This window comes from Melitaea cinxia, chromosome 2 (genome assembly GCF_905220565.1).
Source record: "Melitaea cinxia chromosome 2, ilMelCinx1.1, whole genome shotgun sequence".
Classification (NCBI taxonomy): Eukaryota; Metazoa; Arthropoda; class Insecta; order Lepidoptera; family Nymphalidae; genus Melitaea; species Melitaea cinxia.
Window position 1 is genome coordinate 12,532,184 of NC_059395.1, and position 144,179 is coordinate 12,676,362.

The following is a 144,179-nucleotide window of genomic DNA, read 5'->3' on the forward strand; positions in this document are numbered from 1 at the left end:
GTTAGCTATTAATTGTCAACAAACTAGCTATTTGGTCTGACCAAATATATTTTCAGTTCACAAAATACAAATAATTCGTAACTCGAATCTTACCGTACTCAAAAAAAAAAAAAAAACTAACCCGTCTCATTGAATAGAACATTTCAGCAGAAATTTGGAAAACTATATTTATTTACATATCAACTCTTGTATGCTATTTTATCTTTTAAAACAAAAAGGAAACCTGTGTTATTTCCGACACGCGACAGGAGTTTACTTTTTATGAATGGTTACCGTGATATTTAAAAATAGTTATACAGTAACTGCTTATAAAACAAATATTATTATTATTTTTTGACGAAAATTAAAACTAGACTTCATATAAATAGCGCTTTAAATAGAATAAATGACCTTCTAGTTCGATATCGCTTACAACTTACACGTAATAGCTACATAAAGAATTCACGCTTTTCTTCAACGCTGTTTACTTCCACAAATACTTACTCAACTATGTAAACGCTGTGGCAACTTGTGCTCGCAGCCGAGATAAAAAGATTTCACACAGGATTCTTACAGGATTGCTGTTTAAAATAGCTATGACAAAGTTGTTAGTAATTTTTTTTATTAATTGTAATAAAATTCTTGTATTATCCTGGTACTATAAGACATATAAATAACAATTACTTATATTTGTATTTTAACTGTCTACTAAAATATGTTTCAGAATTTTGTTTTCGTTAAATCTATACTAATACTATCTGACTCGGCAAACGTTGTCTTGCTGCTAAACACTATTTCAAAATAGGGGTTGGTGGTAGAAGGGTGAAAATTTAAGGTTGTTTGTATTTTTCAACGCCAAATCATAATAAAATAAAAAATAAATGATTTATCTAAAAATTAAAAAAAAATTAGGCGTGGACTACCCTTAACATTTAGTGAGATGAAAAATAGTTGTTGTTCGATTCTCAGACCTACCCACCAATATCCACACAAAATTTCATGAGAATCGGTCAAGCCGTTTCGGAGGAGTTTAACTACAATCACCGCGACACGAGAATTTTATATATTAGATTATAAATCTGAAGAGTTTGTTTGTTTGTTTGAACGTGCTAATCTCATCAACTACTGGTCCGATTTGAAAAAATCTTTCAGTGTTACATAGCCCATTTATCGAGGCAGGCTATAGGCTGTATATCATAACGCTAAGACCAAAAGGAGCGGAGCACCAATGAAGAATGTTTCAAAATCGGGTTTTTTTTTTCTTTTGAGAGCTTGCACTGCGTGGCGTTAACATTAAAAATTGTACAAAAATCATTTATAACAGAATTGTTTCTATTCCACGCGGACGAAATCCAGCCAGGTCAGGCAGAAACTAGTGTATTACATTAATGTTGTTCCTTCATAACGAGTACATTACTACTTCTTGTTTACTCTTGTGTGAACTCTTACGAAGGAAGAATGAATGAATATGAAGGAAGAATACGGAAACAATGGAATCATAGACAAATCAATTTGATTGTTTTTCAATTAAATTAATATTATAATATATATTTTATTTAGTGTTATATCAACCATCTCGTAGAATAGTTTAATTGTTTAAATATTGTAATTTCATTTTATATTTTAAATAAATAGCTATTGTAAATTTAAATAAAATTGTTTTTTAAAAAGACTTACATCAGTCGCCATATATCATAACTCATGTCAAAATAATATTTTTGAGTTACGTTGAACAATGGTATCAGGTATATTGAAGTAAAACACATTATTTAATTATATATTATATACTATATTCAGGATCTTACAGGTTTAATTTGTAACTAACTAAAACTATGATAATTAAATTAAAGATCTAAATGTACAAAAATGTTTATATACAATTACTTTCATGCATATATTTCAATAATTCTAATTAACTAGTTGGTAAATGTTCGACACACCAGGAATAACGATAAACATCAATGTCTGTGAAAAATATTATAAGACAAACTTGAAAAGTTTACGTTCACTTAACATTTAAAATAATAAAACATACATTGAATATATTATCATATTTACAGTAAATTGACAAATATTAATTTTTCAATGAGACATAATTCGTTTTTAATGGAGTATTAAATTCATTTGTAATAGAAATTCAAAATTTACAAACATTCAAAAATTTTATCGACTGCAGTAAATTAGTAAAAGTTAGAATGTAAAACTATTGTAATTTTATAGGTATGTATTATTTTACGATCGAGATATTATTGATTGAAGAAAAAAATTAACATTAAAATTTTTCTTAGATATTTCTACATCTTGAGTCACTTCGATGCAGTCGAAATGTCGTCATCAAAATTAAAGCTTGGAAAAATAAAAAATAAAATAACTGTTGAGGTGGCGCAATAATGGCAGTAAGCCACCTTCTAACAACGAAATAATGAACCAGTTAGTTTTGACTTAATTCTAAAGAACACTCGACAAAGTACATTGATACTGGGTCGACCTTTTCTACTTCCTTTGGCCTTTATTTTATCTCAAGCGTTACACATGAAACTATAAATCTTAATAACAATAAAATACTTACATTTTTTTACGTTTCAAAATCACGTTCTCTATCTACGTTCTCCTTTCGCATTACTCGTATTGTTTGACTGATAGTTACTTTCTGACATCTACTTTACACGCAATCTAACTCACTTATAAAAAGAATAACGCGTTTTTTCATATATTTACATAAACTCCAATCGGACATTTGGCACGCTAATACACTCTGTCACATCGCCAATGAAACTACGGATTCTGAGCAAATATAGGTATGCAAACATATCTACAGGGTTCTGTGTAGACTCACCTTATTCCAACTTACAATATTGGTGAGTTCTTATTCTATCTATTTACATCTCACAATCAGTCAATGTTACTATTTTGGCAGATTCTCTTAAATTTTTAGGATTATCCTTTAAACGTTTTGTTTTAAAAATCTTTAAATAATTTCTAACTCTCAAATAGCCAATAAAACGTATAGGCCATTCAGACTATGTTTGTTACCTCTATTATAATACGTTAACTATAATATCGAAAGTTAAATTCCCGTTTGGCACAAAATGTACGTTACGTTGTAGGCCGGACTATAAGCGGCTTAAAATTTATCTAGAAAAACTGTTACGAAATTTTATTTCATGATTTATCAAATAATAAGAGCATATATATTTCACAACCTGATAACGATGTAAGCTGGGCGTTAGTAAACTATTTAAGTTGATTTCAGCGCCCAACTGTAGTAGGTAGTTATGCATTCCTAAATTATTACTTTATAACTAATTTATATTTCTATACCCGAGGTTTAAGGATGATATTGTCAAGGGATTAAGTTTAATTTGTAGTTTTATCGTTAGGAAAGTTCTAAAAGTTGCTATCGTAGTCGGAGCGGCGTCGTGAATAGTGCGAACGAGGGAACTCTCCTGTGTAACCATATACTTGTGATCCGGCGCCCGTTTGCCCGTAAAGCTGCGATCCTCCATAACTAATGAAAGAAAAATTGTATACATAATTTTAGAGTTAAAAAAATCAATACATATTGAACACTAAGTTATGCTTCACATAGCCTTATTCAATTTTGATTATTTTTTTAAAATTCATATAATGTACTATGACATAAAAATAAATGGCCATACCCATTGCCGGTGGTGCCATAAAGCTGCGATCCACGACCAGAATCTGGTGTATAATGTTGCATATGTTTTTGTAACTGTGGAGTCCATTCTGAACGCCAAGAATCGCCAGGATTGGGATAAGCAAGTTGTTCTATGAAAGCTGTTGACATTCGCTGAATAGGAAAAAAATATTAAGCAATTACATAAAACATGGATATTTTGTTTTAGTTAACATTTACCTTATAATAAATACAATTGGCTAACAGTTGTAACATGTATGTAATATAATTAAATCTATATAGATAACAATGAATGTTGCTAAGCGCATAATTTGAGAATGACTCGACCAATTCGACTAATTTTTTTTGTATGTTCCTTAAGAGCCATTTCACAATTTTACGCTCTGCAAGTTTAGGTAAATTTGGTCGCATCGCGCGAGTCGTACGAGCCGCGCGATCTTTGTGCTAGTACGTATAGTGTGACAACCAAAAGACCATCGTGATCATTTTCTGATGTATAATAAAAATTATAACTATGGTATAAAATGTTTTTTATATAATTAATTTGTTAAAAAATTCAAGTATGTTATATAACAACAGTCAATAAATTTAAAATAAAATTAAAAAAATCAATTTTATGAAACAAATTTTTTAAATTGATTTAGTTTTTTCAGTTTACGAATGAATCTAATATTTACGATATGAATAGAAAAGCATTTAATGACATCGACACCGACAAACATATTAATTAACAAATAACAAGACAAACAGATTGAAATGCCTATTTGTATTGATAGTGTGAGAAAAGAAAATTAAATTATACATTTGTTTACAGAAATTATCATTATATTATTTTACAGTCATTTTCGTAATATGTTTATTTTATTTATATTTTATTATGAAAGTATCAAATGCGTTTTATCCGCTATAACAACAGGCGCTTGGCGCGTGTGAGCGAAAGAGACGGCTGCGCAGAATTTGGCGTGGACCTTACCTCTAAGAGCGCTAGCGCTCGACTGATTTACCGGGCTTGATGCGTGGCAATATATACTATCTTTTTATTATTTAATATAAAATGTATTAAAAATAATTACATCTTTTAATTATTTTTTTTTGTATTCCTTAATGATGTAAGTTTACTTTGATGAAGATAGTTCGTTAAAATTTCTTAGTTTTCTAAGAGAAATATCGCATTTAAAATTGTACTTATTTGGAAAATATTCGTAACTTTAAATTTTTTTTATCGTTTAATAGAGATACAAATGGAATAAAAATCTATGATAGTGGACAACAAAATTATATTCCACATATTATGATATTTTTTTTAAAATGGTTTCAACGTAGAGGTTATTGAAAAGTAGGACTTCAAAGTATACATTGCGACCGTTTACCCAGGGAGGAGGCTGATGAAAAGGTTAATAATTTTATACACATAATATAAATCAAAATTCTGATCGGACTATGGACTACAACAAAGGTTGCTCTATTATATTTCAAGAATATAAATTACATTATTGCATCCAACACTGAGATTAACGACGTCAAAATATTACAATTTCGCGGATTGTTACCGATTTTTGTGAAATGGCTCTTAAGGCCCATGGACGGTGTTAACAAAAAAAAATACATATTAATAATAATAATTTTTTTTTATATTAACTTTTGGCAGAGCGAAGTCTGGCCGGGCAGCTAGTAATAAATAAAATATTACCTTTCCAGAAGGTATATATGGTAAATCTCGCTCTTTTAATTGATGCATGTCATCAAATCCACCCATATGGCTCTTATCAAGTTCTCGTAACATGTCTTCACTAAGAGGAATAGGTTGCTTCGTTTTGGTACTTTTTTGACGATTGACAAGCTGTAAAATAGATATTGTTTGATTGTCACAAATTTTAAACAAACAAGTACTGTCATTGTGAATACTTTTTAAAAATAAAATATTAATACACACTTACCACAGTAACACCAAATATAACGACGAAAAGAAGTGATGCCAGAGCTATAACAATTACAGCTATACCCCATTGCGGCAGAAGACTCTCCTCATCAGGAATGACAATTGTAGGCTCTCCGCGTTTTGGCAAAACTGAAATTATAAATAATGATGTGTGTGCCATGTATGCCGCCTATCAACCATCAGTTTGCGGATTTGAATCCCGCTCCACATGGATAAATAAATTATTCCTTTCCGGTTTAGATGTCTGTCCTTGTGGGTCACCCCACCGTGTCTCGGAGAGCCCGTTAAGCCATCGGTCCCGGTTGTTATCATAAATACGTGATAACGATCGTCAATAATAGTAGGGAACATAACCGCCAACGCGCAGTGAAGCAGAGTGGTGGATTAAGTACCAATCTTTCTCCTCCGTGGATAAAGAGGATTATGCCCAGCAGTGTGATTATACAAACTGAATGCATGAATGCATAACTATTTAAAATATTGTAAATATAAATTTATCGTAAAGAGAATTATGAATAAAAAATTTTTTGTACCAATAAATTCTGTGTATGCCGGATCCATTACAAATTTTCCCATTTCTAATTTTCCAGCCGATTTGTCAATTGTTTTGGTCATCTGTTCGTTGCTCTTTTTCATTCTGTCCTCAACAGGTTGGTCTCCCAGCATAATATCAGGATCGAAAGTATCGTCCTGCTCCTCTTCAATCACAGAACCAGCTTTAGCTTCTTGAAGGGATTTGTGAAAGAATTTCTTCAGCTGTACTGTATCAATTCTTTCCACATTATTTAGTTCGATAAAGTAGTCGACGAGAACTGAACCTTGACTGAATCCATCTATGCGAATGCCTTTGTACCATTTGCTTAGCAGATCAGATTTTGAGTAAACGGAATTGAGCTGTGTACAAAAAACAAGAAATTGTTATACACGCTATATTTATTTGATGAGTCGGATTAATAAAATTTATATTTATTACCTCCTCTTTCACCTCTTTGGCTAATTTCTGCCATTCTTTTGTATGTTGATCCAAAAATTCAGGCACCCATTTTACTCCTGAAATGACAATTCATCAAATATATCTTTTAAGTAAAAACAACGCATGTCTTACAATGTAGAACTCGATCTCCTCAAAGATATTTATTACATTTTTTTATTTAATTTTACCTGACACAATTTTAATAGTTGCTGCTATGTCGCATTCGTGTCGACATATTCCAGGAGTAGTTGGTTGCGGAGGTGCCGGGGTCGTTGTAGTCGTGGTTATCAGTCGTCTTGTCGTTGATTCGGTGCTTATTTCTATTTGTGGTGTCGTAGAAGCATTTCTTTGCATTTCGAGTAATCGTTCAATTGAGAAAGGTGTTGTTGATGGTGATGGCCAACCGGTGAATTCAGTCGAAGCTCTGATATAAAAAAAAAGTAATGGGTGAAAAATTATTTTATTATAATCTACCTGTTCCCGGAGTATGAATTCATATTATGACGGATTTCATTTATATTATTCAATAGCTTGATATACATGTCTGTATGATTGTCTGATGTAGAAAATAAAAAACTCAATTAGGCTTTAGTGTCGGTTAAAGATAACCTTAAAAAAATTAAAATACAACTCCAGCCTACAGACTAAATAAAATTAATACAACTTTTAGAAATTTAACATTTTATAGTTTTATTATTAGTATAAAAAACGAGTAACATACAGATTTGTTTTTTTTTTTAATGTAACTAGATCGGAAACAAGCGTACGGCTCACCTGATGGTAAGCGATTATCGTAGCTTATAGACGTCTGCAACACCAGACGCATCGTAAGCGCGTTGCCGACCCCATCCCTAGTTCCCCTCAGGAGCTCTGGTCACCTTACTTACCAACAGGAACACACCACTGCTTGAAAACAGTGTTATTTAGGTGTGATCTTCTGTAAGGTCAAGATACCACCCCAGTCGGGCTGTTCTATATTTTGAGCAGGAAATTTTCTGCTGTGCCTTACCTCAGTTATAAAACAAAAGTACATAATATCGAAATTTTATTAAAATTTATAGATTGTGATGTGCGTTATAATTCAATAGTATTAACCAATTAAGATTAGTAATATATATAAACGTTCTAAAGTTCATAGATATTTGTATATAAGGTACTTACCGAGTGGGCCAGCCCTTTTGAATTTTTGGAGTAACCGGTTCTGGACCTACGCTGAATTTTTGAGTTGTAGTTTTTCGGTTTGTTTTTCCTGGTCTTGATGGGAAGACTAATTTAATACTGCCAGGAGATGTAGGAGACGTAGTTGTTGTAGTAGAAGGTGTAGAATCTTCTGAATTATTCAAATTAAACCCAGGAGGTAGTAGATTTGTGACATCTGCGAATATTATCTTAGGTAACGTAGATTCATTTGCAACTGTTTCACTACTGTTGAGATTATATCCGGGTGGTAACAAGGCTGAAATATCAACTGGTACTGCTTTCACTGGTATATTTGTTATAGTATTAGCTTTTTCTGTTGTTGTTGTAGTAGTCGTAGTCGAGGTATCAAGTTTAAAACCTTTTGGTAAGAACGCTGATACATCGACTTTTTCAGCGTTTATCGAAATGTCTTCCTTTTCCTTATCTTCAGTATTATCAGTTTCTATTCCTTCAGGCTTAAATCCTGGTGGTAAAAATTTACTAATGTCATCTTTTTGAATTTTTTTAAATAGATCCTCTTGTGTTCTTTCTTTAGGTTTATATTCTTTGGGAAGTAAGGATTTCCCATCTAATATTATGACTTTGTTTTTAGAACTTATCCCAGAAGAACGGCCTTGCGTGCCATTAATTATTTTAGGTACAGAAGTTATTACTGGAACAGTGATGGTACTACTAATTAAAGGTTTCGTTGTTGTGGTGGATGTAGTTGTGGTACTGGTACGTTTATCTTTGAAAGATTGTCTTGGTTTGTATCCCGCTGGAAGTAAACCTGAGAGATCATCCATTACTGTAACTAACTTTTTCTTGGGTTTTTGTGTAGTTGAACTAGTCATACGTGGAGCAAACTTTTTAATTTGCACTGGTAATGGATCTGGAGAAGATTTTTCTGTACCCACGGTAAATTGTGTACTCTTTAAAGTAAATACATTTAGCGATGCAGGAGTTGTGGTCGTAGTAGTAGTAGTAGTACTAGTCGTAGTAGAAGTAGAAGCTTTAACTAGCTTTGCCGTTGGTTCCGTTGTTGTTTCTGTTATCAACTCTATATTTTTATCTTCATTATTCAAGTTTCCAGATAATACTGCACTAGATAACTCTGATTGTATGCTATCTAATTTATCGTTAATATTTTCAGTTGATGACGAGCTATTTATCATACTATTTGACAGATACTTTGGATTTTCAGTAATATAATCATCTTCATCCTCCGTTAATACTTGTTTCTTTTCATCTTGTTCTACTGTCGGAAAAGGTAAGAAGCGAGCTCCCGAAACACTTCTACTCGTTTGGACAGAAGCAACAACAATCCAATTTTCTGTTGTTACTGGAAATGAGTCACCAGTCTCATTATTTGTTGCAACAGTTATTGGTGATTTTTGTGTAGGTGGATAAGTAAAATCAGGTACTGATATGGTACCATTTACAACACTTTTAGTAGTTACAACAGAGACAACTTCTTGACCTAAAATCGATGGTGTTTCAATTGATGAAACATCTTCTTTGGAAAATGTGAATTTCAAACTAGGCGCCGTAGTGTCATTATCGTTCCCATTGTCTGGTTGATCTATTACAGTTGTATCAGTAAATTGTTTGAAGTTATCGTCTTTTACCATTGTTTTATTAGGTTTCATAACTAAAACATCAAAAGTTTTCGTAGCATTTATTTTCATAACTGCCTCAGATTCTTTCTCTGACTCTTCAGTTGCATCATAATCGTCATAAATATCAGTAACTGGTTCTTCACTTGTTTTTACAGGTTTTGAGGTCGTGGTATGTTTTACCTCAGTTTCATCATCATCATAGTATTCAACATATTCCTCCTCTTCTTCTTCTCCTCCGCCATCACTAAGATCTTCTTCTTGAGTATTATCTTCTTCACTGTCTCTTGACATTGTAGTCGTCGGAGTGGTTGTAGTAGATGTTGATTTTGTTGAAGATTCTAATGACATTAACATGTGAGAGTCATTTGGTATATTATCTGTATTCATTGAACTTGCATCTGGTTTGTTATCGTCATTTTCTGAAGTGTTGTTTGATTTAATTACTTCTACATCATAAGACGCTTGATTATTTTTCATCAACTCTCTAAAAGAACTTATGTCGCTGATATCATCTTCAAGAAGAGGTTCTAAATCCAGAAGTGTTTTGTATTCCGTTGAAGCAATTTGATAGACATTTGGATTATTTTTTATTGGTTTAAAGTCATTATTAATACTGTATTTATGTATGGGTACGTTCGAAGACACTTTTTTCACATCTGTAGAAGGAGGTTCGAAGTGGGAAAACCTAGAATTACTTGGTTTAATGTTAATTTTTTGCCTGCCTGCCAGCTTGGTAGGGTTGTATGTTGTAACTTTATGGTGATCAAATAAGTCTTGATCCTCATTATCAATTTCGTCATCATGTGCAATATGTCCGCTTTGTCCGTTGCTCTTAAGGCTGTTACCATCGAATGGTATATTTTTATATCTGTTATTTTGAAGGTAATCTATATCAGGATTATTTATTGTTATTTGTCCTAAAAATGTCTCTGGTTTTGATGGATCATTTTGGTAAGCAACAGAATGAATTTGCGAAACATCTGGTCGTTTGGTAGAAGCAGGATGAACAAGTTGAAAGTTATAAGGCAAAGCGGGTCTAAACCTTTGCCGCTGAGGTGTCGTAAATTCTGGTTGATTAATGTAATATTGTGAACCAGACTGGCTTCTGCCTGTCGGTAATTGAAAAGGTGATGGATTTTGATCATAGTTTGGGATCGGAAATCTAACACGTCCATCATTGAACAGTGGCTGTGGTGCTGTAGGTGCTACTCTGTAACTATCGCCATTCTCAAAGAATGAAGTTGCTGGTCGATTGTTCGGATATATAGGCGGTTGAACTTGAGCAAAACTTCTTTCTGGTGTGTAATAAAAGTCGTTTTCATCTGAAACAGCAGAAGAAATAATAATTAGAATTTTTTCTGTTAAATTATATTTTAATTATTGTTTTTTATTTAAATAAAAGCGTCGATATATTTTATTATTTATCATATCTTTCTAAGATGTTTTCTGAGGATATTGATTTTTTGCAAAAACTAATATGTTTATTGAGTAAGCCTTTCAGACAATTTTGTAAGTAAAATTTCATTTACAGTATGCACAAATGTAAGCTTATCTAACCGGTATTTATCCCGAAAAACAATGCAAATTAGTATTAGGCCTATAAACTCACTTAGGATTAAGAAGCCATGACAAATTACCGAGAAAAGAGAACAATAACATTATGGATTTCACGAATTTGTCCGTACGAATTTTCTTTTGTTAACAATGGTAATCCATCCTTAACGAATTGGTGCTATATTTAATAATTGTGTTTGTTAGCAAACGAAAAAAAAAACAACTTCAATTACATCGATTAGTAAATACAACGTAGGTAGATGAAAAAATTGTCAAGAAAATACGCATTATTTGATATAGCTCAAAAAGTACTTATTAGATCTCAATTAAATTTAAATGTAACCACATGGATATGTAATGTATATAATGGTAATATAACATGTTAAAAGTAATGAAATGAATGATGATGAAATGAATCATACAGTTGTAAGAGCTGAAACGCATAATGTCACATTTAAATACTTTATATAAAAAACTCAATAAAATATATAGTTGTATCAATTCTATTTATTGGATCCCTTTACTTTTACGTATTTTAGTAATCTCGATATCTATAATATAAAAATGAGTCGCTGAATGTGTTGCTAAGCGCAAAACTCGAGAACGGTTGGACCGATTTCGCTAATTCTTTTTTTAAAATGTTCCTTGAAGTACGAGGATGGTTCTTACGGAGAGAAAAATTCTAAAAAAAAAAAAAATTAAAATTTCCTGAAAAAGTCTAAAAACAACACTTTTCTATACTCCCATACAAAAGATTTGTGATAATACTTAAAAGTCAATTTGAACTAAATATATAATAACTATATATATCTCTTATATATAAAAATGAATCGCAAAATGTGTTGGTAAGCGCATAACTCAACAACGCCTAGACTAATTTTACCAATTCTTTCTTTTAAATGTTCATTGAAGTCCAAGAATGGTTTTTACGGCGAGAAAAATTCGAATAATTTCCAGGAAAACCCTAAAAACATGCCTTTTCTTTTCCCACAAAAACGTTTTCTAACTAAAATATAGAGTCAATTTGAACTTTATTGCTATTCAATAAAGTTCATGTTAAGTAATATATTAGGGCGCATTTTACGTAAGTTATTAATGATTAAATTGATCTTAATTGTAGACCGCATTTTAATTTCATTTTACATACAGTAAAAATGATATTAACTAGCTATTTCACATTACTTATAATGCTCTTGCGGGGGCGTTAACAATGGAAAATTCCCGTTTATAAACTATCGACTCCAAATTTGGTACTAATTTCCTTTATGTGATGTAGAAATGATCAATGAGCGAATTTTAGGATAACTCATCCCCAATAAGGATTGCGCGGGTGAGCGTTAACAATAAAATTTTTAAATGTATGTAACTCCGAAACAACTGAACCAATTTTTATCAAATTATTTAAGCATCTGTAATTTGGTCCAACTTGGGAGATAGGGTAGTTTTTATCTCAATTGGACCCGATAGGTGGCGCTGCTATCTGTATGTAGCTCCGAAACAACTGAACCAATTTTTATCAAATTTTTTAAGCATCTGTAATTTGGTCCAGCTTGGGAGATAAGGTAGTTTTTATCTCAATCGGACCCGGTAGGTGGCGCTGCTATCGGTCTGTAACTCCGAAACTACAAAACCAATTTTTATCAAGTTTTGTAAGCATCTGTAATTTTGTCTAACTTGGAAGATATGGTAGTTTTTATCTCAATAGGACCCGGTAGGTGGCGCTGCTATCTGTATGTAGCTCCGAAACTACTGAATCAATTTTTATCAAATTTTATAAGCATCTGTAATTTGGTCTAACTTGGGAGATAGGGTAGTTATCTCAAATGGACCCGGTAGGTGGCGCTGCTATCGGTATATAAGCTATCAAATTTGGTAGCTGTTTTCCGGGCAGGACAACGTCTGCCGGGTCCGCTAGTTCGAAATAAAATTAGTTTTCCGGTTTAGCAACAACCACAAAAGAAAAAGTAAACTTGAAGGAAACTTGACAACTGCCTGTGGTCTGGGTGTTTGTGCAGTTCTTGTGGGTCTCCCCACCGTGCCTCGGAGAGCACTTAAATATCTAAACAGCCTAAGTAAAGTTACTGGTTTTTGCAAGGGATGTTCTTGTTTTTTTCTAATTTACATATATTTTCGACTGTGATTCTTCTATATGTCACAAAAATAATCTTTAATCTATTGCAAAACAAAAGACTTGTTTGTGCAATACAATAATTAACTTATTGCGGTACTGGGACAAGTTTAAAACTGTACATTTGTTATGTTTATATTGTATATAAAATAGGTGCATATGGATGGATATTAAAATAGTAAAAATCTAACATATTTGTAATATATACTATTTTTTTTGTAAGTTAAAATATTTCTGCAAACATGAAACATAAAATTTATAATGTCAATAAAAATGTGTTAGAGTAGGCTTTTCTTTTTTTTTTTAAATATGTATATCTTCATCCTTGATTGATGTCTTTCGCAGGGATAATCTCAAGAAAACAAAGAATATACTTTCTGCGTATCATATCCCTAATTAAAAGCGACAGTAAGGGCTCACAAGCATCGCTAGGCTTAACAGAAAATCGATTAATCGGCTCGAATAAACGTAGCTTTAGGCAACACGAAGCGATGTAATAAAAAAATATAACTCTTGGAAGAGATCGAGAGGGATTCGAATCGTTTGTAATATAATAGTGATTTCTAACATTTTCATATAAATTTATTTGGTTCTGTGAAATATATTTGTGGTAACAAAAAAAAATTGTAATAGTGGAACAGTTTTATAAATTTGCCGTGCGTAAAAGTTTGTAGAAAAAGCTATATTCATAAAATTTTCATTTTATTTAGTTTAGTTTAGTTAATTTATAGAACTTGAACTTTGACGATACTCGAAAAGCTTACGAAGATGGAAATATTATAGAGTATTCAAAACCTATATTCCTGAAATAAAATACGAGTACTTTTATACTTACGTACGTACTTATACTTGATATAAAACACCGTACCTTATCTTGAATAGATACGGAAATAATGTAATACGTGTTGGCTTTATTTCCTGAGGGTGATACACAAACAGACGTGATAAAATTGCGAGCAAGTTTTTACCAAATTGTTGTCGATCTTTGAATTTTTTATTGTAAGATTTTGGATCTTATCTGTAAAACAATAAAAGTCAAAGGTAGTTACCGTAACCGTAATAAAAGGACGGTCCCCTTTAGCCTGCTGTGTGAGTGTGGAAATAATAAAGCGATTTATTTGTATTTTTATGCATACTATAAGCATATTTTAGTCACATTGTTTTTGGAATGTATGGTAATTAAAAAACAATTTTGGTTAAAGTTTAGTTGACCAGCGGAAGAAATATACACGAAATGTTGATTGTAGAAAAAGTTTTTAGATTTATTTTGATTTTTGTAAGTAATCACGAACATGTTTATTTAAATTCTCTGTTGTATAAAATATGTTCTTGAAAACAAAATATTCGTTTGTATTAGATTGATAGCTGGTTAGATTTAAACCGGACCAAAAGTTGTAAATACTGCAGTCATTTTAAATTTTTTTCGATTCCAATAAAATTCAGATGAAGGAAATTAAAAACCTAAAAATCTCACATTGAAATACAAATTAAAACTAATTACACATTTTGACTTTCATTCCCTCTCCCAAAGGGCTCGTACTACCTTTCAATACACAGAATATTCAGTGTCCTAGCTCGTAGTGCGAACTAAAATCGTGCCAAGTTTCAATTAAATTAATTTAGTAGTTTCAGCGTAATGCACACTGATGGATAGAAAAAAAAAATTACAGGAAGTTCCTAGATAAGATCCTCAATATTATTAATGCATAGAATGAGATCTGATGAAATAATTTTATTTTGAGTTCTATATAATATATGGATAACAGTATAAAACGCTCCAAAAAGTGAATGAAATATCAGTACGCGTGTAAAATATAACTGCTCTTTCGAGACCAATTATTTTACTGGATAAAATACGCGAGTTCATTACGAAAAAGGTTTTATATGATAGAGATCGTATTGCCTTTTCAGATTTAAAGCTAGATTTATATATACACATAATTTTTAAACTTACTCATTATAGATGTGGTTATATTTTTAAATATAAAATTTTAATAAATAAAAATATTTAAGAAGTATGTATGTGACGAGCAAGCGGTTGTCAGAGGATGATTAATTTCGTTTGAAACTGTAATGACAACTTTTATGAATATTTCTACAATATTCAAGTCTTTATTTTGAATTTTTACTTCGTGTACAGTCAATAATTTATTAGTTGAAGCACATAATAATATCGCTTGTTTTATAAGAAGAGAAAATTGCGTAACTTATCTCAATCAAATCTGACAGCTCTTATGTTCCTTCCGTTGTTTCCGTCCATTTTTCTTGATAACTTGGTGAATATTTTTAAACGTCAACAAAATTTTCCTTACTTTTTTTTCAGATGTAAGGCATTTTACCTAGTTTTATGAGTTACACAACGTGTTTTTTAAATTTATTATGACTAATTTCAATTTATATATTATGTAAATCCTTTAGGATTAGACAAAAAACAAGCATGCAGAGGTTTATTAAACAATTACATGCACATTATACTTACACACTATCAAAACGTAGTCTTGATCAATGTTTATGATTCTATCAGGTTAGGTTGAGTCTGTTCTATTGAAAAGCACTTTGCTACTATTACACCAGCTTCGTTTTTTTAAGGAATATTAAGTAAAAACAACTAGACAACTGTCATGGGTTATTTTGAAAGGATATGATTACATATTTAAAAAAAAAGCATTACTATCACGATGAAGAATTGATCAATAAAATCGTTTTGATTATTATTTTTCTATATAATTGTTAATATACAATTATATTGAAACTGGGTCGGTAGTTTGTATCAATTTTGAAATAACTTGCAAAATTGATACATATTATTATAACTTAAAATATTAAATTAAAAATATTGATAAAAATCATTACTAAGGTCAGAATATTTATTTGTTAATGTTTTATTTCTTTAAGCTCCTTGAAAGTATTTTCTTTGACAGTCTTTATTTTTATCGAAGATAAATAAATTGTGAACCCCGTTTTAATTACAATAACATTATTTTTAAATTTATTTAATATACAACGCAATTAAATACTTTAGACAGGTCGCACAATATGCAAATAGTAGGTGCTCGAAAAAGGTTAAGCGACCTTTTTCTAGCACAAATATTTTAAATAAAACCGTAATAATGTCCACTAAGAAAAAAAGTAATTTGTATTTAAGTGAAAAAATTGTTTAACGTATTAGTTATAATTTTTTTTTTCATAGATGTTTGTCACTTCGACTACTCACTACTTCTTCAATCGTCAAACTTGACATACAACCTTTACAACCGAAGATTACTTTAATCAATGATTTATTATTCTTCATACATTACTAAGCTATAAACGTACACGAAACTTATTTTATAGTGACCGCATTTTACTATTGGTATTTATTATTGCTTTGGTTTGGAATTTTTATTACTTTCGTGTATGTATAATATATATATATATATATATATATATATATATATATATATATATATTATTCTACCGGAACAACTCCCTCTACTTGCAACAAAGATAGGATTAGAAATAAGACTATCCGCGAGAGAATAAAAGTAACCAACACAGCCCACAGAATTAGCAAGTTGAAATGGCAGGGGGCTGGTCACCTGTGTCGCAGGAGAGACCGCGTCTTATCAAACGCAGCGAGGATGTGATTGATTGCCGGTGTAGGTTAGATGAGGATTGCGGAAAACCGGGATGTCTGGCGCGAACTTGGGGAGGCCTATGTCTTGCAGTGGACTGCGATAAGCTGAAGAGAGTGAGTGAGTGAACATTTAGTCAATATGATGAACTCCAATGATAAATTTTGTCTAAGTCATGGTTTATATTATTATAGATGTCGGCAAATCGTTCTATTTAGAATGGCAGTAAAGTTGAAGATCATCTACATACAACCGTAGAGTGAAATATTTGGAGGCATAGTAAGTTAGCGTACAGTGACTGACCTTGCAGTTTGTTTTATGCTGTGCCGATATAAGACTTGAAAGGATCAAACTCAGCAGAAAACGATGTTGTGGATGCACTTGGAGTGATGTTTGCAAGTGCCTCTAAAACTCAGTCATTTCAGATTTGAAGAGATCGGAGGGTGCAGTAACTGACCTTCTCATAGAATTTCGGTTTGCGGGGGTAATTTTAATTTTAAAATAGTAGGTGCCAAGCAGAGAAAATCATCAGGATAACAGTTGCTGGTGTGTAGTAGTACTTCGTGGAATTATATTATATAATTCATGAAAATAGTGGTTTAAAGTAGTTTTAACAATTTTATTTATTATAAAGTTAAGCACAGTTTAAAAGCACGTCTAGTCACTTTTACGCTCCTACCGCCAAAAGAAAAACCTTAAACCTTAACTTTGCAACCGATGTGTCAGTATAAAATTAATGAAGGTTGGCAATGAGACTTCTAACTTTCAACGATCACAACGAAGTTTTGAGAAGTTAAACACAATATAAGAAAGTTTGATTTATAATTTTGTCAAGAAGAATTACTAGTAGAGATCTATGAATGGTAATTGTCGTATAATTTTGTATTGAAAACTTTAATTACTTTTAAATTTTATGACTTGTATGTTCCTATTTAATTTATTAACTTCATTATAATGTTCTATAGCTATAATCTCCTTCAACAAACAGACTAATTTAAAACTTTAAAGAAATGAAGTTTTCAGTTAGATTGGTTCACCTTTGAACCGGTGTGACTAGTCTTTAGTTTTACGACATTAGTATATATTACATTTAAATACATTTAATCACTTAATTATTTAAATCGTGACCTATATACATACTGATTTAAAATTTTGTTTGGAAAAAATCAAAAATCATTAATATCCGGGTGTGGTGGTCGTAAATCGTAGGTAATTAGGCGCACGTGTAGAGTAGCCTGCGCGTGACGTGTAGAAAAGGCTTAAAAGCTCTTTATGGCGTAATCGGGCATTTTGAAAACCATTTAGGGGTGATGAAAATTGTTTATCAGCAGTTGAATGATTAATGTATTTTAAGTTGTAAAGCTTCTTTTCTGCAATTAATAATATTCATTGCAAAAAATTATTATGTATTGATAATATTTATTAATGATTTATATTTATTTATACCTATTTTTTTTTATTCCAGGACACCTATTAAATTATTATTTTTCAGTGTATACCTAAAGATTACTTGGAAGAAATTCAACTTCAAGTTCGATAGAGACCTTTACGTGAAAATGCCGCCTTTTGCTATTCTTTTACTAAACTTTTTTTTTAATTTTTGTTCTGGTGTACAGCATATAACATATAATTATTATTTAAAAAAGTGTAATAGATAGGCTTTCTAGATGATGTAGTTGGTAAGGTGTTCATGAATTTTTAACTGATTTATGACTCTTTATTTTTTTAAACGTATATTTTTTGACGTTTGTTAAGTGTGTTTTATCACCTTGTGGCTTTAAGTTGTACATGGTTAAAATAGATTACATGATTTAAATATATTAAAATACTAATTTTAATATATTTAAAATGGATTAATATAAAAATTGAGTGGCGTTAACTACCACTCGGAAGTATAAACACAAATATCCGCTCCGAGCGGGGATCGAACCTGCGCCCGTCGGTGTTTAGACGCCGTCGACACGGTACACGCACCATTACATTAGTGCACTCGTCCATTATTTAAGTTTAATAATATAAAATCAATTGAATTTAAATGTGTTTAATTTTTATTTATTCAGGAATACACACATTGAGGGTCATAATATTACAATTTTTTTTTTAGATTTACCGAAAATAATTTAAAAAAAAATATTAAATTTCTATCCAATAAAAATCGCAAGCAAAGTTTAATATGAATTTGTAAGTAAATCAATAGAATTTAGTTTTGGGGTCATCAGCAGATTGTTCTCAAACTTTTAATACCTGCAGGACAGAACAATTGCGATTAGTACTAAGATTAGTTAGTTAGTTAGCGAGATAATTAGTTAGTTAATCGCTTTGTGGAAGTGTAACAAGCATTTTTATAACTCTTACTACATCTCTCGTAAATTTTATGAAATTTTTACGACGGAACTCCATTTTTTTTTTCGTGCACATCAAAAGAACGTTTTAAATTCTTACTGACACGTATTCAAGTGCTTTTCGAATGCTTTTATGTTTAAAATTCAACTTGTGTGGATGGAAAAATCGCAAAGAAATCTACATATGTTGTAAAAAAATCTCAGAAATTTTTATCTGCCAAGTCGTAGTGGAGCGGCTTTGAGCTGCGTTCCTTTCCCGAGACTATTCTCGCCTATGCCTTTGCTTTAAATTTAATCTTGGTAAACGGATTGTCTATTAATTCAGTGTTACTGTTACATATAAAAAAATACTAAAATACAATCAAGTTTAAAATGAACTCACGTGTAGTTTATCAATTTCAAAAGAGCTGAGCCAATTCACATCGTAAACTCTATGGTACCATCGAACTACTTTGATAATGACGACACGTTTACTGAACATTTTTCATGAGTCCGTTTTTACTTATATTTTTAACCGACTTCCAAAAAAGGAGGAGGTTCTCAATTCGACTGTTTTTTTTTTTTTTTTTTTTTTTTTTTTTATGTATGTTACATCAGAACTTTTGACCAGGTAGACCGATTTCGACAAATTTTATTTTAATCGAAAGGTGGTGTGTGCCGATTGGTCCCATTTAAATTTATTTGAGATCTAACAACTACTTTTCGAATTATATCTAATAATGCGTTTTTACTTGACGCTTTTTTCGTCGACCTACGCTGTATTATACCACATAACTTTCTACTGGGTGTACCGATTTTGATAATTCTTTTTTTGTTGGAAAGGGGATATCCCTAGTTTGGTACCATGATAAGGAAACCAGGATCTGATGATGGGATCCCAGAGAAATCGAGGGAAACTCTTGAAAATCCGCAATAACTTTTTACTGGGTGTATCGATTTTGATAATTTTTACTTTAATCGAAAGCTGATGTTTATCATGTGGTCACATATAAATTTTATCGAGATCTGATAACTTCTTTTTGATTAATCTTTGATAACGCGTATTTACTTGACATTATTTTCGTCACCTTACGTTGTATTATACCTCATAACTTTTTAATGGGTGCACCGATTTTGACGTTTCTTATATAAATTAAAAGCTACTATTCGTCACGTGGTCCCATTCAAATTTAATTGAGATTTGATTAGTAATTTGTGAGTTATATCTAATATTGCGTATTTACTTGACGGTTTTTTCGTCACCCTACATTGTATTATACGTTATATCTTTTTACTGGGTGCACTGATTTTGATCTTTTTTGTATAAATCAAAAGCTAATACTTGTCATGTCGTCCGTTTTAAATATGATTGAGATATAATGAGCAATTTTTGAGTAATCTTTGATGACACGTATTTACATGACGATGTTAAGACGACTGTGGTCATGTTCAATACTTTGCCACAACGCCATCTATCAAAATTTAATGAAATTACTTCGTTGACTATCGATCAAATTACAATATTCCACTAGAGTATAGAGTAGCAGTTTATTCGTTATAAATATATTTGTGCTTTTAATTTTTGAGTTATCGCTAATACTGGGTATTTACTTGGCTATTTTACGTGCCGGCCCCGGAATGAAAAAATTGAACAGTAAAATCTACTGAACGAATGACCTTGTTAGAGATGGCGTTCAGACGTTTTCTAATAACGCAATTAGGTTCCGATAGATGGCGTTATTAGATTAATTTATTTACAATTTGTTATAGTAATAATATATTTCTCAGACTAGTAAGCCTTTTTGTGCCTATTTAGACAGTTGATCTGAAGGGGTAAACTCCAGTCGTGCATCGGAGCTGTGTGAAAACATGAACAGTACATATTTTTAATAAAAAAGACATAAACCGTAATTCAATATAAATCCGCTTCAACTAAAAAACCCGCCGTAATAAGCGATGTCAGCGCTTCGCGCGAATCGACGACGGGCCTTTTATGAAATTTCTGCCTACAATCGTTAACAAAATGTTAGAAATAACAGTAGAACATTACATAATTCTACAATTTTATAATGTGGCGTTATATGGAATACGAACAAAGTATTACTATTTTTTCATCGATCTACGTTGTATTACTACTCTTCGATGTAATTGAAGTCGGTTTTTTTTTCGTTTGCGAGCAAACACAATTATTTGAAGTAAAACTTCTTTACGCACGCTTGACTTAGGAAGTAAGCTGGTGAATGCTTGACGAGAGCGATACGAAAAGTGTGGTCAGGCGAGGCGAACGAAAGTTAAGAGAGAGATATAAGCTAGTGAAGATAGAGAGAATTATGTTTCGTAAGTTTTACTTCGGTCGAGTGGTCTAAAGCACACTCGTTTTTTTAATGAGACATTTTATTTATTAACATTCCTGCATAACATGCATACGTTTTTATACTAACTTTATTACACATATTCTCGACGTATGTGAGTATTTTTAAATATAACCAAAATATTTTCCTACAGAAGAACTCATATATACATTAGTAATAATGATAAGTATTTATTTTACTCATCATTATATTAGTTACTACTATACACTCTTAAAAACTAAATCAAGTTTACTTTAAGATTGTCGCATTCGCCAGGTCTAATTTTAATTTATATTTTTAAAGAAAGGTACCAAAAATTAGATAAATTTAGTTTAAAAACATTTCTACAAACGCTTCGTTGATTGAGTGATAAATTTGTTTTCACTGACATTGAGAGATAAATTATCTTTGAGCTCGGGAAGCAGAATAATGGCGGATAGAAACAAACTCAACCATCCGATTACTTGCTCGATAGCTTTGTAGAAATGGTACTACTATTTTTACGATAGATAAACTCGCTTATTAATTGAAATTAATGGAATTAACACAACTCTTGCCTTTTAGTTAGTCTTTATCTTATACTATTAAACGAGACATTCTTGTATGTATATATATATATAATCTATATATATATATATATATATATATATATATATATATATACATCCTGCTAATAATTAGGCGTCCCACATGGGCCGAAATGCATCTAAACTGGCGTCCACCTCCTTTAGACGTCCGCATATTGGACGCCACTTTTTTAATCGATGTCCCATTAGTCCTTTTGGCTCTAGCTACCTGTACAACAAAAATCGCCGGAAGGCAAAAAATCGTTGAGACATTTGCATTTGTATAACTAAAACTTCCGCGAAATTCCGCACCAACGGTGCAGCGCTAGTCTAGCGCGTATATCGACAGAGCGTATACTCTGCTAGAACTCTTCCGATACAACCGATTATTTGACGTCCTATTGCGACGTTGCCAAACTGACTGTATTTGAAGGTTTTGAAATATTCAATTAAGTCAAAACAAATCATTTAAAAACAGTTTGCCGAAGTTGCTACGCACGTGTCGCTGCTTATTTGACGCTCGGTTGCAAAATACTGCTTAAGTAGTAAAATAAAATAAAAGTACACTTAAAAGGAAAAAGTGAGGCTTTAACGAATTTACGAATTGAATTTACATATTAAACGGAAAAGTGACACTATTTTGTCATAAAAATAAAAAAATTTCTATAAGTTAACTAGCTGACCCGGCAAACGTTGTCTTGCCGCTAAACGCTATTTTAAAATAGGGGTTGGTGGTAGAAGGGTGAAAACATAGGGTTGTATGTATTTTTCAACGCCAAATCATAATAAAATAAAAAATAAAATAATTTATCTAAAAATTAAAAATTAAATTTAGGGGTGGACTACCCTTAACATTTAGGGGGATGAAAAATAGATGTTGTTCGATTCTCATACCTACCCAATATGCACAAAAAATTTAATGAGAATCGGTCAAGCCGTTTCGGAGGAGTTTAACTACAAACACCGCGACACGAGAATTTTATATATTAGATATACATTATCTATACTTTTTTGCATGAATATGGAAGCCAGGCTGGGTAGCAGTCTTTGAATCTGAAAAAACAAAGGTTCTGTTACGTTCAATACATTTTTGCAATGATTTTTTATTTGGTTACTGAGCGCCCCTACTGAAAATTTGTGTTTTATGTTTAGTGACGGTTTGGTCATGGACGTCGAATATGTAGTGGTTCGAATAGTAGGTATACAGATTTACGACGTCCGTATATAAGGTAAGGGCTACGCAATACGTAACACATATACGGACGTTAGTTTGACGCATACTGTTATTAAGGATACGAAGTTTTTTTGCAGCTGTTCTGGCTTTTGACCCAATCCAGGCTACACGCAATGCCGTCAAAAAACTTTGGGACACTTTTAGACAATGAAAGTTTTAGAATTGCTCTCGGTCTCCGGTTGGGAGCTCCACTGTGCTTTGAACACAGATCTCCGTGCGGAAAAGAGGTCGATTCTTTCGGACTACACGGCCTTTCCTGTAACAAGAGTTCAGGTAGGTTTTCCCGCCACGGTTCCCTAAACGATACCATAAAAAAGCTCTTGCCACCATCGACGTTCCTGCTCTTATCGAGCCTACTGGAATTAGTCGCAATGATGGCAAGAGACCTGATGGATTGACGTTGGTTCCCTGGGAAAGGGGACGGGCGCTTTTGTGGGACGCAACCTGCGTTGACGCACTTGCTCCTTCTCATGTCAGGGAAACAGCCTTAAAAGCGGGAGCCACAGCGGAAAAAGCTGAAACGACTAAACGGCACAAGTATTCGTCATTAATTTCAAATTACATCTTTGTGCCATTTGCAGTCGAAACACTTGGACCTTGGAGTAGCAGTGCTAAATTTTTTTTTAAATGAGATAACTCCTCGCCTTATTGCCTCCACTGGTGACAAGAGGGCTGGTGCATTTTTTTGCCCAGAGAATCGGTATAGCGATTCAACGAGAAAATGCTGTCAGCATTCTTGACACGATTCCACGCGGACATGATTTATACCAAAACTATCTGTAAATATTTAGTTCTTAAGTTGTGAATTGTAAATATGTATAATGTTTAATAAACTATTGTTATCCACTTAAAAAAAATTAAAAACCTACTTAAAAGATATACTTTATATTTTATAAGTAAATATTATTTGACGACGTTTAAATTTACCAGACGACGACTTAGGTAAATCATTCCAGTAAAATAGAGTTAAGTGGTTAGACTATTTAGTCTGTATAAAAAATAGAGACATTTTTATATTGAAAATGATAATAATATGTTGTTTGTAAAAGCAGGCAGCACAACTATTTGTGGCTATAAAACTTAATTAACCTATAAGATTCGTCAGCGAAGAAGAAAAAATAATATCCTCGTATTCTTGGATGCCCAGTTACCCATGTTCTAAAATTACTTGAAATCAGTTTAGCTGTTTTGACGTGATGAAGACACAACGACACATACAAACATATAAAAAAAATGTTCGATTCAGTAACCTGTATTCATAGACCGTATCACTTTTTTTAAATATCTTCAATGTACAGAAAGTATCCGTGGCAGGATAAGGGAACATTATTTACTATTATTCTTTGACGGTTCGCAGGAAAGTGGACATAACCTGCGAACCGTCAAAGAATACTTATAACAAATGGACACAACGATAAATAATTATTTATTATATTATTATTCTGATGATGTGCTACGTCGTCAATAATTAAAATGTTAAAAGCCTAAATATAATATATGTTGCAACTCATTAAGAGAGCTATTATAAGATGAAAAATTGGAGGTGTTCCTTATGACCGTTACATGTTAAAATTTCAACGAGCGTAATAGAATTATTTCTTAAGTTAACGATAGATGATCACACCTACTAGAAAACTGGCAACGTCGCATTTCAGCTTACTTCTCACTCATTTCATCATTACTTATATAGGACGCTAAATAATCGGTGCATTAAGTGAGGCTATATGGATATATGGAGGAAGCAATAACATAAGTATCATGAAAGGGGTTCATAAATGGTTGGGCACAACTGTAAGCAGAATATTCTCAAAAAAGAAATTTAAAGAAATTGATATAACCCACGGAATTTAAAATGAAAAAAATAAGCAACATTCGCAGAAAAAACATATAAAATGTAAGCATAACTGAGGGACGTCGTAATAACGCAGTTCGTGCTTGACGCCAAAAATGTATCTGGATGTATATATATATATATATATATATATATATATATATATATATATATATATATATATATATATATATATATATATATATAGATTATATATATATTTATATATATATATATATACTATATAATCTTAATTGTTATTATGTACACCTAATAGCGATCGTTACTCATAGTAGGGGTAGGTATGGGGAAAAGAATCCTATGCCCAGCAGTGGGATATTACAGGCTGAAGCGATGTGTAAAGGAATGGGTGCCAATCGTCGGCGATCTCCTCGTGATGCATCCTGGGCAACGTGTTGGGCAGCACTTCCAAAGCTTTTATCACTGTACAAACTGCTGACCATCGCGGCTAACGACCGACTGGGAAGGGTGCGCTCTAGGTACCTCTCTAGCCTGCCAGAGTGGTGGGAAGGGAGGTGCATAAACTCCTGGTCAGGCCCGGGGGTGGGTCGTCTCCCGGTTCTCCCGGTTCGGATGGGTCGATTTGGGAGTGCGCGTGGCACTGAGAAGACGGACTATGGTCACAAGCCCCTGGATCCTTCTAACCACCGGGTGTGAGTCTCGCCAACTCGCTCCCAGCTCCGATGGGGATTCAAGGATGGGTGTAGCAAGGTGAAATGAAGGGCCAGTTTCTTTTCACCACGAGGAGGTGTAGTAAGTGTTTTCTCCTCGATGTTTACTCTCCACTTCCTAGGCGGTGGTCGTTAGGCCGGGGACACATCGTTCGCGCTGATAGATCTCGAAGAGAAAGGTGCGCTTTGCGCTGAAGTGCGCCTTTCGGAGGTGGTCACCACGACGGGCCCGCAAGGGCAAACGCAGGGGAATGTGGAAGTGCTATATAAAGCGTCCCAGCCATTCTGCCATAAGTGCCACAAAAGAAGACCCCAGGTGTTTCGTTTTAAAATCGATATATGTGCAAAATATAAAATATGTAGGTACGAAGCTCGCCCTAGGGCAATTAGTATGAATTAAATTTGAGAAATTGAGAAATTAAATATTTCCATAATATATTATACTATATTAGTAGTTAATATGGATTTAGACAGCTATATAAGTATAATTAGTTTGACTTTACACAATGATTCAACGTGGTTTTGTAATCTAGGGAGTGAAAATTTTATTAAAGCTTTATGACCAAGAATCTATTTGATTATTCATTGAATTTTCAGAAGATCTTACGCGTCGCAATGACTACGAGAAGAGGATTAGCTGAATGTACCAAAATATACGATAAGGTGAGAGGTTCGAGGAAGATTAAGATGGAAAATGAACTTCACGTGCTGAGCATAAAATTCTCATTTTACTCAGGTAAAAAAAAAATAATATGAATATGTACTGTACAGTACAGCATCATATCTTTGTAGTCAAAGAATATATAAAATGAATTTTTATTTTTCTTCGTCTCGGTATAAATTCATTTCAGTCTTTTTATTAAAAACCGGCCAAGTGCGACTCGAATCCCGAGGGTTCCGTAAAAAAAGTATTTAAATTTTTTGATTATGTGATGTAACTAAAAATTTATGCTTTTCGCAATTTTTTTGTCTGTGCTATAAGACGTTGCTTCGTACCAAATTTCAATTTGTCGAAAATTTGCAGCATAAAAGGCTGCATCTTTAAATTGCGTTGGCTTAGAAGTTTAATTATTTCACAGTTCCAAGGGACTTGACTTGATACTTCTACGCGTTCCTGAGAAAAGGGGTCTCGACAAACAGACGGACAACAAAGTGATCCTATAAAGGTTCCGTTTTTTCCTTTTAAGGTACGGAACCCTAAAAACTACTATAAAGTTTAACAGATATTGGTAAGATATTTGTTTAAGATTTAAATATAAAGTACAGTTTTTCCTGAATCACAATATCAGGAAATATTTGTAGTATAAATTTTGTAGTCATATCTACATTAATATCGTATGAGTTTATTTTTGTTATTTTATTTTATTTAACTACAGTAACAGACAATAGACTAACAGAGTAATTCGATATAATCAACTGTTACAAAAAATATACAAATGTCACTAAAGTAATAATACAATTGTAACGTACAAAACTACATTCATAGTGATACATAAAAAACTAGATGCAATAAAAAAGAACATAAAAATAATTGTAGTATACAAGACAGCAATGTCTAAAAATAGACAAAAGTTTTGCTTTATAAGTTTTACTCTTTTACTCCACATACAAAAATATTTTTTTGCATATTGAATAACAAATTGGAAGCTAAGGCCAGCTAGCGTTTTAAGTCTGTGATTTTTCAGTCAAAATATACGCGTTTAATTCAATTTACTATCTTTATATTTATCTATACCACATTTTTTTGTATTATTTTGTTTTAATAAATATACAACCAGTAATTAATTTTTTTAAGTTTTTTTTTATAATATTGAATAGGGAGTCTTAATTCAATACAACGCGGAGTTAAATGATCTAATCCCCAATTAGAGAAGCAGAACACGTACACGGTTCGGCGAACGTTTGAAACACAGCAGTACATATCGAGCCTCGCTAATGTACTAATCAGCTTATATGCTTCAGACATGATTTTTTATTTACGATTTGACCATTTGAACTAATTATTAATTTGTTTAATGTTGAATTATCAGTTGTGCAAGTAAAGCACAGTTGATTTCGCCAATGTCGCGTATAATGTTTAGATAAATCAATTTTATTTTAAAAACAGACAACAGTCAGAATTTCATTATTATACCTAAAACAATACAAATAACTTATCATTTTCATTATAATTATACTTTTAATTACGCCATTCAGCCATCTTGCGAAAAATGTCTATAATACAGATTAAAATATTTTCGTTCGCCGCGTATTCCTGCAATTGACAAGAAAATTAATTAGCCGTCGGCGCATACGTACAAGCTTATTAGCTTAAATTCATAAGTAAGATGTGAGTAAAATAATTTTAACATTGCATTTTTAAGAAAGATAGATATTAAATGTAATAATAATAATAATTTATTAATGTCTTTAATTTCACAAACTTGGTAATATATTACAATGGTAATGTGCCAACTATATCATAAGTAATGAGAGCATCTGTAACCGAACTAGGCATAGCCTGTATTTCGGCTAGCAGAACCATTCCCTTCCCTTATTTATTATACAATAATAGGTGCCAATATATATATATATATATATATATATATATATCTTATACATCAATTTAATATATATATCAGCCTTAAGTTTGTAGATAGCAAGTCCATTAACTTAACCACTAACTTAACTAAAAAAAATTCATGAATTGTTTATTTTTTTTTAATGAGTGTTATGTTGCGTTACGATTAAATAGAATTATTAATATAAAGAGATGTTTTGACATAAGGTTCATATTATGATATTCGCTGTTAAAATTGACAACTGCAGTGACATGGTTCTGTGACTTTCCGTACATCATGTTTGTTCACGTGTACATAATTACCTAATGCGTGCAATGAACGCTTTGCAATAGGGTTTCTATATAGTTTGGTCGACAGAAATTTTAATTCAATGTTTTAAATACTTGATTTATTAACAATTGCAAAACTCCCTGCTATGTATATGTTTGCCATAATATACAAAGAATATGTACTATAACAATACATTTACATGAAAATAGAACACATGCGGTGCCGAAAATACAACCGTCAGTTTTAAAAATATTTTAAATGTTTCTGCGACGAGGTTACTTTATAAATATGTAAAAAAAATGAAAATAATGCTATAACAAAAAACATTTTATCTATATAGACAATTAATTATCGCTTAAAAATTTACGATTTGGTCATTAATTGCAACAAACATTGCAAAATGTATAAATAAAAAATGGTAATGTGAGTCAATAGTTAAAAGATAGTTTATTTGGACGTTATTACGTTATTTATTATCTTTATTTATGAAAATTGCCAGTAATAACGTTAAAAAAATAAAACTAATTCGTAGCGTAGCACTATTTTCATTTAACTTTAGTGTTCATTAATTAACCGATATGTAAAACAATATTTCATTTCATTTATTTTCATTTTGACAAATGACAAATGACATGACAATTTTGAAACATGACATAACAAATTTGACAATGACAATTTTGAAAAATGACTAGATTACAACACTATCTATCCAGCCTATAGCATCTCACTACTAGGCATAGGCCTCTTTCTCCGTGTAGGGGAAGGTGCTATACTATATTTCCTAAAACTAAATAGTGTTTACTTTATCACCGCTTCCACCATGTTATGTAAACATGACCTCGATTCTAAGGCGTAGTTTTCATGTCACTTACCATATTTGAAAAGGTTGTTTAATATGTGAAACTAGTATTTAATGCGGTTTACAGAAACAGGAATCGTGCTAGACTTAAGTAAGTCGAACCGGTCAGTCGAAGCCAAATGCATATTTCAATGAAACTTGTTTACCCTAACAATGGCGTATCAACCCGCAATATATTCAGATAAATATTTCTATTTACAACAATAAATGTGTTTTACAATGGATATATCAATCATAAATATTTTTAGTTTTCTCACAAAATGTGCATAGAAATTTACTATTTAAAAATTATTTATTTATTATATTATATATTTATTTATACTTTTTAATACTGTGAGTATTGCGCATATGTAGATGTATGTATGTATTTATATGGATTGTAAATATTATATAATTATAGATTATATTATATTTTTAAGCTGTACAAGCCCCTTAAATTCAAAAAGCTCCTTTCTGGTGGGTAGTCTGGAAGAGATCACGATCTAGTAATAAGACCGCCCGTTGCATGCAATGTATTTTTTTCCCTTTAAGCTTTATTCTTATGTTATTGTTATATGTTACTGTGTGCAATAAAGTTATTTATTATTATAGAAATGTTGAATCTATCTGTCAATTATTGATTGTACAATTTTTTTATATATCACAGAATAAATAAATAAATAGCTCGTTATTGTAACTAGAGATAATTTTTTAATTGTTTGTTTGGAAACAGTTTGCGTATAAGATCAAGATGTGACCCTTTGTTATTATAACCTACCGCCGCTTCAATATAGAATATGTAATTTTATGCAAATGTCTTGATTTTCCGAACACAGAAAAGCTAGTAAAATAATAGTTACATTTAACATATAAAGCTGTGTCGCTACAGTTTATTTTTTTTAACACTCCATAAAATTGTAACGCAGTCCTTTACAAAGATGACAAAAACTATTTTTGTAATATAGAAATTAAACTTAAAATCATATTTCTTTTCTATATTTTTTTTCTACGTATAAAATCATATTAATGTTACTTTTATTATTGTCATATAATAGCAGTAAATGACATATTACCCCAACGATCGAGGGCCATAATGCATTTTGAAAATGAAAATGAAATTTGTAAGCGAAATGTGTTGTTAAATTTATATCAGATATTGAACATTCATCGGATGCCTTTCGATGCTTTACATTAACGAGTATTAGCCACTTTTCATTGGATCAACGTATATAGCTATAAAGATTGCTATCGCGTCGCATATTGGCACAATGCGAAGGATCAGAGTATGTACATAAAAATAAATTGCATGAAACTGCATAGACACAATTCACGAAGCACGTATTGAATGAAACATAAAGTATTATGTAAACGATAACTTGACGCTTTTTACTCGTACGTATACATAAAATATCATGAAATGAGCAATTGATATTTATATGCTGTGTGGCTACTCAAAGAATATAGCCACCCCCTCTCTTCCCGTGGGTGCCGTAAGAGGCGATTAAGGGATAACAAAGTTCCACTGCCACCTTGGAACTTATAAAGCTGACCGCTGGCGGGATAACCATCCAACTGCTGGCTTTGAAATACACAGGCTGAGGACGGGCAGCAGTGTCTTCGGTGCGACAAAGCCAGCCCTGCGGTCACCAACCCGCCTGCCCAGCGTGGTGACTATGGAAAACACACATGAGTTCACGCCATTTTTGGCGCGAACTTGTCGAATATGTCCAGTAGTAGACTGCAATAGGCTCAAATGATGATGATGATGACGATGAATTGATATTTATTGTTGAACATTGAAAGGTGTGTCTACTTTTATCAGAATAAAAGGAAATTATGTTTTATATGACCCCTTGATATAAGATTATATACCTAAGTTATTGACAGTAATATAAAGAGGAAAAATGTTATTGTTTGTTATTGATATATTTTAACACTACTGAATCGATTATACGAATTATTTATTAACTGAGGTAGGGTACAGCAGGAAATATCCTGCTCTAAATCTGGGAAAGTAACTCGACCTTACAGAAGATAACGGTAATTGCTTACCGTCAGGTGAGCCGTTCACTTATTTGACGACCTAGATGTATAAAAAAAAATCCTAATCTTAATATTATTAATCACTTGCTACTAGTACATGCTAATAGTATGTGTATATGTCTAGAAATTATTAAATTATAGCCTTTAAACATCTAATTGTTCTATTAAATATGTACATAAGAGTTTTCCTAAACACTTTCTTTATTACTCAATTTTTTCTATCATCATGATGATATAATTTGTTTTCATACGAGTGATTTGTTTATATGTAACATAAGCTTTATTCGAATAAGCATATTATGTATGCTTGTTTATTTAATTTTACATTCATGCTTATTTAGGCGTACTTTGATGTAAGCTCAATACTAATTGCTCTATAGATTTCCTTCAAAGAATTATTCACCTTGCGTAGCTTGTATGAATAGAGCTTAATACGACGATCACGTGTGACTGAACAAGTAGATCCTTTTGGAAAATTTCAATTTCTATGTAACAAAATATATTTTTTTTCTTATTTAATCCATAATAACATAAATACACATAAAAAAGAGATGTATATACAGTTTTTTAATTATTAATTCACAAAGAGTAGAAATTAGTGTAAAAAAGCAAAAATTTAAAATACAACTGCAATCTTAAAAAAATATTGTGATGTGTTGAAAATTACAATATAACTTAAATAACGTATTGTTATTTTGCAGTGGACCTCGTACTTTTCGTGCTTAGCTCTTGAATAATAAATGGAGCGCCAGTTAGGCGACTCACGTGGGCGGCAACAACCCACATCGCGTGGGGCTTGTATTTAATTTATCGGTCAGAAAATAGTGAATGTTTTTTTCCTTAACTAAGGACTCGTTACAAATGAGTATGTAACAAGCGGTGGCAAAAGTTTAGAACGAAATTAGATTACAGGCTTTTTGTGTGGGATATCCATTTTATTTTTATTTTTCAGTAACGATTTATTTCTATTATTACTATGCTTATCGATGACTTAATTTCGTTGAATTTAAGTTTCTTTTTTTATGATAAACTATTAATTAGGAGACTTTCGACTCTCGATAGCTATATAACTTAGCTTTTTATCTTTATTGACTCTATTAGTATATTAAACAAGTTTTGTCAACTTATTAAAATATTTAAGTGAAAATTAAATCACGGGAATCATATTTACTTCATTTACTAAAGTATTTTATTATGCACCGCAAATATTACGTAACGGTAATTATGTGCGTGCGTTAAATTAAATCTAATTAAAAATATGTTTTGTTTAATTTGACTTTGTTAACAATTTACAAATTATTGTTGTCACACAGTTTATATGCAGCTACGAGTATAACTAACCGAGAATGTAACCTCTATGGTCAAAATTCTGTATTCAGGGCCCATTTAACCAGCTGATAACCCACACTGATAGTCTATCTGTAAATTACAGGTGGTGAAAAGAAATATCTGAAAGATAAAATTAGTGTTTGGAAATGAGACAGAAAAACCATAGTAAATATTTTGTTATGAAGAAATTATACTTTTATGTGTTAGACAACTATGTACATTTTTCATCAGCAACCGGAGAAATTGATCCTTACTGTTTAAAAATCTATTTTGTGTAATTTTGTAAATTTATTACTAATGTGGGTTAGTTTTTATTACAACAATATATATAATCCCATATTCTATGAAAGTTATTACCTAGTGCATTAAAAGTTTTTTTTTTTTTAAATGTCAACCTTTAATCTTAGTGAGTGTCAAATGTGAAAGAGTTTTCGGGGTTTTACTATAGATATGAATACCTTGCCGCAAGAAATGTCTACAAACTTTGTGAAGACGAAAAGAAGATGTTTATGAAGTTATTTTCGCTTCTTGTATCAAACATTATGTATGTTGTAAAATATTGCTTAGAAAGTCATAAATATATTGCAAAATGACTACGAGACAAGGTCGTTATTTTTTTATACATCACAAAAGATTTTGAACTCTAAATTATGTTAAATTCAGAATATCTTGACACATTTTAGAGGTCATTACATTGAACTAATATCAATATGCCATTACAAACAATGTCAACTCTTACAAATCATAATATTAATATAATTACATAGTCTAAACGCCGCCTGACGCCGCGTTGGCGCAACGGTTACAGTCATGGATTGTGCCTGTTGCGCTAGCGGTTGCGGGTTCGCTCCCCGCACATGACAAACATTTGTATTGACCATACAGGTGTTTGCCGTGGTCAAGGTGTTTGTGCAGTCCTTGTGGGTCTCCACCGTGTCTCGGAGAGCACGTTAAGCCGTCGGTCCCGGTTGTTATCATCTACGCCTGATAGCGATCGTTACTCATAGTAGGGAATATATTCGCCAACCCGCATTGGAGCAGCGTGGTGGATTAAGCTCTGATCCTTCCCCAACATGGGGAATGAGGCCTATGCCTAGTAGTGGGATATTACAGGCTGAAGCGTATAGTCTACACACACACACACACATCAGTCTATCGCAGTCCACTGCTAGACATAGTCCTCTACAAGTTCGCGCCAAAAATGCCGTGAAGTCATGTGTATTGCCCATAGTCGCCACGCTGGGCAGTCGGGTTGGTGACCGCAGGGCTGACGTTGTCGCACCGAAGTCGCTGCTGCCTGTCTGCAGTCTGTGTATTTCAAAGCCAGCAGTTTTTTTTTTGTCACTAGTTCGGCAAACAAGCGTACGGCTCACCTGATGGTAAGCGATTACCGTAGCTTATAGACGCGTGCAACACCAGAATCATCGCAAGCGCGTTCCCGACCTAATCCCCAATCCCCCTTAGGAGCTCTGGTTACCTTACTCACCAACAAGAACAAAATACTGCTTGAAAACAGTATTATTTTGCTGTGATCTTCTGTAAGGTCGAGGTACTACCCCAGTCGGGCTGCTCCATATTTTGAGCAGGAAATTTCTGCTGTGCCCTACCTCAGACAGTTGGATGGTTATCCCTTCGTCGCTATAAGTTTCTTTGTCGCGTAACCATATAGCCTTATATATATATATATATATATATATATATATATATATATATATATATATATATGTAATAAATTAAATTAAACATTAAGAGCCATTTCACAATTTTACGCTCTGCAAGTTTAGGTAAATTTGGTCGCATCGCGCGAGTCGTATGAGCCGCGCGATCTTTGTGCTAGTACGTATAGTGTGACAACCAAAAGACCATCGTGATCATTTTCTGATGTATAATAAAAATTATAACTATGGTATAAAATGTTTTTTACATAATTAATTTGTTAAAAATTTCAAGTATGTTATATAACAACAGTCAATAAATTTAAAATAAAATTAAAAAAATCAATTTTATGAAACAATTTTTTTAAATTGATTTAGTTTTTTCAGTTTACGAATGAATCTAATATTTACGATATGAATAAAAAAGCATTTAATGACATCGACACCGACAAACATATTAATTAACAAATAACAAGACAAACAGATTGAAATGCCTATTTGTATTGATAGTGTGAGAAAAGAAAATTAAATTATACATTTGTTTACAGAAATTATCATTATATTATTTTACAGTCATTTTCGTAATATGTTTATTTTATTATGAAAGTATCAAATGCGTTTTATCCGCTATAACAACAGGCGCTTGGCGCGTGTGAGCGAAAGAGACGGCTGCGCAGAATTTGGCGTGGACCTTACCTCTAAGAGCGCTAGCGCTCGACTGATTTACCGGGCTTGATGCGTGGCAATATATACTATCTTTTTATTATTTAATATAAAATGTATTAAAAATAATTACATCTTTTAATTATTTTTTTTGTATTCCTTAATGATGTAAGTTTACTTTTGATGAAGATAGTTCGTTAAAATTTCTTAGTTTTCTAAGAGAAATATCGCTTTTAAAATTGTACTTGTTTGGAAAATATTCGTAACTTTAAATTTTTTTTATCGTTTAATAGAGATACAAATGGAATAAAAATCTATGATAGTGGACAACAAAATTATATTCCACATATTATGATATTTTTTTAAAATGGTTTCAACGTAGAGGTTATTGAAAAGTAGGACTTCAAAGTATACATTGCGACCGTTTACCCAGGGAGGAGGCTGATGAAAAGGTTAATAATTTTATACACATAATATAAATCAAAATTCTGATCTGACTATGGACTACAACAAAGGTTGCTCTATTATATTTCAAGAATATAAATTACATTATTGCATCCAACACAGATTAACGACGTCGAAATATTACAATTTCGCGGATTGTTACCGATTTTTGTGAAATGGCTCTTAATTGCTTTTTGATATACACTTTTGTAGATTAGGGTCATGAATTATTATAATCTCAATTTCATACGTTAATTAGCTATTTTTTAAACTAAATTAATTGTACCAATTGAATTTGACTATATTCATATACCAATGCAATTTGGAAATTTATTAACATAATGAGAATTGATAATGAAAGTGTTTGTACCTAATTTAAATTTGTGATAGATTCATTATAAATTAAATGGTCGACAGTAATTTCATGTTTCTGTTTTTGACGACGATCCCAACCATCATTTTTGTTCTAAAATGTAGATATATAGCAATACGCTATCATAAAAAAAGAATGAATTCCAATGCAGTTAAAAAAAATCTTTTATCCTTAAAATACTCACAAAATAGAGAAGTAATTGTTAAATCCGAATATTTTACTATATAAATAGCGCAAAACTTTCCACTCCAACTTAACAAACATTTCACATAATTTAAAAACATAAAATCTAGATTTTCTTAGTATTTATCTCAGCATTTATAAAATTTTAAAATAGATTAATCCAAATATGACCTTAATATATAAAATTGAGTATCAAATAATAGCAATTAGTAATATATAATCTTCTTTATTTCAACCCAAGTCATATAACATTACCTTGACACTGCGTGTCTTTTGTTGCGAAAAGCAGGAAAGCAACGATTGTCGCAAATCTCCAACGTCGCCGCTGCATTTTATTCTACTATTTTCACCGTACCATTGATACTTTTAAAAAATATTTTTCGTTCATGTGAACGTTTCGAAATTTAATAGTTCACCGCTCTTTTGAGTATTCCATTTTGGCACAGATAATTGGCATTACGTTGAAGTCATCCCGGTGTCGTATCTGAAACAAAATAAATTCGATTTTAATTTTAAAACGAATGTTGGTACGTAATTACCGAACGTGTATGGGGGTAGGCAATTATCGAGTTGTTAATAGGGTTCAAATTAAAGCCACTGATGCTGGAGTACTTCACACCTATTTTCGTGTCACGCTAATTATGAAAGTGTATAAAGAATTAAAATGCTTTGAAATGCTCTTTTGAATGAATGAGGAAAAGGTAACTTTGCAAAGTGTTTTAGTCCCTATATTAACATATAATTAAATTTCGCTTAAATAGTATTACAACGGTATACTCGTAATAAATGTTTTTTATAGTAAAGTTACTGTATTCGAATTTAACGCTAACATTGGGTCCATATTTGTATGTATTTATTATTATTCAAATACATTCATATTTAACGACTACGTAATCGTAAACAAATAATTTTAGATTGTAATTTTTTTATACAATAAAACGTTAAGAATATAATTTGTAAGCAAACTATTTTAAAGACTATTAATACCCACAAACGACCTTTACTACTACAGTCCGAGTTTACTTACACTGTTTCTATTAAAATTTACACTTTCAAGGTAGAATGGACCTTGTTGCTGAAGGAAATAAATTCTATATACGTAAAATGGCTATATATACTCTCTATTGAAGTTAAATCAAGCATTAGTTACTATAAAATTGGGTATAGTTTAATAGCGTGCTCGAAACAAGGTGTCAAGTGGTTTCAACTTGGCGACTAACTTTAATAAATTCCTAGGTATTAAGTAGTTTCAGACAACGAAATTGTTTAAATAAGATAGAGACCTTTTGAAAGTTACTTAATGAAAGAAATAATTGTCTTAAAATTTATTCGTAATTTAGATACGTTTATAAAACTAATATATGTATGATATGGTAAGTTTTACAAATGTCACGCGTGAGAAAGTGATTCTATTTGTTTGTTCCCCTTTCACATCTCTTGGCTTCAACTAATTTTCTTTATTTTGTGAATAATATTAGAATGTTGTCTTGGTAAAAAGCATTTGGCTTATTTTTGATTATTTCATTATAACCTTCGACATATTTCGCCCGACTTTGAAAAAGCATCATATTATGAAATTACACTGAATATATTATATTTTTTGTAAATACAATTCTTTCAAAATTTAACATTGCGCAAATCCAACACAAACTCAAAAAATATTTCATACAATTTTGCATTTGTTTTAACCATTAGGGATCGTAAGCATTTTTAATTAAAACTTTTGTTGAAAATTGGAATTTGAGCTTTATAACAGTGGATTTTATCAGGTCGGAATTAGTTTAAAAAAGGGTTAAAATTTTGATAGACGGTAATTATAAAACGGGAAACACTCGTATTATAAATCTTATGTAAAAATTAGGATCAAAACTTCTTAAAAAAATAAATTAGCGTAAAATTTTAATCGTATAATAATAATTTATTTTATTTAACTAACAATTAATTTATTAGTTTAGTTATATCACGCTTAGAAATAAATATTAGCATAAGTGGACTGTGAAATTTGTACCAAATCGAATCGAAGTAGATTTAGTTACATTTGAATCAGAACTATACTTTTTTATTGCCAACAAAATGTTGAGAGGTATTATTATAATTCAAATAGACGTATATTGGCTCTGCACTTTGGATGTGTAGAGATAAATAATTTACGGGGAAAGACAAATCAATATCTCATACACGTCATGATATATTGAAATCATTTTGATATATCTTGTTAGAGTGATACGCGTCTTTTCAACTCACTTCGAGAAAAGATTTTGTTCTCGAGCAGAGGCTGTCTGTATGTTGTAGTAACATCCTCGGGCTACTTGTTTTTATTTACTATATTTTGTTTCCGGTCCTTATAAACAGAATATCATTAAAATTATGTTAAGATCGGACTACAAAACTTACTTAATCTTATATATTAATTCAAATATTTCGTCCGATTTTAGCTCATTTTGTTCTAGATTGGATTTTATTATCATCGATAAAATTTCAATAAACATCCCCACATATTAAGAAATCATTTAATAAAATTGTACGATCTCAGTATACTTATGTATATTAACGTACGACGTAACGTATACGTAGTGAAACGTGACGTAGTCGACGTCAGTTCGTGAAAGCGACGCGTTCCGGCTCGCCGCGCAGTTTCTACCCGATGCTAACACGACTGCATACCTCACGCAAGGTTCTCAGCTAATCCCTTCAAGGATAGGCTATAACTTAAAAATGTTGCTTGAGATACTTTCAAACACAACTGGCTGACTCGGTGAACTTTACACCGCCTTTTTTGTTTTCGTGAATGTGGGTATATAACAAAGTTTTTAAAATGTCGTGTATTCAAATATGTCTTGACAATATTGAACACATAAAAAAAATCTACTTTATTGCTATCGTTTGGAAGGTATACCCATTCATAAAAGTACCCATTTATATATATATAACTAAAAACGGTCGGTAAATAAGCGTACGGTTCACCTGGTGGAACACCAGATCGCATCGCAAGCGCGTCTCTGACCCTATTTCCAATCCCCCTTAGGAGCTCTGGTTACCTTACTCACCAACAGGGACATAATACTTGAAAACAGTATTATTTAGCTGTTATCTTCTGTAAAGGTCGAGGTACTACCCCGGTGGGGTTGCTCCATATTTTGAGCAGGAAAATTTCTGCTGTGTCCTACCATACAATGCCCATATATATAAATTTACTCAGCATACGTTGTTGCACACAAGAACGTTCCTTTTACATAGAAATAACTTGAGTAAGTTTCTTCAAAGGTTTTCGGCAAGCTTCTAACTTTTAATCGGCCTTCGTTACGTTTTATCGCATGAATAGATCAAAACGACATCACAAAGAATGCTACACATTTCGCGAGTTTTAAACCGAGATCTAATTATGACGAGGAATTATTTATGCGTAGAAAAGACCCGACGGTTATGTTTTGTGCGGTTCGGTTATTATTAATTATTTCCGAGCCCATTGAACGTGTTTCATTTAATATTACACGACAAGTAAGGGTTGCCATTGTTATTAATATACGCTAACATTTATCACAATATGAACGTGTTCAGATCTCAAGAAAATTAATATTGGTTCCAATTGTCTTTTCTCTTTCCAAATCCCTGAAATTTAATATTATTATATTCAATGTCACGACAATCTCGAGTAGTACTAACGATTATGATTAAATTCTTAAGTTGGTTATTTTTTTTATTTATCTCTTTATTTTTGGCTTTGTCAAAAGTTTAAGAATAGAAAAATCAGAAAAATATATGTCATTTTCCATTATTTCTAAGTCCAGGTATCTTACAGATATAATAGCACTTGTTATGATTAAAGTCCATGAAGTCTTGAAAAATATGTCCATAAAGTCATGAAGTCCTATGTCCAGCAGTGGACTGCGATAGACTCTTCAGTCTATCGCAGTCCTCCAGATGACTAAAGTGGTGCGCAATCTCTCTTATGTACATATATTTTAATATTCATTACATGTGTTTTGATTAATGTTATCTTCCTTTTATAGTTTTATGATTTGCATCGACTTTATAGTGCTGCTGGAGAATTATTATTCTTTTTCTAATTATAATTATTATGTCAATATTAATATTACACCGTCTATACAAGAAAAAAATCAATCAAGAAATACCAAGAACTGGAAGTCGGATATTGCAGTAAAATAGTACGTGGTATATTTTTTTTAAAGGAGGAAGATATTAACGGTAACGATTTAAATGCGAATTGAAATGTTATAATCATTAATTACATTCTCGAAGGTTATCGAAGATATTACGCTTTTACTTCCACTGCAAACGATTAAAAATCGCTTTATGTATTGACAGCGAGTATTTATTACAAAATGTTATCGGTTGAAAGAACTTTTTATAGTCTTTTGTTACATTAAATCACGTGAATAGATAGAGAGATATTGTGTACAAATTTATCTACATGCCGGATCAAGCCTACAAATACTCAACAATGATGCGGTTTAACAGAAACGGCCTTTCCCAGTGCGATCTTGTTCTAGTAAAACTACGGCTAATCATCGTTTATACTATGAAGGCGGCACGCACGGTCCGCCTAATGATAAGCGGATATCGTAACCTATGGACGCCAGCTATACAGCCTGTTGATGCCTTACAAGCGCGTTGCCCTAACCTTTACTGTCCATACTACCCTGATCTTCTGTAAACTTTTCCAGTCGGGCTTCTCCGAATTTCGAGCAAGATATTTCCTACTGTGCTCTAACTCAATAACGGGTGACAACAGATAACAATATTTTAAATTTTTGATTCATTCATTCGAAATTAATTCGAATCCAATAACCGGTCACTATTTGTTGACAAACATCACTCAATACAAAACGCAACTCTTTTAACGCATAGAAACAAATGAAACAATACGCCAGATTTAATTGCGGCTTTGTAAATCGAATTTTATATTTGGCGTTCATGTTACGTTTGAATTGCTAAAACAAGCACCAGAATTTTTATTCAACGATCCTGTATAAATATAATTTAAACGCGAATAAATGAAAAACCAGCGAAGATAAAACAGAATGCTGGAAGCGGAGCCGTGTTATTCGCGATTCTTTAACTCGCACAAACAAAAAAAAATAAGGTTCTGTTTGTTTAATTGCTTAGTATAAGGCGGGTATTTTACATTATCCTTTATAGCATATGTTTGCCAATAAAGAACAATGCATAATATCTGCAGACACTTAACCGCTGTTTGAATCCATTTAAATTTTCTTTACCCATTTTGTACGAAACTACTGGTTTTTTTTATCTTTCTCTATTAAATATGTTTTTTAAAAGTCTGAAGTACGTGCAATTTATAAAAAAAAAAAAAACTTAAATACCCTGCACATGATATATAATATAAAAATGATCTTTAAAATTTTACTCCTAATCGTGATATATTTATATATATATTTTTAGAATAAGGTTGTATATTATTGCTGTCTCCTAAATAACATGATAAACAAACTTCTTCAGGTTAATAATAATAAATAGTCTTGATTATAGTACCTATATAAACACATTTTAAGATTGTAACAATAGTAGAGTAGTTGTGAGATGGGTACGGGATTGAGATTCCTTAATGTTGACATAAACACAGAATTACAATTGAAAATAGATGATTACAGTTGTCTGTACGTACAGCTTTATTTAATCTAAAAGAGCATACTGATGAGATTACATAAAGAAGTTTATTATTATAATTATAATTCTACATGTATAATTATGCATGCACATTACAATAAAAAAATGAGAAAATCTGAATACCTTACACGCATTTTTATATAGTATAATTTATTTCTATAATATCCGTATAATACGACATGCTTCACGAATCATCTAGGTGAACTTATTTCAATGTTATTATAAATATATTATAAATGTAACCGCTTTAGTATTACTTCACAAGATGTTTTGTCTACAATGCAATTATATTTACATAATTCTTGTTTTGATAGTTTGTTATCTATATTTTCTCGATGTTTAACAAGAAGTTAAGGGATTTTTTGGTTGTTGATCTCACTAACATAAGAATTTCAGAATTCGAGTTTCAACAAATATTTTCGTAATAGTCTTAAAAAAGAATAGTAATAGCTTATTCATAAATGTAAACATAGGTGAAGTGCTGTAGGGTTAAAGTATACGAGTAGGTACGTAAAAATCCTCTGATAAAAAAATAAGCGTTAACAGGTAACCATAAACATTAATCAATTTGTAAAGTATCAAACGTCCGCGTTGATGAATCAGCGAACAACGCATTTAAAAATTATATATAGCATCACACAGACAAATTTAATTAAACTTTAGTCTTGGTTAATCAAAACAAATAAGAACATACGACTAGGATGTTTAGACGTGCAAGTAAGAGATATTTGTCATGGTACCTGACAGCCTAATCAAAATTGCGTAAAAATAAGTCTGCGGCCACAATCTTTCACAAACCCAACATTAATTGCAAAGCAATGACATTACACAACAAAAGTATTGCATGCAAGTAACACAAGTCCGAGCGTGGAGAAGCCTATTTGAATTATCCCCATTGTGGGGGTTATGAAACATTCTCACGGTCGACGTATTGTCATGTGTGGGGCCGTGCTTAACTCTATTAATATTCAATTTTTGTTTATTACAAACTACTGCTAATAGCACCATATTGTGGTTTATGCTAAGATTGAAATTAAATATTTTCTTAGTCAATGTTACATATATGCTAAAAACGATTATCCGTTGTGTTTGAAATCTTATTTCTTAACGAGTAAAACCTGTGGCCTAGTTGTTTTTTATCGATAAAAAAATAGTTGTCAAATTGATTTTATGTTGTTGGTATCAAAATTCTGTTATGTAAAGTATTTCGGTAATGTAATCGGTTTGAGTAAAAGAGCATAACAAAAGTTAAATTTATTTTTCAATTTTAGTTCGATTATTTTGGTTTTATTATTTCTTTGTTATATTTTAAATATCATCATTATTTATTTATTTAAATTATTTAATCTACAATAAATACACTGATACAAGTGTGTACAAAAGGCGGGCTTAAAGCAAATGCACATTCTACCAGCCAACCTTGGTATGTACAAGAAAGTATAGTGTGCAGATCTGTACAATAAAAAATAATATAATTTATCATTATTTGTTAAAAGTGCTCATCACTTCATCATCATCATCACTTCAGCCTATCGCAGTCCACTGCTGGACATAGGCCTCCCCAAGTTCGCGCCACACATCCCGGTCTTCCGCAATCCTCATCCAGCCTACACCGGCAATCTTACGTAGATCGTCGGTCCAACGGGCCGGAGGACGTCCCACACTGCGTTTGCCAAGACGCAGTCTCCACTCTAGGACCCGTCTACTCCAACGGCCATCGGTCCTGCGACACAGATGACCAGCCCACTGCCACTTCAACTTGCTAATTCTGTGGGCTATGTCGTTTACTTTCGTTCTCTCGCGGATAGTCTCATTTCTAATCCTGTCTTTGAGAGAGACCCCAAGCATAGCCCGTTCCATTGCACGTTGAGCGACTTTAAACTTGTGGACCAGTCCCTTCGTCAGTGTCCACGTCTCGGCTCCGTATGTTAATACAGGCAGGACGCATTGCTCGAAAACTTTTGTCTTCAAGCACTGCGGAATCTTCGAAGTGAAGACTCGACGGAGTCTGCCAAACGCCGCCCAGCCCAACCGAATCCTCCTATCGGCCTCCTTCTCGAAGTGCTCAGTAATTGCATATTTTGGTACTACATGTGAAACAGCAATTCAAGTAACTAATCTATAATCGCTTAAAAATGGTTAGGTGTCAAAAATAAAACAAAAGAATTCGTATTTTTTATATCCATGTCGAATGAAAAAAAACTGTGACAGAATCAGTAGAGACCATTACAGACCTAACGTTTCCTTTGCGTTATACGAAGGTCAACTTGACACACTGCACACTGACAAATATTTAGTAGTTATCGTGATAAAAGGACATAAATGTTTAGTATCTTTTGACCTCTCTTTGTGACCTTCGAAGCTGTCGATCAATAACAATAAAATTTAATTTTATGTACTACAATATTTTATGAAATAAGAATGTTTTTATTGATGCTGTCATTAGTCGTATATAGTATATGTGAACAGTTTCGGGGCCACATTATCAAATTGTGAAGAACAAGTTACTGGTCAACTACATATTTATATTAAAAATCACAAGAACAAACAAAACAAATTAAATATTGAGGTAATGTTATCTTTTTTGTGCAATATTTTTTCATTATAAAATACTTGCAACATTTATTGCAATAATTAAAAACAGTACGAGTATATGACTATAAGATTTTTGTTTATAAAAGAACAACTAATAGTTTTTACATATTATTTTAATTCAAGATACATTTTTAATACAATTATATTATTATGTTTTAAAACATAAATCAAATATAAACAAAATATTAAATCTTGAATACATATGGCTTCATATATCAATGACGTGTGGTGTCATGGTGAAAAATGGATTCCACAAACATTCATCGCTTTTTCCATGAAATTTATCATAAAAAATAGCTGTCAACTATATGATATAAATTGTTTTTGCCAATCAACGAGAAAAAAAGATCAAATGCTTGTGACGTGAATAACTTATTTATTTCTTACAGGTGTGTAATTGTTTAATAGTCACCCTTGTATTTAATATGTTTAAAATGTATTCTATACCTCAAGCAATCAAATTATTGATAAGGTTCCTTTAAAAATATTTAACAATAGTCAGTCATTCGGTCAGTCAGTTTAGTTTATTGTAGTCCACTGCTGGACATAGGCTTCCCCAAGTTCGCGCCAAACATCCCGATTTTCCGCAATCCTCATCCAGCCTGTCAATCTTACGTAGGTTGTCTATCAATTGCGCGGTATGTGTACAGTGCAAAAGGGACTATAAAACACACAAACAGCTGATTTTGTAAGATATGCATTTGCTTATCATCTTCTTATTTCAGTCATGGCCGCATTGTAGTAATCAAAAATATCACCACAAATAAACCACACGTGTGGTACAATATAATTACGATACATTTTTAATTAATTAAATAAAAGTATTGTATACTTGTGTACGATATTACGAGAACTGATTAATGCAAAACTTTCTCCAAAATTATTTACACATATTTTAGTGTTGGAATATTGCAAGATATGCAAAAGATTGTTATGAAAATATACACATATTTCCTAATTTTAAATTAGTTTTACGAAAGATATAATAGGAGGTTACTAAATTAATATTTTTTGTTTCAGCACTCAATTTCTTAATTTGGTTTTTACTATTTTACAAAGTTACTATTTAGAGTGTACGTACTAACTGTTATCCATACATATAATAAAATGGTAGGAAAGTCAAAACTGTACATTGAATATTTTTTTTAAAAGAATACTTGGGGTGTGATCTACAATCGATACCGAAGCCAAAAATGTAGTTTTTAGAATTTTTGTCTGTTTGTCTGTTTGTCTGTATATATGTCCGGGATAAACTCAAAAAGTACCGCATGGATTTACTTCAAATTTGGCACAAATATGATTAAGAAGTCGGGTCAACATATAGGCTACATATTATCATGCTATCACCTACCGGGAACGAGCAGTGAACCTTTATTTTCTCAACGCATTCTGTAACAACGTGTAATCTAACGACGCATATTTGAATGTTGTTGTTATTATGTTAATAACCATGCTATATAAGCTTAGCTACACACTATAAAAATCATGCAATATAAGTAACTAAACAGATAAACATAATTAAATGAATATAAGTAGACAAGACAATTTTAAAGCAGCGCCATCTATGAGATTTTTCTGTAGATATGAAATGTAAAGAAGAAACGGGTAAATGAATGTTATTGTGAAAGGTATAATCGTAGGTATTTTTAGTGCTGTACCTATAGCGTTCACGCAGACGACGTCGCGGGCAGCAGCTAGTTATTATATAAATTAATAAACTGTATACCGTAATAAATTTTAACTAGGTATACAGCAATAGTTTTGTTGATATCAACTGTTAACGATAATGACGAGTCGACCAGAAAGTCTCAATCATTGTAATCTTCGATTAAGTTGCAATAAACAGAGTTTTGAGATAATTATACTCTTATACGTGACTCTATACGAATTTATCCCGAAATCTATTAGTAGCAAGCAAAATCAAGAATTTAATGATTATTTACTGATATCGAATGATGATAGACACATTTGTGTAACATTATTATTCGCGATATCGTTAAAAAAGAAGTAATAACAAACATTCGTGAAGAAATACGTAATTCGAACCGTGACATTACATTATTTTAATTAATTAAATAATGTAATTTGTAATAACATTTGTTTGTTAATAACTAGCTAACTAGGGTAATATAACTACGCATTCACCTTTTAAATTAGACACATCATACATCATGAAAGCCGCATACTATGAATACGTCACTTTATGTTGGCGAAAGTCACTGCAATGAAAGCGTAAATAGCTAAAATAAACAGTTCATATCGAAAGTCTAGGGGTACAACATACTTTTATAAACTATTATTTACGTATTAAGTAATTGACGACACACGCTGTACACACAGTGTAGAAAATTAGAAGAAAAAATAATATATTACCGTGACATGTAGAGCATAAATGGTATCTCGTACCAGTCATTAGAGTCTAGCGTAAACGAAACACCCATCTCAACGTCTCAATGCACACGAGAACAAGTAATTGGAGCGTGATAAATTTTATCGGTTTAAGTAACCGATCGAGCTATTATTTCACTATTAAATACCTCAGGAATTACGAGGGTGCAATCCGTTCTCATTGAGGTACTATTGATTGTAACATAAATACAACGCAAATTGCACTCTAAGCTGTAGGATATTAGGCTTCGAATATTTTTCTTGTATCTAGCTAGCTTTCAAATTTATTGAGATCGACATGTGTTTTGTATCTGTGGAAAACATGCAATAAGTAACGGATTAAAATAGCTGTAGGTTTGTTTACAAAAAAGATAAATATAAATAGTCTCTAGCAGAAGATTTCCATAAGCTAATTTTAAAATAATATGCTTTGATGTATATTTATAACTATATAATTTTATAATATATTCTTATCTATAATTATTATTCTTATATATATTCTTGTCTTAATGTGTCTAAAAGACTCAATTATCAATTTTCCGTCACAAAACGAAATGTTTCCATCGAATGCGCTCGGTACTTGAATTAACTGCTTTAAGACGACTTTCTCAAGTTTTTATCTTCTAGAGATTGTTATTTAAATGATAGATGTGGAAAGTATACACAATTTTTAGACATCAACATCCGACAAATAAATGAGAGATCATTCACAGACCTTGAACCTTAACACCTAAACTAGATTTATTACTAGCCATTACATAAAACGAACATGTTTAAATTGTACTTCATTTTAATGACACAATCATTAATATTATGACCTAGTATTAGAATTCGAAACTATGAACTGAAGCAAGCACTATGACCTTTATTCAAGTTATTTGACCGTGAGACTACGTTACAATTAAATTCGTTTTAATTTAACTTTTTATTGTTTTGCTTATTAAACTACTTTATGCCGTGACTTACCGTGACATTTTATCAAAGTTTAATTAAACCAACCTACTTTTTAACAAATCTTGCAGATCAAGATAATAATGTTATATAACGTTATGCGTGTCATAACCATCGTTATTGCTTAAAAGTCAGCCAGTATTGTAAAATTTTTGATTTGTTATTTATTAACGCTGTACTTATTCCTTTTTTGTACGGTTATTATAGAAATTGACGACTGCTCTGGTGTAATGATGTGTTTGCCGTGTCAGCGGCGCTTAAACACCGACGGTCGCGGGTTTGATCCCCGCTCGGAGTTGATATTTGTGGTTATGCAAATATTTATTTCCATTGTAGATGTTAATCCTTATAGGTTTCCCCGCAGTTCCTCGGAGAGCACGTTAAGCTGTCGGTCCCGGTTGTTATCATGTACACTTGATAGCAATCGTTACGCATAGTAGGGAATATATCCGCCAACCCCCATTGGAGCAGCGTGGTGGATTAGGCTCTGATCCTTCTCCTACATGGAAAAAAGAAGCCTATGCCCAGTAGTGGGATGTTACAGGCTGAAGCGTAAGTATTATAAGTAGAATTTGTATTTACAGTTTGAAAAAACTTTTTTTCGTGAGATGAAATGAATGAATAATATGACTTATATGTAGGTAATGTAAAGTACTTCAATACCATAAATGTCAAATCAAACACACATGTACCGAAACTCAACGCCACGGGAACTGTCATGTCATGTTGACAATGCTATTAGTTATTTGATTTTAATAATTATAATATTTACAATATTGTTGTTAATCGATTTCACACAAAACGACAAAACGACTTTTAACGTGGATAATACTAGAACTGCGTTTTTTAATAAATTTTGTTTTTAATTTATCATATTATTGCAGAAGATTTGTTATATTACGTAATAAATTCGAATAAAGCCTTCATTAGGTAAGCTTTTCATTCTGGAACCCTTTTTTAAGCAATTCATGTTAGCAGACATAGGTGTTGGTTAACCAATTTGATCATTAATTAAAATCATTATTTGAATGACATAATTAGTCGAATGTTTAAACGTACAAATAAATTGATATTAACTGCAAAATTAGTGTAGCAACCAAATACTATAAACTATGTTGCGGTAATAAAGCAATAAACACTTAATATTAAAAAAAGAAAGAAGGTAGTTTTGTATAAAAATTATACACCATGAATAAATTATTTCATAAAATTAAGTTAAATTTTATCAGTGACATATAAATACATATTCATAATTATCTCTAAACGTAGTAATTTTATAGAAGTACCTTTTAGGCGACTCGAGAATACAGAACGATAGTATTTCAAATTCAGATACACTTAAAAGCTGCAAATAATATTGCATTTTATTTCCCTTAGATCCATGTAGCTGTAATTTAAATAATAACTAATACACTCACTCATACGATGGTACAAAGGTTGAATACCTTGAGGCATAATAAAGATAGAATGGTATGTTTACCGCATTCCAAATTACTCTTAGTAATACTATTACTAAGAGTAGGTCGGAATGCGGTTAATCAAAGGAGTCTAGTTCCCTTGATTAGATCTAGCACATTGACTTTCTTAAGTCATCTATAAAAATTTAACCCAGATAAATAATTCTAATATCAGATTTATTACGTTTTAACTGACTTCCAAAAAAGGAGGAGGTTCTCAATTCGATTATATTTTTTAGTGTTCCTTACCTCAAAATGAAAAAATGGAACCATTAGGATCACTTTGTTGGCCGTCTGTCTCTCAAGACCTTTTTTTTTCAGGAACGCGTAGGGGTATCAAGCTTAAATCCATATCAAATACTCAGATATACTGTCTTATAGCACAGGTAAAAGAAATATTGCGAAAATCATAAAGTTTTAGTTACATCATAATATAAAATTATTTTTAATAATTTTTGTACGGAACCCTCGGTGCACGATTCCGACTCAAACTTGGTCGGTTTTTTTATGTATGTTACCTCAGAACTTTTGACTGTGGTACCAGTTTTTCATTGATACCTAACAAGTACTTTTCGAGCTGTATCTACTAATGCGTACTTACTAGACTATTATTTCAACAACGTACGTGGTATTATAGCATAACTTTTAAAAGGGTACTCCGATTTGGAAGCTGGTGCTTGTCTTGCATTTCCATTTAAATTTGATCGATATCAGATAAATACTTTTTGTGTAATCTTTTATTACACGTTATTTACTTGACTATTTTTTGTCTACTTACTTGTTTATTAATTGAAGTCGATTTTTTTCGTTTGTGAGCAAACACAATTATTAGGAATTTAATAAACAAAGATTAATATTTAAAATAACGATTTAAAAAAATTACAATGATAATATAAACAGCTTAAATTTGGACATTTGTATGTTTTCGTGTGCATAAATTATTTTAAATGTTTTATATAATGTAAAAATCAAAAATTATTGTATTTCCGTGTGTGACGACTTGAAAACTATAGACTAAATTTTGATAAAACTTGGTATTATCTACGTATAAACTTGGTACTATATACCTACTCGTAGATAATATTATTATAAAATATGTAGAGTATATTTGAATATTCGCAAAACATATAATATATAACTATATTATATTTGTATTATAATCTCAGTGACGAAACATGCTATTTTTTTTTCCTCATTATGTGCACTTTATTTTTTGTTGTAGTAGATTTAATATATGTAAACAAGAGCTGTTTTCAGTTTATTACTTAATTGAATGATTTGGATAAACGTTACATCGGTAGAAAACTTTTATGGCGGCGAGAAATTTGATTTTAGTTTGAGAGAAAAGGTTTCCTTATTAGTAGCAAATTAAAAAATAAAATAAAAACTTTAGATCATATTTATAAATAAAATATTACGCTTATATAGTTATGTGTAAATCAAAACAAAAGAAAAACTGGAATTCAAACTTGTTCGAAGTGCGGAACAGCTGTGACCTCCGCCTTCAATAGTTCGAGAAAACTTGCTCAAAACTTACTTCTTACACGGGTAACCTCAGATGTACATTGATTTATATTTTATACTGTTCTCACCTTGACTATTAACTTTATACCTACATACTGAAACTTCCGTTTTGTTATGTCCGCTTCCGAATAAAAACATACTGAATGATACAGTTCTATACATAATATTGAGTTAATTACCAAAGTAGATTTGTTAGTATTTCTTCTTTTATTATATAATATTAACCATAATATAATAAACAAAGTTTGTGATCTTCCATCAATTATCATTTGTGTGGCTTCTTTTTTATATTATATTATCTCGTTTTTTCTACCAGATGCATTATGAATAATTTGTTGTTATAAGGAAGAAACGACTGAGATAAACCACATCTTATATTTTTGTTTTTATATAATTTGTTATCGTACATTAATGTAAAATATAATTACAGTAAATTTGATAATATATGTAGGAAATGGTTGATTAATCTACATATAAATCCTATGGCAAGAACTACTGGAGGTAGAAACATAAAATTCAGCACGCGACCATGGCGCCTGCTAGCCGCCGAAATATCGGGAGTTTCAAAGTAACAATCGTGGTAACTCCCGTAAAATAAAATGTCTTTTATTATGATATAAACCATATGATATTAAACGTAGTTTGTGAACGTAGTTTGTGAGCTTCCATTAAGTATAATTTGTGTAGCAACTTCTTTTTTATATTATTTTATCTTGCTTTTCATACCAGATGCATTCATTTATGCAGATGCAGATGATTATGAATATTTTGTTGTAATAAGGAAGAAACAATTCACAACTGAGATATACTACATCATATATTTTTGTTTTTGTATAAAATTTTTCGTATGTTTATGTACAATATATTTACACTAAAGTTGATTATCTAAGAAAAAGTTGCTTATAATAAAACTGTTGGTTGACTAATGCATCATCCTATGGCAAGAACTGGTAGTGGTGGAAACATGGGTAATAATAATTCGGAATAATGTTTATTTACAAAAAATTTATGGCAAGCAAAGCGGTAGGAGAACAAATACCAATTTGTATATTTTTCTTTACGTTATAACTACATGTATTGAGTTGTAAACCTTTTGGGATTTCACTGATTTTGTTAAGTTTTTAACTTAGAATCACGCGATTAAAACGAAATAATAAAAATGGTTATTACACGTACTAACGCAATGGTTAATATTACTCAACCAGTATTTGGCACGCTAAGGTCGGTGCAGTTCGCAGCCTTGTTGTACCCCCCTCCCTTCTTTAGCACTTTCACTCACCACGACCTTCTCCATCATTTTCGACTACACCATTTTTTCCTATCATTGTCTGTGAGAACAAATATGATACTTTATGGTATAAAATTATTTTTTAACACGAATGGGTATTTCATATATATAAATTCTTGTTTCATTTTGTGAAAAAAATTGAGTTGTCTTTACAATTGAAAATATGTATAATACGTAACACACAGGTCTAAGTAAGCTATCAATATTTTAAATACACTCCTACTGTGTAAGTAATTTATAACGTACAAGTATTCACGAGCAATCAATATTCATTTAACAGTATATATTTGCAAGAAAAACAAATAATAAGAATAAATAATGTAATACCTAGTGAATTAAAGTCAATTTCCAATATTTGCTAGAGCGTACATTATTTTAAAGGACCAAATTATTTATAAGAATTCGTTTCACGACTAAGGTGAAAAGGAAAAGAGATTGTTTGGTTAATTCCCAAAGCGAGTTAGACAGAATTTAAGTGCGTAGTCGTCGATTTTTAAACCAGAAATGTTAATTCTCTGACACGGTCAAAGTTTTTATATAATTTTTAACACGTATTTGAATTGAGCATTAATAAAATTCTTTATGCGACAAACAAATAAAAATGTTAATACTGCAAAGAAAATGGTTGCTTATTACATTTAATAAAAGATGCCAAACAAACGGATGTCTCTCGCTAACCCGTGTCCAGATCTAAATTCGTCGCACTAACCGGTCCAATTATTCACAAGAACGGCAGACGGAACAATTTTTAAATGTCACTTGCTCACCTTCCAGAGAGATACACAAGTGTACTATTTTTTGTTTATTGTATCTAAAGGTGTTTATAATAATGAACAGGTAAGGGTACTACGCAAATACCATTTTGTCGTCTTCTTTCTTCCAAAGCCTCTATTTCAACCTACAAATTTATGTACTATACTAGTCGACCCGTGCCCACTTAGTTGGGCGTCAATTATTTTTGTGATTCAAATATATAGTAAAGTTTTCATCTCGCTCGTATTTTTCCAACTCGATTTACATATACTATTATTTTTCACTGAATTTTTTGTTCAATAACATTAAAAAGAAAAAGCTTATATCACTCCTGAAGAGTGTAGCTTTCTGTTAGTGAAAGAATTTTCATGATCGAATCAGTATTTACGAAGATTATCCCCTACAAACAAAAAAAGTTAGAAACTTTACCTCTTTATAACATTATATTAGTATAGATTACAAAATAAAAAAATTCTTAAAATCGTAACAAAGCAAAGGCAAAATTACTCCAAAAAATATCCAAATAATTAAATAAACATCATCATATCAGAGTTTAAACAGAACAAAGGAACTCATATAGGCAACACATGACAATAAGGGTACATACATGGACTTTGTTGTTTGTCACAAAGCACCAATGCTGTTTTATTAAGTGAGTGAGATAGGTGAAGCTGGAAAATGAAATGAGGTAATAATAACCCGTAACAGTCTAAATAATTTTACTAACCGTACAACTGCATGTAGGCGTTTACTTGTAAATATGTTTCTTTAATTTGTGTGGCGCAGCAGTCATGCTAGAAACACATCTATTTCGATTTGTTATACGAATATAATCAATTAAATTAAAATTTTAACGTGATATTATTAGAAATTGGAAAAACTAAAATTTCTACTCTATGTTAACCATTTTCTGTATTTACACAAGTAGGTATAACATACGCAATATTGCACCGTTAGCCAAAATTACTTGAAAAATTTGTAACACAACTTGTTGCTTTACGGCGTCATAGTATGACGTCAGCTTTGAACTCAGCAAAGCAAGGTTTAATAGTGTATAAAAACCCAATACATTTTTATATTTATATTAATCTTTAATGTCGTCATACAAGACCATAAGGTCATCCATTGATAATCTTTCTTTAACTGAGGTAGGGCACAGCAGGAATTTCCTGCTCAAACTGACTGGGGTAGTACCTCGACCTTATAGAAGATCACAGCTAAATAATACTGTTTTCAATCAGTATTGTGTTTCTGTTGGTGAGTAAGGTGACCAGAGCTCCTGGGGGGGATTGGGGATTGGGTCGGCAACGCGCTTGCGATGCTTCTGGTGTTGCAGGCGTCTATAAGCTACGGTAATCTCTTACCATTAGGCGAGCCGTATGCTTGTTTGCCGACCTAGTAATAAAAAAAAAATCTTACATCTTTCTGTTTGTATGTAAAAACTACAAAATATAAATTTTAATACACACGAATGATGACTGCTTTGTTGTGTAACCAACAATTTTTTTATACTTACATTGAACTTCATTAGGCTATTGACATGCCCATTTTGTTAAATTGGAATTTGTTAACAAATTTCAATAAAATTACCATAAATAAATATTAAAAATGTTTCTAAAATTTAACATCAATATTTTTAATCTACAGTTATAAGATGGTAGTCATTTACCATGAGAGTTGAGTCATAAAGTCGCCTGAATAAATTTTGAATACTACTTGTTCTTGTGCGGCCAGATTAGAAGGTCCAGTTCTATGTATCTGGGGGCACGGTAGTGCCCCCGCCAAGACGAACCAAAAAAAATTATATAGACCATTAATAACTACTATGTTAATTGCTCTGATTCTTTACAGATCTTATTATTCTAGATTCAATCGTGTAGCAATATATAACGCCGCTAGCCTTCACGCGGAGACACCCGAGCTTGTACCTTCTTATTATGCTTAAAGTTAGTTACTACATTTCAAAAACCTATCAAACCTTTATAATGACTTGCTTTTAATATAGTGTTGATAAATATAATAACATTCTCAAATAGTTCAGAAAAGACTATAAAATAAATGAGATAAATTTTCTTTAACAATTTGCATAATTTGCGGTCATTCTAATAGGGATATTGTGACGTCACCATTTCCCAGCCATTTGCAATTTAGTAAATGTTAATGTCGCTTATTCGCGTAACGAACCTCCTTGTTTAAAGCCAGACGAGTAATTACTTCGAACGGTCTACTACACGAGCGACAAATGAATTGTATTAAATCTCAGCAGATCGTTATGTGATAAAAATGTTTAAGTAATTTCTGCTTTATTATTTGTCTAATTATTTTCATTTTGTATGGAAAAATATACTAATAACTGCCTCGAATCTTTGTCGCAGTCAAGTAAATATGGAAAAAAATTATTTAATGTATATTTGTATTGAAAAAATTAAATTTTGCGTACTGTCAGCAGGTTTCAACGTATCTAAAACATTGTAAATTATATGAAAACGGAGTACAAAACCGTTTGCAAATCCTTTGTAAAGCGCTGACATGTGGAGGTATCTCGCTTCCTTTGTTCTAAGTGAAACGTATCTCAGGAAGTAAGCCGAGGCTGTTGTAGATCCAAGTTTTGATCAATTGTATATTAAACCAGACAATACATATTTCTATGTACATCTAAGTATTCGAGAAAATACGCTCTAATTTGGTATGAATCATACTTTCAACTTACATTTTGGAATACATTTTGCCAATATTAATTATAATAAGTTAGTAGTTACAAAAGAAAGAGAAGTTAATATTCATTTTTTTCAACATAGATTAAATCTTGTTTTAAAAGTGTTCATGCATTTTTATAAAACAAACTTTCATAAATAAATTTAAATATCTTATAACATAAACACACGATCGTCTGTCTGTTCTTGTGGTAAGCAACTGCTGGTGTTATAGGTAACAGCCGACTATTATAACTATTTTTTTATATAAATAGACAGACACAAAGCACATATAAATACATAAATACAAATATTACACCCAGACTCAGGCGGGAATCGAACCCGTAACCCAGGGAGCCGAAAGCCATTACAAATTGCCCCAACGGGCTAGTCGTCGGACTAGCCCAGTCGAAATCTCTAGTGCGAAAAGTCTAGTACAGAGTTAAAACTCTATATTTCTTTTTCAGCTATTTACTTCAAAGTGCTAAGTTCTAGAAATTTCGATTTGTTACGATTGAATTTTAGAAACCACTCAAAAGTTTTTGATACATATACTTATAAGAGTTTTAATACTGAACTTTGGTTCATTAGCTCTTGTGAGCACATAGATTAATGTTATTACTTCTTTACCGACTACTTGGAAGAGGTCCAGGCGAAATGGTCGCAGTTGCTTAATAAAGTAATTTAAGCCTAGCAAAACTTTATCACGTACTGAAACCAAATAAGAAAAAGATTAATTTTGCCTGTGGCAAAAGAATAGAGACGAATTGGAAACATACAAAGGAAATAATTAATTGCTTAAACTTTTGTGACTTATTTCTCAGAAGTCTCAACAAAGCAAAACTCTACTATATGACAAGATCCAGTAGTAGTGACGCATCCATTAATTAATTCATTGCATTATCAGCTGGGCTTATGACTGAACTATATTCGATAGACTGTCAACTTCGCTAACAACGTGCCAGATGCCATCCACTTTTATCTATAACGAGATTATACATCCCGCACAAATGTAATTATTATTTTTAGATATCAACAAACACCAGAATTCTTAAGTATTTAATTCTGGTGACTACTATTGTATTTATTGTGAGAAGAACGTCTTCCAAACACACACTAGTTTTGGCGAAGAAGAAGTCAAAAAAACTGTGAACTGTAAGAGTAATCGCATTATTCTGAAATGTAAGCAACAAACATCAGTTACAATCTACAATTTCTGTGCAGTGTACAGCTCTGCTCAAGTATTTCGTTTTTAATGAATGAATATTCAACACTCTAGTAAATTTAAACGCGAGTGGAGATTAAAACGCTTCAATGTACTTCTGCTGTAAACATTTTGCAAGCGGTATCAATGACAACTAGTTCGCCGCCTTTCGTCGACCAGCTCTGCGCAGTTATTTATCCAGTTTTTGATTCATACAAAATATATCGGTCTATATATTCCATACAACTACTATCGAAATTTATAAAAATATTCGCTTGAGAATCCATACCATTGATTTTGTTCTATGCTTTATAATTGGTAGCAAGAAATTATTATTGTAAGATATCTTAATACATTATTACTTGTAGACAGTTACGAGTATCATTACCATTTCCTAAACATATTACACATCCCTATACATAAATCTAAATAACGTGATTTTTGTTAGCAAATATTTAAAAAGAAGAATGAATAAAATTATTTTTATAATAGGTATATAAAAAAAATTAAAATTAAAGATAAAATTTTACTAAGGCACCTGTTTTGTAGACTAATTTGCCAATCATTCAATCAGGGAATGCCATAAATTAAAAACGTAATTATATAAGAGCAGGCAGAACCACGACAAAAAACAGACAAGCTATACTTTCAATTTCTTAGCACCAGTCGGCCTCGTACCACGCCTAGCGTCGCCGCTCACATACCAAACACGGTCGTGATCTTAAACAGGTTTACCAACTGCAACGCGCGAAATATGTACTAACTGAATTTAAAAAATTAGTACCGATAAAATGTATAATTTAACAGTTATTATGTAAAGAACATAACATTAAGTAGCATTTAATAACTAAACATTGTACAGTTAGTTTAATTAATGTAATATTTAGTTTTAACAACATATAAAAAAAAATATTTTTTTATTAAAAATTTCAACAACTAAACAGAATTTGCTACGGTAATTGTATATAGTTTTTGTCTACACTTCTATTCCAATTTATTTGAGGTATAGTGTACACAAGTAATGATTTATGGGAAATGATTATGGGATTGAAGTGTTCGAATCTATTTAGTCGTCGTCGAATATTTATGTTTTTGCCCTAGATAAACAAGAAGTTGATTTTATTGAGTGATGAGAAATCGGGCTTTTTAGATATCGACAAAGTAAACAAGAGTAATGAGATAAATAGACACCAAAGAAGGCAAACAAAACAATATTTGGAACCTTTATATTAAAAAAAAATATTAATTCTTTATATGATAATTATTATAAATTGTTGTTTGCTTATTTTTAAATATTGTATATATTTTTTTTTATTACAACCACTTTGAGCCCAACGTACAATCTTACAAATTTTCTTATGATTAATTAATTATCATATATGGTAAAACCGGGAGAGATGCCGCAGTGGGATAGATGCCTCATGTTCAAAAAACCTAACATCCCGAACTCACAAATAAAAATTAATCGCATAAGTAGGAGTCGAAGTCACCCCGTACCTCAGATATCCACAGATATTCGTGTGGCAAGGACGCGTTTGGATCGTGTGTGTAATTTTCTCCGTGGCGAAATTTACAAACACGTCAAAGTTTTAAAGGTTAGTATTTAAGGTTGTATAATTTTATAAATAGTAATAAATTCCGTTATATTTTTTATCACGTCTATATACTGGGTCATTGAGTCTGCATATAGGTGTAAATAGATGCTATTTTGTTTAAAATTTATTTAAAAAATACGTGGGCATCTATCCCAATCACAAAGGATAGTTGCCCTGATTTTTTGAGGTATAGGTGCCCTTAAGGCATCTATCCCTTCATTCACCATATACAGAGTAAGTTTATATGTATAATTTTTTTTTGTGTCTGTTATAATTTTTATGTATTTACGTATATTTATATTTGGATGTTTTACTGATTCTAGCAGAACTATGCCACGAAAATATAAAAGAAAGAAAGAAATGCGAGCTCGAGTATGTTCTTGGACTATAGAAAACCTACAGTCAGCTTTCGATGAGAAAGTATGATTGTGCAATGTGCATGTTGACACTTGATATGAATATTTTAGACCAACAATTAAGAATTTATACTTTTGTTGAATAAATGCTTGTAGATATGGGAGAAAGTGATAGCGCGACGAATAAGAGAAGAATGTGAGGTCACACAGAACCAATTTGGATTTATGCTGGACCGGGGAACTACGGACGCCATATTTGCACTCCGCCAACTCTGCGAAAAATATCGACTCGCAAAGAAGACTTACATATGGTGTTCGTGGATCTGGAAAAGGCATACGATAGGGTCCCCCGTAAGATTCTGTGGTGGGCTATGAAAGGGAAAGGAGTGCCAGAGAAGTATGTACGACTTGTTCAGGCGATGTATGATAGATCTAGCAACCACGTCCGGTCCGAAGCCGGAGTAACTGGCAAGTTCAATGTGGCTGTAGGTTTGCACCAGGGGTCGGCTTTAAGCCCGTATTTATTCCTACTAGTAATGGATGTTCTAACATCAGACATACAGGAGGAAGCACCCTGGTGTATGCTGTTTGCTGACGACGTTGTTCTTGTCGGAGATAATGCTCTTGAGGTACAGAGCAGACTAAGAAAATGGCAGGAAAGACTGGAGGGCGCGGGATTGAGAATAAGTAGATCTAAAACCGAGCACTTATTCTGCAATTTCAGCGGTTTGTCCGGTTTTTCCCATATTTCCTTGGATGGTGTATCCCTACCAGTCTGCTCCGACTTCCGGTGCCTTGGGTCATTAATACAAAATGACGGCAACATAGACCGTGACGTGAAAAATAGAATAAATGCGGGATGGATGAAATGGCGACAGGTCTCTGGAACAGCTTGTGATCCACGAATGCCCCTTAAAGTTAAGGGTAAAATCTATAAAACGATCATAAGACCTGTCGTAATGTATGGATCAGAATGTTGGGCAACAAAAGTGACGGATGAAAGAAGAGTGCACGCAGCCGAGATGAGAATGCTAAGATGGATGTGTGGAGTAACGAGGAAAGATCGGATTAGAAATGAGTATATAAGGGGAAGTTTGAAAGTAGCACCCGTGATAGAGAAAATGAGGAGCAATAGGTTAGCGTGGTATGGGCATGTAATGAGGACGGATGAACGCTATGTTGGTAAAAGAATGTTAGGGATGAATGTCGAAGGACGAAGAGCGATCAGCAGACCGAAAAAGCGATGAATGGATTGTGTGAGTGAGGATATGAGAAAGAAAGGAGTAAACATTGAAGTGACGAATAATAAAGAGGAATGGAAGAGGAAAACATGTTGTGCCGACCCTACATAAGTGGGATAAGGGCAAAAGATGATGATGAATAAATGCTTGTAAAATTTAATTAAATATGATACATTATATATATATATATATCATGTTGAAACTTAAGAATTCATATTTTAGTTAAACAAAAGCTCTAAAAATTTAATTAGGTATAGTAATCTGTGTATTATAAAAATTATATTCTAATTATAACAATTAAAAGATATAAAAAAAACACAAAATTTTTTCATTCCCATGTTTCTTGGAGACAATCGATGTTTTAGGAGTAGAACTAACCTAACCTAACATTTGGTTTGGGTTTTTCGTTTACACGGTTTAAAGGGCATCTATCCCACTCACTATTTTCATGGTGGGGCAACTATCCATATAGGTAGGCATCTATGCTCAAAAGAAAGGGTTCACGAAAAGCTAATTTCTGCTTAATCTGCATTGGCTAGGTTGAAAAAAAATAGTCATAATTCAACATAAAGCATTGAGCTAACTACATTAATAAAAAATATTCGTATAAAAATCATATTTTTAAAATTAGGTGGCTATTTCAAAAAGTGAGGCATCTATCCCGGTTTTACCCTACATGAATACGCTAAGGTTAAGACGTTTGCCTCCCTTTCTAGAAAGGTTAGGTAAGCTTTAAGAAGAAGACTATTTTTTTCTCAAATCAACGCGGGTGAAACCGCGCGGCCCAGCTAGTAATAACATAATAAAGAAGACTGAATTAGTTCTTATCGACGCTATTCAACTAACAAACTTTATGTCTGTAGATTGCTGAGTAGTAGCCAGACAATTGTAATGACTACAATTACAAAACTTTGATTCTTTTCTCAAAGAGCTTTAACATTTCCCCACGTTAACGATCAAGTGTCAGAACAAACTTGTCTAAAGGAATTGGGTCAGCCACTTATCTGAAGGACACCAATAACGTGCTCCAAGTCTCAAGAGACGAAACGTGATCAACGTTCATAGGTTTTTTAAATCGTATCTGTACAATAAAGTACGCACTTATACTATTATCTGGGGACACTTATATTCTGTTATTACGTACTTCACAAAAGTCGGCTTGTTTTCGAGAGAACGGAGATAAAAAGAATGAAAATAAGTAATATTTTATATATTCTTATTTACTATGAAATCAAAACAAGAATTTATATAAACTGAAGTAAATAGAATTGACGTGTCTGTAGTTGTCTTTTGAAATTTATGTTATTGCTTATTTGGACTATATGCTTACTTACATGTATATTTCACGTTAGCAAATACTATAACGCTCTAGACATTACGAAAATTAACCAAGATAGATAACGTTTTTATGCAAAAAAAGTGCAAGGACAAACATTAGTAAGTGTTAGATATTTCTGTAACAAAAAGTAAAACGAAAAATATTTTTTTACGTTTATATTATTTATAACGTTTTATTGTAAACAAAATTAAGCAAACGGAAGAGCAACTTATCCAGTATATATAATAATAAACATCAAAACAAACAAATCTCTGCAAATTACTATTAAATTGATGGGTCATTGTATTATATTGGAATTTCTTGAGATAATAATCAAAAGGACGTGACAAATCTATTTTTAGCACAACATACCCATGACTCACGAAGAAGATTGATTTTAAGATAAATTAAGCCTTTGTTCACTCAACTCTTATTTTTTTAATGCTAAAATATATTTTTTACTATAAGTAATTTATGACTAGTATTTTTTGAACACTTTTTACTATGATAGATTGTATCATGCATCATCAATTGACGTCATCGTTACCTCGATAGATGTCTCAAGATGTCAATTTCAACTGTCATAAACACTGGATAGTACGCTTGATTGCCGTTTCCAATTACTAGTATATAGCAATAATTGTCTATCCTATACCTTATCTATACGCATAATGAAATTGTAACTCACTCATGTCTGCATATGAGAGATATTTAAAAAATAATATAAAGTATTTTTGTACATCTGTATTTTTTCTCAGCAATCTATCAGTTCTACTTCTAGGGGGATTAAGGGGCTTAATAACATATATGGCAAAACAACGTTTGCGGGGTCAGCTAGTTACTATATAAACATCTGAAGTGAAATTGTAACAAGGTCGTGTTATAAGCATTTGAAATAAACGCTACGTTTTCTGAAATATTTTTATGCGCAATTTCGTTATTTTTTCAACCGACTTCAAAAAAAGGAGGAGGTTACTCAATTCGACCATATATTTTTTATGTATGTTCGAGAATAACTTCGTCGTTTATGAACCGATTTTGATAATTCTTTTTTTGTTGGAAAGGAGATATCTCTGGTATGATACCATGATAAGGAAACCAGGATCTGATGATGGGATCCCAGAGATATCGAGGCTTCGAAAATCCGCATAACTTTTTACTGGGTGTACCGATTTTGATAATTTAATCGAAAGCCGATGTTTATCATGTGGTCACATTTAAATTTCATCGAGATCTGATTTCAACTTTTGGAGTAATCTTTGATAATGCGTATTTACTTGATTAATTTTTCGTCTACCTACGTTGTATTACTTGTCGATATAATTGAAGTCGTTTTTTTTTTCGTTTGCCTGCAAACACAATAATATCACATAAATACCTTTAATAAAATATTAAAATACTTTGGAAAAAAACTGGGCTGCAATTAATTTGGACATTCTTAAGTTTTGCTGTCAACGACACGTTCAACTTTTATACAAAAATTTAAAAATGCTTTTTGCTCTATTCCGATATACACTCATCAAAATAGTTCTTAATTTCACTCATCTGAAGTTACAGGTAAAACCTATTTCATTTTGTTTTTCAAAATTGATATGAAAGTAATTATGCCGATATTTTTCTGACAGTCACCATTGATGTTAAGTACTTAACGTGATCAATAGATGGGATCATGATATGAAGCCGTAATATTAGAATTTTCAAAATAATAATAGTATGTTCAAAATAACGTAGTAAGTAGCACATAAGTATTCGTACTAGAATTAGTTCTGTTGTTATCTTTGGAATTGTTCTGCCAAACATAAGCAAGATTCACTAAACTTAATTCATTGACGCCGCAAATCACTAATAATGTTTCAGCTGACATAAATTTCAGCTTAATATACCAAGTGGTTCTTATCAATTATTTACAAGATGTACTTAAAAGATTGCCCTCATTTCTGCCCTCAAATTTTTTCAAAACGTCCTTCTATTTTACTTTTGGGGTAATCTTCATGTGGTCGACTTTCAACCCACACACACCAAATGTTTCTTATCCCGTTTCAGACACAAACTACTTATAAGTAGACTTTGCCATTCACGTTTCTAGTCATATACTCATATAACACTTGAGAGATTAATGAATAGGCTTTTAAATTTACTGACTCATGACGTGCCGATGACAACTCACATACATATACACTTATTGGGTCATATTCATATATATTTGACAATATCTCGTTGAGCTAGGTATCTGTTTTCATTTCGGTATAAACGTACTTTTTATGCACCTTTTTAATCTGTTCTTTATAGGATTCTTTGTCCTTTACATTTTAAAAATCATTTGATTTATGACCTTCACTTAGATCGTAGATCCCGTAGAAGTTGATACTTTCTAATAACAATCTCACAGCGATTTCACTATAAAATCTAATATTCTAAACTATAGAACATCTTTTAAAACAGAATTCACTACTCCGATATGTTGTTTATTTTTTTTAAATCGTATATAACATTTATATTTGCTTTTGCAAAAATTATAAAACTTGACATCTTTATTACTAATCGTAATGCCAATATATATTCTTTTTTATTATGCATAAAAATACATTAAATTAATAATTAAAAAAAATATTACATACACTACCGTGTATTTGATACCCACACGTATATATACTCTTTTGTTAACCGACTTTCAAAAAAGGAGGAGGTTCTCAATTCGACTGTATTTTTTTTTATGTATGTTACATCAGAACTTTTGACTGGGTGGAGCGATTTCGACAAATTTTCTTTAAATCGAAAGGTGGTGTATGCCAATTGGTCCCATTTAAATTTATTTGAGATCTAACAACTACTTTTCGAGCTATATCTAATAATGCGTTTTTACTTGACGCTTTTTTCGTCGACCTACGTTGTATTATACCGCATAACTTTCTACTAGATGTACCGATCTTAATAATTCTTTTTTTGTTGGAAAAAAGATATCTTTAGTTTAGTACCATGATAAGAAACTAGGATAATGGAATCCCAGAGAAATCGAGGGAACTTCTTGAAAATCCGCAATAACTTTTTACTGGGTGTACCGATTTTAATAATTTTTAATTTGCCATTTTTTGCCAAAAATACACAAGGCTAATGCTCCACTCCGTCCAATTGTAAGCCAGATCGACTCACCAACCTACAGACTGGCTAAACATGTTGCCCATGTACTTTCGCCACTGCGTGGACAAACCAGAGCACATACACGGGACTCGTACCACTTTGTTAATGAGATCAAACATCTACATCTCAGTGACAATGAAACTATGGTTAGTTTTGATGTGCAATCACTCTTTACATGCTTACCGGTTGAAGATTGCATTAGTATTGTGTCAAGAAAGCTGAAGGAAAATGACATGCCGATAGAATATGCTGACCTTCTCAAGCATTGCCTTACATCTGGCTACATGTTGTGGAATAATCAGTTCTACAAGCAAGTAGATGGCGTAGCGATGGGTTCACCAGTATCCCCCGTTGTTGCCGACATATTTATGGAGGACTTCGAGGAGACTGCACTGCGTACCTCGCCCATAACACCCAGGTTCTACAAACGGTATGTAGATGATACTTTCACAATATTACCATCTGATAAAGTATCCATATTCTTACACCATCTTAACTCCATAAATTCCAAAATTCAATTCACAATGGAGTTAGAGGCAAATAAATCTTTAGCTTTCTTAGATGTATTAGTCATCCGTAATCCCAACAATACCTTAAGCCATACAGTGTATAGAAAGCATACCCATACGGATAGGTACTTAAACGGTGAATCACACCATCATCCAACACAGTTAGCTACCGTGGGTAAATCTTTGTTTCAGAGAGCACGAGGGATCTGCGATGAGCGACACCTGGAGACCGAACTTCAACATGTCAAGCAAGTACTGCGAGACAACAAGCTTCGGGTACCGCGTCCTCATCGCAGTGAACGTGTGAAACCAGCCACCGTCGAACGAGTACCTGCTGTGCTACCTTTTATGAAAGGGGTCACTGACAAGATTGGCTTCATCTTAAAGCGAGCTTCTATAAAAACTTTTTTCAAGCCGCCAAAAACGATAAGTCAATTTTTACCATCTGTCAAGTGTCATATACCCTTACAAGATGCAGGAGTATACAAGCTTGATTGTGACTGTGGTCTCTCTTATATAGGACAAACAAAACGATCGATTAAAACTCGCGTTAAAGAACATATAGCTGACTTAAAACATCGTCGCTATACTAAGTCCGCAATCTGTGAACACAGTCTAGACACAGCTAGCCATTATATTAGATTCGATAAACCACAGATCCTCGCAAAAGAACACCGATTCCAACCAAGGATGATCCGTGAGGCTATTGAAATTAAAAAACATCCAAATTTCAATAGAGAAGATGGCTGGCAATTACCACCTGCTTGGGACCCCATTATTAATATAATTAAATCAAAAACCAAGCATAATTCACCACAGATTAAAGACTCAATTAGCACATTCTGCGTAGATAGGACTGTATAAGATATTGATGTATGTCGGGTAGTTTCGAATAACTTTGTAACGTTGGGACGTCTGACACCTCAGTCCCCCCGTGACCATGGTTGCTGTAAAGTATCCGAAACGTCGGGAATCAAAAGATAATAATAAACCGCGATAAAATCCGAAAAAAGTTGTTTCATTAAATTTTTAATTTAATCGAAAGCTGATGTTTGTCATGTGGTCAATTTCATTGAGATCTTTGATAACGCGCAGTTACTTGAGTATTTTTTCTTCGATCTACGTTGTATTACTTGTCGATGTAATTGAAGTCGGTTTTTTTCGTTTGCGAGCAATCACAATTATTTATTATTAGAGAAGTATAGTCCTTGGCAATGGAACCTTAATAGTGTTTAAACTTATAATTTAAATTAATTATGTTGGAATTTCGACCACTGGGTGACCAGTAGTTTTCATTAATTTACTTTTTCTATAAAGTAAAACAAAAGTAATTATTGAGAATTATTTATTTACGTTGAATTACTTTCAAAGTTATTTTCTATTGATTCGCAAGTTAGCACTATCAAAGAAAACGGAAAATTTCCAAATATAAACGTCAAGAGAAAGCGAAACAAATTTAGCGCGACCTTTTAAACACTTGTGTCGTATCGATGAAAGCTCAGGAATTTCGATTTCGGCTGTCCTTTCTTGCGATTGACGTAAAAAGAACAAAATAAAATATTCCGCGGCAAAGACGGAAGCCTTGTCACGTACTATGAGGATGTATTATATGACGCTCCTCCACGAAGATTGCGAGGGTATAAATTTTGATATTGTATTTTGTGAGGAAATTAATTGAACAAGAGAACCGCAAATACAAGGTAAATCATAATGATATTATAAAAACATGATAAAAAAAACCAGTCAATTATCCTAATTGTCTATATAAATAAATAAAATTGGAGTGTCTGTTTATAATATTAAAATAACCGCTTATTACTAAATGCATATGGATGTATACATGGTACATATATCAAAATAACATTTTTTTACAATTTTTGTCTATCTGGCTGTTTGTTTGTTCCGGCTAATCTCTGAAACGGCTGGACTGGTTTTGACGGGTCTTTCACTGGCAGATAGCTGATGTAATAAGGAATAACTTAGGCTACTATTATTTTAGAAATTTATTTATTTTATAACTCTACAAATTGAACAATATTTTTTTGTTAAATTCCATGCTGGTAAAGTCGCGGACACAGCTAGTATAATATATATAATGCACAACAATCTTCAAATTTTATATCAATGCAATCTGATGATAATTTTGATTACTGGACGTACGTGTAACGTATGTGTAATACATCATCATCATCATCACATCAGCCTATCACAGTCCACTGCTGCTCCCTAAGCTCAAAAGAGATGCCATGCATATCCCGCCCATTGTACGATGAGCAATTTGAAACTTTCGGACTAGCCTTTAGCTAGTGTCTACGTCTCGGCACCATATGTTAAAACAAGCAGGACGCACAGCTTGAAGACTTTTCTTCAAGTCTTCAAGCATTACGAAATCTTCTAAGTGAAGATTCGACGAAGACTGCCAAACGCCATCCAGCTCAACCGAATTCTTCCATTCCCTCCATATCCTAGGGTACCATCGAGCAACAGTGGTCTCGGTATGACTTGGTTGTTACACATAACTTTCGTTTTGTCAAAATTCATACGGAGACCGACATTTCGGAGGACTCATTACACAGACATTTGGCCTAGCTCCTCCAACTTCTCCGCGAAGATGACGATATCGTCAACGAAACAAAAGTGAGAAATGTATTCGCTGTTGACTTTGATGCCTCATACTCCTCTATCCAAGGTCTTAAAGATATCCGCCAACGCAGTGGTAAATAGTTTCGGTGATATTACATCCTCCTGTCTTATCAAACAATTCATTTTAATTGTTGTTTTTTTGTTTACTCCACTTTTTTTTCTTTTTCGTTAAAGTTAATTAAACTATTCGAGTAAGTGACACGTAATACAAACATTAATAAGTTTCTTCAGGAGTGCGCGGGTAAAATATAAAAAGAATAATTTTTGATATCTGAAGAGACTTATGACATACATTTAAAAAAAAAATCGGAAATCATGCTAGGATTTACTACAAGCTTATCTGCAAGTATCATAAATTTTAGCTTTGACAAAGATACGATATTTCGACGACACGATACGATATTGTTACGATATTTCTTTCATTTTTGCAATTTTATTCAGGATTTGGACCAAGAAGTATATTATTATACTTTGCTGAGGCTTCCCTCTTCCAAATAACTCAAATTTCTTACGAAAAATGCGTGTCTTGCAAATGTGTAAGCATCAATTCCGAAGTTAATGTCGTTTATTATTAATTTCGACTAAGATTACCTGGTTCTCGAAATTTCAGTGCATTAATATAACGTCCGACGAGTAAGATATTTTGTCCTAACTCTACAGTATACTCGATTCTTTCATAAAATAAATAAACTTTTCCTCAGCATCCAACACAGAGCTTAGCTGCATATAACTCGTAACTGATATCGTATCTAGACAAGATCTCCTCAACAATAAAAGCTATAAATATTTCAAATGAACATAAAATCATATTCAGAAAACTTGACAAGAATGATTTATAAAGAACACTCACAGTTGTACATCTCGCGTTCATCTTAAATTCGAAGCGCCATCGTAAACTCGATATGCATTCACAACAATTTGAATGCAAAGGTATTGTGAGGAATTTTGCTTGTGAATATCGCTATCTGCTGCGAAGGATGTGTTTTTGACATAAAAGCCTTTGTGTGTAGATAAGCACCTAAAGTTAAAACATAGACAGATTCTATACGAAACAATTCCAGAACAAAATAACAAGGACATTTCAATATCATCAATACTAATGTCGAGCTATTACATTAATAATTGTGTTTTTTTCCAAACAATAAAAAACCGACTTCAGTTACATCGATAAGTAATACAACGGAGGTAGACGATAAAATAGTCAAGCGAATACGCGTTATCAAAGATTACTCAAAAAGTCTTCAACATGTTTCGATCGAATTTAAACAGAACCATATGGCTCTTTTTAATGATGACAAGCATCAGCTTTCGACATGAATCATCAAAACCGATATACCAAAAAGTTATGAGGTATAATAGCGTAGGTCGACGAAAAAATAGTCAAATAAATACGCATTATTAGATATACATAACTCAAAAGTACTTGTCAGAGCTCAATTAAATTTAAATGGGATCACATGACAAGCACCACCTTTCAATTTAAAAAAATCATCGAAGTCTGTCAAAACCAGTCAAAAATTCCGAGATAATACATAAAAAATACAGTCGAATTAAAAATCTCCTCCGTTTTTAAAAGTCGGTTAAAATATATTTCTCGTGAAAATAGATCGATTTCAAATAAATGTCAAACTGAATTTACATATTTGAAAGAGTTTATCGCTATAACTCACAGAAATGTGGACCAATAACCATAAATGTCAGTTAATCTGATATATCATAACTTAACTCTACGCGTCTAAGGGGTCTAACAACATCAAGGGTAAAGGGGGGATTAATTTTTCGTAGAACGTACGATTTTTTAACCAAAAATAAAACAATGTCTAGAACGTTTATATGGTATAGGAATTGCCTATAAATAGAACAAGGGATAACGTATAATATAAGCTGTATTATTCCAATGGCAGTGCGACATACCAAAGCGGTCGGTGGTCGCATTCCTAGCGTCCTGATGCCGTTCCTAAAGCCGCATTTTTGAAAAAACTTTAAGTGTCTCATAAAATGACATTTTTCTATAATTGCCCGTTATTAAAAATAGGAATGTTCATATTGTTATAAAACTAAAATTACGTTTAATTTTAATTTGAGTAGCAGGTATAATAAAGTAATTTACAAAGTTGAGAAAGTATTAAGGCCCTACATTAAATACATAACTTATTAATTTATGCAATCTCCTTGTAAGGAATTTGCATATTAAACATTTACTTGTGAATAAAATAGTACATTTTGGGTGACATAATCGCTCTTGCGATAAAGCCCTTAAATGCGATTTTAAAAAATAGTACATTTAATATTATAAATGGTAGTATCTAAAGGTTGTTTATTTGACTAAAAATCACAATAACTCTTACGAAAGAAGAAGTTTATACAAGCATTGGCATTTTAGAAAAATGTTAAAGTTTCCAGTGAGTGAAAGCGCACAGATTGTATAGTTTCTAATAAATTGCGAAATACTTCTAATTGACACAAATGATTGTGTAACTATAAAGAAAAAACTAGCATTTTATTAACTAAAGTACATGTAAATACGAAACTAACTATCTTGGTTTTGCAAAGATCAATCATACTCCTAATAATACTTCGTAGTTAATTAATCTAATGTATCTTCACTGTTCTTCTTTGATTCGGATTCAGGATATAGCCTTTCAACTTTTCCTTATTTCGTTAATGATCAAATAAATATATTTGATGTCTAATCAGAACTTATTTGTTGGCGTTCAATAACAATGAGATCAAAGAACTTTTTCATAACGTAATTTAAGAACTTTTACCCCTTGTGTATAAGTCAGCTCTTTTCAAAGTTAAAATGTAAATAATCAGTTTGGACATAATAGAATAAAATAAATTACATTCCGTAACGGCCTTAGAGGGTGGCGAGCAGAGTGCTCGGTCGCGCGCTTATAGGGGCCTGGTAAGGCGTAAAGATAGATCTTTTTGTTTTTAAATATTTACTTTTGTTCCTATTTTTAATTGTATTCAATGAATAAATTATATAAATGAAACTCATAATGCTAAATTAAATCAGACCACGACAAAAATATGTATGGCCAATAAAAATATTTAAAGGAATAAATAAATGTCTAAATAACTTTAAAAAATCTACAAACAAATATTTATCCTTAACAGATAAGTCTAATGTTATCAATGCGCCAACGCATCGCACCATAAAGCTTAAAAACACAAACACACACACATAAAACTTGACATTTATAACTTTTGAACATCAAGCCACGTTCCACGGAATGCTTGGTGCGAACTTGGGGAGATATCTGTCCAAAAGTGAACTGCGGTAGGTGGGATTAAAGCCACGTTATGAATAACCCACAGCAAGACTTCGAAAATCAACAACAACATTATTGTTGCGTATTGTTGCGGGTTCGATCCCCGCACATGATAAACATTTGTACTGGCCATATAGATGATTGCCGTGGTCTGGGTGTTTGTGCAGTCCTTGTGGGTTTCCCCACCGTGCCTCAAAGAGCACGTTAAGCCGTCGGTACCGGTTGTTATCATGTACACATGATAGCGATCGATACTCATAGTAGGGAGTATATCCACCAACCCGCTTTGGAGCAACGTGGAGGATTATGCTCTGATTCTTCTCCTACGTGGGTAAAGAAGCCGAAGCTCAGCAGTATAATTTTACAGGTTGAAGCGATTGTGATACTATTGTTTTAATTGAATCAAGTTTCACCAACCCGCCTGCCCAGTGTGGTGACTATGGACAAAACACATGAGTTCACGCCATTTTTGGCGCGATAAATATTCAAACAATTGAGGTCATTTAAAACACGAGGTTTATATTGAGCTTATATAGCTTATAGTGAAATAGCGAATTAAGTGATACCTTTCTATGACAAAATATACGAGTATGTCTTCTGTAGCAATATTTATTGTTGTCGCTTGCCTCTGAAAGCGAATTCGAATAAATAGCTTATTCATGACTAAATTGAAAACAACTTTTAGATATAATATTTCAAATCTTAAGATTTAATTATGTTATGATTAAAATAGTAAAATAAGTAAATTTGGATTTACATACTGATTTATTATTAGTTGGCAGACAATAATGTCATAAACTTAATAAATGTACACAACCGTAATATATAACCGTATGAATCGATACAAAATAAAACATTTAATCTTAGTGAGTAAGCTCCTTCAATGATGACGTCGAACTCGGCTGTCAAACTCGATACAAGACTTTTATTTATTTAAATTCAGTAATGAACGTTAAACACGGCCTCCAACGGAATATATTAGAATAAGTGATTATATATGTGAATGTGATTATGATTATATTAAAAATGCTTCAGTGAAAGTTACCAGTCAAGTTAGAAAGCATTTGTTTTGGAATCGATATTTGCATACGAAATCTGCGAATTACGACCTTAACTTTCACATAAACGCACCTAAACTTTTATTTTCATAAATAACAGATTCACAGCAGAAAATAATAAAAATTAAAATAAAAAATTATTCAAAACGATTCAAAGGGACTTTAGTCGTCATTTTACAAATTGTAAATATATTCATCTTTAACTGTAATAAATTAATAATGGTTAATGTGAAGCTATCAACGATTTGAAATATAGATTCTACTGAGAAGAATGGGCTGAAACTCTTTAGTGACTCTTTTAACATTATAATGTAAACAAGATATATAAATTGCGTCATTGATGAAATTGACGAAATATTAGGTATCCGTACCGTTTCATTTCAAGGTAGAATCATTAAAGCGGACACGTAATAAAATGTCTAACTTTAGCTACTGTCTCAATAATCATAAAAAACGTTTCCGTTTTAAACAGACATTTCCGTTTTAAATATACACAATAAAAACCGACGTACACTTATTTAAGAGGTGAATGTTTAACCCTGGAGTGTTCGCGTGGTTTGTAATCCACCCATATAAAATCGATAATTTTTTAGTTATTAATTATTACCATGTATTGTACAATTTTTTTTTTTTGAATAAATAGTAATAATCCATAAATTACAAATATTCTGTCAAGGCTGGCTGAAGTCAATCACAAAAACCAAGTTTGTAAGCTGAGTCAAGGCTTGACGAGGAGATTTATCATTTGGGAAAGCAGAACAATAAAACTGAATCGGAGTCTGAGGAGCAGGAAATTCCCTTATGACGAGTTTGACGAAAGATCTAATAGTTAGCGGCCTCTGCTACTTCGTTGCACTGACGACGATACAGTCAATAGTTACTTCGAAAAGTTAGATTTGAAATTACGCAAAGCCACTGTTCATAAAAGAGCTGAAAATAATATGTAGAAAGTATTTTAATAGTCAAGATTACGACTTTTTGAGCATCACAGATGTAAAAACTCGTCCCAGTACCATGGCAGCAACATCGAATAAGGTAATATGTCGTTGTTAAAACTGTACTGACTGAAAAAACCCGCAGTAAAAACTTCACTATCCTGCATAAAAATATAATTTAGGAGTTAGTTTACAGCATTAGTTATTTGTGATCGCGATTTGAGTCACTAGGTGATATTTGTATCAATTTTAACTTTTTTTTAGCTGTGTTCTTTATTTGTCAAACAGAAGTTTGAATAAGGTTTTGTTGATAATATTTAGTGCATAAAAGTGCAGTTATGACGTTTTTATATAATTAATAAAAATGTAATGTTCAAATATATGTTTTTTTATTTGAAAATTGATTATGTACATAATCCACGCGACCATTTGCGTAACTTTTTGGTGCGCGACCACTGCAGGGTTAAGCGCCGTGAGACCTGATTTTATAGGCTACTCAGTCAAAGTGACCCCGAGTTGGCTCGACTGGGTTATAGTTTAATATTTACACCTGACCTTTTCGTTACTCCGGAAAACCCATTACGTTGATTCCTGTTATACTTTTGATATAAGCCGGTTAAAACTGTGTTTAAACAAATGTTTTCCTGTAATTGGAAATGGATTATTTAATTTATAAAAAAATAAACTTAAAATTGGAGTAATTAATATTTGTGGAAATAAATTATACGAAAATTCAATCGACAATAGTTGTTTGCATATGAAATCAAACTTTTTATAATTATAGCTAAAATATGGATATCGATGATTGTAACTATACACTCTATCGGCGATGGAATAACTCAACTATAACATAAATCAACACAAATCTATTTCTAAGAAAAATGTATACACCTATTTTCAGCCTACAAAAAAAAAAACACATTAGTTCATAGTATTTAAAAAATTTTAATGTATTAAATAAATAGAATAATTAGAACTAATAATAAGATGTATTTTTTGTTGTATTTTTTTTACGAATATGTACATAAATTGATAAAAAAATAAAAAAGTTAAGTTAAAGATACGATAAAATTGTTATATAATATTTAAACATCGTACAAAAATGCAGGTGATGACATGAGTTTAAGAAGGCGTTAGGTACTTAGGTTCGGGCGTTATATTTATGCAAATTTATTTTTAACATTACTCAAGATCGCGTACAGAGTTTCTCGAAAACTAAGCCGAGAGAATTGAGACACTTGAAGGGAAAAACGCTTACGTACAAACTGCGTGCGATGACACCTTTTGTTTGAAATGCGCTGTTTTTAGCATGAAAGTTCTTTGATAATGGCGCTTTCAGAAAAAAACTTGGGTTTTGTATAAGTGTACAGACTGTAAATATACCAACGTTTACTGGAGGCTGTTGGTGATGGATTAAAGATTTTATTCATGCTCGAATTTTAACTGCCGTATTGTTGTAGTGTAAGGGTAATAAAAAAACGAGTGTACTTTAGACCATACCACTTAAGTAAAACTTCTCTAGCAATAGGCCTGCACTGTGTCTTAGATATATGAAACGTAACTGGCTATGAGAAAGAGAGAGAAAGAAAATGTGTACTCACACCTCTCTCTCTTGCTCCGTTCACCTCGCCCGATCGCACTTTTCATAACGTTCTCATCACGTATTCCCCAGCTTACTCCCCAAGTCAAGTGTGCGTAAAGAAGTTCTACTTCAAAAATTACGCATTAATCTCTAAGAATTCCTGACATATTTTGATTCCCTTTTTCTGGCTACCTTCATGACAGAAAAGACTAAATATAAAGTAATAGAATAATAGATAGACCCATGACTTTTAACAAAGTACGAATGAATTCAACACTACTAACCCGAATTTGCATATGACTATTTCAATTGCCCTAACCACTAGACTACTTCATCTCCATCAACTATATTACGTATACTAAACATTTGTGAAAATCGCACAGACAGTTAAAAAATACAAAATACTAAAGTACATAGTTATCAAAAAAAGGAAAGATAAATCTCAAATTTCTATACTTAATCGGCCGAATCTAAAAAAAAAAATACAGTTCGGTTTTGAGAAGTTGCCCGAGGCACACTTGAGTACATTAAAATAATATTAGTAAGTAAATATTGTAGTACAAGCGTTTCCTCCAGTTGAGAAATGTACCTAAGTTAACGATCTTAGTATAAAAAGTAGAGAAATGTACTTTAAAATGAACCTACTCGCATTACTTTCTGTGAACATAATTACTTGCACTGTAATATATTTATATGTTAGTTCATTGTGAAGACGATGAGCATAATACAAGATGCTGTATAAAAACGAGCGGCCTACATTTTCTATACTTTATGACTATCTATATACTTGCAATAATAATTTTTCTTTTAATGTCGCTTTGAAAATGGATATTTATATAAGAAAACCTATATATAAGTAACTTCTGGTATAAGCTCCCTCTCCTTTACATAGAGAAATTGCAAATATAGAAATTGCAAAATATTTTATTTAAAACAAAATTAGAAATTGCAAAATATTTTATTTAAAACAAATATATAGAGGGTTTTTAATTATCACCAGGTGGACTATCGAAAGGGTAAAAATATAAGGATCTTATGTTTGAATGTAGTACTTTAAAGGTATTGAAATGAGCGTTTAAAAGCACAAAGGTTTATTGAGCAGAACGCTTCAGCGTCTTTTCATAATGAAATGCGGGAGAATCTAAGACGGAGGAATTAAAAAGAAATCCAATGCAGTGTTTTCGTAAATAAATGAGCTTTGCCTTCAAGTGGCGTTTATTGCCTTATCTTAAGAAGAATGATACCCATTATAGGCGGGACAAAAAACTCTTACTGTGTCTTTGAACCTTGGCAAGCAATTTTGAAACCAAGCCAATTTCGCTGCATCGTAGGCAAAACTTGAATGTGTTTTGGAAACTTCGGATCGAATAATGCCATTATGCCTGATATGAAACTGTTTGAGATTGTTATCATTAGATTTTATTAAATTTTTCAAAGTTTTACTTTGAAAACTCGACTATAGATCAAAAATAAAACGAAGACTTTTAAGTAAGAAAATGTATTTTAAAATGTAAATCCAGTAGAAACTGACAACAATTTCTAAATAATAAATAGACTAAGGTTACTTTTAATATTCGATTAAGTTGTATAAGCAATTATATTAATATATAACAATAATAATAATGACTGTATTTGTTTATGATTTTAAATTAATTTTCTTAAGAAAATGAATATACAACTTATGACTCAACTAACGTGCAATCCTTTTCCGATCGTAATCGACGATAAAATAATTACAACTAGAAAGTTCCTTGCACCTTATAGGATACCATTGAGAAACACGCTATCAAGCAAGGCTACAAATCAAGCGACCTTATATATGAGTAACAAATAATTAATCATATTCCACGCACATCTGAGTACTTCGGTCCTATTCACTCACTGAAAGTGGCTCACGTAACAAAGAACGGTAACTTAATACGTGAGCAGAAATATGATGTATTATATTTTTTATATTATTCTATTGTTGTAGACCCATTTTCCTTCTAATTGGTTCCGATGGCTACCAATTCGTGACATAGAACGCGAGTTGCGTTCTAGGTGAAATCGGTTATAATCTTATTAGTAACGTCCGTAAGAGAATGCGTAATTCATCACGATCTCTTATCCAAGATGTTTTAGCTCGGCACAACACGCAATCCATCACATAAAGATAATGTTTGCGTCCAACGAAGTCGATACAGGGAGGGATGTTATCTTATGACTTCATGACGTGATTCGGCTAAAAGGCTGTCACAAAAAATAAGGATAAAACTTTTACCTACTTCCTACTTTAAATATATTAACAAATAAACTATAGCAAACATAGCTTAGAGAAAATAGATTTAATAGATCGAACACCTCTGTCTGGTTAACTTCTATTAAAATGAACGAACAAAATAATAAAATAAAAAACTTTATTTAAGTATGCTTAAAGCTCTCGTCCACTTATGTATTAACAGTGAACAAATGTTCCTTTTGTTGTCATTATACATTGTCAGCTCTGCGGTTAAAGATACCACAACTCTATAACACTTAGGGTCAGCATAAAACCTTTAACGAGTCTTTGACCTCGAAGCTGTAAACGCCCTTAAAACCTCTAGACGTTCTATAATAGTATTCTATATGATGGTATGAAATTCAATACATATTGACAATAAATAATTACATTTTAAATACAATATTTTAGAGGCCATATTTAACTATTGTGTTTGATAACATAATTTTGTAAATTTTTATATCAATACGGTGATCTATGACCTTGTCAGCGTAATAATTCAATTTTCTTTATATCGCGTTGTTATCCGGTGCCGGTACCAGGGACGTATACCCTTTCCCTCGGCTATAAAATGTCTCCATCATAAAGAACATTACTATTGGCACAAGAGTTTGGGCATAAAAGTGTATCAGAGTAACAGATAGACATAGTTACATAACTATAAAATAAATAAATTTCTAAAATAAAAGTAGCCTACACAGACAAAAAATTATAAAAAATGTTATTTTGGTATATGTACCATGTATATGTACCGTGTATACATCCATATGCATTTAGTAAAAGGCTGTTATTTTAATATTACAAACAGAATCTCCAATTTTATTTATTTGTGTGGATTTCAAATTATTTCTTTAAATTTTTTTTATAAAATTTTGATCTATTTTAAGCTCTGTATAACTATTACACTTATTTAAACAATAATTTGAAATAGCTTTACAAATATCCTACCAATTTTTTAGCAATTTGTATTAAAACTTATAATATTTAATAATGCCCATCTTGAAAATTATATACGTGACATTCAATTATTAATATTTTATTAAAATAAGGTATTTAAGATGTAATTACTTTTATTATTCAAGAACATTTTAAAATACGAGTAAAACTTATAATAACTACTGCCGTTCAACGTTAATATGACGCTGTGCCTAAAACGACCAGAAAAAATTGTAAGCTCGAAAACTTTAAATGGAAAAGACAATATAACTATTTATAGCGTAGAAGAAAATTATCAAATACATATTCGACGTTTACTTATATGAATGCAAAGTAATTGTGATATCGTACGCCTTAAAATAATTGTAAAAAATGTTAATTTCGACGACCTAACAATGTTATTTACCTTCAGATTTATTATGTGTCCGGTAGTAGTCATTTCATTTCCTTAGACCTTAAAATTACTTTAAAAGTGATAATTCGACTTTGAATAAAATCCCTGTTCTAATAACAAGTACGTACCATATTAGGCAAACAACTTCCGTTTATTTTTATAAAACATAACAAGTGCCTAGAATTATTAGTCAACGTCGGGGTACAAGTTCACTACAAAAAATGCTCTACTAGGAATGGTGCATCGTGACTGACAAGTTTATTGCAGCCAATATAAGTAATATAGACCTAGTAGACCGATCAGCTCGCAGCAGGTCGCAATGCAGTTTATGTTGACGTCACATTTGCAGATGAGGAGGATCTTATGAAGGAGAAAAAGTGATGCAAATTTTAAGCTAACAAGATTACCGATAAGAAGTGTGGAAGTAACAAACGTGACAACAAAGGTTTTTCAACAAAATTTTTGTATCGGTCATTGACTTATTAGCGTAAATTTTGTTAACCAAAAGTATCGTCAAGCTATTTATTATAACAAGTATTATCAAGAATAGGATAAACGGAGGGAGTGTTAAATGTTTTCTATCGAGGTTTCTCAACCTCAAGCCCTAACAATGAGCATCCTGCACTACAAACTATAGGATACATGTATTTGCTTGTTCTTTAACATGTGAAAACGTAATAAATTACAGAATTTGAATAATTTAAAGATTAAAATAAATTGAAACATTATAATTTTAAACGATCTTAAGATGTTGGCGCAGAGGTTGAAATTTCACGTGCATTAATATGTATACCGCGTTCGAGACAGGTTGTTGATGTTCTCAGACTTGCGTAAGAGTCGAAAACCATATGAAGGCGGATACCGTCGCGACCTCGAAAAAGACCTCTGACTCATACAGACAAAACATATCTCTTAATGTATATTTTCATTTATTCAAGAATCATAGAATTAATATATACGGTTCGAGTCTTTGACACATTTATTAGGTATTAATCATGTTCAACAATTAATAACAATAACTAGTAATAAGCTTGTAATAACTTTAAAAATAATTCGATTTATTCATAGATTTGTTTTCTTTATTATATTAAAAAAATACAATATCTTTAATCTTTTTTATAGTAACTTTGATCATATGAAATATATGAAAGGTTTTAAAGAAACTCCGCAGCTTTAACTCAAAATATATAACATATTTTGTCTTTAAACTTGAAAGAATTATCAGCACCAACATTTTTGTCCCAGATGAATATATATATAACCTCTATAGAATGTAATGCAATGACTATAAACTTTCCATGTGTGGAATATTGATTACAGTGATAAAGCGAAAATCTTTTCAACATTTCTCAAGACAATATATGTTGAGTTGAAAGATAATATTCATTCCTGTAGCCTTAGTTGTATCTTATAATTCCCCGCGGCATGCTAGATGTCGCAAGGAATTCCACTGCGACTACAAAATGCAAATTACCACGGCCGAGCCGGATCTAACTTACGGCCGTGTTTTATTACACTATCAGGTCTTTATTAGTTCATATTTTATATTTTAAAATAATTTAAGCTGTTTATTATTTTTATAAAATATTCAATGCCTTGTGTCAAAAACCTTGTGACCAGTTTTTACTTTAGAATAATTTTAACTTATTAGACTGACTTAAATTTTTATAAAATCACGCAACAAGTCAAAAAAGTCTATATGAAAATGTATCATTATTGATTAAAAAATAATAATATTTGCTAGAAAGGTCTATAATGTTTTACCATATCTATTCTAAGTTTCTAACTTAATTTATAACCGATTATGTTATGTTATATTCAATCAATCATATTTAAACATTTACGTAATAAACATTAACCCAATTTAACACTTGTTTGTAAAAAAAAGTAACGAGTGATTGTTTTACAACAATAAACATTAATTGGAGTAATTTAATAAAGTAATTGTAGTTATATCAAAACGAGTTCAACCGTTATTTCTTGTACTGATACTGCATGGTTACGAAAGATTTACAATATGGTTTAAAAAAGTGTACCATTACGTAATACGCTGATGTTATTTTAACTCAACCTCAAACTTTCTTATTACTTTACGATATATGTGGGTCTCCCCACAGTGCCTCGGAGAGCACGTTAAGCCGTCGGTCCCGTTGTTATCATATACACCTGATAGCGATCGTTACTCACATTAGGGAATATATCCGCCAACCCGCATTGGAGCAGCGTGGTGGATTAAGCTCTTATCCTTCTCCTGCATGGGGAAAGAGGCCTATGCCCAGTAGTGGGATATTACAGGCTGAAGCGAAGCGATTACGATATATATTTTAGAAGTGAAACTTCTTCAGGATCGTCGTTATTTGTACCTCGATGACACGAAAATGCGTCACGATAAAAGAAACAAACACATAAATTTATAGGAGACAATGAGATAGAATACATTACTGAGTATTCTATATTCCCAGTGAATAAAAACTGTTGTAGACTATTTTTCATAATTTTCACTTCGGTCGTGTATGTGAAAGTGTGTGCAACACCCACCTTATTACTTATAGGTATTTTTTGAGTTCAATAACTCAAAATACTAAACTAACTAACTAATAAATATCAAACACTTTTATATTCATCGTATATATATATTTTTTTTTACTTCTAATTAAAATCCTATAAAAATTGATTCCCAAATGATTCTCAGTAATTCTGTATGTATATATATATTTCTTAAAATCGGCAGCACCGGAGCTCTACGATTTCCGAGACAAAATACCTATTTTGTTTTTTAATTTCATTATAAAAAATTACCCTGATGTAGATCAAATTTAAAAAATACATGTACGTTTATTTCTAATTTATTATTTACCATAATACATGTTTTATATCTATATACCATAACCAAATTCTTACTATAAACTGGCGCAGATCTACTGTTGTAATTATTAATTGATCCTTCTCCTACAAGAGGCCTAGGTCCAGCAGTAATATTACAGGCTGATGCGTTGCGTTAACTATTAATTGTACTTATAAAAGCAATATATAGTAGTAACATTGTCATATTATTTCGTTTGGAAACTAACATTGCGAAAACAAAATTACTTAGTAATTTACAAAATCTCTCAAAACTAGAAAAGAAAGTGTCAATAAGTATTTTCATTAGCATTTCTAATACTTTTACGCTTTTACATTAATACTTTGTAACACTTTTGATCTCAGTAACGAATTTTCTATCGAAAAAGAAAATTACTTTTCTCTTGCAAGTAATTAAGTCCGTTAAGGGTTTGAAGCGTCGTATTCGCAAGAATTGCCCTTTGCTCTGTCCAGATCCAGAGTAGGATACCGGCGCTTTTTTGGTGTCTTATTATAGAGTAGAAATAAACTCAGATTTCAAACACACCTTTGTAATAAAAGTATTTCAAACCGATTAATAAATTACGTCCATATTCGCGAAAAAGAAATTTAGTCATGTCGTAAAATTAAAAACTTCCATCAATTACATAATAAGACATATTAGCATATAGCATATTCGTATTTAACAATTAATTGAATATAAAAGTCGAAAATTAATATCTATAATAAGGTATGAATATATTACATTTGACATTTACAAAACAGTTGGAGAAAACGAATATAAACAAGTTTTATTATGTTTAAATTAATGACTAGTATGTTAAAATATCGTGCTAAAGAAGCAGTCAGTAGTCTTATAGATGACATTTGATATAAAATTAAAATTTGCGATTGTTTTAGTCAATATTTCATAGTTATGTCAACAAACGCGTAATAAATTTTATTTCAACTAAGACTATACTTACCAAAAGTAATAGTGATAATCCAATTCGGGCAAAAAAAAAACACAAGCACAGACCGCCCGGACACTAAGATACAGGGTTATAAAATTATATAAAATAAAATCACCAGGGTCAAACAAGACGCACTAAAAACAATAAGCCGACACCGAGCACTAAGTTTGAGGATTCTATTAAGTAAACCGACGCTAGTGCGACTCGCCGCTACTAACGTTTCATAATCGATGTACGGTTGTTGTAATATTTACGTAATTTTTTTCAGGCTGTCAGATGTTCGAAACAACGTAGTATGACGGCAACCGACTGTACCACTCTTGGTGAATGGACGCTCCGCACTGCTGCCCGTAACGGCAAAAGGTCGTTCGTTACCCACATTCTCTTTCCGCGCAAGCCTTCCCAAGTAGAAAAGAGATAACCGATGTTAAAGCGCGCTTTCCAATTGGTTAAACAGAGACGACAACATCACAGCTTCGCAGAAAACCTAAATTCGAGTCTTGATAGTTTCAACTTAAGACCACGCTTCGCCTTTGTGAATTATTTGATAGATATTTGTAATTGCACAAATATGTGAGTAAACGGATATGTTGAAAAAGCGATTATTATAGACAATTGTTAAATGTGACAATGTGATCGCGCAATTCTCACAAAGCTCTTTTTCTCATAAATAAAACGAACAAAAGCCACTTGTTTGTTATTTGCGAGTATTTCACTTAGTATCCAATACATGTTTAATTGATAAAGAAATTCACTACTTCGAAAATAACGAATCATGTCGCTGTTCAAAAAATATATTTTACGTATAACGCGGACATAAAACATATAAATGTCTCTTAAACACGAGTATATTATATAGATACTATTGTTTCACGTTGGAGCTTTTTTTTTAATTTAATGATGTTTGTGAAGTAATCGAAATATCACATTGTTATTTTAAAATTGTGAAAGATGCTTAACATGTTTTTATCTTTAAATAAGTAATACTACTTTAGTTGCTACAGTACAAATATATCTCTCGACAGTTTTTAATAGGGTACTTTCGGTAGTGAAAAATAAATTATAAAATTTGATAAAAATTAAAATTTATGTAAAAATACACTTAAATATTCTGATTGAAAGTAAAAGTCGTATATTTTAATCCGTATTTCACGTGACCTAAAACACTACCCGCCATGATATGACGTCATACGAACAATAACAAAAACAAAGTTCTGTCAGAGCTGTAAACAGCTAGGTACATATCTATCAACTTGTGCTCCTTCGTTAGTGCATTTCATTTGTACCTGTTTATTTATTAAAATGCAAAAAGGTTTTGTAAAAGCAGATAGTACGAATCTGCCAAAAATTGAATCAATGATGGTTGCAAAGTTTTTTGCATGTAACCTAGAATTCTGTTCTGCCGAATTTCGTTATGTTAAAACTTCTTTGTAAGTATTACTTGTTATATTATAATGTTTTTTTTAATGTAGGTATACTTAATTTGAAAAATAATGTTAGAAAGTGTTAGGTTATGTTTTATTCCTTATGTTATTGCCAAATTAAGACTTAATAGTCTTTTTTTTAATGCTAGTATTTATACAACTATGTAGATACTACACACCAACGATAGCTATTGTAATTCATTGTTTTACACAAAAACACCTAATATTTGTGGGTGTTAACGTTGAACGACAAAGAGATATATGTATAAGGTATTGAATTTTTGACGTATTGAACAAGTTCGATCTTATATACGTCATACACGATTTTTGTTGCTAACAATATTACGTCACCAAATGGTTGATAGCGTTTTCGTGGAAATAAAAAAGGTTTAAAATGTAATTTATGGCATGAAAGCGTGTTTATTTTGCCGAAATATATTTTTTTTGTGGCTTTTTATTAGAAAATCAACATTTTAAGTACTTTTTCAAACATAGTGGAATATCCTATTACGAATACTTTTAGAGCTTAAAATTTTATATATGAAATAACATTTAAAATTGAATTAAATTATTATAACTTATGTTTGAAACTTAAAAGTTAAAATCTTTATAGTTAAAATATAACGTATATATATACTAATTATTTATTTATTTAATACAAGCTGCCCGGACACACTTTGTTCTGTCAAAAGTTCATAGTAAAAATCAATTTTTTTAACTATTAACCTTCCGTGGGCCTTAAGGGACATACCAAAAAATAAATTAGGCAAATTGGTTGAGCCATTCTCGAATTACGCGCTTAGCAACATTCATTTTTATTTATATAGATATATTACACATCTTAGGTTTCTTTGAATCAGTTATTTCATTCATCATTTGTCATTATATTGAATATTTTAACTTAAAAGTATAGAAAATCAATAAATCAACACTACGGTTAATAATAACAGTCTATTCACTGGTTTATAACAATTTAATTATAATAATTCGAATAGTTCAGTGTTAAAAGTAACTCATCTGCAAAATTTATTCGCTTTCATACTTCATTAAACAAATAATAATTAATTTCCACTTCCAAAGTATTTATCAATTAGCGTTTATTGTTTGCGTTAAAATCTAGATACAAAATAAATAATAGAAGAATGAGAGAATTGGGTTAATCCACTTTGATCTTGGTCAATCATTGGAAAACGAAAATGATTCAATAATAAAGGATAAACCAGTATATAAAAGAATCGAAACAAACTATTTTACTTGTGAAAATAAATAAACGTGGATAAAAGTGACAAAAAAACCTTTAAAAAAAACACAAAACATTATAAAAAAATCTTTAATTAAAAAAATAACTTCACAATTATTATTAGCGATTCTTTTTTGTTTTCAAGAATATATTTGAATCCTGGCTTCACCTACCTTGATTTATGGTACGTGACAAATTGTTAGACATTTTTGGTGACCGCTCCAATCCAATGAGTAATGTCATGATGACCCATTATATAAATCAATAATAAGGTTACATAACCTGGTTGTTCCAATGTAATTACATGCTTACTTACTTTCTGATTGGAATATTGAGAAATTTCAAAATACTCTTGTACAATTTTTTTTCCTATGCTTGTGAATTAGCACAGGATAGGATATCTAGTACTCCAGTAAGCTGATCTTATTTCATAACATTCTTCCTCAAAATCAAAATCCAAAAAAGCTTGAAAGGAAATTCGAATTATCATGTAACAAATTAAAAATTGTAAATATTTTTAAAAGCGAAGCTACCACCGGTTCGAAATGCAGATTCTGCAAAGCAGAATCGGCAAGAAACTCCACAGTTCGCAATCCAAAAAATATATACTGTATTTTTATATAAACTTAGTAATATGTTGCATGAAATACAGCGTCACTATGTCCACAGTCATTAGTTCATAACAATACATTTTGAGATGAATAGTAATTCCAATCTATAGTCCTTAAACTGCGATTGCATCGTCTTTTACTATTAAAGATATTACTATTATCCATTAAAGATAATCAATGTTCCAGATGAGTTCTTTAGTGCAGCCCAAAGTTAAAGAAAAATTTCATCCAGAATTTTCTAAACGTTTAATTAAATTAGTTCTAAGTCAATAACCGTCAGACAAGGGTTTTCAGTCTGATTGGTAATCCATCATTTTTTAGTTTCAGTGTCGATACAGACGTGAAGACAAACAAACTTGTACAAGATATACACAAATTTAATTCGTATACTTTTTTTTAATTGGTTGTTTGGAAAATCACTTTTTAAATGGAAATAAATACCATAGCAATAGCAACGAACGAATTCAATGGTTAAAAATATCTTACGCGGATAAAACATTGACGCATCATTTCTTCTCAATTATTTATAATTTACAATATATGATATTTAAAAACATTATACATATATTTACTTTATGCCTATGTATTTTACATGTATTACGAGTTATAATAATTATATATAGTAACTATTGTGGCACAGTATCCAATTTGCATTCGTAATACCTCAGGATATACTCCTCTACAGATCCACACAATTGCTACATCAAATGAATTGATACGATCGATGGAATAGTGGAAATATCTGTATGCCATTTCAATCACTATTTACAAAAGGTAAACGAAAGTAGTAGTGAATAGTTTGAAGATACGAAATTATATTGGGTGATTGAGATATTGTTTCAAAATTAATATTTTTTTTTTGCATATTACTTTGCACTTATTAAGCTTAAGTAATAATAGACATTGGTATATATATGTTTGTCATGTCTAAAGTCAATTAGATTTTAGTAAGTATTAAGCACAAAATATTCAATTAAAGTATATATATATATATATATGTATTTCTTATATCAATAATTCACGGATCTTTAGTTGCCCATGCCACTTGTACTACATAAAATGTTTGTTTTAGTATCAGCGTGCTTTTTTTTATTTTACAATACTTTGACTAAAGTTTGTATATACGACCATGTACGAGTATATATTTGGGTTATTTTTCAGAAATCACTAGTTCCACTACTGAGCATAAGCTTCTTTCTCTATGTAGATTTGTCGGAATTTAATCCACCATACTACTTCACTGTGGATTATATTCCTTACTATGAGTAACGATCGCTATCAGGTGTACATGATAACATCCGGGACCGACAGCTTAACGTGCTCTCCGAGGCACGGTGGGGAGACCCACTAATAATCAGACCGGAAATAAATATTTGTATAAACACGAATATCCACTCCGAGCAGGAATCGAACGCGCGACCTTCAGTGTTTAGGCGCCGGCAACACGACACTCGCACTATTAGGTATACCAGAGTGCAGTTGTCAGCACTTACATACATTGCAAGTTAAATAAATGCTTTTAAAAAGATAAAGACCTATTTTTAAAGGATATTAAATAAAATGTAATTATGAATGCTATCAACAATTTGACCATTATTTACTTCATGCGAACATAATTGTGTTTGCTCGCAAACGAAAAAAAAACCGACTTCAATTACATCGACGAGTAAATACAACGTAGATCGACGACAAAATAGTCAAGTAACTACGCGTTATTAAAGATTACTCAAAAAGTAGTTATCAGATCTCAATAAAATTTATATGTGACCACATGACAAACATCAGCTTTCGATTAAATTAAAAATTATTAAAATCGGTACACCCAGTAAAAAGTTATAGCGGATTTTCAAGAGTTTCCCTCGATTTCTCTGGGATACCATCATCAGATCCTGGTTTCCTTATCATGGTATCAAACTACAGATATCCCCTTTCCAACAAAAAAAGAATTATCAAAATCGGTACATCCAGTAGAAAGTTATTACGGATTTTCGAGAGTTTCCCTCGATTTCTCTGGGATCCCATCATCAGATCCTAGTTTCGTTATCATGGTACCAAACTAGGGATATCTTCTTTCCAACAAAAAAAGAATTATCAAAATCGGTACATCCAGTAGAAAGTTATGCGGTATAATACAACGTAGGTCGACGAAAAAAGCGTCAAGTAAAATCGCATTATTAGATATAACTCGAAAAGTAGTGGTTAGATCTCAAACAAATTTAAATGGGACCAATTGGCATACAAAACCTTTCGATTAAAATAAAATTTGTCGAAATCGGTCCACACGGGCAAAAGTTCTGATGTAACATACATAAAAAAAAAAAAAAAAAAAAAAAAAAAAAACAGTCGAATTGAGAACCTCCTCCTTTTTTGAAAGTCGGTTAAAAACTGTGACAAATGTCTAGTGATAGACAAAATCAGGTCACGACACAATTATATAGTATGGTTATACATTTGATATGATTAGTACCTCTGTGTCTTGGACATCTCTCGTATCTAATTTTCTATTCAATTCTTCTTTAATTACATACAAACAAAGTATACAGTAACTCTACCTTGGATACTAATGACTACAGAATTAGAGGCACTAAGGAGCTCTAGTCTGCATTAATTAAGCACGGCTTGTATCGGCTCCTACGCAAAATGTCAATCTTATTATTTAGCTCTGCCTCATTAGTGTTTTCTAAAGTGTTTCGTGAGTTGGTTGGAAATTCTAATGAAGGGTTTGCTTCGTAAGGAGTTAGGACTTTACTAGGTTAGAAATGGTATCAAGATTAAAATAGTAATTGGCAATAATAAACAAATATGTATGTTGAGAAAACAAACAATACAATTAAATAAATTCGTACATACGACGGAATATTTAACAACCTAATTCATCATTACAGCCTATACAGTCCACTGCTGGACATAGGCCTCCACAAGTTTACGCCAAAAATAACGTGAACTCATGTGTTTTGCCCATAGTCACCACGCTGGGCAGGCGGGTTGGTGACCGCAGTACTGGCTTTGTCGCACCGAAGACGCTGCTGCCCGTCTTTGGCCTGTGTATTTCAAAGCCAGCAGTTGGATGGTTATCCCGCCATCGGTCGGCTTCTTAAGTTCCAATGTGGTTGTGGAACCTTGTTATCCCTTAGTCGCCTCTTACGACACCCACGGGAAGAGAGGGGGTGGCTAAATTCTTTAGTGCCGTAGCCACACAGCAACAACCTAATTAGATACTATACATTATTAATAGAACAATATTTTAATTCAAACATTTAAATAAAAAGAGTCACAATAAACTAACAAGAAATATTACAAATCACACATTAAAAATACCTAGACCGTAATTTTTATGGAAAACGTACGCTTGAATATATTATTCCTTTCTTAATAAATAATCTGCCATCGGATTTAAAAGAAAAAATTCAAAAAAATAATTATAAAAACATATTTTAAAAAATTCTTTTTAGACCAACATATAGTGCAAGAATGAAATGGCCGCATTTATTAGTTTTATTATAATTATTATTATTCTTTAACCACTTGATATTAATTTTTTTTTTCGTCTTTCCAATTATATTCACATGTATAATCTATTATTTATATAGCTTAATGTCATATTTTATATTAGTATATAATATCTTGTGTACTTTAGTTTTATTACTTTAGAAAAACAGTGCACTGTAAAACTATTAATTGTTTTTGCTGCACTGATTATCACATAAATTATATCTATTTTTTTCTAATCCTCGATTATTATTTTTTCTTTTTTTTCTAATTGCACTCGTTATTTTTTATTTAATAATGTATCTAAAATCGAAAAATATTATTTATATTTTATGATCATTATTTTTTAATTTTTGATTGTTTATATTTACTTATATTTTTTATCATTATCGATAAAAAAAATATTATTCATATTTTATAAATATGTAATTCGTCTTTAAATGTGACTTCCAAAAACACGATTTACTAAAAATACCGAGCTAAGCTCGGTCACCCAGATACCATTTATTTATACAAAAAACAACTTTTCTCAAATGCCAAGTCATACAAGTTTAAATAAAAAAATATCAAAACTAAATAATTACAAGTTAATAAATGGAACAAAACATTGTACAGTTTAGTCATAAATATAAAGCTATATTTTTACTGAATTTCTAATAAAACAAATTAAACGCCCATATTTTGTATTTAAATTACGTTCAAATAAAAAATAAAAACGTAATAACTTTAATTTAACAAACTCAATAAAAATGTTCTTTTCGTTTTTAGGCCTGAGGAATTGAAAGAGAATCCTATTCCTTTTAAATGTTTGTGTTAGATGGTTAATGCAAAAGGGTTATATTTGATCGGGTCCTGAAGAGATGAAAAACATTTGTTTTAATATACGTTTTTAAGATATATTTCGGGAAAAGAATAAAATTATCTGTTTCGACATACATTTAAATTTAGAATGATTGGATTATACGAGTAAATACATTTTTACACTCTTAAAATTTGCATTGTAAAATGCATGGTGTAAATAAATTACGTCTATCTTTGCTTACTGTACATTTCCCGGGGTTAGCTTACGTAAAAATTTTAAATAATTTACCTTTCATCGTTAGTTAGAAATAAATCTTAAAAGTAAATTTTGAAATAGTTATCCCGAATAGAGTTGAGTTGAGGTTCGAAGTTCAATTAGACGGGCTTTTAATTAAAGACTTTGTTGAGATAAAAATATACAAAATAAGATAAATGTGTTCGTTCGCAAATGAAAAAATACCGGCTTCAATTACATCGACAAGTACCTACTGTAACGTAGGTAGACGAAATAAAATCAAGTAAATGCATATTATCTATACAAATAAATAAAATTGGAGTGTCTGTTTATAATATTAAAATAACCGCTTTTTGCTAAATGCATATGGATGTATACACCGTACATATACCAAAATAACATTTTTTACAATTTTTGTCCGTCTGTCTGTCTGTTTGGCTGGGGCATATTTTGACGGGACTTTCACTGGCAGATAGGTGATGTAATAAGGAGTAGCTTTTATTTGAGAAATGTATTTATTATATAGCTCTACGAACTGAACAATAACTTTTTTGTAAAATTTCACGCGAACGAAGTTATGGGGCACAGCTAGTTAGATATAATTCAAAAAGTACTCTTCAGATCTCGATTAAATTTAAATGGGGCTACATGACAAGCACCAGCTTTCCATTAAAGAAGAATCACCAAAATCAGTACCCTCATCAAAAGTTATGAGGTAAAACACATTAAAATTACATCATCCAAATCCACAAAAATGCTCTTATAATAATAAATATAAGCTACTAAACAAATACTAAGTACTAAAAAAGTGCTATCACGCGAACGAAATAATTTTTCTTAAACTAGATCAAGTATTTTTCTTTTGTATTTTATTTCCAAGTTTCCCACTAATGGATAGTTGCAGTTGCTTGATGACGACGCCTTCGAGCTTGCTTTCTCACAAACTCATAAATGCATTTTTTTGCGAATTTGGTCTAAATAAGGGGTGTATAGACATATAGGGGGAATAATAATAATACAGAATAAATATCAATTTCATATAAATGTATCTTTAAAAGATCGATTGCTAGCGGTCATTGGGATGAAACGACCATTCTGAATACTCTATGGAAATGATACTTGGTTACTACGCGGCAATACCTACAATATCTCTATCTATCTCTATCTCTACTATTTCGATCCAAATAGTTATTTAGTGTAGTGATAAATACGTATATCTTTATCGTCCACAGTTGCAAAAACAATTCACGCTCCGAGCAGACAAATGTTTCAAACGAATATTTCTTGTAGAACAGAATGTGTATGGTCGTAGTTCCCCCATCGTGTCTCGAAGCGTAGTACTTATCGCTAACAGTTGTTGCTGTTTACAAGGCAAAGCTTGTGTTGGAAGCTAGCAAACACATGAAGTATTCTTATTCTGTACAAATATATAAAAATTACATGAAATTTCTTAGTCGTACTAAAACTTGAAAACAGCTCGACCGATTTGGCTTATGTTGATTTTGAAATGGTGAGAAAAAATGTAGGAATTGGTGGCTGGTCCAGCGTTACGGCGGCAGGTTGGCTGGGTAAACCCTGCGTCGCCGACCGCGCCTTCCGCGACGAGTCGGGAGCGACTTTACGTCCTGCCTGTCGTCTGCTCCCGCACAGCCGCTTTCTTCCGCAACATTACGGCGCTACAGAAAGTGGAGACTGCGTCTCAGCTTTCCTTACTGCCGACCATGGCCAATCAAGGCCAAATAATTTAAAAATTTCAATTAACTTCATTCAATATTTATTAATTAAAATACCCGAATAATTATTACTCAAAACACACACACACTTCTGTGTGTGCAGAAATTTAAGTAAAATTCTTTTACTAGCGGCTCTTAGTCATATTAAATATTTATTCATTATTCAAAAACAAGATTTTGTTGCTATTGCTTATTAAATTTTAATTACAATCTTCTTTTAATAACTTGTCACTCAAAATAAAATATTAATTATTATCAATCATTAAATTATATTATTGTTTACCCAGTGCGGGTTCGATCATAGTGCAATTTTTCATACCTAAGGCATACAGACGTTTGTGGTGGTCTGGACCTATGTGTGTCTGGGTGTTTTGCTGCGTTTCGGAATCCCCGATACAGGATTTTCATTATTTTAGGACCGGTAGTAGCGAAACTTTTATTAATTTACTTTATTATAATTCTATTTATATGGTTTTAAAATATTATATCTCGACTAAATTATTTATTGACAGATCTATCCTTATGATCTTTTAATAAAGAAAGATCATTAGTATTATTAGATTATTTATTTATCGAGGTAGGGTATCTCGTTCAAAGTTTAGAGCAGCCCGAGTAGGGAATTATCTCAACCTTACAGAAGATCACAGCTAAACAAAACTAGCCTCAAGTAGCGTTGGGTTATTGTGTTTTTGTTTTTGTTTGTTTGTTTTTGTTTTTCAATTTTGTTTGCTCGCTAACGAAAAAAACCGACTTCAATTACATCGACAGTAATACAACGTAATAAGACGAAAAAATTAACAAACGCACTAGTCCTTACTACGATTATCTACGATTTCTCTGGGATTCCATCATCAGATCCTGGTTTCCTTATCATGGTACCACACTTGAGATATCTCCTTATAACAAAAACAGAATTATCAAAATCGGTTCATAAACGATGAAGTTTTCCCCAAATATACCTACATAAAAAATAAAAAATAAATATATTCGGTCGATTCGAGTAACGTCCTTCTTTTTTGAAGGCGGTTTAGAATTTTTTTTTTTTTTATATATTACTTAAAGTGTGTCGTTTCTAATACGTATTAAATAAAGTAAGTAATAGACAAACCCTAATTTAAATGGAATTTTCTTCACTTAATAGATTTATAAACAAAACAGATCTATTTATTGAAAAGCACCCTTTTTTGGTTTAAAATCATTATATCAACATTATCATCTCTCTGTCCTTGTTTGCTTCGGGCTAATTAATAGTCGCTCGACTCGTGCTTTCCAACTAATAATAGGAAATATATTTATATATAAAAATTATAGGATAGAATTCTATTCAGTCTAATTACCTTATTACTTAAGAATTTTGTGAAGTTATTACGTAGTGTAAAAAAATTCTTCATGCTATATTTTTCAGATCTGTTGCTTTTTTTTAATCGTTATGTTTTATTTTCGGCAATAACAAATAACATGTTACACTTGTATCTGTTTGTTTCATATCATCAGATATGAAATCTGTAGAAGGTCCTAAAAGATACACCACGTATAAAAGCAGTTAACCTCCGGTGTCTATAAACTTTTTATTGGTTCCGGGTCAGCGCTTCCAACATTTCGGTTTTCCAATCAACGTTTGGATCTTGACGTAATCTTTGATATTTACAGATGTTTTGTTTTGAAAATAAATAGTAAATTATATAAAAACACGAAAATGGGTGTTTGCTTGAAAAATTGTGTAAGGAACACAATGAATTACAAAGAACATTAGATTACCAAAAAATATAATTTAGTAGTATTATGGAAACTACAATGATCCAACCACAGTTGGGCATAGGCCTATTTCTCCATGTAGGAGAAAGATAGGAGCTTAATCCACCACGCTACTCCGCTGCGGGTGGCAACTTAGCACTTCAAGATTGAAACCTATAAAACGGCGTAAAAACTGACAGCTATATAATCAAATTACGCAATTACTACAAACTATAAGTATGTAACTACTACTTCAAACTATAAGTATGTAAAATAAATATCTATGATAACAGTTTCAAATATTTTTTATCCTAACTAAAAATAAAAATTGCAATAACATAAGAAAAACGATAATTTTTACACTTCATCGTCATTTTTATAAAGGATCCTATTCAGTTAAAAATCAATAATAAATAAGAGAAAAAAAACTCACATTTAGAATCATAGGTAAATAATACACACTATTTGATTTCAGGTGAAAAACTAAAGCTACAAAATTATCCACACATTTGTTTATCGTCACTTTCTAAAACAATATTAAAATAACTAATAACTATCAGGGGGAGTGAATCAAATAATTTCATTTTATAATAATATTCATTGCGAGAATACGGTATTTGTGAATGACCGGTTAAAGAAACCCATTATTTCCCATGGCTTCGGGTACCATCAAAAACTTTATTAGTACTTTGAACTATTTTAGAAAAATCTCACAGTAAAAAATACACAATTGATACTATGAACTAACCTAAAAGACAAAGCTGGAAATATATTGTATTATTTAATAACAATATGCTCACAAGGGTGCTATGTACCGGTAAAAATTTATGAGCCAAACTTCCATTTACACATATTATGACCCGAGAATTATGAGTCCTTGTTAAACTTTGCTCAGGTTTATTGTAACGTTAAACTAATTGTCTAGTGTGAAATTTGAATATGCAAAGCTTAAATTGCTACTATGAAGTATCTCATTTAGACTTTTTTTTTTTTTTTTTTGTAGTATATACATGACTTTATTTATACAAAATATTATACATATTTACAATTCACAACTTAAGAACTAAATATTTACAGATAGTTTTGGTATAAATCATGTCCGCGTGGAATTGTGCCAAGAATGCTGGCAGCATTTCCCCGTTGAATCGCTATGCCGATTCTCTGGGCAAAAAATGCACCAGCCCTCTTGTCACCAGTGGAGGCAATAAGGCGAGGTGTTATCTCATTTAAAAAATTTTTAGCACTGCTACTCCAAGGTCCAAGTGTTTCGATTGCAAACGGCACAAAGATGTAATTTGGAATTAGTGACGAATATTTGTGCCGTTTAGTCGTTTCAGCTTTTTCCGCTGCGGCTCCCGCTTTTAAGGCTGTTTCCCTGACATGAGACGGAGCAAATGTGTCAACGCAGGTTGCGTCCCACAAAAGCGCCCGTCCCCTTTCCCAGGGAACCAACGTCAATCCATCAGGTCTCTTGCCATCATTGCGACTAATTCCAGTTGGCTCGATAAGAGCAGGAACGTCGATGGTGGCAAGAGCTCTTTTTATGGTATCGTTTAGGGAACCGTGGCGGGAAAACCTACCTGAACTCTTGTTACAGGAAAGGCCGTGTAGTCCGAAAGAATCGACCTCTTTTCCGCACGGACATCTGTGTTCAAAGCACAGTGGAGCTCCCAACCGGAGACCGAGAGCAATTCTAAAACTTTCATTGTCTAAAAGTGTCCCAAGATTTTTTGACGGCATTGCGTGTAACCAGTGACCTGACTCTTTATTTGACACAGCTAGAAGCCTGGCACGGTTTTTGTCACTTGTAAGATTTTGCGTCAAACTTATATGAGTATTGTGAACTATTGGTATATCCCAAAGTTTTTGTTTTGTAACGTCCTTCGGGATATCGCCATTAGGACACATTAACTTCCAGTTTTCTATTGCATCTGTAGCATCTGTAATTTGGACTGAATTAGATTTTAAGATGTCAGAACATAAACCCTTGATACTATGCACAGAAGCAAGAAACGCAGGAAGAGCGACACTGGAAATTTTTCTCACGCCGATGCCACCATCTCTAATTGGTAAAGTAGCTTGGGTCCATGAATTTTCATCAAAAGATAAATTTAGAATTTTTTCTAATGAATTTTTTAAAGTGGCATCAAGTTTTTCGGTCATTCCAGGAAATTTCCAAATCGGGCTTGCGCGTAAAATATACATTAATTTTGGGAAAAATAGACAATATTTTAATATAGTGTAGGCAATATGAGAATTTAGAGTGCCCAATTTGTCAGTGTTTTCAACAAATATTTTAATTTTATTATCCAAAATTGGCTGTATGCCTTCATCAAAAAGCGGTGCACCTAGAAGACAAAGTGTACTTCTTTGAAGTATTTTTAAATTAGGAGCAATTTTATTAAATAATTCCGTTGCCAAATTAATTTTGGAAAGTGATAGAATATCTGTAAAGAAAATTTCACATTTTGAAAAATTTAATTTGAGACCAATTTTATCAAACTCGTTTTTAATTTTAATTAAGTCTTCAACGACATCGTCCACTTTACCTTCTATGGTTCCATCATCTAGGTACCATATGTTCAATTTTGATTTTAAATTTGAGATACATTTGTGGATACCTAGACTAAAAAGAGCCGGACCTTTCTTTACATCAACTTTCAGTAGAACTTCAGCCTCATTACTTTTTAAAAAAGTACGAGCCGCGTGAACTGCTGCTTCACAGCCTCCTTTGCTTCCAAAGCCCAATCGTATTGGTTGAAATTTTGTTTTTAGGCTGGAGACTATGTGTCTACATGCCAATTTAGACGCCAGACGGCGAAATGTGGTCCCAATAGCAATCGGACGGATACTACCGTCTTTTTTGTTAAAGGCACATAGTCTTGCACCGTAAATATGAGACAAAAAAGATGAAGATACCTTGCCAGATAACATGAAATTACAAAGATTGGTTATGTCATTCAAGAGAACCCTGCCAGCGTCACCGGCTGAGACACTCACAAGATCTTTAAGATGTTGTGGTGTGATGCCGTCTATGCCGCTAGCAGAGCCACTTGTGAACGACATAATTGCAGCATAGGTGTCTTCATCTTTAACCTGTAAAACATTATTGAAAATAGGTGGACTTGGGAGCAAGGACGCCGGATTCGGTAAGGGATGCTTTTCACGTAAGGCTTCTAGCGTTTTATTATCAAAAGGTGCGAGGGTATCACTAGAGAAAAGAATGCGAGCTGCATTCTTAAGATCTCCATCCATTGCTTTATTATTATTGAATAATTTTACTAGAATCAGAATATAAAGGTCGTGGGTTTTTAGGAATGATAATCGGAATGTCTAACAAGTTATTCTGTTTTAATTTAGTTGATACTGAACCATTTTTGGTTTTATCAACATGTAAAAATTTGTAGGAAAACAAAAAAAGATTTTGCCAGGCCGAATCAGTGTCCGAAATACATTTTTTAATTACAGATGATAGTGATCTAGCTAGAGACATCCTCGCTCCTCTAGGAACTCGTTTAACAAGCGGGATATTTTGGTGACATTTTAAAATAAATTTTTCAAATGGAACCGAATTATTATCACTGGTTACGGTTGATGAAGTATCAGTTAAAATAGGTAATGAATGCACTAATGGATCGCTGTGGCAACGGGTGGTGTGAATTTTTAAGCCTTTGCGGCCCCTAAACAACTTTCCGTTATTGCATTCTGGACAAGTGAAAAGTTCCGGTTGAGATACATTGGTTGTTTTAAAACTATTTGACATATTATCGCACTAAACAATGTACACTTAAATACACACACATAAAGTCACTATAATGGCGTTGCTGCGGCGTCGGCAGCACGGAGACCCGCTGCAGGGGCACCCAGCTGCTTGCCTCAGGCCGCCGTCATTGCTCGGCAACGCCACGCTCAGGAAACCTGAAAAAGAAAAAACGTTAAAGTGGAATCTTGTAATTTATATATAATTCCGATATTGTCGGAATTATTTTATGCAATTTGATGTCAATTTAATCAAGAAATATGATCGAAATAATAAAATATAAAAATAAAATTTAGAGAGAATATTTTTAAAGTTGACATCAAATTGACATCTATATGTAAAATCCACTTTTTTTAAGTGTTTTATATTTAACTTTAAGACACAAAAAATCTAAATAATTACAAATATTGTAAGAACTATAGTCTCAAAAAAAAATTTGAGTATCTTATTAAACTAAAGTATAACCGTTTAACGAAATGGATATTGCTGCAACGGGTCCCTGCACTTATAAAAAACTTGTATTACAATGTTTAAATTAATCGGATTTACCTTGTAATTATAGCTGTTTGTCTTGTAACTGTGATCGACTTATTATTAACATTTGGAATAATCCGTGGTAAACGGTGTTGGTGTTACGCTAAGTACTTTTTGTTTATACACTAATTGTTATATTATACATGTTGTAATACTGTTTGTTTACCCAAATAAAGAGAAAAAAAACTGTTATGTTATCAAGTTTAAATAATGATTTTTACTACACAATTTTTGAAAAGAGCGTCATAATTAGAGACATTCGTAGAACACTAATTTATAAAAGACCATCACAACAACTTTCTTTATTTTACAATCAAGGCCACAACATAAAGCTAGTTCAAAATAACCATCCGTTTTGTGAAATAAATCCCTAATTAAACTCGTACTATTTCTATAAATTAAACCTTTACTTACGTTGGAAAATTAAGTGAATACGATTTAATTTTAGGTTAATTGGAATCTAAATTTACAGTTTCAGTCCTTTTATATTCTCATATGTTTATGAAACCTAAATATATTTACTTATCTTGTTACATAATATTATGAATAAAAATATAGTTCTACATTAATTTATGAACGTTTAAGGTATAAAGAAAATAATTTTGTTTGCTAGCAAACGAAAAAAACCGACTTCATTGACATCGACAAGTAATATACAACGTTAGTAGAGGAAAAAAAATAACAAACGCACTAGTCGTTACTACGATTTTCGAAGGTTCCTTCGATTTCTCAGGTATGCCATCATCAGTATCAGGTTTCCTTATTATGGCACCACCCTTGGGATATCTCCTTTCCAACAAAAAACGAATTATCAAAATCGGTTCATAAAAGACGAAGTTATCCGCGAACACACATAAAAAATATATATACGGTCGAATTGAGAAACGTCCTCCTTTTTTAAAAGTACCTTAAATAAAAGTACCTTTTTTACGTGGGGACCTCCATCATGGATACCCTCCTTATGTCAGACTCCTGGTGACTAAAAAAACACCACATGTGCTCACACGTGTCATCCGCCTGGGTGGGGTGAAATGGGGTCGCGCTAGCATTCGCCACCTCGCCCCGGCAGCGGTAGGTAACCTAGCCTTTTTTTTACGTGGGGAAAATCCTTCATCGATAGCGCGGCCAGAGGGTTATGTCAGACTCCTACTGACTAAAAAACCACCACGTGTGAGCAGTCTTCCGTCTGGGTGGGGTGAGATGCGGTCTCGCTAGCATTCGCCACCTCACCCGGGTAGGCCCGGACAAAACCTCCGGGTCCCGGCACAATGGTGGGGTGGCCTCGCTCACAACAAGGCCAACCCTTAGACGTGTGGGGGCGTGTGTCGTCCGGCCGGCCGAAGTCCCCCGACTATCGGCCGGCGACCCCACTATTACGAGGGGGGGAGGAGGTGGGCCAACCGTCTCCTCCTTGCCTCCGGTACGCCTGCGCTGGAGTGGGTCAGCGGAGACGTCATTCTCCCTGGCCCGCTCCGCGGCCTCCTTCTGCGTCATTACCTCTTCGCAGAAGGAGATCGCCGCCTGCCACGATCTCTCATTGTCGAGCATGGCTTTTACGACGCTTGGCAGTGAGAGATCCCGTCTGAGGACCGCCGAAAGCGCGCGCCGCTGCGAGTTCCACGCGGAGCCTCCAGCGTGTGGAGCACCGTATAGGTAACCTAGCCTGGCCTAGCTGTATGTATATCTGAATTAATATAGTAGTAGAAAAGGCGTTACTTTTAATATTATTATTTGTTATGCCTAAAAAACAGTAAAATGATGAAATAAAAAAAAAACTTCTACGATTTTAGCTGTACTCAGCACACAGATAAAAATTATCCGTTTTTATAAATAGTGTTGTAAGAAATAACGTTTTTTTTTTTTTGACAAAACGATAGTTTATTCGTAAAATTTATTCAATTTAATTTATAGGTCTAATGAGTTTATTATTCCGGGAACTATTCGCTGGATATAATAAAAAATCACGTTAAATTCACAGAATTATTAATTTTATTATATGTATATTTCACGAGATTTATCGATCGATGAACTTTAATATTTATTCTATAAACGTAGTATTTTATTATTATTAAGCTTAGAAAGAGATATTCAAACTTTAAACTATTTCAAATTATGGCACAAAAATATTTGTAACATGATCAAAATTTTCTCCGGAAGCAATTATATCAACAATGAACTTCGCAGTAAAATTCTATAATATGAAAGTATAAAAGGACATTATACACTTGTATTCAACGAACAAACTTTATTTAAGATTATAATAACTCTTCACCATTTATCGAGAATTGTAATATTCACAAATTTAATTTATAATTTTTTTTTTGATTTTCTTTAAAAAAAGTATTCCGTCGGTTGAATTAAAGGCTTTTCATCGATCAGGGTTGAACTCATTCGGTTTGAATGTTACTTAACGATGGAATATTTTTCCTTACGGATGGAAAAGAAAGAATAAGATAAATATGACTCCGAAAGCTTTTACTGTATTCAACGAATTTCATTGTAATACGCAGACGTATTGAACTTGTTCTGAAGTTAGGTTAAAGCTGCCTTAAATAAATCAAGGACTGAACAAATCTGCCCCCATTTCTTTGATTATGAAATTTATTATGCATTCATTTTTTAAGCGTTACGCTAAACCAAAGTCAATATTGTATTTTTTTTTAAGTGTGACTGTTCATTTTATTACAACGGTTACTAATTAATGAGTATTAAATAATTGCTCTGACAAGCGTTTATATTATAAACTAGCTGTGCCCGCGACATCATCCACGTGGAATTTAACAAAAAAGTTAATATTCAGTTCACAGAATTATAAGATAAAAGATAAAAATAAAAGTAGGCTAAGTTACTCCTTACTGTATCAGCTCCAAACACTGCTTATTTAGACCAAATTCGCAAAAAAATGCATTTATGAGTTTGTGAGAAAGCAAGCTCGAAGGCGTCGTCATCAAGCAACTGCAACTATCCATTAGTGGGAAACTTGGAAATAAAATACAAAAGAAAAATACTTGATCTAGTTTAAGAAAAATTATTTCATTCGCGTGATAGCACTTTTTTAGTACATTTGTTAAGTAGCTTATATTTATTATTATAAGAGCATTTTTTGTGAATTTGGACCATGCAATTTTAATGTGTTTTACCTCATAACTTTTGTTGAGGGTACCGATTTTGGTGATTCTTCTTTAATGAAAAGCTAGTGCTTGTCATGTAGCCCCATTTAAATTGAATCAAGATCTGAAGAGTACTTTTTGAATTATATCTAACTAGCTGTGCCCCGTAACTTCGTTCGCGTGGAATTTAACAAAAAAGTTATTGTTCAGTTCGTAGAGTTATATAATAAATACATTCCTCAAATAAAAGTAGCCTAAGCTACTCCTTATTACATCAGCTATCTGGCAGTGAAAGTCCCGTCAAAATCAGTCCAGCCGTTTCAGAGATTAGCCAGAACAAACAGACAGACAGACAGCCAAAAATTGTAAAAAAATGTTATTTTGGTATATGTATCAAGTATATCTCCAAATGCATTTAATAAAGAGCGGCTATTTTAATATTACAAACAGAAACTCCAATTTAATTTATTTGTATAGAAAAAGTAGGTACCTGTAGCAACTTGAAGGTTTTTATGTATGAGTTTGTTAAAAAGCAAAACGATGATTTCAATCGTAAATGAAATACAATTTTAGCGCTATTCAAAAAAAAGACAATACAAAAAATACATAATAATATCAATTGTTTTACTTGGGGAAACAAATTATGACAATTGTAAGAATTTCAAATTCAAATTTAATAAATAGATTTTTTTTTGTCTCCTATACTTCATAGTTTCACTAGTCTAGTGCACATAAAAGGAAACATATAGTTCAAGTTTGTTACCACAACCCAGACAGGGAAGATTATAACTATGCTAATTCACGAAGCTGATTAAACCAACAACTTGTAACTCCGATTAACGAGATAACGTTTAGACCGTGAATACTGTTGATCAGTTCTTGATAATGAAGCCACTATAATATATAGGCATATAATTATATTTATAATAACCCTACCTTTGCTGGTAAAAAGAAAATTTTATTCGTTTGGAAATGTATCTATTAATTAATAACTTGATATACTTTGAATCTCTATATATATATATATATATATACAACACAATATACAAAAGTTTAGACCTGTGATGATAATTTTCACTACCATCACCACAAATTTTTAAATAGTTCTGTGTTTTATTTTATAGGCAACCTGAATAGTATTACTATATAAAAATTAATCAAATGTATCTTTTTCCCTCGGCTCGGCTTATCGTTGAATTTTGTGACACATTTTATTCATTTTTCGAAAGTCTGTCTAAAGCTTTCTAGAAGGTTCTTATGGAATGAAAATTTGTAATTTATAGAAAAAAATAGCGAATTCCAAGCGGGAGAAACCGTGGGCATCATTTAATCCATACAAATAAAAAAAAATTGAAGTTGTCTGTTTGTAATATTAAAATAACCGCTTTTTACTAAATGTATATGGATGTATACAGGCTACATATACCAAAATAACATTTTTTACAATTTTTGTCTATCTGTCTGTCTGTCTGTCTGTTGGTTTGTTCCGACTAATCTCTGAAACGGCTGGACCGATTTTGACGGGACTTTCACTGGCAGATAGCTGATGTAGTAAATAGTAACTTAGGCTACTTTTATTTTAAGAATTTATTTATTTTATAACTCTGCAAACTGAACAATAACTTTTTTATTACATTCCACGCGGACAAAGTCGCGGGCTCAGATAGTATATAAATAAATACAGTCAGATATGTTTAATAATAGACAAATTTTAATTATTTTATTTGATCTCTGACATTTTATTCTACTGAAAAAGACTAGAATTACTCGGGCCATATTGTTAGTTAATAAATTTCTACCCGTTATTCTGTTCAAAAAGAAACTGCACTGAAGTGTTAAACTGTGTGAGTTATAGCACTTTTCGTTGAACAAGCGGTCTTGGTATTGTTGGTGCGACAAAAGCTCTGTGTAGCGCGTGCTTCAACCATTTTGCGAAATGTATGGCTATTCAACGTTGAGCTACGCATCAATCATACGCTTTTTGTCGTATCAAAGTTCGCGTTTACCTGAGCCACTTTAGAAGATTGTTTCCGATCTATAGAAGATGTGGCGACTTTAAATTCTGTCAGCAATATGTTATGATTTGTACACATTTTATTTAAGTATTTCAAGGGTAGGTATTGACTCTATTACGGTAGATTTATTTTTTAAATTTGATGAAATTCGAAAGAGAAAAATCGTTAACCATATGATCATGGTCTATTTTCACTTCATCATTTACTGAAAATGACTATGATAAAATTCTTGTTGATTCTGTTTAGCAAATAACTTATTATAATTAACAATTGTCCTTAATTCGAGTAGCTAAAAATAATAAAAGACTATTTGTGCAATGATCTTTCAAAAAGTTAAAGAAAAAAATTAAGCAATTATGATTTTAAAAAAATATTATTTAGATTTAATGATTATGTAAAAACGAATTAAAGATTAAATAACGTTTTCTTCAATCATCAATTCAAAGATTAGTATTGACATTTTAACCGACTTCAAAAAAGAGGAGGTTACTCAATTAGACCGTATATATATTTTTTTATTTATTTATTTATGTATGTTCGGGGATAACTTCGTCGTTTATGAACCGATTTTGATAATTCTTTTTTTGTTGGAAACAAGATATCGTAAGTGTGGTACCATGATAAGAAAACCAGGATCTGATGATGGGATCCCAGAGAAATCGATGGAAACCCTCAAAAACCCGCACGACTTTTTACTTGATGTACCGATTTTGATGATCTTCAATTTAATCGAAAGCCGATGTTTATCATGTGGTCACATTTAAATTTCATCGAGATCTGATTACAACTTTTGTAGTAATCTTTAATAATGCGTATTTACTTGACTATTTTTTCGTTTAACTACGAGTACGTTGTATTACTTGTCGATGTAATTGAAGTCGGTTTTTTTTTCGTTTGCCAGCAAACACGATTATACACACTTGTCAATGTGAATTACGATTTTCATGAAATATCAAGTTTAACGACTTTTTAGACTAAAGACAGCAGTAAAGTTACATAATATATATACATAAAACTTATATATAAAACACCTCGCGGTGCCATGATATTTAATACGCCAATAAAAGCGAAAAATAAGTATAAAAAATGCATATGTATTAAAAACCTATTATGCGTAATTGCTTACACACACGTTTTGATTTAAAATACCTTTTTATGTTTACTCCAGTTTCTAAATTACGCAAATTTTAGAAGAGAATACATTTTGTTTAGTAAAAACCTTGAGGTAAAAGTTCCTATACTCAAAATGCAAGTCAATAAGGCATAAATGTTCTTCATAACTCATCTTAAGCTCGCCGTATCGTTGCTGGTAGGGCTGGTAGGTATGCTACACAGGTGCTCTCAACGTCTTATATGTAAAAGTTTTTAACACATATAACTCTTAAAATTTCCTTTGCAGCAACCTACTGTAGAGAATATTACTTACGATTTAATATTACATTTTAGAGTTTACTCATTATAAAACGATATAAGGCACGTGTTATGAAAAAAAAAGGCGAGTGAAATCAAACAGCACCTGCACTAATTATAATAGTGACGTTTTAACGCGCAACGTCCCTTGCAAGAAAGAGATAAATTAATATATATATTTTAATAATACATATTTACAAATTTAATGTTGTAAGATAGATATTTTTTCTAACTTATTAAACTTTTTTTTAAACTTTTGTAACCTTTAATTTTGCATCCGATATGATTTATTTAAAAATATAAATTGCATTAGTCGACTCTCGATAATTTTAATTTACGACCCCATTCAAACTTTAATCTCATGCAATTTGATATTGCCTTCTATGCAATTTATAGTAACAAACGTATTTTAATTAAAGATAAAATATATTCTAACAGTTTTGCATTTTTAAATATAACCATGGTTTTACTAGTTTTGCTTCCTTTTTAAGTGCCTTATAAGAAATTATCTATTTTGAAATTTCACAACACCATGTTTTTCACTTATATACACACTCGTTACATACAGTCAGATACATCCCATACAGTAAATAATGTCGGAAAAATTAAATTTTATTAAAATGGTCATTATCCCTAGTTGAAAACAAGGCAGTAAAAACCTTTTCAAAGCACTTTATAAGCTCAATATTATTTTTTACTCGGAGATCTCCCTTCAGTCGAATGGAAGCGGTCTGTAAGGTACTTACACACTTCAGTAGTTAAGAAGTATTATATAATTTAAAACAACAGAATCGAATAAGGGCTACGCAAATATCCTAACGGAATCTCTATCTCATTATTAATTATATTGAACAAGTCAATAGTAGAATCGAAACTACACAATTCAAGGTTTGCTTAAGGAATTACAAAGGCACAAAGGACGTATACAAGTAGATTCCATCTAACCGTTTAAATATCTAATCGTTTTAAATGTAATATGTAGAGTGTGCGCTTCGTCTATTATTGTACCTGATTTTAAGACGTTACTGACGACGACTGACTGTATGTAACGACTGTGTGTATATAAGTGAAAAACATGGTGTTGTGAAATTTTAAAATAGATTATTTCTTATAAGGCACTTAAAAAGGAAGCAAAAATTAGTAGGAACGGTGGTTATTTTTAAAAATGCAAAACTGTTACAATATATTTTATCTTTAATTAAAATACGTTTGTTACTATAAATTGTATAGAAGGCAATATCAAATTGCATGAGATTAAAGTTTGAATGGGGTCGTTAATTAAAATTATCGAGGGTCGACTAAAGCAATTTATATTTAAAAAAAAAAATCATATTTGTATGCAAAATTAAAGGTTAAAAAACTTTAAAAAAAAGTTTAATAAGTTAGAAAAAGTATCTATCTTACAACATTAAATTTGTAAATATGTATTATTAAAATATATATATTAATTTTCAATTCATTATTTTTGCAAAACTTTTACTGTTTACGCAAGGCACGCAGCGGAAGCTCTTAAAAGGAAAAGTAAACCCATTTTAAAACATTCTTCATTGGTGCTCCGCTCCTTTTGGTCTTAGCGTGATGATGTATAGCCTATATATGATGTATAGCCTTCCTCGATAAATGGGCTATCTAACACTGAAAGAATTTTTCAAATCGGACTAGTAGTCGCTGAGATAAGCGCGTCCAAACAAACAAACAAACTGTTCAGCTTTATAATATTACTATAGATTAAGTAAATTCTTGTTGTTTTCGTTTTTATTTTATAAGCTACTACAATTTATTTTTCAAGATATAACATATAAATTTTACAAACAATATCGTCGTGTAAACAACGCATATAAATAAAGCAACAACAGCTTGACGTGAGCTTGGGATAGAATTTTTAATGTAATGGTTTTCGGCCTACGTCTTGGAAGTGTAGACATACGACTTTAGATACACACAACTTACAAATAAAGGAATGCAAATTTTGTTTTTGTTGGATATCGGTTCATTTAACCTCAATGATTTTAGTTTTTAAACGTGGATGAAATAGTTTGAAAATCGAAACAAGCAATCTTTGTCAAATTCCAATATTAGATATATATTTTAGATAGAGTATAGATTTTTTTAAACCAAATACATAACACAAAAAAAAAATTTACGCAGAAAGCCTTTCTTTTACAATTTTTATAGTTGTACAAAGACTTAGAATAGTAAACTAATTATTATTTTTGAAATTTACCCTAGAATATAGTTTCATAATAAAAATAGGCCATCTAAAAATCAAAAGCAAAACATTGAAATTAATCAACACTTCTTTATATCTCGAATAACAGTAAGTAATAAAGTAAATGCACGGTGTGGTGTTTACTTCACGCCGTATATTAGCTTGCCTATGTGTCCCTTATTCAAACTGACTGAACGTTAGTCACCAATTTTCATACGCAGTCACTCGTTGAAATTGTACATATATACGGCATAGTGCACTCACGTCAAATCGTCAATTATTTTTCTCTTTTTCGTGTTCCAGCTATAAGTAAAGGTTATCAACTACATCACCCGTCAAATTATATTATGCTATAGCTTTCGTAATACATTCTTTGATCAGTCAAAGCAAATAAGTCAAAAATAAATAGTGATTTATCAATACGAAACTGCAACCTATATGGATATCGAAGTAACATAACTTCGTACAGTAGCTTTAGTTTGCATGAGCGCATTTATGATTTCAGTGTGACATAACCCTACAAACAGTACAGAGCCGTTGGGATATTCCATTCGCCATGTAATTGGAGCATCAATATTCGTCGGTATAAACGTTCTGCATATTTCACGACCCCCCAGCTTATCCTCTGTGGACATGCAAATTGGAGAAACTTTTAAACTATTAGTTTAAATAATTTTGTGGATTGTATTATTATTATTACTTTTTACATTCTTAATTTTTTGCACTTATTTTTTACTGGCTGTTGTCCGCTGCTTCGCTCGCGTAGAAATCGATTATAATAATCCCCTATTTTACTGTTCAGAATTTACGCAAAAGCTAGAATACTTACTTATTTAATATGCAATCAAAACCCTAAAAAATTTCTTGCTTCTGACTTTCAATATGACAGACATACTGAAAGAATATAAATTACAATTATCACTAATAATAAGATGTCACATAAATTCATTCGAGTTTTACCAAACATCAGTAGGTCGACTTATTGCTAAACTACATCATTCTACTAACACAACATTTACTAATTATATAATAATCATCACACATCAATCAGTTAAACGCAGTCTGCCGAGATGAAAATGATATTTATTTTAATCAACTGTATAAAATCCTTAGCAGTATGATATGCATGCAATATATATTCTAATCTACACAATACATCTACCCATACCTAAAAGTAAGTAGTACTTTATAATTCAAATGCCATTTCTTCTATGAACAAACTGAGACATTATTTTACCGATACGCGTCAAAAATCAATCAACAATTGTTGATTCAAAAATAGATGTTGACACGAAAATGTTGGAAATATTTTCAATCGATAATTTAATTACCGATTCCAATTTGACCGGCTCGTGTAACGCCTACACACCACAGATGTACGAAGTGTTACTGATTGAGTCATATTTCCATCTTTCTATTTGCAGATAGAATTGAACAAAAACAACTAAAATTAGGGCAACGGATATATTGGTTTTTCCTTGACTTTATACGTCTATTTTTTTAGGATTCCCAGAACAAGCGGTCGCTGTAATTTTGTGATAAAGATTAGCCTACTTTTTTAGTTCTTGTAAAGTTTAATTTCAGGTAATTTTACTACTAGATAAAATTTTAATTTTATAAGAATTAGATTCAACGTTTATATGTATCTATTCGCTGTATTTTCGGCTTATCAATCTTATTTTTCGCTCTTATAACACTGACACACGGTTATCTGTTCCAAAGGTAAGCAATTTAATGCTTGTCTTAAGAAAATAACACAAGCATTTAGTTATAGTAAGCAATAAGTTAGTACAAGCATTAAGTAATAGCTAACTGTTACAGCTATACATGAAAATAATTCATATATACATACATACATAAATACGAATATTACACCCAGATTCAGGCGGGAATCCAATCCACGATTTAAACTACTCCAAGAAATAGCAAAATTTGTCTTCCAATACTGTGTTATAGATAGATATGTAGCTAATTGTGCTCGAGACTTCGTCCGCGTGGAATTTAACAAAAAAGTTATTTTTCAGTTCTCAGTGTTATAAAATAAATAAATTTCCAAAATAAAAGTAGCCCAAGTTACTCCTTATTACATCAGTTATCTACCAGTGAGTAAAGTCTTGTCAAAATCGGTCTGGCTGTTTCAGAGATTAGCCAGAACAAACAGACAGACAGACAAAAATGGTAAAAAATGTTATTTTGCTATATATATCGTATATACATCCATATGTATTTAGTAAAAAGCGGTTATTTTAATATTACAGACACTCCAATTTTATATATTTGTATAGATAACTAAAGAACGTTATAAATAACTTGGAGCACATTTCATATAGTTTTCAATATATCCACTTTAAATAAAATGTTTGCGCCAATTAATAATAGATACTGCTTTGTATGGTACAGTCTATGGTTGAGTGAGAGACGACATGTGAGGGAAGGTTATGAGGGAAACCAAACCCAATGAAAGTCGATCTAACACTAAATTTATTAAGATTATTTTGAGTATATATAGGCAGAACTACAGACGTCATTTGACGTCATTCGTAGCAAACAAATATCAATTTCATTAGAAATCTGCATAAGAAAATAACAATTTCGTAATAAATCAGCTAAATTAAAGAGGTTACTAATTAGCAAAACAATCATATTGCTCAATGTGCGTTGACCCGTACATCCTGCCGACTCAAAGAAGAAAGATAATTTTGATGAAGTATTTGTTTACGTCGCAACCATTGTGTATAACGTGTGAGCCAGCCGATTATAGTGATTAAGCGCTCTATTGAGCTACATTCATTTAATAATTGCAATACTAAAGCATTTTTATAAGATAAGGCTGCGGTCACACTGGATGCTTTTATTTCTAAGCGTGGTGGTTGATATTTTTCTTCCTTCATTGTACTCGAATTAAATGTTAACAACCACTGCGGGCCGTGCCACCATAAATGATGCTCCAATAACTGCTGTGTTGACAGTCCTCTCGAGGCGCAGTCTGCAGGGTTATCTTCAGATTTAACATGATGCCATGACGATGATGGAATTATATTGAGGATAGTTCGAACTCTGTTAGCCACGAACTGTTTCCACCTATTGACATCTCCATATAACCAACCAAGAACCACCATGGAGTCGGTCCAGGCAAATACTTGTAGATTATCAGGCAAGGTTTGAATTACTTTTTTTATAAGCCGTGATAGTAGCAGTGCTCCACATAGCTCAAGTTTTGGCAAGGATAGTTTTTTCTTCAAGGGTGCTAATTTTGTCTTAGCAGTCACAAGCGTCGATGTGTACTTGCCCTTAGAATTTATCGTGACGGCATAAATAGCGCAAGCATATGCTTTTTCGGATGCGTCACAAAATCCATGAATTGTATAATGATTTTTATCGCCTATGTATCTAGGAATTTTAAACTGGTCTATTTGTTGATAGTCACGTTTCAGCTTTATCCATTCATTCGTTATGGTATTCGACAATTGTGTATCCCAATCCGTGGTTTCTTCAGACCAAGTTTGTTGGAATAAAAGCTTTGCCCGAACTGAAAGGGGGCTGAGAAATCCCATGGGATCATATACCTTGGAAATGTTCGAAAGGAGTTGTCTTTTAGTTATGACGTCATCACTGTTTTCATCTTCGAATATATTTTTGAATACGAAAATATCTGACGACGGAATCCAGCGTAAGCCTAAGGTTTTTCGGTTTTCTAGGCCCTTAAAATCTAACGGAGTGTCTAATTGATTAGCGGATAGCCCTTCAATCAGTTCCTTTGCATTGCTGGACCACTTCCGAATATTCATGCCGGCTCCCTTCAGGATATCGATGATCTCTCTTTGTAACTGTTTTGCTTGAGAGATATTATCACAACCTTCGAGCAGATCATCCATGTATAATGACGTCATTAGCGCTTTAGCTGCCAGGGGAAACTTGTGTGCGTCATCCATAGCTAGCTGCTTTATAGTACGCATAGCGAGATAAGGGGCCGCCTTTGTACCATACGTGACCGTAGTCAATTGGTACTCCCTTAAGGGGGCTTCTTGTATGCTTCTCCAGACAATACGTTGCAGATGTTGATCGGTTTCTCGAACCATTATTTGACGAAACATTTTCTCTATGTCAGCAGTAACGACATACTTATGTTGTCGCCATACTAAGATGAGATGCTGTAAATCCTTTTGCAAATTCGGACCACGCTCCATCAAGTCATTTAAGCTGAATCCACTTGATGTTTTTGATGATCCATTGAATACCGTTCGTAGTTTAGTTGTTGTAGAGTCGTTTTTTTGTACACCGTGATGAGGAAGATAGTGTACAAATGAACTACATTTTGTAACGGGAGACATGTGACCACTTTGTTCGTATTCTTGCATAAAATTTCTGTAGCTTTCCGAGAAGCAATCGTTTTTATTCATCTTCTTTTCTAAGTTGTAGAACTGAGCAATTGCCTTTGTTTTCGATTCACCGAGGTCCTTTTCAAATCCCGGTTTCATGGGGAGGGCCACTTCATATCGTCCGTTTGATAAACGTTTTGTTGTTGATTGATAGAATTGTTCACAATACTCTTCGTCTGGAGTCATTTCGATAGACGAATCATTGACTTCTTCTAGCTCCCAATATTGAGAAATCGCTGACAGGTCTGTAGTAATCACGTGACATTTAAACGTTTTCACGCTACCCGATAGTATCCAGCCTAACTTTGTTTGTTGGGCTATTGGAGCCATGTTCGGACCTTTGATCAGGCCGCTCATTATAATTTCTGAATATATGCTTGCGTCTAGTAATAGATCGATAGGCCTAGATACGTTGTATTCCGGGTCGGCTAGTTGTATGTGTTGTATATGAGGCCACGATTCTTTCTTGAAGGATATGTTTGGTAAATTGTTAATGACGTGATTGATGACTAATGCTTGCGTCGTAAACGCGTAATCTTGGTAAATAGACTGACACTCGAGCTTGACGACTCCTTTGCTATGTTTCGATCCGTTACCAATACCAGATACCGAAGCATGGTACCGTTGCCGCGGCAAGCCCAGCATCTGAGCGGCGTTTTCCGATATTAGGGAAATCTGAGAGCCTTGGTCGAGCAGACATCTCAATGTCATATATGTGCCATCAAGGGCCTTAACTCTGATAGACAAGGTAGTCAGTAAAATCTCTTCTTCATCCGTAGCGACGTGATTGACGCAATGTTGCTTAGCATCTTGTTGCAACGAGACTTGATATTTTTGCGGAGTTGGAGTATTCAGTTGGGTTGATGACCCACTAGACATGTCAGTCAGCGAGTTTGTAGACTGCTTATTAATGTTTATAGTATAGGCGTCATGTAACATTGTGTTATGACTCTTTTTACATAGTTTGCATTTTTTCATTGACGTACATAAATTCTTGTTATGTGTGTACAAGCAATTATGACAAAGGTTAAAATCTTCGATAATTCGATAACGTTCGCCCGGTGTTAATTTGATAAACCTTTCGCATTTGTATAAGGGATGTTTCTTGTCACAAATCGGGCAATTTGACATGTATGTCGCAACGCTTTGATATTCTTTATTTATTAATTTTCCATACCGATGCTCCTTTTGAAATTGAGGCTTGTAAGTCTTGTTATTAACTGATTTTTGTTGATTATATTTTTTGAATGATGACGACATTTCTCTATCTCTTATGCCGCTTGGTTCTAAAGCGATGAATTTGCTCTCTAAGAAGTCCATTAGCTCCGAGAGTGAAGGTAATTCTCGTGGCATTTTCCGGGCTTCCTTGTAGTCGTTATAGGTGACTGTATCCAGCTTTTTTGTAATAATATGTACTAATAATGGGTCCCAGGTACTTGTATCGATACCCAAGTTTTTAATAGCGTAGATACATTCCATTGACGTGTCGTAAATACGTCTAATCTCGTACGCTGATTGTTTTTGAGCGGCTGGCTGATTAATAAAGATTTCGATTTGTTTAGTAAATAACAATTGTGGATTGTTATATCTGTGTGTCAACAATTCCCACGCTGTGTCGTAGTTGTCCGCTGAGATAGTTAGATGTTGGATGATTCGTTCAGCATCTCCTCGTAATTTGCTCTTTAGGTGTTGCATCTTCTGAGTTTTTGTAATCAAATTGTTATTATGAATACTTTCTACGTATAAGTCATAAAACGTAGGCCATTGCGTATATTTGCCTGTAAACGTAGGCAAGTCGATCTGTGGTGTCGATTTTTCGTGATGAATGGTCGATGTGAGTTTAAGATTCAACGCCCTTTTGATTGACTTATATGAATCTTCGTAGGCGTAAAACTCACTATCGTACTGGGTATCCGATCCTTGTAGGATATTATCTATTTGCAAGTGCAAAGCGTCTATTGCGTTCCAGCGCGTTTGTATGTTGCGTAACTCGTCTTCCAGCTCCCATTTGTCTTGGATTTCATTTATTTTCAAGCGATTTATTTGTCGATGAAAAGCTCGGAAGTTTGTTCTTTGCAGTGACATCAATTCTGTTGCCTGACCTCGATCCGACGTTGAGATCTTAGTGGCATTTGAACTTGTTGGCAATGTGAGTCTTGGCTGCAGCTTTGGTGTTGTCGGAATCGCAGGTGATTCCAGTGGTTTGCCAGCTCCTGGTGTCGGTGACACAGAAGTCTCCCTTGCTGGCGAAAATGACGCTACCTTGATGCGTACAGAATCAAAGTATTCTCTTGCCTGTACGTATTGATTTTCTTTAAAATAAGGATCAGTATCGTTATGGTAGAGCGACAACCGTTGGTCGTTACCTTGGAACTCGGCCCATAATTTGTCAAGGACATCGAGTCGCTCGTCCAAGTATTTACGGGTCTTCCGGGATACGGAATCTTTGTTGAAGTTCCTCTCTATCTTTTATATTGCTTCGACAATTTCTTGTTGTCGTTGCAGGATATTTTCCATATTTATTTTTTAATGCTGACGTTGATGTAAAATTGATAGGACCGTCTTCAGGGGTCCAGGCCAATCTCTCAGTGGATAGTGCGACCTTGATTGCGCCTTCTCAATTTAACTGGTGGAACCCGCTTCTGGGAAGCCAGTCAACCGATTCGCAGTCACACAAATTCCACGTGAGCGTTGTGGCCACTTTATGTGGATTTTCCAAATGTCGATGGAAATCCGTAGAGTTTATAGTCTTGATTGACTGTTTTCTTGAGTGATTTCTCGAAGAAATATTTGTTTTTTTTTTTCTCGAAGGATCAACACGACTGTATGTATCCTCGAAGTAAGACTGTTGTCTTCTAGCATGCAGGTTCAGAATGACTGCGCAGCTTGTCAGCAGCAAGGCTGTATTCTCGAAGGACCAAAAAACTGTATGGTCCTGTCTGTATGAGTGAGAGACGACATGTGAGGGAAGGTTATGAGGGAAACCAAACCCAATGAGAGTCGATCAAACACTAAACTTATTAAGATTATTTTGAGTATATATAGGCAGAACTACAGACGTCATTTGACGTCATTCGTAGCAAACAAATATCAATTTCATTAGAAATCTGCATAAGAAAATAACAATTTCGTAATAAATCAGCTAAATTAAAGAGGTTACTAATTAGCAAAACAATCATATTGCTCAATGTGCGTTGACCCGTACATGCTTTTTCAAATTCAGTCTCTTAAATTTAGACATACGCTGCTAAATCTTAAAATACAAGAATATACTTTGATCATGACTAAAATACTACGAGTAAGCGCTATATTTAATAAGATTTCACTTCAATGTATAGCAAATCCAAAAATCGGGGTGTAAGAAAAGATACACTAGAATTGATGTAAGCTGTTTATTTTCTGCGCCACCGACCTTACAGAGAACTCTCTAGAAGTTTGCTAGACAATTGTCAAGTAAAAATGGATGTACCCAATGCCATTATTTTTATTATCTATTTATTTACGATACATTAATATTAAATACTAGCGACTCGCCCCGGCTTCGCACGGGTGCAATGCTGATACTAAATATACTACAGAATGTCTTTATTTATAGTATCATGCTAGCTTATAGCCTGGGTTTTAACATAATAACAACATTCAAATATGCGTCGTTAGATTACACGTTGTTACAGAATGCGTTGAAGAAATAAAGGTTCAGTGCTCGTTCCCCGTAGTTGATAGCGTGATAATTTGTATCCTATATGTTGACCCGACTTCTTAATAATATTCGTGCTAAATTTGAAGTAAATCCATGCGGTACTTTTTGAGTTTATCCCGGACATACATACAGACAAACAGACAAAAATTCTAAAAACTATATTTTTGGCTTCAGTATCGATTGTAGATCACACCCCAAGTATTCTTTTTAAAAAGTATGCAATGTACAGTTTTGACTTTCCTACCATTTTGTTATATGTATACTCGTAGATAAACACACTTCTAACCGCTGCTACTGTATCGCGTCCAGTACCTAAATATTATCTGGAATACATCGCTCTTTAGCGATAAGATCGCCTTTGTACATCTTGTATTGTATCTTTCTTTATATGTGTCTGTATTTCGGTGTACATTAAGAATAAATAAATAATATTTTAAAAATCATTTTAATGCTTTGGTGCAAGAGTTTGATCGTGTACATTACTGATAAAATATAATGTTACTAAAACCCAGGATACATTTACTGTCTCATATAATGAAGCTCGATTCTTCTGTCCATTGGATCGTCCTATCAGTCATTCTATCTCTCGGCTTATCACAAAGCTTAGACAAAAATATTTTTGCACCTTAACATCTTACCCGCTAAAAATCGTAGTGAGGTCTTGATTAGATTGTGCTAGAATAGGAAAAGTCCTATAATTCTCTTTTGGAACTTACATTTTTTTCTTACTTATTTTTTTGACCACTAATATCATACTTTTTTCTCAATATTGTAAGTGTACATACACTGACAATATATTTGAAATGATGTAAATACATTTATAACCCTTGAGTATTTAGATTAAATTTCCACTTAAACATCCAACACGATTGGGAAGTGCAGAGATGCATTCATATGCTTAATGACGAGCTGCGTACAAACTGCTTTCCTAATCGATTGCAGAGTACTCGTTACCAGACCTCGATTTGACCAGAATTTAATTACCCTAACAACGCGAGCTCCAAACTGAGTGTGCATCAGATGCGGCATGGCGTCGAACGAGCTTTTATTCATCATAAAAACTTTACTAACCTACCAATTTCACAAATATATTTTTAGAACATTACGAAACATAACATAATTAATAATATATCATTATTTAATATTATCGCAATTGAAAATTATACTTCACTACATAGTATAAAACAGCGGCTTTCTCTGTCCCTATGTCCTTATGTCCCTATGTATGCTTAAATCTTTAAAACTACGCAACGGATTTTGATGCGGTTTTTTTAATAGATAGAGTGATGGAAGAGGAAGGTTTGTATGTATAATAACATCCATTAAATAGTGGAGAAATACTGTTATTTTTGAGGTTTCTAATGTCATGTCGTAAATAATTACATTTTTTGCGCTTACATTGCATACGCAGCCTGAACCCTACGAGATTTATCAAAATAATGTATTAAGTATTGTACAAATTGAAAAGACATTTTTTTGTCATTTACTTTTTACGACAATTATGGCTAATTTTCGAAGCAATTTTAAACAATACAGCATTAATCCTTATCTAATTAAATACCTTAAATACATTGTTGATTTAATATATATGGCCCTTTACAGTATATGATTTAAATGAATATTTTCGAAGATATTACAGATTTAAAAATTGCGGTACGTAGCATTTGCGGCGGTTCCGGCCGGCTTTTACTCTAAATAACGCGGGCCACGGGCAGTAAAATCAAAACTACTGGATCGATTTTAATTATTTTTTGAGTGAATGACATAGGCTATAAATTATATTTTATACCCGTACGAAGCCGGAGCGGGTCGCTAGCCATATATAAAGTAATATTTGGTAAAAAAGAAAATACAAGATACAAATTAAAATACTTAGTTACGACGGTCGGATATATAATAAATACCTCTATAAAAGATGGCATTGCTTTACGAGAAAATTTAAGCTTAACTGCTGATCTATAGACAGATTCATGGCGTTAAATATGATTTTAGCTTTTAAGACTCGCGATATCTAAATTCGCATCTTCTAAATCGTAACTTGAATTTCTACAGAGTTTATTGATCATGCCTTTTGTTAACGCTGTATTAACGCATGGTTCCTAAATTAAAAAAAAAAAAAAACGAAACCAAAACGAGCATATCTTGTTACAAATCATAACTGTTTGTAACCAAATCTCATCGTTTTTGTGTATAGAAAACGAGCTATAATATTTAGATCGTTTAAATAAAAGTGTACGAAAAAGTTAGTTGATGGATACAATACAGACCAAAACGAGGTACAGACCGAGCCAAACGATGGTGCCAAAATTGTATGGGATTTTACTTTTCTTCTTCTATAATTAACGCTTAATGTTTAGAGCTTTACGTTTAGTTTTAACTCTTAATGTTAAAAAAATAAACTCCATTATTTTGTAACAACAATTAAATGTGGTCGAAACCACGTAGAGTGATGTGTAATTTATGTATTAAATGTATGTTAATTCATAACTATAAAAGGTAATTAACATGTAAAAGATCACCTTAAATCTATTTGTTGTATAATTTTATTCAAATAAACTAAAACTACGACGTGTAAAAAAACTGCGATAAGTAAGCAGTGAAAATAAACAGATCTATTTATAGACCACATTCGTACCTTAGTTTCCAAGTATACTATCCTTAATGTTATTTCTTTCTGTTTCCCATTTATGTTCTTATCTATAAGGATTACCTTTAGTCACATAACGTACGAATGTGAAGAGTATACAGAGCTGTAAATAGATCTAGAATTGTACAGTTTACTAACGGAACTCGCTATTTCAAAACTGGATATTGAGTTGGACCTCTTCCAGGTTCTTGTTTCTCGATTCACGCGGCTTTACTTCCACGAATGCATACTTTAAACTCTTCTGAAAATATATAACCCAATCTGTAAAAGTATTACAGTCGGAGTCTATTCTTAAGTTGTACTTTTTATAATCTGTTTAGACCGTTAATCCGGTCGATTTGAAAATTTAAATTAAACAATATTAAAGTGTATTTATATTTTTGTAAAAAGAATTCATTATTAGCAACTAATCCTACTATTGGGTAACTTGACTAAAAAAATTAGGAGATCATAAGTAGTTCTACATGCGCCTTTAATTACGTGCCGTCAAAGATTCTCTTACCACCAAAGGACTAAGCCTAGACATTCAACTATTACACTTTTACTACATTTTTAAGAAGTCATCCAATTCTGAGGCTAATTAAACACCTTAAAAGCTAGATAATTTATAACACTTTATGTAAAGTACCTTCAAAATCATTCGAACTATTCGACTCGGCTATTCGCCATCGTATACTTTGCAGTGAAATATTATTTCTGAATAACTGAATCGGAATATTCAATTGCGCAAATCCTATTCAATACTGTTTTACGGTCACTTGAAGAGAAAGGGACTCTATGAAAGGATAGTAACACATTGATTTTAGTTCAAAAGAATCCCTACCCAATATATGAGGGTCTTCTTGAAGTGTCAGGATTTAATAATTGGATATTAGAGCGTTTTACTGCTGACTTATACATATATCTTGTATATTACTATGACGAAAAGTTGAGATAATTTTTTAATACATTTTGGTACAGATTCATCAGCTCAAATGTAACCTTTGATATAAAATGTAAAATATATTCTACGTCAAAGGCTACATTTGAGCAAGCGAACAATAGATTTACCCTTATTATCCGAGAGTATTTAATTATGAATATGCTCACATACAGACAATAGTAACACGCCACAGGCACAAACATGATACTCATTATTTAGTATGAAATACAACACCATCATCAGAAACAACGAATATTTTATCATATCAAAAGTTACGACTTGACGACTGGAACTCCTTGTTTATTGCTCCCAAGTTGAAATAATTAACAATTAAATTAACGTGTATCGTTCTTGATAAGACCTTTGTATATTTCGTATATTTGATATAAATATGTCGGCTTTTCGTGTGACGATTAATATTAAAGAAAAAAAAAACAAAAGTGTTTTTTGTACTTAAGCTTATTCTATTTTTTCTCAAAGCTCACTAAGTAGTGTAGAGCTCATAAATGTAGAAACATTTCTCTGCGTTTGAAGGTGAATGGCTAATGAGGAGAGCTCATTAGTACCTAAGTATAGCCTGCGCTCCAAAACAATACTAGACTCTTTAAAATAGCGGCTTTTAAAACATTAATTTATACTTTAAAACAGTCTCTTTACATCATTTGTGTTTTAACTTATATCTAATATATGAAAATCTCGTGTCGCGGTGTTTGTAGTTAAATACTCCGAAATGGCTTGACCGATTCTCATGAAATTTTGTTTGCATATTGGGTAGGTCTTAGAATCGAACAACGTCTATTTTTCATCCCCCTGAATGTTAAGGATAGTCCACCCCTATTTTTTTAATATTTAGATAAATTATTTATTTTTTATTTTATTATGATTTGGCGTTGAAAAATACATACAACCTTAAATTGTCACCCTTCTACCACCAACCCCTATTTTTAAATAGCGTTTAGCGGCAAGACAATGTTTGCCGAATCAGCTAGTACATTTTATAAATTACTTAGTTTTAAATGTATAAAGTTTTTAGCGAAATTCTAATTTAGATCAGACATTAACTTATGCTCGTATTTCTTACCGATACGATCTCAAGGGTATAAAATAAGGTTGTTTGTTTGATGCCATTTCTCGACCTTGCCCCTATTTCCATTTGAATGTTTACCCGCGCTGAGCACTCAGTCGACGTTGGGGATGACATATTATGACATCACAATACGCTGTTATACTAATTAACTAATTTTTAAGACTCTTGTGATTTCTGCCTCGCAACATAATTATATGTAAAAAGATATTTTGTACTACTTAATTTTGTTAAAATCTAGTTAGTGTATTGAAAACTATAGTAGTAGTATTTCATTTCATTTATTATGTCAATGGTAACCCAGATTGCTTAACCACAAAAATGTGTATAATTATTATTACTGTATTCATTTTTGTTAACGTTCATGAATTATCGATGTGTTTATCTGTGATAAAGTATCCATTTATATTAACATTGACATATGTGATTAAACAAATACATAATTTCAGAATCCTAGTAGCAAATATACCTCCATCTATATATAAAAATATATATCAGAACAACCTAAAACTAAAAACTTTAAAAAAATAATGTAATAAAAAAAAATATTATTAACAGGAGTTCCTTTAGGCAAGGTTCCGTAGATACTATAATATTATACCTTTATTGTTGTTTATTGTTGTTATTGTTTTGTATTATACTTGTAAAATAATGTTTGATAGCCTGTGCTACTTATAACTGTAATGATGATCTTAAATAGAAATAGAATTATTGACAATGCTTAGCAATTTAATTTATATTGATAACAAACAAAATAATCGTTCTTCGTTAGTAATAAATATTTGTTGCATAGTTTTGTACTATTTACGCTCTAAAAAATTTCAAAAATGAATGATCTCGTAATATTAGGACAATAATTTAAAATTCAGGCTACTGAGCCTTAAGCGTTTCGTAGTAAACTCTTGATTTTAAAATTATGTAACTAAATTTAATGTATATTTGAGGAAAAACATAAAATTGCTGTTCCTTGATAACAATTTTATATGGTAATACAATTACTGAACAACATTCTATTCTCCTTGGTCCCCCGCCGTAGTATTTAGTCCCTAAACAAGAATATGAAGCAAATTGAATTTTGTAATTGAATTATTTGTTGGCAATTGTGTACCAGTTTTCAGCCAATATTGAGTGCTACGAATGGTGTTCTCAGCTTTATTGAATTCTTGCTATTAATTGAATTATTGCACAACGCGTTTATATTGTTTTGCTTCAATGAAGGTATGACCAAATATCACATTTCAAATGTGTATGTGTGTGATTGATTTTATATTTGTGTATGTTCCTATCTAGCTGTGAAAAAGTATGTATGTGAGCGTCAATGTGTATCTGTATGTTATCAGATAGTAACATTTTACATATTTTGACGATATTTTTAATGTAGTCCTTAAAATTTCAAGAGAAATTATGTACGCTATGTAGATATTTCCACTTTCAAAAATTTATTACACTTCCTACAAATTCCTTGCAATACCGAAGCTTCGATGAAATGCATTAGGGAAGATAATATAAATTGCACATTTCTTTGTTTCGATATGCGATAGGTATATTTTACTCGCAGCGCAACGGAGCTTGCATTCTGTTTCCATTGTGTGGTGTCCGGAAGTTCTTTATTGCTTGGAATTTCTCATACCAGTTGTAAATCTTTTAAAGCGAAAAGATATATTATTATAATGTCTTTTATGTATTATTGCGAAGGATAATCTAAAACTTTTAAGTTTTTTTTCTATTTAGAAGATACAGATTTAAAAAAAATTTTGTTCCTATTTTTTGGTTCCTATTTTTTATAAATATCTATTTTTATAATTTATTCATCATCTGTTTAAATAAACATTGTCGCACAGAGATTATTATTTTTATGTTCTTAGAGCACCCCCATAGTAAAGGAGTGTTGTGTCAATCTATTTCTATATAGATTCGACATTATATGTATTAAAAACTACTATAATTTTTGATCAAAAACACTCGTAACGATTACTTTTCATATAAAAAAGACAAAAATAAAAATATACAGAAAATGAACGATATGAAGGTTTTTAAAATATAACATGAATAATACGGACAGTATACGTCTAAAAGTTGTTTTTGTTGAAATTAATATCGGTATCAAAACAACCGATTTTTACTTGTCCGAAAACTGTCAACTTTGACACGTTATTATGATAACGAGATCCCAGGACTGTTAAACACCGTCACCATAATATTTACTGAGTGGAGAGCAAATTTTTAAATATTCTTTTCGTACTTAGTCTGACAGTGATTCGTGACAGGTTCGGACGTCTTCAGGATTTCATCTGTCTAAGTAAAAAGGAGGGGTTCATTTTCGTTTCGTTTAGGTTCGGTAATTAATGGTTAAATAAATAAATGAATATCTTATAACATACAACTTAATGCTTGTGTTATTAGTAACAGCTGACTGCTGTATCTATATTTTTTGATAAATATACATATAAATTTACTAGCTGTTCCCGCGGCTTCGCCCGCGTTGAAATCAGTGTGTCACAAAGTTTTCCCGGCAAACTTATAGTGTAACCCTCATCAAAATCGGCTTAGCAGTTCCGTAAGCCTCCCTCTTGAAGCCTTCTCTCCATTGGTGAAACCGTATGAAAATCCGATCAGTAAATTTTGAGGGAACCGATCACATACACTTTTGGGGACTTTGTTTTATAATACACTAACTATTGCCCGTGACTACGTCCGCGTGGTTATGAAGATATGCATTACTATTGAGATGTTTAACACAAATTATTTTTTTATTGCAGTCACTTAAAATGCTTATCACACTGAGTAACTTTTTAAAAGGCACAATTAAATTTAATTTAATAGCTATTTTTATAAAACCTCTCTATACACCACATTTTTATTTTTATGTTCAGGCTGCAGTATAAATAACCTATCAGGCGAACTTATAGCTGCTGAATATGTTTCATACAAACTATCGACCCGAATTAAACCCGCTTAGCGGTGGAATGTCGCAAAATCCGTTCTTAGCGGACGTCTACTAACTATAATCTACCTCCCTGCCAAATTTCATCTTTGTCCATCCTGGATGGATGGACCATCCAGCGTTTTTTGAGTTCTCGTGATGAGTGAGTCAGTGACCTTTCTCTTGCTAAGAACGGGTTTTACGAAACTCGACCCCTAAGGGGATAAAAAGGGGATTGGAAGTTTGTATGAAAGTCCTAGGTTTTTGAAGTTGGAGACTTGAAATTTAAAATGTATGCTCTATAGGTGGTGAGGAGGTGTCCAAATAATGCAATCGTAATCTATATATATATATATATATATATATATATATATATATATATATATATATATATATATTCTCTTTTTATTTTTATTATATGTATATCAATTATTCTTCTTCTTTTTATTTTTTCTTTAATAGAACTATTGTATAACAGAAAAGTAATAAACAGTGAATAAATTTTTCACCTTACGCCCACGTGACGGTAGCGAAACGGCCAAGCCACATATTTTGACTAAGGTGTAGAGTTTGTAAAGATAGGGCTTATAGAGTTAGGGCGTGTAGAGTTAGAAGCTTGGCTCTACATGAGATCTGATAACTTTTTGACAGTGCGAGCCATATGATCTCGTCTTGGCAACATTTTACATGAAAATGTTTTTGGTGGGATTTAACTTTTCTGTTACAGAACAAAAATTTTTCAACAAAACGCTAATATAAAATTAGCTATTGATTTAATAATTTTAATATATATTTTATCAAAGTTCTAATAAACCCTTCATAAAATTACAATTGGCTTCAAAATAAATTGACGCCTGAGCTAAAATTGTTCAAATTATTATTTTAAAATCCGAATAATGAGGCAACTGATAGGGTATGTTGCAGTTTATATTTTGTAATACAAGAATTTAATTTCAACGTTAATGTTTTTAATATAATAAAATAATTAATTCACGGTATAATACTATACAATACTTTTATATACAATAGTCAGATTAGTAACTTAAGTAAGAGTTAATTAAGGAGAGCTTACAGTAAAAGTAAAAAATCAATGTTAATATGCACATCGTAAAGTTTAGTAATAAATCCTCTTTTAATGAACGCTGATAGCTTTTTTTTTTTATTAAATACTCGGGAATGTATTATCGTACACGCTATAGCAGGTTCAAATGAGAATCTTTTACGGGTTCTGTACAGCGCCTCGTTACTGTTGATTTATTGTAAAATTAACTGTTACCGATCACCTCGGGTTTTACACTACAAAACGTCAGTCGCATCAATGACCACTGCACAGAAAATAACAAGCTGACCGCTCGGTATTTGCTCACAACTGACCTGGTGAGATTAAAAAAAATACATCTATAGGTATCCAACTGTACGTGTGATATACGTAAAGCAAAAATATTATACCCCTTTTTACAAAAATAGCGCGGACGGAGGAGAACGAAATTTCGTACACCTATCTGGAGGCACGGTAGTGCCCCCGCCAAGACGAACCAAAAAAAAAAAAAAAAAAAAAAAAACGAAAAGCACTACCTATCTTTTCTCGAAGTGCTTCGTCGTTTTTTTGAACCCTCATAACTTGGGTTTGGATTATACCAGATAAACAAAATTCTGGGGATATGGTGTCGATAGTGGACTTATTAAACATATAAAGTTTCAATTGCATAGCTCTTATACTTTAGATTTTATTGATATCTAAAAAACCCCGATTTCGTCACTCACTGATGATCATCAAAATTCCTAGAGTCTTCCTGAAGTCCCCGAAAGCTGAAATTTGGTATGTAAGCTAGTATTAGTACACAAACAACAAAAAAATTCTAAGACTTGGAACTTTTACCCCCCAACCCCTTAAACTAGGGGATGGAAGTTTGTATGAGACTTCCGCAAATTTTGATGCTAGAGGTCTGAAAATTGATATAGGGACTCCTTGTTATTATTAATAATAATAAAATGCATAAAAAAGTAAAATCGGTTATTAGTTTATGTCGAAAATTTACATTTTGTAATTTTGGTATTTAAGTTTTGGCGGAGATCACCGTTTGCATATCAGTTCAACATAAAATCAAAAACAGCGTGCTTAAACCGAATATGGTGAAGATTGGATAATATTTATGGTATAAAATGTCTCGGAGGTAAAATGCAACGATAATATTGTCATAAGCAGCTTACAAAAAGAAGTGAAATCCCACCAAAAACATTTTCATGTAAAATGTTGCCAAGACGAGATCATATGGCTCGCACTGTCAAAAAGTTATCAGATCTCATGTAGAGCCAAGCTTCTAACTCTACACGCCCTAACTCTACAAGCCCTAACTTCACAAACTCTACAACTTAGTCAAAATATGTGGCTTGGCCGTTTCGCTACCGTCACGTGGGCGTAAGGTGAAAAATTTTTTCACTGTTTTTTACTTTTCTGTCATACAATAGTTCTATTAAAGAAAAAATAAAAAGAAGAAGAATAATTGATATACATATAATACAAATAAAAATAAAAAGAGAAAATATATTTATATAAATGAGACAAGAAAGTCGTCATCTACAACATCGGCAGCCGGTAGTAACGAAACGGCCAAGCCACATATTTTGACTAAGGTGTAGAGTTTGTGAAGTTAGGGCTTGTAGAGTTAGGGCGTGTAGAGTTAGAAGCTTGGCTCTACATGAGATCTGATAACTTTTTGACAGTGCGAGCCATATGATCTCGTCTTGGCAACATTTTACATGAAAATGTTTTTGGTGGGATAGTTTATATAGAGCAGGGGTGCTGAACGCTAATATTTTTTTAATTATGCATAAAATGTATGATATAAATTAAAAAAACATTACACACACTAAGATATATTTGACAAAACACGCATATTATATATATATTCTCTTTTGTTGATTGTCAAAGTATATAGTCTTTGTTTTTTTTTTTTAATTTTTAGTTATGGTCTAATTTCAACCACTAGACGACCACTAATTTATATAAATGTACAAAGACAATCTGTTTCACAGAGATTACAGAATTAAGTGAAACCGAAGTTGTTGCGGTATTGTCTCATACATATGAAACATGTCACAGTTGAATATCTTAGATTTGGTCGAGGACAAATATATGCAAACAGCGTACCAAAGCTCGCTCCCACTAACACAACGTCATTAAGATTCAACTAATTATACTGCAATGCATGTCTGGGTTCATTGCATAAGAGATAGTCTTGTATTTACAATCGTTCTAAAGAAACGAACCTAAAAAAAGTGAGTGTGTCAGCTCCGACGCACGACTGGAGCTTACTTCTTTAGATCGACTGTCTAAATAGACACAAAAAAGGCTTACTAGTCTAAGAAGAAAAAGATTAATACCATATTAAATGGTAAATAAACGAATCAAATAACGCCATCTATCATATATTATATTAATACACTAAGGTTAAAATGTTTGCCTCCCTTATTATTAAAAACCTCACTATTATACTATAAATTATATATATATTATTTTATAAATAATTGCATGATCTACCGGAATTCACAACTTTAAAAAAAATGTTTAGTTTGTGTAAATTAATTAATTATTGAAATTATATATATGACAGCTTAATTATGAAACAATGTCAACATTATTAACGATCGATAATTTTTTTTTTCAATTTCAAATCAACTCACGTATAAATACTTTTTTACAATTTTGTAAAATGATAATTATTATACTATTTAGTGCGAATTATTCGTATAGCTAGTCTATCTAAAATTTCGTTATTAGAAAACGTACGTACCGTACTCGCCATCAATCAGAACCCTATTGGTTCCGATAAATAGCTCCGAGGTCTTCGTTCAGTAGATTTTACTCATATTTTTTTTCATACTGGGGCCTTACATGAAAATCGATTCTTAAAGAGAAACTCCAATAAACTTCAATAAAAAAAAAAAAACTATGTGTTACGTGAATTCCCTGTTATAGTACCTATATGTTTTTTTTTTTTTTCATTATTATTCAAATAACAACAAAAAAAATTCTTTGAGTAATTGTTGTTTTATAATTCGAAATATTTAGCTTTTTATTTTTAAAATTTTAGATTTTATAAACTGTAACTGAATCTATATGCATAATATTTTTTCCATTTGTTTTATGTTCAAAATGATTTCGCTCTCATTTTATCTGCATTTTAATTATGATTCGTTAATTTTAATAAAAATGAATTCACACTCAATGGACACTCACTGCATTTAATTTAATACACTATATATTAAATTAAATGTAGTGAGTGTTCCCCTTCAAACATATCGTAATTAAAAAGTTATACTTATGATACCAGTTTTTTTAATCACAACAATCTTATATAATAATAATATTACCACAAATATTTATTTTACTATTTACCAAGACAATTTTTAAGCTTAACAACATTTAAGGCTTATTAAATAGCCTTTAAGAGAAAGTAGTGTACGGGACTAAACGGATATTAGCATTAATGTGTTTTAACCGACTTCAAAAAAGGAGGAGGTTTCTCAATTCTACCGTATAAATATACCGTATATATAATATGCTGTGTGGCTACGCATGTTGTGTGGCTACGGCATCAAAGAATATTGCCACCCCCTCTCTTCCCGTGGGTGTCCTTGGAACCTTGGAACTTATAAAGCCGACCGATGGCGGGATAACTATCTAACTGCTGGCTTTGAAATCACAGGCCGAAGACGGGCAGCAGCGTCTTAGGTGCGGCAAGGCCAGCCGAAGCAGACTATGGGCAAAACACATGAGTTCGCGCCATATTTGGCGCGAACTTGTGGAGGCCTATGTCCAGCAGTAGACTGCAATAGGCTGAAATGATGATAATGATGATGACCGTATAAATATATTTTTTTTATGTATGTTTGCGAATAACTTCGTCGTTTATGAACCGATTTTGATAATTCTTTTTTTGTTGGAAAGGAGATATCCTAAGAGTAGTATCGTGATAAGGAAACCAGGATTTGACGATGACATCCCAGAGAAATTGAGGGGAACCTTCGAAAATCGTAGTGACGGCTAGTGCGTTTTTTAATTTTTTTTCGTATACTTACGTTGTATTACTTGTCGGTATAATTGAAGTCGGTTTTTTTTCGTTTGCTAGCAAACACAATTATTTTCGAAACTAACATATAATTTTAACTTAGAGATACTTTATGGCAAGTTTTAAAATACTAATAAAGCCTTAAAAGACCCTCGGTAATATTCATTAAGCTAGTTTAAATTACAGTAAGAATTCTATGTTATTATTTTGCTGAGCTTTTCTTTTTAAATAATTATTTGAATATTAAGAGTAGGTAATCTTGAAAACTTATACAACAAACATTATAAGCTTAAATGCGTAATTAATGTCGCTTAAATTCAATTCTATGGAGGCCACACATGGTTCACGAAAATTCGGTGCATAAATTTAACTGGCGGGTAGGCAAAGGTGGTTGTAGAGTAATTAGACCCCTTGATAGTCGTTGGGTGTCCATTTGAGGCAGTACTATTTTGTAACGAGTTTAGTGTTTTTCGTATTTTCTTAATATTATTAAAATTTAAAAGAAGTTGAAATTTACCAAAAAATCATGAGTTCAAATCCGGACTACAATTATGTTATTTGAAAGAAATAAATAAAAGATAATAGATATTTTGATAAATGCATATCTGATAATTTGAGGAGACAGTGTGATCATTTTGCACCACTTATATAATATTCTCAAAACTCTGCTCATCAATTTTCATATAAAGGAAAATAGTCCACAAAACACATCGTAAAATTTGTGATACTTTTACGCTTAATTCGTTTTAATTACGTTGCGCATTTTAGTGCAAAACAGAAACGTAATATTGAAATCATTAATAGATTCTTTAGTATTTATCAGAACTGTGACTTAAATAGCTTTCGTGCGTTAGATTTAAAATTAAAGTTAAGGTGCAAATATAGATTGTTAACACAAACGAGTTAAATATCAAAAATAAGGCCAAAATGAGTCGAATTTGTTACTTTGAATATAAACACTTAGGACTTATCATTTACTTTATCTTATTTTGGGATAGTATAGATTGAAATGTTTTAAAGCTAAGCTTTCAACAAATTCCAATCTAACTCGATTTTACTAAATCTTTTGTAATTCTTAATAACGCATATGAAATTAATTGTTACGAAACATATTGTTCAATTCAGCTCTATAGTCAACTAAGCTGACTCTTGTACCTGTACGAAGTTAAGTCTCATGAATATGGAGAGAAACAACGTCTCACATTTCTGCTCGGAGCTGTAAATCAGTTCGAGATATTAAATTCTATAAACGAGTATTACTGTCCAAAACATGTTCTGTTACAAACCCATACCTTTCAATTTTTTTTGTTTTATGTTCCTTCAGTTTTACGTTCACAACTCAATGGAAATACATAAGTAAATTCTCTTCTGATTACTTCAGCCTTTAATATGCCACATCTGGATATAGGCCTCTTGCTCAATGTCGTGAAGGTTGCAGCTTAATCCATCACGTGCTGCATTGCCGGTTAGTGGGTATATTCCCAACTCTACTATGAGTTACGATCTCTATCAGGTTTCTATGATAACAACCGATATTGAGAGCTTTTCGTGCTCTTTGAGGCACGATAGAGAGATCCCCAAGGACAAACACCCAGATTCAAAACAAATAATTATGCAAATACTAATAATATTACCGGTAATCGAACTGAGGTATGGGGTACGGGGAGACACAGTAAAAGATACACAAGTGTTCTGAAAACGCTCTGATTTATTTTGCACACTAAAATAATATTACTCAAAGTATAGGCTAAAACTAATTTATACATATGTACTATGCATCTATAATATGTACTACACATCAACTCTGTGGCTGACAAATCAAATTTAAGGATTGTATTAATTCCAAATTGAAATCGTTACGAGCCTTAGATCAATATCCATGATTGCAGCAACGGTCGTTTTAAAGCTGCAATCACACCACCTACGCAAAACCAATTCGATAAATATTAAATAAATCTCTTGAAGCTAAAAATTATCCAAATTTAATTCAAATGATAAATCAAAATATTTTAGGACAAAATAAATTATAAATCAGGTTTCTTGATTATTTGAAAGTGAACGGTTTCAGGTTAATGAATAAATTCTGAGTGATTTAGGTTAAGCCACTTTGCATTAAATGACATTTGTAAATCTCCTGTCTAAAGTTGTTACTTTATCTTAATATATATTAGGCTTACTCGTTTTAGACATGTAGATTTTTCCCTCATGGATTTCTGACAAATCGGCTTTAAAATAAGTTATTAATTATACCTGGTTTTAAATCAAATCGTGGTGAAGACAAACACAACATACTCTTTCTTCTTTTTTAAGTCTTTGTGCTCAACTGACGATATTTACTGCCTAACTAAAATATTTAAAGATTGTCATCTTATTGCCCGACTTCAAGGGAAGGGTTATTTTATTACTTACTAACAGCTGTAAGCTCAAATGATAATTTATCTCTACAACTTTACTAAGTAAATCTCTAGACTTTAAGCCTCTCCCATATTTTTTAGATAAAAGATTAAGTTAAATATATATTAAAATAATAAAATTATCAAAATTTTTCTTTTTAAAATAATCTTAATGCTTTTATAGATAGCTTTCATTTGTGTGACAATGACGTAATATTGCTACTATCTTAATGTATTCAATCAGATTTTTTTATGAACAAGCAAGTTATAGCGGCTATACTTATTACACATATCAGCACCCGTCATAATATTATGAAGCGCCTATAGTATAGTCTGTTATACATTAACTATCAGATTAAAGATACCTTCATAAATCCATCTAATGGGAGCGGCTGAACGAGATGAACGAATGAGTGTAATACGTCACTGATCCGACAACAGTAATCCATTCAATTAGCTAGAAATCACGTGATTAATACCAGTATTTAGAGAATTATCGATAGTTTGAGAAGCACTTTGATAGAGGCAAAAGCTTTAGTTCGTGTTTACATTTCTAAAAGGAAATTTTGACAATGGATTCACATCACTGATGATGTGTGAAAATTCGATTCAGAAACTCTTTTTAACTATCTGTAACCTAACTAATATTATAAATGTGAATTTTACGATGGATGGTCGTTTTTCAGTCATGCTAGAATTTGTGTTTAACTTGTATAATATATGTAAGATGTGTTTAACTTGTTAACTATAGGTAAATCGTAAGTTGATGGATATGTAGAATAACATAGGTATAGGCTAGTTTCTAATGCGTAATTTTACAAAACAATGGTAAGGTGCGCGGATAAAACCGAGAGACGATGTTAGCACGCCAGAAGCATTGACGATACAGGTATAAAATAACAAAAGGCTGTCCTGAAAAAATGTTTAATTAAGTCCAAATTTTTACCTCGAGTAAGAAAGTTGTCATCGAGTTGTTTTGTAAGAAATTATATCTATATTCTATACTGACTTCAAAATTTATTTTACTTACACTTCTGCCCTTCTTTTTGTTTGTCATAAGGAGGTTGATGGATATTAGTCATGCAGCGTATCTCAAATTATGAAGTTAAATAAAATTGATTTTTATTATTTTGATTGATTTTTATTAAATTGATTGATTTTTTTTTCGTGGGTAGGTGCCAAATAAGTAGTAACAACAAAATTTTGTGCCAAGACTTTTATTATTTAAAAATAGTAATCTTTGTACAATTTATGTTAAATTGTGATATTTAAGTTCCATTACCCACCAGCAAGTAATTCCTCTCACTAAAAATCACCCCTAAACATCGTTATCAATATGGATTCCTTGAAAGACACAGTGGCATCTCTGACTGAAACATTTCAAGCCCAGATGTATGAATTTCAGCAAGATTTGTTGAAGACTTCGCCTCATGCAACTACCACATCATTGGCTGCTGACTTCAACAACTTCAAAACGTTCATTCTTTCTGCTCTCACAGCACTCCAGCGGCAAGTCGAATTTTTGACCCTAGTTATTGACCGCCAAGAGATGAAGACTAGGCGCAAGCTGATTCTTTTCCACGGTGTCCCTGAAGACAAGGGTGAAGATACATCGGCGCGAGTTACCGGCATTGTTGCTGAGAATTTGAACCTAGCCAATTTCTCTAGTACCAGCATCAAAACCTCCTATAGATTAGGCCGTCCATCTGCGGGGAAACCGCGTCCTATTGTGGTTCGCTTTAGGGATATCGCAGTCCGTGATAAAGTCTGGTACGCCAAGACGAAGTTGAAAGGAACTGGTGTCACACAATCAGAATTCTTAACTAAGGTTCGTCATGATGCATTCCTTGTGGCTAGAGAGAGGTTTGGTGTCAGTCGGTGCTGGACACGTGAAGGCACAATCTTCGTAATTACCCCGGACGGAACGCGGCATCGGGCCGAGTGTCTGGCTGACCTCGATAAAATCCCAGGATCCAGTTCGACAGAAGCGTCTAAGTCGCCGTCTAAAAACACCACTGCCGTCCAGAAACAGCCGGAAAGCAAGGTGGCTGCATCTCGACCAAAACGGGGGTTAAAGAAATAGCTTTGTGTTTTGCAGTTTACACCGTGACAGGTATCTCCTCCAGTCCTGTTATTCGTCATCGGTATTTAATTATTTAATTTGCTGTATTAACTTATATTAATTTTAATAACTCGTTACTTAGTATAAATTATGACTTTTTTTTTTTTTGCTATTTTAACTTATTGATATTGATAGCTAGTTGATAGTGTTACCCGATGTGCACAGGTAATAGATGCATTTACTGCTATTTGATAATAGTTTTTTGTCTATGAAATTGCGTAATTTTACTAAGACTTCTTTATATACATGTAATTGTTTTCATAGTAAGTACATGAATAGTTTAGTGATGATTTTGTAATGATTTTAGTTACGACTCATGTTTATTAATCTTTTGTTATTTTTAGTATATTAAATTACTCTCCATGCAGCTGGTGGGTGCATTGAACGGTATTTACACATATTTTATTATAATATATATACGTATAATTTTATATCAACCTATTATTATTATTATTATTTCTTAATTTTAATATATATTGGTTTTTAATTATTATTTATTTATTTTATTTATTTTATCATAATATATTTTTAGAAATATACATCACAAATATTTTATTTAGTTATTTTATTAATTTATTTATATATCTTTAATATCATAAATGTCATTCATTAATGATAGTGATGCTTTTTTATCGCTATCTTCTGCTTCCGATGATTTAAGTAGTGTTGACAGTTATTATAGTATTCCATCTTTGAGCGACACGTTAGACTCCTGTTTTGCGAATACTCCTAAGAACTTCAATTTAGTACACATAAATGCACAGAGTATCCCTGCTCATTATCCAGACTTGTTGTCTTCTCTCAATAATGGCAATATTCATGGTGTCCTAGTCTCCGAGTCTTGGCTCAAACCTTGTTTGCCCTCTACTTCTTTCTCTTTACCGGGATTCCACCTGATCCGTAACGACCGCATTGGTCGGGCTGGTGGAGGGGTTGCAATATATATCCGCTCTCATATCCCTTTTAATATCATTGACACTTCGCAACCTCAGACCGGTGGTGCAGAGCATCTTTTTGTGGAGGTGATTTTTTCTCATACAAAACTTCTTCTTGGTGTCTTCTATAGCCCATGCCTTACTGTTGATTACTTTAACTCATTAGAATCTTTACTCAAAAATTTAACTCCTTTGTATAGTCACACAGTGATCATGGGTGATTTTAACACCTGCCTGCTCAAAAACGATCACCGGTCTTCCCGTCTTAAAACTCTTATTAATGCGTCAAATCTTCATATCCTGCCTTTACTTGCTACTCATGCTTTTCCTAATAGTGTTCCATCTCTTTTAGATCTCATTATTGTTTCTTCTGTTGACCATGTCGAAAAACACGGTCAATGTTCTGCCGATGCATTCTCCTATCACGATTTGTTGTATCTATCGTACAAAATCAAGCCCCCTAAACTTAAATCTAGAATTCTTCTGCAACGGAATTTTGGTGGGATGGATTTAGATAGACTCCAGAATGATGCAGCGAAAATCGATTGGTCGGTTGTTTGTAATGCAGATACAATCGACGATCAAGTGGCTGTTTTTAACTCTCTGTTAATTCAACTATATGATGTACACGCACCCATTCGACCTGTAAGGGTAAGACATCACCCTGCTCCATGGATTACTCCTGAAATTAGAAAATTACAGGAGAAAAAGGTTCGCGCAAAGTCACGATACAGATTGAATAGCTGTGAAGCTAATAGAGAGATATATATTAAGGATCGGAATCGTTGTAATAGGGTGTGTAGAGATGCACAACGACGCCACATCTATAAATCTGTCATCGAAGAAGAAGATCCTAGTAAAGTCTGGAACTTTCTAAAATCACTGGGAGTTGGCAAAGCGCATCAGAATTATCGCTCTCAAAATTTAGACCTTAACGAGTTGAATCTCCATTTTTCCTCATCTGTTACCATTGATAGTGTGACTAAATCTTTGACAAGAAATCGACTTTCAACCTTGCCAACTCTTAATACTCCCACTTTCTTTCTTAATCAACTGGCTGAATGTGATGTTAAGAAGAACATTTTAGCTATTAAGTCCAACTCCGTCGGATCTGACAGCATTAGTCGTAAGATGATCATTCCTCTCCTTAATTTACTTACACCCATATTAACCAAAATTTTTAATACTTCAATCTCCACTGGCTCTTTTCCGTCTACGTGGAAAGATGCTGATATTATACCTATCCCGAAAAAACTTAATCCATCATCCCTGTCCGAATATCGTCCCATTTCTATTCTTCCCTTTTTATCCAAAGTCTTCGAGCGCCTTGTGTATAATCAACTTAACCTATTCCTTTTGAAACACAGTCTCCTAAATACCTCGCAATCCGGTTTCCGTCCTGGTCATAGTACGACTACTGCACTTGTCAAAATAACTGACGATATACGATCTAGCATGGACAGGCGCGAGGTTACAGTATTGACGTTGCTTGATTTCAGTAACGCTTTCAATACTGTAGACTTTGATATACTTTGTGACATTATGCGTTCTCTTAACATATCTCCAGAGGCCACTGATTGGTTTCAAAGTTACTTACAGGGTCGCCGGCAGCGAATTAAATTGAATGACACTTTTTCAAACTGGTCATTGGTTGCTGCTGGTGTTCCCCAGGGTGGTGTGCTCTCCCTCTATTATTTTCTATATTTATTAATTCCATTTGTAATATTATAACTTCTCTACCACCTCTATGCAGACGATCTCCAAATATACTCTCATTCTGCTGTAAGTGACTTGCCTCAATGTGTATCTCGTATAAATGGTGATCTACTTGCCATTACTACATGGAGTAAAGCTTACGGATTAGTAGTAAATCCAACCAAAACTAAGACTATAATTATAGGAAGTTCTAAATTAATTAGCCTTATAAATCGATCTCAACTACCTCCTGTAATTTTTAATGGTATTGTAATTCCATATAGTGAAAGTGTGAAGAATCTAGGCGTTATTTTTGACCAACATCTATCATGGGGCCCACAGATTTGTGAAGTCAGTCGTAAAGTTTTTGCTTCGGCTGGATCTCTTCGCAGGCTGCGTAATCTACTTCCAATTCCCACCAAAATTGCTCTTGCAAATAGTCTTCTATTACCAATTCTGGACTACGCAGACACATATTATCTTGACATTACTGAAGAGCAGATTAATAAACTTGAGCGAATCCAGAATTTATGTATACGATTCGTATTTGGACTTCGTAAATATGATCATATCTCTGAATTCCGTAAAAAACTTAAGTGGCTCCCTATTCGCTTTCGCAGGAATACGCATATTCTTAACTTACTTTACTCTATTCTATTTAACCCTGTTGCACCTACTTATCTAAAGCAACGATTTAAATTTCTTAGTGATATCCATGAACGCAGTCTTCGTTCTGAGAATACCTTACTTCTTGAAATTCCCCCTCACTCCTCTTCCTTTTATACTAAATCTTTCACTGTTCAAGCTTCTCGACTTTGGAATTCTTTACCCTTGCATATTAGACGTGTACAATCGCTTTCTATTTTTAAACAGGCTGTCAGGAAGCATTATCTTGATATTCAACGTGAATAAAATTATATATATATATGTATGTATGTATTTATGTATGTATGTGTTTGTGTATTTATATGTTTATGTATATTTGTATGTATATGTGTATGTATGTATGTATGTACGTATGTATGTATTTATGTATATGTTTATGTATGTATGTATGTAAATAAGTAAATATATTCAAACGTTTATGTCTCAATTTGTACACCTACACTGACACAATACCATCTCCTCTGCCCCTACGTTGCCTGGAAGAGATCGCTTTTTAGCGATAAGGCCGCCCTTTGTGCCTCATGATACTCTGTTTAAGTTCATAATATGTATTATTTCTGTTTTGGTGTACAATAAAGTGTATTGTTATGTTATGTTATGTTATGATAATAATTTCAGTTCATGCTACGTGATACGACACTGAAATTTTTTTTATTGGAAATATAATCCTATTATTTGAAATATACAATTACATTAAAAATATATAGACGTAATTACGTAAAAAAAAATTAAATGCCCAATATAAAAATCGCTCTAAAGGCGAAAATACCTTTACGGTGTAATGTGACAGGGTTTGTTAATTTCTTTGATTGATAGTACTTCAATACCCTTGTGTTTTCCAATTTTCGCTCGAAAAATAATTTACTGCGTTAAAAATATAACGCTATAAATATTTAATGAATAATTGGAAAAGAGATTAGCAAGAAGTACTAACCAATATAAATCAGATAATAAAGGTGAGACCATGGAGAATATCTAATGCTGACTTAAAAACGTCATATCAATTTTAGATTAAAATATTGGCACTATAGTGCTTAAAATACTTGTATTATTAAAAATGCCTCGAGTATGATATGGCTCACAGCATAAAGAGAGGTTAGAAGATAAAAAAAAATTATAAATAAGAGGTTTGATGTGTTCAAAATTGTTGCCAATTTCACCTCAAATAATCTTCAAGGTTTATATCACTGTAAAGGACTGCGAGTAATTGATATCAATTAGGGCAGCGCAGTAGTCGTTCATGAGCGCTATTGTGAAGGGTATGAGAAATAGCCCGCAAATCTCGCTTTTCGTCGTCAAGATTGTCACTTCGATAAATTGTCTTAGCAGGAACGTCCATTAAGTTAAAGACAGCCTTATCTTGTCGAGTAAAGTTTCTTCTATAACTAAACGCCCTCGGTAACATGCTTATGAATAAATTAAGCCAGTAATTCGATCAGCGTAAATCATTTTCTACCGCTGTATAAATTTTTTTGCAATATTTAAAAAAAGGTTTAAAATTGCCTGTTATTTTATACATTGGTTTAATAAAAAATGGAATATTTTAGATTATACGATTTATTATTTATGTTCTAGAATAATTCGGTTACTTATAAATTGATTTTTTACCGCCGACGCAAAAAGTGGGATGTTGTTAGTTTGACGCCAATGTCTGTTTGTATATCTGTAGCATCGTAGTTCTAAAACGATTTTGACAAGGTTTTATATGTTTTCTTGTAGTTTTTAGCTATATTGGATAGAAACCGATGCAGAAGTTCCAAGAATCCTATAGAAGAAAACTAAGGTTTCTAAGGTGTTAGGTATTTTCGGCAAAAATAGAGTTGCTTTTTATTATTGTACTATTCGACTTAACGCTTCACATTTAGCTGCAAGTATAGTCATTAAAATAACTATTTTGACCAGGTTCTTCTACAGAGGGCCCAAACTATGGGGTCGAAAAATATTACATTCATAAATAAAAACCCGCAATTAATACGCATACACACGAACATTTCTAAAACACGAAATAGAAAATGTAGAATTATGTATATGAATCAGTCATAGGCCTCCCCAAGTTCGCGGCAGACATCCAGTAATCCAGACATCAGTAGTAAAGATTAAAATTCAACTAAATGAATTACTGAATGAATGAAATTGTTTTAAGCATAAAACTCAGCATAAAATTGATTTATAAAAGATATGTAAATATGTCACAATTATATTTTTATATTGGTCACTGGCTGATCCCGCAAACGTTGTTTTGCCATAATATTTATTACCTTCTTAATCCCCCCCCCCCTTTTTAACTTAGGGGAATGCAAAATAGATGTTGGCCGATTCTCAGACCTATCCGATATGCACACAAAATTTCATAATATTTTATTAATCCCCCCCCCCCTTATAACTTAGGGGTATGAAAAATAGATGTTGTTTGATTCTCAGACCTACCCGCTATGCACACAAAATTTCATGAGAATCGGTCAAGCCGTTTCGGAGGAGTTTAACTACAAACACCGCGACACGAGAATTTTATATATTAGATGGTAAGATACTAAAATCTATTTATATTTTGATGAAACATTTGTTCTTCTAAAACTAAACGGGACACTAAAATACATCTACAATAAAGTTACTGTTATTTAATCTTCAAAAATTAATAAAATTTTATATGACTAACGTTAAAATATTAATTAGGCTGAACAGTAATTTTAACTGCGTACTAATTTTAATTCAAAAATACATTTCAAAACACAATTTAACATTTCTATTTCACCTAATACAGTCGAGTAATTGTTTTGCCGTAGCTCCGGGCATTTTTAATCTAGCGTCCTCTGTAGCTGGGCTTTACGTTTATTAAAACGACTTTTGCGTTTTATTACAATTATATAAATTTCATTTGTTTAATTACTTATATAATTATTTGTTTTAAAAGAGTATTCAACAAGATGGAACAATAATAAATTTGAAAAAGATTTCATTTATCTACAAAAACAAACGCAAATAAAGAATAAGCAATGGGTTTAATAAATAAATAATTAGCTAATTAAATGTATTTTTGAAACATTTAAACACAACAACAAAATCTAATTTTCATAACATCAGTTTCAAGTGGTCGTTTTTTATATGATAGCTGTACCCCCCCCCCCCCCCCCGACTTCGTCCGCGTGGAATGAAAAATAAATTATTGTCCAGTTACAAAATAAATAAATTTCTAAAATCTAGTTAAGTCTAAGTTACTCCTTTTTACATCAGCTATGTGCCAGTGAGATTCCCATCAAAATCGGTCCAGCCGTTTCAGAGATTAGCCGTAGCAAACAGACAGACAGACAGATAAAAATTCAAAAAACAATATATGTACTGTGTATACATCCATAAGCATTAAATAAAAAGCGGTTATTTTAATATTACAAACAGACACTCCAATTTTATTTATTTATATAGATAGTCATACAAGAAACGTGAAACTTTATAACTATATGGAAAACTTTTGATACGCTCAGCCTTCTTCTTGATTACACTTTGATTTTAATAGTATAAAAAGAACAAACAAAGTAATAACTTACATACTTAAATATTGAGTAACACCAAAAATTATGTTCACACGGCAATTTTAGCAGACATCACTTAGTTGCTACGATCACGTTGCAGCAAAAACGATCATTCGATTAGTGTCGTGTTCAACGAAGTCTAGAAAATGTCAGCTCAACCTCCAAATGTATTTATTACTCAAAATTGTAATTTAACAGACCACTCGTCCGCCTGTAATATTATCTAGCAGAGGTAATACGTTCGAATATATTTTAAATGGAAGTCTGAAAATAAGTGATACTCGATTTTGTAAAAAATATTTTTGAAAAGATTTTGTAAATTCTAGGTAAGCGTGCTCCATCTTAGACCGCATTCTCACTTATCATCAGGTGAAATAGCGGTCAAACGCCAGCCTATCTATGTATAAAAAAAAAAAAAATTTTTTTGGTATCTACTTGAATTTTTCTGCTTCGAAGAATGTACAACTTACACTAACTAAAAACTTACGCATTTTTTTCATTCAAGAGGAGGCGTTGAGAGGGCGTTGAAGATTAATAAATATACGATTCTTTTCGTCTTTGTTAAAGAAGAGAATGCCATAATTATGAAAATCAAAAATTAAGACTCTCTTCTAAATACAACTTAATTGCGAAAAGGTGAACATTGAAAGAAACATTTGCAAAGAATTTCACGTCATTATTTCAGATAAAATGTCAAAAGTCTTTGCCGATAAGCCCTGTTAAAAATTGTATTGAAAGTTAAACAAAGCAGCTTTTCGTAGACGTTTTTTGAATGGTGAGTTTTGTCATAAAAAAAAATAATTCAAATATTTAGAATGTCACTCAATTCATTACAGCACAAGGTCGTTTTATAATAAATGTATCCTTGATTTAAAAGCCTTTGTTTGAAAATCGTGAAATTTCGGGAAACTTGTATGATATAATAATAATAATAATAACATTTATTTCAGGACTAGCCCATATAGTGTTAGTAACAATGTTTCTTATAACCTAGTGTTAGTACAGAAAATTTAAAATAACAACATTTTTATATTTACATTCTATTACATTATTATACTATTCATATTACATGGAGCTTAATCCAATGTCGTAGCATAGGACTCTTCCATCGATCTACAAACACTTTTAGAATACTATTGTGGTGTGGTTTATATTATTTTTTAAGTTCTTTTAATGACTACTCCGCATTGTTTACTGTAAAACACGTCTTCAGCTTTTTAATGATTAAAGTCTTATACTGATACAATACTCGGGAACTATATAATAATAATAATAATAATAACTCGGGAACTATATACCCTTATTTATTTCAACAGGAAATTTCTGTTTAAAATTTTTATAACCACAAATAAATGTTCGGTATACTTCGGCATAAAAAAATCATTTTATAAATAAAATGAACTTGTTATCACAATAAAATTATTTAAAAATGTGTTTGTAATATAAAGAGTATATGTGTTATTTCTTTAATTTTTTTATTACAAAATAATAACAATTTAATTGATTAAGCAATATAATATATAATATTTAAGTCTTTAGATTAGACAATTAACGTCTCTGACCTTTTTAAAATCTTACTTAGCATATTGCAATATTATTAATGAAAACAAATCGCCACCAACAAAATAAACAAACACCGTAATAAAAGGTTCCATAATTGCTAATATAAAATAAAAAAACGACTTTTTCATAATTAACATTTTTGTACGATATAAATATTCATGAATTCAAAACAGGTCGACGTTGCTTAATATTCATATGTTCGTAGCTTAATCCACGTGTTTTTCATATATTTTGTACGTTTCCTTGACGATAATTAAATAAACTATTGTATTAATATTTCATCTCACTAATATATATATACTAGCTGTTGTCCGCGACTTCGTCCGCGTCAATTTCTGTTATTATGATCGCAATTAGGAAGTTTTAAAAATAATATATCTTAAAGTACTTCTGCGTAAATGATATTTTTAGTTTTATTTTATTGTGGCAGAAGAACATCCTGATTTTCTCCGCAACCCGATCTTGACAACGCAACATATAGTTGGCCGTGTGAAAAGCAGTCTTGACGTAAATCGATTCCTACATATTTAAATGTATGCACCTGTGATTTATAAATTGTTACGGAAAAATTAAAATTAACGGGAAATTGAATTATTTTAAAATTAAAAAGTAAATCATTTGGAATCATTGGGATGCTAGGTATAATAAGCACTGTGTGACCAACTGTACCATTCAAAACTATTGCTACGATCACGTTGTTGCGTAGAAATTTGACTTGAAATCGGGTCCCGTTACATAAATTTAGTGGTTTAAGATTTCTTAAATAAAAATATTGGGTAAGTAAATTTTTTCTAGTAAAATTATATACACCTAACTTGAGGGAATGTGGGGGAAGGCCACTCGGGTTCAAAGAATTAAGAAACTCCTGTGGGTAATGGACCGCATCTTCTTGATCCATTCCATTATCAAGAGGTGTGTAGGTAACTATATCTCCTGCCTCCCTCTCGCCCGCCGGCCAGCGCAGCGTCTTGTCTTGCGCATCATGCGCGCGTGTTAATTTTGTTGCGGAGTGATTTTAAAATTGTATTATCTTGTAAGATGTTAATTGAAATCAAGTGATGTCGAGGACAATTTTGTTTACAATTAAATAGCCTTAATCAACAATACATTTATTTGAACAAGGATTAATAATATGTTGATAAAATTCTTTGGCAAATATATATTAATTGGCATTAATGCATTAATTTTGACCAAATTTGATTACCATAAAAAAGTTTTAGTGAGTCAATCTTAAAAGATAGATAGACTGTCGCGGACATTTTTAGATCATTTAAAGAGGAATAATTCTTTCATACATATTTTTTGGGTAACTTGAACCGTTCGCGCAGCGTACGCAACGGAAGCATTCAAATATGAATAAATTTTCCCCGTTTTTGCAACATTTTTACTGATTATTTCCTCCTATTGGTCGAAGCGTGATGTAATATAGCCTTTAGGCAATATAACATCATGCTATTATCATCTCTTTAATATATAATAAATAGACTATCCGACACAAAAATAATTTTTCAATTCGAACCAGTAGTTCAACAAACAAACAAACAAGCAAACAAACAAACTCTTCAGCTTTATAATATTAGTTTAGATTAAATACTTGTGATGAATAACGTATTTATTTAGATAAGAAGTAATATCATGTTTATAAAAACACCTTCGCAAATAATGCATATTTCAGAACAAATTCGGTTAGTATAAAAAAGGTTATAGTGAACCAATCTTTAAAGATAGACATCTTTAAAGATATGCGGTCGCGGACTTTTTTTTGAACTTTTAGAGGGGAACAATTCCGTGATACATGATTTTTGCGAAACTTTAACTGTTTCCGTAGCACATGCAGATCGAACCCCCGATTTTGAAATATTCTTCATTGGTGCTCCGCTCCTATTGGAATTAGCGTGATGATATATAACCTTGTAACCTTTCTCGATAAATGATCTAACACTAAGAGAATTTTTCAAATCGGACCAGTAGTTTCTGAGATTAGCGCGTTCAAACAAACAAACAAACAAACTCTTCAGTTCTATAATATTAATCATAATATATTACACACACACACACACACACACACACACACACACACATATATATATATCTTTTTATTATTATTATTCTTAAGTTTGCAGAATGTAAAAAGCGAGTAGCGCGTCCCGACTGAAGTCCGACAGTCAGGATTTTAGATTAAAAAGACCACATATTTATAAAAGTACTGAGTATTTTGATTACTAAAAAAGCTAATTGTTACTTGTCTGTATTATTAAAACATGATTAAACATTTAAATTTAAAATAAAAGATTGTAAGAATTAAGTTGAAAATAATAATATCCAAGTTTAAGTGGAATTGAAAACTTCAGCGAATAAGAGGTTGTAAGCAGATGAAAATCCGCTAAGATTTACTGATCTATATCTAGCTTTCAAGTTAAGTTCTCAACAAACTTGAGCCGTGTCGTTTGTTGCGCTGGTTAACATTAAAGCTGTCTTTAAATTTAAGTTAACTGAATGAAATAAAAAATTTATACAAGAAGCACGTGATATAACCAAATTATTTAAAGTCAATACTTATTTAAAATATTTTAACATCAAATTGTGTCCACGACAATATGATTCCAATTTGCATACTTATGTTGCAATTTTATATTATGATACTACAAAGTCAAAGTCGATCCAACCTTTTCTCTAAAAATTTCTGAAACGTGTGTGCTAATAATATTCTCATCGAAATAATCTGTGTATTCGATGTGCGTACATTGGTTGTTAGCTGAGCTATAAATAAAAATCCGAATAAGAAAATCCATATGGTAGCATTTCTACAAAAAATATTTTCCCCTTACGTAGTATTTTTTTTTCTTAAAACGATGTTTTATTTATCTTTAGTAATAAGGATCCAATCCGGGGGAAGAAAATAAAGGCCTGGCTTATTTTAGAAACTTTTCGTTTATTTAAAAAGCTATTGGTGTAATTTGATATTTTTTGTTTAAGGAAAAATCAAATCACACTTAAGCAATACATTATATACATAGGTTTACGTCTATTAGGTGTAACGAGGTGTTTGTTATCCTCACTAAATTAATACTCTACTAGCCTAATTACAATAATACCACAAAGTAATATTGTATGCCTTATTGTTAGTAACTAACAATAAGCTACACTGCTTCTAATTCCGCAAACTACAGCTAGGTTTACAATGTAGGCCATTATAATATACTCAACATAATTGGACAGTGTAAATAATATACCTTCTCGTTTACAATGTACATACCTATTTATACCTTGTAACACTAGGTTAGGAAAACATTGTCAGTTCCTTAATAAATACTGTCTGTGGCTATAGATATTGACTAATAAATGACTCAGTTGATTTATCAAAAAATGCATTTTGGTAGCTTGCGAATTGTGGAATTTAAAACTTTTAAAATTGATTTTGTACTTTGTCATTTTTATACAAGCGTAAGTTATATTATTTCGTTTTTTTTTTTTTCGTTATCCATGAAAGATACGGTTTACAAGTCATCTAATATTACTTGTTTTTCACTAACTTTCCAACTTAAAGTCTTAATAGTAGAGTTCATATCAGAAAAACACACAAAGGAATTGCGTTTCAAAACTGGTGTAAAGGTGACAAAGTAAAAATGTGAATTGAATTTTAAAATATTTTACCGGACTTTTTAAAGTTCTAAGCAGGATGCGCGCGTTTTCCACGAAGCTGATAGCTTAGGTGGACGTTTTTCTTTTACTTTGTCTATCTGATACAAAGAAAAAATTAATTCAAAACTTAATATTATCCATAACACGCATTTATTATTTACAAATACACTGAAGAAGTTCATTAAAAGTTAAATAAATATCCCTTAATGATGATACAATGAAAAAAATCCATTTTTGTTTGTCTTGTAGAAAGTTTTTAGCTTTCAACAAATAATCAATTTCATTTACTCAATAACTGATTGTGTCTTAGAATAGTTGGAGCTCGTGTGTTTGTCTTTGCTGTGTATATGTGTATCCAGGACCTTTGACAAGAAAATATTACGCTTCTAAGGACTTTAAAGTATATATATAATTAATCATATATATTCAAAAGTCAGATCACATATATGTTTCAATGTAGAAAACCAAATACCGATTATACGTGTAAGATCATTAGCACAACTACAAAACAAGATCTGGTGATCTTAATACGCCTAAATAGACCTTCATAAATTGTAGGTAATTAAGAACAATCTCATTTACATTAGAAATCAAAATCAAAAACCGCATCATAACCGGTCCATTTCTTTAGGTACTAATCGTAAGATGCTATAGACATGTCAAACTTACAACACTCCTGTTTTCCATCTGTGTTTTTTCCTGATAATAATTTTAGGTTACCAGAAATAATCAAACCCCACTTACCTACCCTGTATACATATGTATATATAACAAACAACGCATTTGATACATAACAACAATATTATTACCAACATCATCCACCGCTGTGGCTCGTATTGGTCTCATAAAAAAAATCTATATACATTTGCTACACGTAATGAAACATTAGGTGTAAATCTTTTACGCCGGACATTGAACAGGGTCGCCTTTCCCTTGACGACGTCCTCGTTTTTCATTTACAGCCCATTTAATGTACAGCTTAGTCTTATGTTATAGCTATTACTTAGATCATAAACATGTAACGCCCTTTATAAAGTTCCCTGTCCTCGTGGCCCACATAATGGAGACGCA

General features: G+C 32.1%; 3 protein-coding genes across 3 annotated transcripts; 1 reads left to right on the top strand and 2 right to left on the bottom strand.

Annotated features, from left to right (window-relative positions):
* Positions 1-3,366: 3,366 nt before the first annotated feature.
* LOC123661611 (mucin-5AC) lies at positions 3,367-81,668 on the bottom strand. The gene is made up of 11 exons (XM_045596573.1): positions 81,546-81,668; positions 36,253-36,481; positions 7,711-10,669; positions 6,738-6,973; positions 6,550-6,626; positions 6,246-6,470; positions 6,110-6,173; positions 5,575-5,705; positions 5,328-5,477; positions 3,639-3,790; positions 3,367-3,487 (listed from the first exon to the last, which is right to left on the bottom strand). Exons 2-11 carry the CDS (start codon positions 36,326-36,328, stop codon positions 3,367-3,369), a joined length of 4,191 nt encoding a protein of 1,396 aa, XP_045452529.1. The 5' UTR covers positions 36,329-36,481; positions 81,546-81,668.
* LOC123661623 lies at positions 58,870-65,496 on the top strand (the record flags this gene model as incomplete). Its single annotated transcript, XM_045596581.1, is given in 3 exon segments — positions 58,870-59,733; positions 60,271-60,282; positions 64,636-65,496. Coding segments are annotated over 3 exon segments (1,737 nt in total), but the record flags the coding sequence as incomplete, so codon positions are not given.
* A 26,818-nt stretch (positions 81,669-108,486) lies between the features above and the next one.
* Positions 108,487-114,970, bottom strand: LOC123661633. Its single transcript, XM_045596590.1, has 2 exons — positions 114,902-114,970; positions 108,487-112,644 (listed from the first exon to the last, which is right to left on the bottom strand). Exons 1-2 carry the CDS (start codon positions 114,968-114,970, stop codon positions 108,487-108,489), a joined length of 4,227 nt encoding a protein of 1,408 aa, XP_045452546.1.
* Between the last annotated feature and the right edge of the window lie 29,209 nt (positions 114,971-144,179).

Coding starts and splice junctions, on each gene's coding strand:
- LOC123661611 (XM_045596573.1), bottom strand. CDS start 36,328: ATGCAGCGGCGACGTTGGAGATTTGCGACAATCGTTGCTTTCCTGCTT. Junction 10,670..36,252: donor AAAAGACACGCAGTGTCAAG/GTAATGTTATAT, acceptor CTGCTGTTTCAG/ATGAAAACGACTTTTATTAC. Junction 5,478..5,574: donor TTATATTTGGTGTTACTGTG/GTAAGTGTGTAT, acceptor TCTATTTTACAG/CTTGTCAATCGTCAAAAAAG.
- LOC123661633 (XM_045596590.1), bottom strand. CDS start 114,970: ATGAATAAAAGCTCGTTCGACGCCATGCCGCATCTGATGCACACTCAG. Junction 112,645..114,901: donor TTGGAGCTCGCGTTGTTAGG/GTAATTAAATTC, acceptor GTATCCCGGAAG/ACCCGTAAATACTTGGACGA.